We start from the raw sequence: 144,179 nt of genomic DNA on the forward strand, positions 1-144,179 counted from the left end.
ATCTGAGACTTTCTAAAAAGATTCTAATCTAAATTAAAGTGCCTATTCATATAGAGATTGCATATATAGACGTTTTTCTTTTTACTATGAAAAATATAAAGATCTAACAGGACAGTTTAGTATTGCCAGTGTGTTCTCATAATTCTCAATACTTGTGAATGATCCCTGGATCTTTTAAATGTGATATCTACAATAAGCAGAATATATAGTCAGAGGATTTAGAGTTGGAAGGAACTTTAAATATCAACCAATCCAAATTCCTCATTTGGCAGATGAAAATGTGAAGTGACCTGCTCAAGATCAAATGAAAGACCTGTACACTTTCAATGTGGGGAGGCAGGAGTCATACAAACTGAGGGGAGAAAAGGAATCTTAAGTGTTTTGAGCTGTATGCTTTGAGTTGAAGAGTGAGGCATAACTTCTTATGGATTGTTTTAGGTGAGGGGTGGGGTGGAGAGGAAGAAGACTTAACCAAAGAAGAGAATTGGGAATATGGCCCACGTTTATCAGACCATAATAATCCGGTAACGAAAGTATCATTATCCCCATACACTTGAGAAAACAGGCTCCAAATGGTTAAAGGATTTGCCTAAAGCAGAGTTATAAGTGGTAGAGCCAAGGCTGAAGGGGTAGCTTAGTAGACGCCTAATTCAGCACACTTTCCTCCACAACACCTTTCCTTTTCAGTGTCTGGGGAAAGTACCTCCCTCTGTGGTGGGGCAGAAAAGAAAAACATCCTACTGAAGGTGAATTTTGCTATAATTGAGTTCTCTTTTCATGAAAAAATGTCAGGGCACACTTTCAAAGAATATGAATCGAACTTAGTGCTGCTCTAAGTTGGTTTTTCAGTGGACCAGGAAGGCTGAAGGAAATCCTCTAAAATTTCAGTCTTGGCAAGCAATAGGACCTTTCCTCCTTAATTACAACTATTTACAAGTTGCTTCCAACCTACAATTCCTGCTTCACCTTGTACTGTTCTTTTTCTTACAAACTATTCAACAGACAAACCAAATAACAGCTGTGTTCCCCAGGAACTTCTGTGATCTTCTACCTCTGTGCATTTCTTTGCACTGATTTATTGTTTTCCTTACCCAACTCATTTCAGTCATTTCCATGAAGCTTTTAATTTTGTCTCCATACTCAATTGCTCACCATCTGTGGCATCTTTGGCAAGCCACTTAGCTTCTCTAGACTTGTTTACTGATCTAAAAACCAAGGAGCGTGGACCAGATAACATCTAAGGTCTGGTTCTAGAACTCTCATCCAATTTTTCTATGATTGCCCTACTTGAAAATTATCACCCCCCTCATATTAAAGAATTTTGTTTGCCTCATTCCATTGCATTTTGTATCACACTTATTTGTGTGTAGCTTCTTTATTAAATCATACATGTTTTCAGGTTGGCAAGGATGGTTGGGTTTTTAATCTTTATTTCAGGGCACAAAGCCTGGCACATGATTAATAAATGTTTATATAATTGTGCCCACCAAGTTTGAGCCAATAAAAGACAGGACAGGATAAGATATAATGTAATGGTGGAGAAAGAAAAGTTGGTGAGTTTTTTAAAAATGGGAAATAGAAAAAAAAAAGGGAGAAATATATGGACAAGTTTTAGCAAACTTTTTAGAAAGTGAAATATTTCAGGATGATCACAATGTTCATTTTAGTTTTGTTAATTTTGCTTATTTTCATATAAAAAATTTTGCCCTTAAAGAATATCTACTTATTGATCTGAAATAGAAAAAAAAAAAAAAAGGTTGGGGCGGGGAAGAAAGATTTCCCCAAGCACTCTAAAACTCAAGGAGAAGCTTAATGGCAGCATTTGTATCAATGATTCTTGAATTCTTATGGAAGCAGACTTAAGGCCTTTCAAGTAAAAGAGTACTTTTGTTTAAAGACAGGTTTAGAATTCTTGATAATCCCTTTTCATTTAAGTCAAATTTGCCTGTTTACTAATCCTTGTAACTGATACTTCATCTCCTACCTTCTTTAGCACAGGTGCTGTTCTTTGATCTCTGGAATGGATTTCCTTAACTTAATTTACTGAATCCCTAAAATTTCCTCCAATTTTCCTCCACAGTTTCAGTGCTTTTTCTTACATAAGGCCTTTCTTGATTACCCCAGTTTTCTCTTTGCTTGAAATTACTTTGTATATTCTCTACATTTCACATTTATGATTTATATTTATATTGTATTTCCCTGGTAGAATGTAAACTCCTTTAGGGAAAGAAGTTTTTGTCTTTGAATCCCGGGGACTGAGAACACTTTATTTAAGGATCTGTGTTAGCAGGTACTTAACTATTAAAAATTTTTTTTATTGACTCAATTTTGATACAGCAGATACCCTACAAAAACCGCTTCTAAATATGTGTTGATTTGTTATTTTTGAGTTAAGATCCAAAAAGATATGAACATATTGAAACCCTGGACTAAATTTAATAATGTGGAAGATAAGTATAAAAATGTCCTTTGGTTAAAAAATTCAACTGTATATAGAATGAAGTATAGAATGGAGGCAAATTTAATTTAACAAAAGCTCACATTAAAAAGATTTGGGAATTTTAGTTGAATTCAAAGAATATGGATTAATATTGTGTCATGGGAATAAAAAAAAGCACTACACTCCAAAGTACACTTTAAGACATAGTTTCATTCATTTCACACATTGTATACCTGTTATTGACTGCTATTATACTGTAGGTTGTGTTCCTTGATGAGCTCCATATTTTAAAAGGGATAATGACAAAATATGAACTTTTTAAAAATTTTTATTTAATAGCCTTTTATTTACAGGATATATGCATGGGTAACTTTACAGCATTAACAATTGCCAAACCTCTTGTTCCAATTTTTCACCTCTTACCCCCCCACCCCCTCCCCTAGATGGCAGGATGACCAGTAGATGTTAAATATATAAAAATATAAATTAGATACACAATAAGTATACATGACCAAAATGTTAACAAAATATGAACTTAATGAAAATAAGGTTAATGAACTTGAAAGCATGAAAAAAATTAAAGTAGAAGGACATAAAATCTGTTTTTTTAAAGGACTTTCATATCAAAAAGTAATTATTTATTCTACATGGCTCCAGAACTGGCCTAGAACCAATATGTGTAAGTTATAGGGAGAAAGTGTTTTGTTTTCTGGTAAGAAGATATAATTATACAAAAAATGAAATGAGTTATCTCATTTAGTAGTGAGCTCTATGGCCCTAGAAGTGTTGAAGTATAGGATCTCACAGAACACATCTTGAAAAGAGAATTCTTAAATGGTAAAGGTTAGAATAAATGATCTTCAGTCTTCCTTCCAATTCTAAGATTTTATTTACTTATGATTTGTATTTTAGGTTATTCTTGCTGGCTACTTCCTAATGTTCTTCTGGTTACTATGGAAAATACTTAGCAAACAGAGTTGGCCTGATAGCTTCTTAGCATTTTTAACTGAGTGTGTTGAGTACAAAAATCCCAAAGTTCAAATGTTCCTTTTGCAATGCATCCTTTTTTTTTTTTTAAACATTATTTAAAACTTCAAGGAAATTAAAATACTTCAAGAACTTGTAGTTATATTGATATGAGTACTTCACCAACAGATTGCAACCCTACAGCTGAGCAAATCCTCTTTAAAAGCTTCTGTGATCAAAAACCTCCTCTGATCAACCTGGTGATAAACTTCTAAATTTAGTGAGGCTGTCCTTAGATGACAAATATACAGTTCATGATTGGGCAGGCTTGATTTTTTTTTCTTGACGAGGGTAAAATTCTTTTATAATTTATAATTTCCAAAGGAACTAAGGATGTGGCATCAAAAATAAGATGAAATTATATTTAGTCTCACCTCAACTACATATTTGTTCATTAGGAGGCACAATATTTATAAAAGAGCACCATACTGTGTTATACAATAGGATAAGACAGCTAGCAAAGAATCATCAAATGCTCAGGAGTCCATGTTTACTTCAGATGTTGCACCTAGGACATAGTGAATTTCAAAGCATGCTAATTCAATATGGATACCAGAATTAATTCCTCCTTTGTTTTAGATATATCTAAAATATCATCTGTGATTAAACCTTCATCTTTACCTCTTCATTTCTTAGTTAAACCTTGTGGATTAATACCTCGAGAACTACACCTACAATTTTCCATCTGTTAAGTCCACCAATCCACAGATTTTACTGAAGGTCGTCTTTGTTTACTACAGGTGAAAAGTATAGTATGAATATATAGGGGGCTTCCTTAAGATATGAATAAAGTGAGAACATATGATTTTAATCAAGAATTTTAAATTGAAGCCTATAATTATATATAATATACTCATTTTAAAAGCAGTCAATAATTCTAGGTATAAGTGCCCTCTATTTGCTCAATTTAATCTAATTATTTCTGACATGTGATTTAATAGTTTATCACCCTCCCCCTTCCTTGGAGATTGTGATTATTGCTTAATTCAACCCTGGAGATTTAATAGCATGATGTATTTGCATTTAAGGAATAAGATATTTAAAAAGTAGTAGTATGAATGTTTTAAAATTTCTGATTCATAGCAATAAAAGCAGGAATCTGATATGTGACCCTGATACTCATATCACACAGAATTTCATTCCATTAATTCATGATTTATTGCCACCTTATTCTATTTCAAATTTGCTCCTTAAGAGTTCACTTTGAAATTGATTGGCCTTTTCTAGTTCCTATTTGTACAGATAGTTTAAATACTCGTCATAAAAAAATTATTTGGCCCATATATCAACTACCCTTAGGGATAAAATCTATTTACTCCAGGGAACTTTGATCAGAAATCATTTGCATATTTTGACCTTCATTTCCTATTTGAATTTAAAATGGCAAAAATGATTTTTAGCTTGTCTTCAAACTAATTTTTTTTTTAAACATAAGGTCAATAGTTATAGAAGTGTGAAGTATGGTTCTGTTAGACCACTTGGGACTAAAAAAGGTCCTCTTGGGTAAATTGTTCTGTTGTTTTTAGTGTGACTGATTTCCCAGAACTGTCAGATAGAGGGGATGGGGAGCTGGGGGAGGAAAAATGACAAAAATAGTGAGTCTCATCTAAAGGATAATCTCTTCAAATTGTTTTTCATCTTTTAAAGAGTATAATGAAACTAGAGTTCTTCAAAATATGGGGCTATACTTTGTATATTACAAATAAAGCAGATCTCCCAGTACCTGTGGATTTACTATTCTTAAAGCATTTTTATTGTCATTGTTCCTAATTTTTCAGTCATCTTCTGACTCTTTGTGACTCTACTTGGAATTTTCTTGGCAAAGCTACTTGTGTGGTTTGCTTTTTCCTCTCTAGCTCATTTTATAGATTAAGATTTGAGGCAAACAAGGTTAATTGACTCACCCAGGGTCACACAGCTAGTAAATGTCTTTAGGCCACATTTAATCTCACTAGATTTAAGACCTAGCACTTCTTCTACTGTAACACCTAGATACCAATTTTTAAAGCTTAAACCATCTTTTCACCAGAAGTAACAATGCCTTTAAAAAGACCAAGACATAAGAGAAATCTAAAGGGGCTTTCTGTTTTTGGCCAAGGACTGTGATTTTATTGCCTTAGGAACTCACTCTCAGTACCAAAGTTAAACAGGAATATTCTTCAATTTTTAAGAGTTGCTTTGGGCACTGAGATGAATTAAGTGACTTCTCAGGGGGTCACAGTCAGTTTCCTAGAGATGGAACTTGAACCCAAGTCTTTGTGACTTTCTGGCAAGGTTATCTATTCACAATTCTACTTCCTATATGTGCTCAATACATGTGTTACTCCTGTGCATACTCAGGTTGAATAACTACCTGGAATAGTAAAAAGTATTTCAAATTAATTTTCTTTGGGATATAGATTTCCCAGGAAGGATAATTGTGAATTGTCTGCATGGTGTGGTGAAAAAGTATTTTGTTGTTCAGCTGTTTCAGTCTGTACTTAAAAGTTGAAGTATCTGAGTAGAATTCCAGCTAAAGCCTATTAACTATGTGACCCTGGACATGTCAACCTGATTTCCTTTATCTGTAAGCAGGAAATAAGACTTTACTCTTCTGACAGAATAGCTGCAAGAAGTGTGCTGTAAAAGGGCGGATCAATTCCTGTTACATAATCTGTTTAAGATTCTTACCATCTCCTGTCACTTCTCTAATGAACTCATTAGACCTCTCACCAAAACTGTCCTTCCAAATCTTCTGATCTCTCTGGGTACCCTCTTCCACACATTCAGTTGAGAATCTTGCCTCATTTTCCTGAAAAAATTGTATTTGCCTGAGCTCACTCTTCTCCCCTCCAGTTTATCTGACATCATTCAGATACCTTCTATTTGCCCCCTCTTCTCCTTACCTCTTGGTGTGCACAAGTGATTTCCTTTAATCTTTTAATCATTTAATCTTCAACAGATAATTGCTTCTAGCATCTCTACTATTTTTTGGCTGCTTCTGTATTACCTACTTGCTAATCTTCTGCTAGTTTTTGTCCCTTATCTTTCTTTCCTTTTGTGGCTAAATTCTTTGAGAGGGCTGTTTACAATAGGTGCCTCCATTTTTCTCTAATAAACTCTCAAAAGAAACTGTACTGTCCAAAGTTACTAACATGTCCTCTCTGCAGTCTTTGACACTTCTGTATATTCTTGTTTACTTGAATATTCTCTTCTACCGAGATTTTTGAGATCCTGCTCTCTCCTGGTTCTTCTCTTACCTGTCTGATTACTCACTCCTAAGTGTTCTTTGCTGGATCTTTATCTAAGTCATGCCTATTAACCCCAAGTATGTAATAGGGTTCTGTCCTGAGTCTTTTCTTCTCTCTTTATATATACACTATTTCATCTGACAAAATGAGATCATTAATTCCCCTGGATTCAATTATCATCTCCACGGGTTTGGTTCTCAAATTTATTCAGCCCTATTTTCTATGCTGACAGCTCGTCTCAAATCTTCAAATGACCAGTGGACATCTTGAACTGCATGTCCTACCTTAAAAACTCAACGTGACCAAAACTGAGCTGTCTTCCTGCCCTCCTCTGAACCCTTTCCTATTCCAAATTTCCCTGTAATCCATGATGACTCCCCAAATTATTCCAGTCACCCAGGCTCAGACCTAGGTATTATTCTTGATGCTTATTTTCTTTTACATCCTTTCTCCTCCTCCCATTTAGTCTGTTTCCAAAGCCTATTGATTTCCCATTAGTAACATTCACGTGTTAATCCTTCTCTCCTGACAGGCCCCATTACTGGATCAGGGGAATGAGATTTACCGAACAGGCCAAATTTCTTTGTGAATGTATTAGCAAGGCTAACATGAAAAAAAATTATATTCACTGAAACAAAGTTAAAAGCCTGACTCATATATGGGCTAACTTTGCATAAAGTATATAAATAATTCTTCAGTTCTGTTGTCATTTGCTTTTATTTATATGGAATATAAATATAAATATATAATATATAATATAAATATATAATATAAATATAAATATATAATATAAATATAAATATAAACCTAGTAGTTTTATAAGTAATTATACATTAAAAAGCCATAAGTTTCAATCATTTCATTTTTAGGACCTAATTTGGTTAGGATTTATTAGTTTATTTTTGTATTTTCCTACATTCTTAGCCTAATTCTTAGCCAACTCCATGTACCCTACCATGCCAGGTCGTTCTATTCTCTACTAATCTACCCAAGTCCGTTTAAGCCCCTGTTCCTTGCTTCTATGACGCTATCCATCTCGTCCTCTGCCGTCCCCTTCTCCTTTTGCCTTCAATCTTTCCCAACATCAGACTTTTCCAACGAGTCCTGTTTTCTTGTTATGTGGCCAAACCTAATCAATAATAACAGAGCCAACAAATAATACCACTGGGCTTGCAATCAGAAGGCTTGGGTTCAAATGTTAAAAGCTGTGAAGCATTGTGAAAATCACTGAGCCTATATATAACCCAGGCAAGTCCTTAGGGCTTGTCTATTGAATAGCTAAGGCAGCGCGCATTTCTTTCTGAGTTTGCATCTGTCCTCAGACATTGACTATATGACATTGGGCAAGTCACTTAATATTGCCTGTTTCCTCATCTGTAAAATGAGCTGGAGGCTCCCCTTCCGACTCGTAGCGCCCCTGCTCACTTCCCTCTTCCCAGCACTCGCCTTCCACCTGAGATTACCTTCCATTTATTTTGCCTATAACGCCAGTACCATTTTTTTTTTTTTTCTGGTGGTTTCCTCCTCCTGGACGGCAAAATCTTTTTTTTTTTTTTTTTTTTTTAAAGTTTTTACTTTTTTGATTTTTTCTTTGCATTTCCAGCGCCCGGACCATATTAAGTGCTTAATAAAATGCTTGTCAACCGACAAGATGTTTTTCAGAGTAAATCTTTGTGGTCCTATCCCCAGACCCACAAAATCACAGGAGAAAAAAGGACTGGATTATTTGCAGCCAGAGGGCTTGGGTTCAAATGCAGCCACTTCCTCCGGCTCAAAGCGAGTAACGAGCTCTCCGGGCCTCGTAGGCCTGTAAGGTTCTTCCTTCGACGCTTGTGAGGACCTTGAGGCCGTGTCTCCGGAGGAGGCGGGATTACGTTCCCGCATGATCCCTTCCAATGCTCAGTCTCCGATACTAAAACGCGCCAAACGGCTCGATCCAAGCGCGTAATAGATCTCATTTCCTCTCAGTTAATAGCAAGGTGGCCTGCGCCGCCCCTCTCAGCGCGGGGGCGGGGTTAATACGCTCAAGCGGAAGTCCCCTCGGCCCACGGGCCTGAACCTGGCCCCGAATCACTTGTCTCAGGGTTCTAAAGAGAGACTGGGAGAGGTAGCGTCGGCTTGGAAGTGTCACAGCCAAACGTAGCCTGAACGTCAGGGCTACGTTCCCGCCGTTCACGTCATCTCCTAGCGCCAGACGGCACGCAGCGACCCTCGACAGTGACGTCGTTTTTCAGCGCCGGTGGCCGGACCAACAGTGGCGGATATTGGGATGTCGGGGCGGAGCCCAGGCCAGCCAGGAGACGAGGGCGGGCCGGACGGAGGAGAAGAGGCGGGGCCGGGGCGGAGCAGGCTGTCCCGGCGAGGGCGGGGCCGCGGACAGGCTTTGAATTGCTCTTCTCTGAGGTGGGAGCCGCAAGCGGTGGCTTCAGTCTGGGCGTCGGGAGACAGCGGCGTAGTCGCCATGAATGAGGCGGAGGGGCTGCGGCAGCGCCGGCCCCGGCGGCCTCAGGTCATCACCGAGGACAGCCAGGCGCAGGAGGCCAAGCAGGGCAGGTAGAGGTCGAGCCGCCCCTGACACCCGGAATCCTCCCCCTGGCTGCGCCGTGGGACGGGAGGGCTCCGGGGTCCCCAGCTCGGGCTCGGCGGGTTGTGTTTCCATGCGCGAGTGTGCATCTGCACGCCGGGATGGACACCTGTGCCTGCCTGCATGCGCGTGCCTCCGGGAGCACACGATGCGTCTGCCCTGCTAGTTGCTCCTTCTTTTCCCGAAGCTGCGGCCAACCAGGATTTTTAGCAGCCCTGAGTGTGGATTCCGCCGCCGCAGTTATTCCTCCCAGTCCTCCGGCTCTTTGGCCTCTGCTGTCACCCGCGGGACTCGCCCGCACTCTGGCTAGACACACCTGCTTTGCTCCGCGCCTCGTGCCTTTCAACAGCCGGTTTTCGTTTCAGTCCGATAACATTAAGTAACGAACATGAAGAATACCTAGGCTTTTCGTTCAGTGACTATGGTTTAATGAGGGTAGCGAGGGATGAGGAACATGCATAGCGACACGTATGAAAAAAGAGGAAATTACTACAAGAAACTTGAGGAAAAACGGGTCACTTCGGAGATGGCAGTGAGAATTCAATTTAAAAATTTATTAAGCATCTCCATAGGTTCTATTTTTTTTCTATTTTATTTTTTAATCACGTAGGTTTTTTTTTTTTTTATTATAGCTTTTTATTTACAAGATATGTGTGGGGGGTAACTTTACAGCATTGACAGTTGCAAAACCTTTTGTTCCAACTTTTCCCCTCCTTCCCCCTACTCCCTCCCCAGATGGCAGGTTGACCAATACATGTTAAATATGTTAAAGTATAAGTTAAATACAATATATGTATACATGTCCAAACATATCCAAAGATAGGTTCTTGATAAATTTTAGGTGAATCGAATTAGGTATACATGTCCAAACAGTTATTTAATCAGACAGGTTCTTGATAAATTTTAGGTGAATCGAATTAGGTGTAGGAGTACATATATAACAATAAATATAAAATGAGGGAGAAACCAAAGGAGAGTCTTTACAAAATATTATGAGAAATTTGAAGAGGAAGTGATTACCTAAAAAAAAAATTTTTTTTCTTTCTTTTCTTTTTTTAAAATGATGGCCTTAGACACGACATTTCCATATACAAAGAATGACAGAGAAAGAGGATTCTATATAAGAACTTCAATCTCTTATGTATAACTTGAGTTTTTTTAAAATACTGCTTTTATTTACTTTTTTAAATTTTATTTTATTTAATGATAACACTGCTCTGCTTCTCTGTTGCCTTTTTAATTTTGAGATCATGTTTTGAGGGCATCTGGGTGAAAGATGGTGTGAATCACAGAGTGGAGATGGCAAAACTTGAAATGCATCTTGATTTCAACAGGTAAAGATGATAAATGATGTGTGTAGAGGTCCATTTCAGGTTTGGAGTTGGACCATATGCAAGGGCATGAAAGTGGAAGAGGGCAGCACAAGAATGAAGGAATGAGAAATAGTGTATTTTACTCAAAACAAAGCAGGGAAAGAGAAGTATGAATAAGGATGAAAATGTTGTAGCTAGATTGTGGATATCCACAGATAACAAGAACAACAATTTAAACTGTTTTCCAAGGCTTTGGAAAGATACTTAGAGGTTTTTGAAGGGAAGAGTGAAGCGATCATAGCACTGTATGAATAAAGATAATTGCAGGAGTAATCTATCTGAAGGATAGCTTAAAGAAAAGATATGTTGGAATCAAGAAGACCAATTAGAAGAGTTATACAACAGCTTGATAGGAAGAAATGGAGACTTACAATTGAGATGTAGTAGTAATTTAAAAAATAGGGAATGGATTCAATAGATGTTGCAGAGGCTACTTCTTATGCTCAGTTCTGCCTTTTGGAATCCCTAGCCTCCTTCAAGGATCAGATCAAATGCCACCCCTTTCATGAGGTCTTTTTCTGATCTTTCTGAAGTTTCTTCTTGTATTTATATTGCATATTATTTTATATTTGTTTATGTCGTGTCATCCAATAGAAAATGATCTTTTTCAGGGCAGGAAGTATTTCATTTTTATCTTTGTATCTGTAGGATCTAGGATAGTGCCTTGCACTTGGTGTTGACTTTTGATAGTGCTTGGCTGAATGGAATTGGAGCTAGGGTTGATAATACTTGACAGCTGAAGTGAAGATTAGCAAATGTGAATCCTGTTAGAAACTTGGATGATGGGGACATGATGGTATTATCAACAGAAATAGAAACGTTAGGAGTAGGTTTGGGTTTTTTTTTGGGGGGGGGCAAGATAAATTCAGTTTTGGACAGATGTTTTAGGCACAGGCAGTGTAACTATCAGATAATTGGAATTGAAATATGGGGTTAATGCTCTAGGGAGGGCTTAGGGGTGGAGATACTGGTTTTAGTCATTTGCAAAGAATTGATAATTGATGCTATGGTAGAGGAGATTAAAATTGCCAAGAGAGATGATGTAGAGAGGTGAAAAAGCCAAGAAGACACTTCAGGAGGCACTCGGGAGTTAAGGGGCAGAAGAAAGATGAAGATCCAACAAAAGAAAAGGAAGGAATGGTTGGAGAGGTAAGAGAAAAACTATGAGAGTGAAATGTTATGGAATCCAAGAAAAGAGAATATATCTAGAGGAGGGAATAATCAAAAATGTCAAAATGCTGCAAAAAGGTCAAAGATGTTAAGAATGGCATCAGAATGTTACAGAGAGAGACCAAAAAGAATAAAGGCATATTGTACTATTGGTCAGGGCTCTTTTGACTCCATCTTTAAGGAAACTTAGGTAGACACTTGAGACTGTTCTTAAATGTTCTTAAATTTGAAGTTTTTATCTAAAACTCCATCACAATTAAATTAAGTGAAATCTCTACAACCCTCATAAGTATATACCTAGGTATATAGATATAAATATGATATAGCACACAGTGAACTAAATGCAAGAGAGGCTGTTTGAATAACCTTATGTATATGACTAAATGAGGAAGAATGATAATGTATTTTGAGGGATAGGTTTTTTTTTTTTTGTTTTTTTTTTTTTTAGCAGAAGGGAGAGATTAATGTGATATCTTCATTCACAATGATTCAAAAAAATCAAATTTGGGAAGAATATCTTTGTAATGACACTTGACTTGAGAGGAGAGTAGTGAATATGACACTGACTTCTTAAGAGTCAGAAGACTTGTGTTGAATCCCAGATCACACAGTTACTAGTAATAAATTATTTCATAAGTCATGTCATCTTGCTGGGCCTTAGCTCCCTCATTTGTAGAATGAGCCTAATGATACTTGGATAGCCTATCTTAGACATTTTTTGAGGAAAATGCTTTGTAAACCTTAAAGATTGAGATATTATAAGATTCCTTGACTTTGTGATGTTATAATTAGAATTAGAAAGAAAGATAATTTGGTCTAATTCACACATTTTACTGATAAGAAAAACTGAATTCCAGAGATGTGAAATACATTGCCTGGTGAAAACTAGGTCCTTTGACTATAGATCCAGTAATAAAAATGGAGGCTCTCAAACTATATATTCAGTGTATGCAAATTTTCTAAAGCATTAATCTATACTGCATACCATTTACTATAATCAGTAGCATTTATTGCTAGCTTCTCATTTTATAGAAAATAACAACAGTAATAAATTGTTATTATTCAAGTGTGTCTAACTTTTCATGACCCCATTAGAGGTTTTCTTGACAAAAATGCTGGCGTGTTTTACCAGTTCCTTTTCCAGCACATTTTACAAATGAGAGAACTGAGGCAAATAGGGTTAAATGGCAAATTAAGAATCACACAATTACTAAATTTTTAGGATCAGATTTGAACTCAGGTCATTTTGACTCCAGCCTGGCATCTATCCATTATCTGGCCCATTAGTTTGCTATAGCTCTTTATAATTTAAAAATGCTTTTATATCTATTATCTCATTTAATCCTCACTAACTGCTAGATAAATATAAGGCCCATTTTGTAATTGAGGAATGGAGGTTGTATGATTTGACTAAAATCACACAGCTAATAAGTATCAGAATTAAGACTAGGATGCAGTTCTTTTAATGCTTAATCCATTTTTCTTTCCCATAAACCAGTGACTTCTCCATAGAAAATCCCAATCAATGATTTCAGTAATCTACAGAAACAAATATAAAAAAGATTCACGCATGCATTTAAAATAGAAAGAGGAAAGAAATGCACATTTTGAGGTTTTTACCAGATATCTTTTATTGCAGAGGGAGAGGGAATTCCTCATTGCAATGGGGGAGCTAAATTTAATTCTGAGATCTCTCTTCATACACCTGTCACTGAAGCAGAAGGGGAAAGGTTACATTTTTATTGCAGAGTTAATTTAACTGTTCTTATGTTTCTCTTTTGGGATTCACCCTTTTAATTTGTTTACACTGAATGAATGGAATCTTAATGTACTTTGCAAGTGACTGGGTTGCTTTGATAGATTTCCTAACTTTTTTATCAGTCAGTGTTATCACTCTTCTTGAATTTACCTCCTTCTCTCCTTATTCTTTTCTCCTATTCATTTTTATCTATCAGTCTTGATCTTTTCTAATGTAACACCTGGATAAGGAAACATTATTGAGGGCAATAAGTTTTCAAGTAATAACAATTAAGTGCCTTATACTTATTATCTCTAGCTTTCTTTTTAGAGAGATTCTTATAACATTGTAACTATTTAGATTTCATCATTCACTTTACTGATGTTTTTATCTGAGATTTTTATCTTTGATAGTTAATTTTAGGGAGTTTTTCCATTTTTTCCCTAATTATTTCCTATAGCTACCTCAGAAATTAAGTGCTGCAAAATATCAAAAATGAATTTCAAAGAATGAAAGCAGTATTCAAAACCAAGGAAAACAGTAGCAATAGGAATATGTTCCTATTGATACTTAAGAAAAGAAGTTTAGGATAGGCTTAAGAATACTTCAGAATAGGAAGTAAGATCTACTAGACAAAATCTGTTAACGTGAATTTATAAAATTATATATTCAAAAGAATAAAGTAGGAGAATCATAGATCTTAGAACTAGACTGCAGGGTATAATTCCCTGTTTTCAGATAGATAAAATATCATTAATTCCATTTTATAGATGAGGTATATACCAAGTTTAAGAGGCTAAGTTATTTGTTCATAGTTTACAAGTTTGCATAAGTGGTGGGTGAAAAGAAAAATTGATCTTAACGAAAATTCAAGGAAGCTATTTAGCAAAAGTTTTTTTTTTTATTGGATAGATAAATCCATACATAAAGCCATAGTTCTGGACATTATATTTGCCATTATAGCTTTAAATTTCTGTGAACTGTGAATCCCAGATCACAGTTACTAGTAATAAATTATTTCATAAGTCATGTCATCTTGCTGAGCTTTAGCTCCCTCATTTGTAGAATGAGCCTAATGATACTTGCATAGTCTATGATAGACATTTTTTTTTTGAGGAAAATGCTTTGTAAACCTTAAAGATTGAGATATTATATTATTTCATCAATGAAAGCTTCTTACTACCTTGTAGCTTTCTCAAGTTCTTTATAAACTTATTTGACAATAAAAATTGTATACATTGTGAGCTATTCTCTTTTGAAGCACAATTTCTTCTAGGAAGAGAATGAAACTATGTAATAGTGTACAGCCATATTATATTACTATTTAGAAGAGAAAGTGAAGGATGAAGGTTGAATATTATGTTAAAAATTCAATAACTGTTTCATTCTTCTTTCAGGTAAATTTCCTTTCTCCTTCCTACCTCAACTCTATCCCAAATAGGCATTGTTGTTATTTTTATTAATTTTGTAAATGAACAGTGTGGAATAGTCTAGAAGACTGAGATGAGTTAAGAAACCTGGTTTTTCTTTCAAGAATAGCCCCTTCTAAGTGAAGTTGAATTGCTTAATTTTCCCCTCTAAAATTCCTCATCTATAAAATGAAAATAACATATTTTCCTAGTTTGCTTCCAAGTTTAATGTAATATGTTAACTATGGTAGAGAATTTAAGTTATAATCACTTCTAGATTTTCTTACTATTTGATAGTTATAAGTGTTTTAGTTCCAGTAATTACCTTGATCTTATATTTAATTGTCTTCATCCAGGAAAACTAAGATTTATTCAGTTTTTTTCCCCCTAGAGTTTCTGTGCTGCTACATAGGTCTCTTTTATTCAAATAAAGCCATATTTCTTAGTCCTTAGAATCATAATGCAAAGTATTTCTGTTCAATTCAGTCTTGCTGAGATAATAATGTTAATAGTTGACACTTTAATAGTATTTTAAGGTTTGTGTAGTGCTTTATATATACATTATTTGAGTCTTATAACAACTTTTTGGGATAGATATTGTATATATTATTTACAATTTATAGAAATGGATATTGAAACTCAATTATGTGTTACCCCTGATTGGAAGTAGAATTCCATTCAACCAAAGTCTTCTTGATTGAGTCCAGCACCATTTCTAGTAGAGTATGATGTCTGTCAGAGGACCTTGAAAAATGTTTCATTTGGCTTGTGGAACTTTCAGGATAAGTCCACAGAAGATCTTATATGTTGGGGTTGAGCCCTCAGTAATTAGAAAATCCAATTGCACAAGTATGATTGTTTACTTACTCTTAGAGAATATATGAACTATTCAGCTTATATATTTTTTAATAAGGGATGGAGGGACTGCTTGAGGCTGAAATTATCTCCAGAGATTGAAGACAATATGTTGTTTTTAATCTCATGAGGCACTGAAAAGTCAAGGTACAAGTTTTCTTGGCTTGGACATGTCTGCACAAGTTGGGAAGGAAAAAACATTATGAAATAATTCAACAATTTTGTCACTAAAATTTATATAGTCTTTAATTTTGTTTCAACAAATCAACTGCATGCTTCAAGATGAGAACAATTATCAACCCAATTTGAGCCAGTGCTATGACTCAGTTGTCAAAAAAGCTAATACAATTTTAGGCTTTTTAAATAGAAATGTATTACTTTTGGACCCAGGAAGATAATAATCCTGTTCTATGTATTTGTCAAGGAATAGCTCTGTAACTCAATTTTGCATGTTGCATTTTAAGAGGGGGCATTGACAAATTGGAATCTATTTACTTGAGATTAATCAGTATGTTGAAAAATCTGGGAAGTGTGTGATATTGGGAAAGTCTAAAGGAAGTAGAGTTATTTAGCTTGAAAAACAGAAAACTTCGGCAGGGAGGAAGAAGGAACTATGATAACTATCTTCACATATATGAAGGCAATATATAGAACTAGAGTTGGATTTGTTGTGTGTTCTTTCACAGGGCAGAAATGAGTAGAAGCTACAAGGGGAAAGATTGTGGTTTAGTATCAGGAAGAAATTTCCCAACAACTTAAGATGTACAAAATGAAATGAGGTTTTTTGGCATCTAGAGAGTTCTTTGTTACTAGAAGTATTCAAGAAGAGTATACATCAAGAAGAGTATACATGACTATTACAGTTACTACAGTAAAATTCCTACATGATGAAGGAGGTTGGACTAAATGATCTCTAAGACCTCTTCCATCTACAGAGTCCATGATTTTAAATATATGTTATGGTCAAAATTCTGTATTTGATAGGCTAATGTTTGAAAGAATGTTGTAAAACATGCTTTGACTGGTTAAAATAACCATTGTTGGTTTTGGCTAACATCATTAACAATAACTTTTTGTATTGATTGCAGCCAGTATGTTGTGTAAGATGGCAAGCACATAAGATTGTGAAATGCTTTAATGTATATTTTGAAGATTAGAACCAAATGTGTGTTTGTTGGTAAATGTTTAACAGTTGGCTCCACTCCCCCCACCAAAATACCCATGACCCATTTTAAGTGTAATCTTCCTTAATAACATTTTGCCACTTTCTTAAATCTAAACAATCAATGAATAAATCAAATCTTGATTTGTAGTGTTTGCCAGTTTTTGAGATATAAATGCTTTAAACATTTTAACATTTGACTCTTGTATCAGTTTTAGTTGATTCCAGAACATTTCTGATTAAAACCAATTTTTTCCTAGGATAGGTGCAACATGGTTAATAGAGTTAACTTTATTACTGATCCAGGAAGGCACCTGAGGAAAATAACCCTTCATATATATATTAAACCCATTTCCATGTATTCTACATATGTGTGATGACTTATGCTATAGAGAATGTAAGTTTTCCTTTACACGTAGAAATAGTGAATCTCCCTTTTCTTCTTAACAAAGCATAAACGACCAGTTTGTGAATTTGTTAAAAGTTAAACAGTTAAAGTGGTAAAAGATTTCGTTATGAGGACTTGGATTTTCACAATTATTGCCTGGGGACCTCTTTCAACACATGGTACTATTTAGTCTGTTGCATCAGCTTTAGTTTTAACATCTAAAAATTCCAGTGGGACCTTGTAATAATGGTGATTATATTCTTGAAAACATCCATGTGTTCAGTATTGAAAATAAGCAAATTAATATTTCCCTCCTTGAACTTAGAGTAACTTAAAGCATAAATATAAAGTCCCAATTGATATTTCCATTTAGTTAAAGGGATTCAAGTAGTTTTTATTTAAATACATTTCTTGAATTAACTCACTTTGCCTCTGTCTCCCCTATTTGAATAGAATCATTAAATTTTGACTGGAAATAGAGGCAAAAATGAAAGTTTCTTCTCTTAAAATATGTGTGTATATTCATTTAATACATATGTAGCATATATGTGTACACAAAAATATGTAAACTGTTTTCATGTAAGGTTTTTTTTTGGGGGGGGATTGAGTGAGAGAAGGATATTAGCAACTTGGAGGGAGTCAGGAAAGCCTTTTGAAGAATAAGAATTCCTTTTTTTTTTTCTTTAATTAATAGCTTTTAATTTACAAGTTATATGCATAGGTAATTTTACAGCATTGACAATTGCCAAACCTTTTGCTGTAATTTTTCCTGTCCTTCTCCCCACCCCCTCCCCTAGATGGCAGGATGGCCAATACATGTTAAATATGTTAAAGTATAAATTAAATACAAAGTAAGTATACATGTCCAAACCGTTATTTTGCTGTACAAAAAGTATCAGACTCTGAAATAGTGTACAATTAGCCTGTGAAGGAAATAAAAAATGCAGGTGGACAAAAATAGAGGGATTGGGAATTCTATGTAATGGTTCTTAGTCATCTCCCAGAGTTCTTTCGCTGGGTGTAACTGGTTCAGTTCGTTATTGCTCCATTAGAACTGATTTAGTTCATCTCATTGCTGAAGATGGCCCAGCCCATCAGAACTGATCATCATATAGTATTGTTGTTGAAGTATATAATGATCTCGTGGTCCTGCTCATTTCACTCAGCATCAGTTCATGTAAGTCTCTCCAGGCCTTTCTGACATCATCCTATTGGTCATTTCTTACCAAACAATAATATTCCATAATATTCATATACCACAATTTATTCAGCCATTCTCCAATTGATGGGCATCTACTCAGTTTCCAATTTCTGGCCACTACAAAGAGGGCTGCCACAAACATAGAATAGAATTCTTAACTGTTTTTGAGTTATGGACCCTTTTTGAGTCTAGTGAAGCCTATGGATACTCTTTCAGAATAATGTTTTTAAATGTATCAAATGAAATACAAAAAGAAATAATAATATTTTTAAATATATCAAATTAAATACAAAATGAAATCATAAAAGAAACCACTCATGTTGAAATAATTATCTAAATGTTTTTAAAAATTCATCCCAGGTTAAGTTTTTTAGTATAGAAAATGTTTCTTGAACAGTCTTCAAGGAAAGATTCTAAGAGAAAGATGTGAGGCAAAGTGGGAGTACTTTCTAAGTGTGGTGGACAGCTGGGACAAAGGTGTGGAGGTGGGAGATGTAGTTAATACATTTAAAGAACAGCAAAAAGGATAGTCTGAGTAGACCACAGATTGGGAAGGGAAATAATATATAATAGGTTTGGAGAAGTATGTTGGGACCAGGTGATGAAGATCTTTGAAACCTAAACAGAAGAGCTTATATTTAATCCCCAAAGCAACTAGGAGTCATTAGAATTTATTCAAATGACATACTTGAGGGCATATTAGACTTGTCTTTAGGAAAATTATATCGATAACTTTGGGGAAGGTTGCACTGGAAAGGAGAGAAACTTGAGAGACCAGTGAGGAAGTTACATGCAGTGTAACATGTATACATGTATGTGTTAAGCATAAACACAGCTAACATAAACCATTAATGCCTGTATCTTTAGACACAGACAGCCTTTCAGTGTATAATAGAAAGAATTTTGTGCTTGTAAGCCAGATTTGAGAAATTGGAGTATTACATTTTTTTTTATTTGTATTTCCCAACGTATTCTTCCTTTCCCCCCTTCCTTTAGAACTGCTCCCTATAAGATACAATTAAAAAATAGGATCCTGGTTTCCTTTTTTTATCTTCTTTTTTTTGCAAGGCAAAAAGTCTAAAAAAGTCCAATACACTGAAAAAATCTGACATGTGTAGTATCCTACACTCATAGTCTACTGTGACAACAAACTTCATCCTTAAAATGATTAGACTTTCCTTTTAGAGTTGTTGTGGTATGCAAATGGGACATATGGAATATGACTAATCAGTTTTTCCTATTTTCCCATATAGTATGGAGCAAAATTACCTAATTTCTTTTTATTGTCATTACTGTAAGGTGTGTTGGTAAGGCTATGAAAATAGTATGTTTGGAATAGTTGAAACTATGGGCAAGGAAATAACTTGAACGGATCCTTTCTCCTGCAATATTTAGAAGTTAAGTCTTCAAGGGTAGACAGAAAGCTAGGCCTGGAGTTAGGAAGAAATGAATTCACACATACCCATACCTTCTTGACAGTTGTCTGTCTGCTTCAGTTTTCTCAGTTGTAACAGAGGGGTTATAATAACACCCATCCCCCAAGGTTAAAGTACTTTGCATAATGCCTGGCATATGGTAGATCCTTAATAAAAGCTTATTCCTTCTTTACCCTTTTCTTTTTCTTATTTGCTACTTTCTCTGCAATCTTTCTTCAAAAACAGTAACGCTAATAACTCTCTCACATACACCAGGCAATTTAGTGCTTCCAGGACTTCCAAGAAATAAAAGCCAACATGTTTTCTGGTCAAAGGTAAAGTATATTCTGGAAGGGGAGGGGCAATAGTATTAAATTTTAACACAAGTAGTAAAAGCAAATAGCCAGTTATGAAGAAATTAGGTGAAAGGTTCTTCTATTCCTGATAGCTCAACCTATGAAATAACCGTGTTTAACGAGATCTGTAATGCTGTTTTTATAGTCTGCTGATTGTATTTATGTTTTATTTTTTGCAGCACTTATAGCAGTAGAGTTTTCCAGATGACCTTTGTGATGCTAGCAGTGTCTCTTACCATTCCCTTGCTTGGAGCAGTAACTCTGCTAAATTGCCCCATTGATCCTCAGCCTCTCAGGTGAGTTGTAGTCCCAATCCCCCATAATGATTTTCTAAAGATAATTTAATGAAACTATTATTTTTTTAGGGTGAAAGGGGATGATGAGGCAAATCTATAATTAAAGTTATTATGAGACAAAATTTTCTTTTGGAGTTTAAGTGATTTTTAAAAAAAATTTCTGAGTCCCAAAAGTGTTATTATTCCTGCCAGTCTTATAATTATATGAATATCTTTAAGCAGAATTTAAATGGCTCAAATTTGAAAAACTTTGATTGATTTTAAGTAGAAAAATTTATGCACAAAAAGTTAGCTTCTAACTTGTCTTATTTAGTCTACTGTGTATTCATGTAATATTTTTACATGTGACTAGTGTTCTCTTTTATCTTAGTCATTTGCTAAAAATATCAATACAATCTATATTTAGCCAATAGGCTTATTATACCAAAAACAAATAGTTTAATTGTGTTTCACTGAAGTCAAACTATTTCTTTTTTTGTTTTTGATTTTGTTTTTAGATAGTCAAAGTATTTCTTAAGTTGTATTTTCAATTCTGTATGCAACAAACTGAAATGTGCCCAAAGTAGAGTGAGGAGGTGAAGAAAAGGTTTAGTATTGAGGGTTGGAGGTAGAGCATGATAGCAGTCATCAAATATTTTAAGGGTTGTCATCTGGAAGGAGTAGATTGATTCTATATATCTTGGTATATCCCAGAGACTGGAAGTAAAACCAGTGAATAGAGTAATTATAGAAAGGCAGATTTCAGTGTATGATATAAGAAAAAAACTTTCTGACAATTTAGGCTATCCCAAGAATAGAATGGTTTTCTTTTTAAGTAATGAGTTCTATTTCACGTTCTGTGTTATAGGAGAAAATCCTATGTGAAACAGGAGGATGAATTAGATGAATCTTAAGATTCTTTTGTCTCTTAAAAAAATTTAATAGAAATTCTTAGGCTGAGGATTTTCCTGCACATAGATGACAAAAGTATTTCTCATAAAATAATGGTTGGTATTGCTTATGATATTTTATAGGGCTATTTCTAACCATAATTTTTCTGTAGGTAGTTGATTTCTGAAGGGATGTCTTCAAGCATATTCCTTCCCCAGCAGTAAAACTAAGTATGCATAAAAGCATTATGTAGCAATTTTCTATGAATCAGAAAATATTAATTACACATAACTCCTAATTGATATGCTAAATATATGTGTAATAAAAGTAGTAAAACAATGAGATGTTTATTGGACAGATTTTAAAACAATTTTTAATTTAACAATAGAAAAGTACTTGAAATTTTGTTACAATTGGTATTTATTTCCTCTATAATATAGAGAGGGTTAGAGAGTCAATAGAAAAATAAGAATGACAAGGACTTATTAATGTAAATTAGGGCAAGAACAAGAGAAGGATGAAATGATTAGTAAAACCAGTTAGTAGAAAATCAATAAAATTTTTTGCTTTCACTTATAACAATTATAGTTTATCTGATAATTCTTGTTATCTTCAACTTTGAATTAATATTGTTTATTTGCAACCATTTTGCTTTTAATCTTCATTTACATGGGGTGTAATTGGAACATTTTCTTTATAGGTGTTCAAAGAAGCAAAATTCTTTATATGTCATGGAATAGTTAAATTCATTTTAGTATACAATAAATGCCTGATATAAGCAAGACATTGTGGTGGTTAATGGGGGGGGGTGCTATTTCCTACTTTGGCCAAATCACTAAATCTCTCTGGATCTTAAGTTTCCTCATTAGTAAGATGAAGAAGTTAGACAAGATAATTTCTAAGGTCCTTTTATTTGAAATTCTTATGAAAATATTTGGTCTCCATTCTCAGAGACTTTATCATCTAGTGGGATTGATAAGACTTTTACACGAATAAGTATGACAGAATTAGTACCCGGAAGAGTATAAACAAAGGAATGTCAATTCTATCTGTGGAAGATTAGAGAAAGCTTCTTAAAAGGGGTAAGTTTTAGTTAGGACTTGAGGACGGGCAAAATTGTAGCAGTTAGGGTTTATAGTAGATGAAAGAGTGCAACAGATGGGAAAAATTTTTGAACCACCAATAGTTCATTTTAGCAGCATTATAAAGTATATGAAGGAAGGAGCAGTTTAAGAGATAAGTTTGGAATTGTAGGTTGGAGCTAGACTCCACAAATCTTTAATGCTAGACTAAGGAATATAGATTTTAATAATCAGTAGAAAGTATTGAATGCTTTTGGTTAGGACAGTGATATCAGAGGTCATGTTAAGAGCATTACTTGAATCATTAGGTTGTAGGGTAGATTAGAATGGGGGGAAAAGTAGAAGCGGGAACATCATGTAGAAGTCTACCAGAATATTCCAGGAAAAAAAAATAATGGAGGCCTGAACAGCAATTGGATTAGAAAGATGGAGATGGATATGAGAGAGTTTATAGAGATGGAATCTATAGGACCTGGCAACTGGTTGGATATTCTAAAGTTTCAAACCTCAATACTTGAGAGAATAACAGAGTCAATAACAGAAATAAGAAAGTTGGGGGCAAGGAGAAAGATAATAAATTTGATTTTAGAAATGTTGAGCTTAATATGTTGTCAGGACATTCTGGTGGATATGTTCTATATATAGTTAGACATAGTAGACTGGAATTTGGGAGAAAGATTAGATAGAGATTTGGGAATTATCTGCTTAGATTATTCTAGCTAAGAAAGAAATGGTTAAAACTGTTGAAGTAAGTAGATCACCAAGGTAGAGTTTGTGGAGATGGAAAAGAGTTTTGGATTGGGGAGGTCCTCTGTAGTTTTGAAGTATGAGAACTTAGAGAAAGACCAACAAGAGACTTTGGATAAGCCATGAGAGGACAGGTGCAAAGAAGATATTGTGGGATGATGATTATCAATGCCAGATATTGCAGAGAGGTCAAGGAAAATTAGTATTATTATTATTTTTTTAACTTCCATGTTAGTCATGTTGCAAAAAAAAAAAAAAGCAAGGAAAGTAAAGAAATTAAAAAAATATAAACACTCTGCACTTAGAAGTTCATCATTTCTCTCTTTGAAGATAGTGTTTTATATTATGAATCTTTTGGAAATTTTATGGATTATTGTATTGATCAGAGTAGTTAAGTCTTTCACAGTTGATTCTTGTTACAATATTATTGACACAGTATACAGTATTCTCCTGGTTCTCCTAATTTCACTTTGTATCAGTTCATATCTTTCACTTTGTATCAGTTCATGTCAATCTTCCCAGGTTTTTGAAAGTATTCCCCTTATTTCTTATAGCACATACTCATGTACTTTAAGTATATATGATTTTATAGCACAGTCATATACTCACAACTTGTTCAGCCATTCCTCAGATTGTCATCTTCTCAGTTTCCAGTTATTTGTCATCACAAAAAGAGCTGCTATAAATATTTTTATATGTATGGATCCTTTTCCATTTTCTTTGATTTCTTTGAGACACATGACTTAGTAGCAGTATTGCTTGGTCAGAATGTGCACAATTGGGCATGGTTTCAAATTATTCACAACTCTACCAACAATGTATTAGCGTTCCAATTTTTTTATATCCCTTTTAATTTTTGTCAGTTTCTTTTTCTATTATATTGGCCAATCTAATAGGCTTTGCCAGAGTTGTTTTTAATTTCCATTACTCTAATTATTATATATAACTAAATCAAACTTTTATCAAAGAAACTTGCTGTAAAATTATTTTCCTCCAACTTTGCTTTCCTTCTGATTTTGGTTACATTGCTTTTGTTTGTATGAAAGCTTTTTAATGTCAATTAATCAAAAAATTATTTTATTTCCTCTTTATTGTTTAATTATACATTCTTTCCTTATCCATAGATCTGAAAAATATATAGCATTTTTCTATGATTACCTCATTTATGATATCATCCTTTATGTCTAACTCTTTATTCATTTTAACCTCATCTTAATATATAATGTGAATGTTGTTGTATGCCTAGTTTCTGCCAAACTGCTTTCCAGTTTCCCCAGCAATTTTTTTTTTATAAAATCTTACCCCAAATGTTTGGATTTTTGGATGTATCAAACACTGGTTTATTTACTACTGTGTATTATGTACCTAAACTGTTCCACTAATCCACCACTCTATTTCTTAGTCAATATTGAATTGTTTTTAATAATTGTTATTTTGTAATATAATTTGAAATCAAACTGCTTGACCTTCTTCCTTAGCAGTGGGTTTTTTTTTTTTATTGAATATCTTGATAGTCTTGACCTTTTGTTCTTTCAGATGAATTTTATCTATTTTTCTAGCTTTATAAAATAATTTTTGGTACTTTGGTATGGCACTGAATAAGCAAATTAACTTAGGTAATATTGTAATTTTATGATAATGGCTTGACCTACTTATGATTAGTATTTCTCCAGTTGGTGATGATAGTGCTGTTAAGGAAATTTGGAATTTTGGTGAGAAGAAATGAATAAGTTCATTGATATGCCTTCATTTGAGGTTAGATAGCATGTATTAATAGTGGAGCCAGTTAGCATGGTTTTGTAATCAAAACCATCAATCTATTAATGGATAATAGATTTGTATATAAAATGGAAAAGACAGATATATAAACAACTTGATAGTGGTAATTAACAAAATAGGAGTGATAGAAGATTAAAGATTTAGGGATATAAGGGTAAAGATCTATGCAATTAAAAAAAAAAAACTAAAAAAATTTCTTTTAAAATAAAGATCTTTTTCCCTGAGAAAAATAATTGTTTTTCTCTCTCATATGAATTGCCTAGTTAATATTGGGATGGGGAATCTAGGTTTTATACTATTTTCTCATTTAGAAATAACCCCCTGTAAGTTATTTAGTCAGCACTTATAAAGGACATTACTGATTCTCATTAATTATTAACCCATCAGAATTCAGTAATACCCACTCTTCTAAGGGTATTTAAATGTCAAGAGGGATCCTTGGTTTACAGGGGAAAGCCAAATGACCATTATTTTATGAATTATTTACTAGCCATAATTAATAAAATGATTAAATACCCAGAAATGATATCTTTTGGACTTTTTATATATTACATCTCCTTTCCTTTCTTTCCGTTGCCCCAACTGAGAAAGCAAAAAAAAAAAAAAAAAAAAAAAACTAACAAAAAATATGCCAAACCTAATATAAATATGTGTAATGAAATAAAACAAATTCTCAAATTGTCCATGTTCTAACAAATATATCTCATTCCATACTCTTGAGTCCATTGTCTCTGTATCATGAGGTAGGTAGGCAGCATATTTCAACATGAATCCTTTGAATCTGTGCATGGTCATTGTGTTAATCAGTGTTCCTAAGCCTTTCAAAATCTTTGCTTATCTTTTCAACATAGTAATTATTCATTTAATTGTCCTCCTGGTTCTACTCATATCATTCTGCATCAATTTATATAAGTCTTCTTAGGTTTTTTTTGAAACTGTACTTCATCATCTCATACAATATTCTTATGTTAATGCAATAATGTTAATTTAATAAAACTTACTATAGGATCAAATGGATAGGAATATCAGTGAATTTAGAACATGTGATGGAAGAACTGGGTAAAAAATAGGAAGGATGAAATTCATGATAAGGACAAAGAGCAAATTCAATAGGAGGAGGTCATGGGAAAAGGATAGAAAGTTATAGTCAGAGAGGATAATTTCAGAATACAGATTCTTGAAGACAGAACAGTTTGAAAGGATGATGAAGTCTAAGATTTTGTGACTAAAATAAAATTCATTTGGAAGACAGAGAAACTGAAAATATTGAAGAATTACCTGATCAGTGTATTATGAGGGTCATCAAAAAAGACATTAAAGTCACTTAGGATGTTGGTAGAACATAAAGTGGAAAGGAAGATTGAACGAGATATTTAAGCCATTAAAGAAGGTAGAAGATTGCTGGCTCTGGAGTTGGCAGATGATATTAAATAGGTTAGGGACAGGATGGTATAAATAGTAAGGCTTCAAAGGAGACTATTAAATAGTGGTGACAGAACAGAGGACTAGGATTGACAATAGAGAGCAAAAAGTATGCCTTTCTCTCTTTCTTTATAAGTTGGAAGTAATGAGAATAGTGCTCACCATTGCAAAAATGAAGTGTCTTTAGGAGAAATCAATTTGAGGATGAAAGAAGTAGATAGAAGTGAGATAGAAATGATAAAAGGATAAAAAGGAGTATAGTAAAGCAAAAGTTCTAGAAGACATAGTGAAAAGAGTTAGTAAAAGTGTTCTCAGAACTAGACAGGTTCTAGGAAGAGAAAAGTTGAGGCGGGGAATAGAGTGGTTAGGGGAAAGAAAGCAGGATGCAATCGTTTGCTCTTTTATTCAGGAATTTAAGATTTGAAGAGACATGTTTAGTTAACACATGATTACGGAACCATTCATAAAATGGTTACTGCTTTATATTTTTATTTTAAATGACATTTTCATTCTGTAATTTTAGTTTTCTTACTTCCTGAAACAACTTCTAATGCTTCTGGTTACATTTGCTAAGCTTATGACAACTAAATATGTCTTTAGGAACACATCATCTTCCTTTAATAGAACTATGATTGGTAATACTTACGTGATAGTTTTTGTATCTCCTACATCAAATAATGTAGTCCTATGCTCATAGTACACTCTCAATAAATATTTTGTTATTGTATTTATTGTTGAATAAATTATATTTAATTTTTTTATAGTTTCAAAGAGCCTCCCTTCCTACTTGGAGTACTGCGATCAAATGTGAAATTGCAACAAGCAGAAAAATTATTTGAAAACCAGCTTATTGGTCCAGAGTCCATAGCAAATATTGGTGGTAAGCATGTAAAACCTTTAAATTCATCCATGACCTTTAAATTGTTCTGATTTTCTTATTTTTCTGAGAAATATTTTAATTCAAATTTTATTTCTTAGGGGGGAGTCTATTTTGTGTCAATCCCACATCTTATTGGCTTCCTAACTTCCCAAGGAGAAATCTGTATTGCTTATTAGCTTTAGAATATTTATATAATTAGTTAGACAACTTTTTAGTTTTTAGCCTAGTCTATTAAAGTATAAAAACATTTTTTAATAGTAACTGATTTGAAGGTGACCTTTGGGTATCTCTTCTCTCCTTCACTTCTTCCCTCCCTCTCTCTCTGTCTCTATTTCTGTGTTCCTGCCTCTGTCTCTGTCTGTCTATCTGTCTGTCTCTTTCATTTCACTGAAACACAAGAAGATAAAAAATAATATTGGCGGTCAAGTTAGGAAAGTTTAATTTATTTGAAAAACTGAAAGAATAATTGTTGTTTAACTCCAGTTTGCCTTCCTCTTAATTCATTTTGTTACAATGAAGAAACAGTTCCCAGTTAGTGTATTAATTGTCTTTGGTAGGACTTCTTTGCTTAATCTAGAAAGATTCCCTTAAAAACAGTCTAGTTTTAGATTTAGACAAATTGCACAAGAATTTAGCTGAGCTAGATTGGTTTTACCTCAGTGGTGATAAACTAGGGGTCAATGATCATGGTGTAGTTTAGATTCTATTTCAGGTATCTATAAGCAAGATATCTGTTGAGCATATAAAGGGAGAATTATGAAAAGGAATAAATAATGGATCAATAAAAAAGATGTATCGAACAGCAATGCAAAGAGTCGTGAGCAGTTCATTTTGGTAAATCACTTTGCATTGCTTAATATATAATGTTTATCACTCCCAAAACCTCAATTTTATTATGATTAAAGTAATTAGGCTATTTTTGTGTTTTTCCTTTCCTGATTGAAAACTTTAGATAGTTTCTGTTTCTAAATCTTTTGATCAGAGCTATGCAAAATTTTAGCTGGAGAAAAATAATTTTAAGATGTTGGACATTTTTTAATGGAAGCACAAAACTATTTGTGAGTGTGGTATTCTTGTAAATTATTTTATTAAAGAAAACTTTTAATTTATTTAAATTTTAGAAAATTTATTTTGTTTTTGTTCTTTGGATAAAAAGTAAATAAAAAACAAAAGCTCAGATGGAAATTGCCCAGCTTTAAAAGTTATTTTTATTATTGTTGTTACTATTAGTTACTGCTTAACAAATCTCAGTTCTCATCTTTTTTTTGAATTCCAATAATCTATTTCCCCTATCACCATTATGTTTATTTTCCTAATTATTTCCAAGCTACTGTTAAAAAGAGACAAATTGATTGTGTATTCTGATATTAGAAATGTAGATGTTTTGGTGAATCACTTGATGATTTTTCTAGTCCATGTGTGAGGCAGAGTAGGGAACAAATAAGACCATTTAATGACTGATCATAGAATGTCCCATGGATAGAGGTCACATAAAGTTTCATCAGCTTTTATTTTGGGATGGATGGAGATATTACTATTTGGAAAGATTATTATTAAAAAACTGTTTCAGACTTGTGATTTCATTGGTTGTTCTGTCTACAAGCATTTATTAAATGCTTATTGTGTTCCAGGATATTCACAAAGGATACAACAAAAGACAAAAAATATAGTCTCAACCAGCATTTTATTTTTAATCTTGGAGATAAGAGGGAACCACCAGACTTTATTAACTAGAGCATATGACATGGTCAGCCTTGTACTTTAGGAAGATCAATCTGACATTGCAATAGAGGATGATTTAGAGTGAGAAGAGACTCAAAGCAAGGAGTCCAGTTAGAGGTAATTGTAATAGTCCAGGTTAGAGGTGATGGGGTATATTCAAGTAGTGGTTTTGTGAATGGAGAGAAGGGGACATATGAGAGATGTCGTGAAGGTAAAAATGATAAGATTTGACAACAGATAGTGCATGTAAAGAGTTAAGGATGGTATGACGGTGGTGACCTAGTTAGTTGATTGGGAGGATAGTAGTACTTTTTAGGAAAATTGGAAAGTGGAGAACATTTTTTGGTGAAAGGTAATGAGTTATCTTTTAGATATGTTGAATTTGAGATGTCTATGGCGTATCCAATCCAGTTTGAGATGTTTAAAAAGTGGTTGGTGATAATGTGACTAAAAATCACATGAGAAATTAAGATTTAAGAATCGTGTGTGTGTGTGTGTGTGTGTGTGTGTGTGTGTGTATGCATGTATATATGTGTGTGTATACAGAGAGAGAAAAAGAGGGGGAGGGAGAGAGAGAATAATTGAATCCATGGGAGCTGATGAGGTGAGATAGGTTGTCAAATGAGATAATATAAAAGATAATAAATAGAAAAGAATCCTCTAATACCAGTACTCTCTTAGCATGGATTGGGATGAAAAGAAGCACCCCAAATTATTGAACAGTTAACAAAAGGAAAGGTCCAAACTTTGTGCAGCTTTGATTTTTTAAATTTTTTATTATAATTTTTTAATACCCTTATGTGACTGGAGTTTTGGCCAATCTGATCTCGAGGACAGTTTTGTCTCCATTTAGGGAAATTAATCCCTGTTGGTAAAAAGAGGAGGAAGAATCTATAGAGAAGAATCTGCATCAGAGGAATGCTGTTAAATATTAATCTTATCACAAGATCCTAGTTAGAGCTTTGAGGAGACACTTAAGGTTGGTAGCCATGACCAGGACAAAGATGTAGCACAGGAGATTGAGGAGTTGTCAGACAAGTAGGACAAGTAGGAGAGGGCAATTAGGAAAACCTAGAAAACAAAGAATATGCAGGAGGAGATGGTGCATAACCATGCCAAATACACAAAGAAGTCAAGAAGCATGAAGTTTGAGAAAAAGAAATTAGATTTATCATTTAAGTGGTGATTAGTAACTTAGGAGAGAACAGTTACAGTTAAATGATTAGGTCAGACCTAGGTTGCTTGCAATTTAGGATCTAGAGAGAAGCTAGGAAGTGGAATGTTAATGGCTTTCTCAAGGAATTTAGTCAAGAAAAAGAGGAGAGATATAAGATAATAGTGAGGATGTTAGAATCAATAAAAATACAAATTATTTTTCTTAAAAGATGGGAAATTCATAGACATATTTATAGAAAGCCCAAAAGAATCCAATAAATAGGGAATAACTGAAGATTTAAGAGAATGGGGATGATAATGATGGCAATCTGATAGAGGAGACAGTAAGGGAAGGGATCAAAGATGCATATTGAAGAATTTTTCTTAGCAAGGAGAAGGGTGTATTAATGACTAAATCAGTAATATGTAATTTTTATATTGATACTGATATTTTATATGGAAAGAAATTTCTAATAATTATTCTATGACATTTGGTCAACATTAATAAAAAAAAACATTGATGCAAGAAAGTTCTTTGGGTTCAGACGTTTAGACCATAGGGAGATGTTAAATGGGAACATTTTGCAGTGCAGCCTTTTGTTTCTTTAAGTATGCCATACTACTAGTTTCCTTCTGTTCTGGTTTGCCTAGAAATAATAATTAACAACAATAATAATGCTATTTATAAAGCACTTTTAAGAATTTCAAAGCACTTTAAATGTTATCTCATTTGATCTTCACAACAACCCTGTGAGGTAAGTGCTTTTATTATTCCTATTTTACAGATGAGGAAACTGAAGGTGACAAAGTTTAAATGATTTGCCTGAGGTCACAGCTAGTAAGTGTCTGAGGAAGGATTTGAACTAGGTTTTTCCTGATGCCATATAAAGTGCTCTATCTAATTGCTTTTCAGATTTTTTAGAAATAAATAGGAAATTATATTTTTATGTTAATTTAGAAATCAGTCTTCTAAAAAGGAACAGAGACTTTTACAGTGTTACATGATGGATTTTCACTCTGTGTATATGTGTATAAGTATATGTATATATGCTTATATATATATATATATATATATATATATACATATATACTGTATGTATGTATACTTTATATGTATATATGTGTGTATATATAGCTATAGATATAAAGATATATCTATAGCTATATATACACACACTTATACACATATACACCGAATGAATTATGTTAGGTATCCTTTGTTCTCTTTCAGTTCTAAATCTATGGTGATATTGTTGGGTTCAAAGGAGATCCCAAAAGGTTGGGGTTCCAATGCAGTGTCACACGTCCCAAAAGAATTTTTAGGCCTGGACTCATCTCCAAGTCAAGGGACAAAGTTTATTATAATTGTAATGCCAATTAAAGCAGGCCAAGTACAAAAAATATTTAGCAAAGAACCAGGAGCAAGAAGATAAATTTATAGGAAAAAGTTAGAGAGACCAGGGCTTTATCACTGATATGCTAATTTTATGGCTTACAGTAGATTTGAGGAGTGGTCTGGTATACACCTCATTATTATCTCAGAAATTTTGTTATCACTGACCAATAGATTATTATCTGATAGCCAGTAATATTTGTAGACCTATAGCTCTCCCAAGGTAAGGAGACTTTAGGGTTATCCTATGGATCTTCTAGGAGCTAAGGGAAGAATATATCATTTTAAACTACAACATTTCCAAGGCTAGATGACCTTAGGGTTATTGCTACATCTCCCCTAGAAGGTGCACCTTATCAATATGAATAAAGAATACCCCCCCTTATATTTGCTTGACTGACATTTAGTTCAGCAAATATTTCTTAAATACATTTTTGTCTAAGGTCCTTTACCTAAGTATGTAGACAGAAAGATGAACAATGTAATAGTCCTTATCATAAAGGAGCTTATAACCTAACAGGATATAATACATACACAGAAAGATATACACATGCATATATAGGTACAAATACACAAACAAGGGTAACCCAAGGTGTGTTTTGATAAGGGAATGTGAGAGAGCTAAATAAAATACTTTTCAGAAAATGAGTGAGATCAATGCCACTTGTGGGAATCAGAAAAGGCTTAATGGTTTTGGCCTTGAAAACAGTGAATGGTTTCACCAGGTGGATAAGGAGGAGGAATGTGTTCCAGGCATAGAAAAAATTACAGATGTAATTTTAAATAGGTAATGTCCAAACATATTGATTAGATTTCTAATGGAGGATTTATCAACCATGCAAACATTATATGTGAATATTATATGCCAAACATTATTTTAAGCTCTGGGAATGCAAATAAAGGCAAAAGATAGCCTTTATCCTCCAGTTATTGATAAGTGAATTGGGGAGACAAGAAGCAAACAAATGTTTAAAAAGCAAACTCTATATCAGATAAATAGGAGATAAATAACCTAAGGAAGGCACTCAAATTATGAGGGATTGGGGAAGGATTCCTGTAGAAGATGGGATTTTAGTTGTGAACTAAAGTAAGCCAGGGAGGTTAGTTTTGAAGCAGAGAAGAGAGAGCTCGACATAGCCAGAGAAAATGTCCAGAGCTGAGAGATGAAATGATTTGTTCATGCAACAGCCTGGATAGAAAGTGTAAGGTGTAAGAGACTCTGTGTGGGACAGTGACTCTTACCCAAATTGAAATCAGAGATTCTCAAGGTAAAGGGCAACTTCCCAACAGACAAGGTGTCAGTAGAGAAGTGCAAAAGTGCAAAATGCAAAACATAAGATTATATTGACCCTAACACAGAAGCCCCTCCCCTCCCTACCTTTTCTCCTATTGTCTGGGGGAATCCAGGCTTATATTTTAAAAACAGAAATCTATCCCAGAAACATAATAAGACTAGTAAATAAACTCTTTACCCATCAAGTACTTAAATGCTAATTAAGAGGTGGTGGTGGGGTAGTGGGGGAAACCCGAGAAAAATGTTTGCTTATCTAAGATAAACATCTGCAGCTTTTAGTTATAGCTCAACTTGTTATTGCAAAGTCTCAAGTCACAATTAGGGCATAGATCAAGATCACATTCCCCTGAGAGGTCTTCACTCACGTTATCCCATTTAGACCTTTTTCTTTATTAATCTTTGAAGACCTCTCACACCATTTTTTGATACATTTCCTCAAACATCTTATTCTCAGTTTCCTATCCTTCTGAGTCTGATTTGTCTTTTTTCTCTATTGGGGTCCATCCTTGTCTAACTAGACTTGCATCTTCAGGTTGTTCAGTCTTTATCATCTTGACCAGTGATGTTTGTACTACCTTTGTGATAAGCTATATCACACAGGGGAGGAAGACAGGGAATAGTTTGTCTCCATTTAAAGCTATTAGAAGGAACCAAAAAACATGTTTTCAGTTTGGTTCCTTGGTCCCACCTCTAAAGGAAAGCCAGTCAAAAATCCAAGTTATGTCAGACTCCTGAGATTCATCCTCTGTGGAAATTCCAGTCATGTTAAATTTCCCCTATAAAACCTACTTGTGGGCTATCCCGTGATTTTATCTTCCTTTGGGTCAGCCCACCCAAGCATTCTGCCTTGTGGTGTCTTTTCCCTCCCCACTCCCCCATGCCATGTGGTATCTCCTCTAATGCCACTATGCTTTCCAACCCCACCTCTCATCGTTATAGCTAACTAACTCTTTTAGGGTGCTAAGTCCTTTTCAGAATTTAGCCTGCCAGCTGAGGGTATGCCCCAATCTCATGGCATACTCCCTTTCTACTGGGAAATTATGAGTTCCTTTGAGGAACTTATCTTTCATATGCTTTTCCAACTCTATTTCATATTTACCATTCCTGATGTCTATTGTATCCCTTCATTTTGCCTGTAACTTATTCCCCCAAATCTACCTTTTGCCAAAGAGAATGACCATTGTGAATTCTTCACATGACCAAACCCCAACTTTTGGTGCCTGCCATCACCTGGTGACATACCATAGATCGTATCAGTGAGGACCAGATCTGGACTGGGACATGGGCCAATTAGCTGATGTCTTTGGCAATTTTCATCACTACCTGTCCATTATCATCAATTTTCACATATCAAAAATTTCATGTCCCACAAACTCTACCTTCTTCAGCCAACAAATATAATACCAATCTATGCTGGAGTACTGCTTCTCTAGTCTGAGTGGTCTGGTCTGCTAACAAATCCAGTGCCTTTTCACATTTTAAAGAACCCTTTCAGAATTAACATTAATAATTTCTTCATCCTAAAAAAATGTTAATTCAACTTCCAATCCAGGAGTCTCTTTAAACTTTTCTGGAAATATAAATGACAGGTACAACACCGATATTGTTAAAATTCCTCTAATCACAATTAATCTTCCTTCCCACCAAAACATTCCTAATTGCAAAGTCAATTTTAGAGATTATAAATTATCCTTAACAGTCCATTCTTGAGGTTCCTCCACAGGTCCTTTAAGCCTGGTATGTGCAATCTCCAGACTGCAGTCTCAGTCATCTGTAAGGTCTGGTAAGGTCCTTCCCACTCTGCTTCTTCCAGGACTTAATAAGCACCCAGTCTCCTGGAACGGCAAACTCCAATGTAGTTGTCTGGGCTAGCAACCCATTGCTTCCTAAGGGTTAAAAGGACTGAGAACACTGCCAGTATATAATTCCTTAAAAATTTATCCTTTATTTCTGAAGAGAATGTTCTTTCCCTTTTCCCTTCTAAATAAAATAAACCAATCTCATATGGGGAAAAGTCCCAGATCACTTCTGGGAACAGTTCTAATTCTATAACAAAGCAATAAGCAAACATTTGGTCCAAGGCAATTTAGTCTCTAACATCAATTTAGTTATCCATTTCCTAAAAATCTGATTCATTCTTTCTACTTTCCCTAATGAGGACAGTGCCCATTGTATGAAATTGCTATTCAATTTCCAATCCCTTTCATTATTTCTTATAGAAACTTAGAAGTAGAATATGTTCCTTTATCAGAATTAGTAGTCATACTTAGATACAATTTGTTCCAATATTATTACACTAACCCCTCTAAAACAGCAGAGCTCAGGGGAAAGCCTCTAGCCATCCTATAGAATGGTCTGGTCTATCTCAGTTTCCTCACTGGTATCATTTCATTAAAACCTACCTTGAATATTTTAGAGCCAGGATCTCTCCCCCTGGAGGGATACCTCCTCAATATCTTCTTATTTATCTTTAGACATATTACACACTTTTCAGATACAATTTGTTTTGCAATTACTCATATCCCTATATGCCAGATTTTTTTGCTTTTACTTCTTTGTTAAAGGGAGCAAGGTAAACCTTAAGATTCAGAATATAGGTAATATCTAAATAACTTTGGATCAAATTTAAACAAAATCTATACTACATATCCAGAATGTTAAAGCACAGCTCATACAATTTTTACAAATTACCCAATATACAATTTAGAAAGCAACATGGTCTAATTGGGAGATACAAATATGTGACCTCTTTAGATAGGTTTCCAGAGAACCAAAATTTTTAAATTTAAAATCAAATTAAATACAGATTAAAATTTTTAGTAGCAGTACTTCAATATCAATGCACACATATTTCTAAAATCTTATGCCAGAATAAATAAGTTCATAATTTTAGCATGTATGCTAATACATTTTAGTATGTATGTTAATTTATTTAGTATGTATGTTAATAGTAATTATCTCATACAATTTCAGAATCAGAATTGCAATTTAAACCCACATAGCCCCAAAATTTAAGGTGGCAGAAAACTGCCCTTTCAGGTCCATCTACAGAGCTTTAAGAAATTAGCAGTCTTTAGGGCCCTGGGGGAGAGGTTCAGAGAAATTTGGACCTAGATGTCCAGCTGCAGATCTGTGACCCAATGACTAACCTTCCCTCAGTGCCAGAAATTCTGGGGAGCCATGTCAAAGATGTTGGGGTACCAGCGCAAACCCTAGAAGAAGCCAGGCCAGTTAGGGATACCAGCCTAGCCAGAACAGATTCCACAAGGTTCTCCCAAGGGAGAGAAGCTTGGAAAATCCTAGAGAGAGTAGGTTTTTTTTTTCTTTTCCTCTTTGCAGTTTTTCTCTAAGCCTATGGTTCAAATTCTCAGAAGGTTTTTTAGTCATATAAATTAGGCCTGTTTAAAAATACAGTACACTAACTCAAGTTAGCTGACTGAGAGATGGTGCCAAGCAACTTAAAACAGCCTCAAAATCCCCAGAATCTGCTGAAATGTTTTAGCAGTTCTTCTGCAGGTCCAAATTGAACAGTTCTGGATTCAGAGAAATGTCAGATTTTTTTTTTTTTCCTTTTTCTTTTTTTTGATGTGGCAGTTCTTGCATAAGTCCAATTATGTACAAAACAAGCATTTTTCAAGGGAAGTTTTGGACCCAAAGTCATTGGAGAAGGCTGACTGTTTTTGAAAGCTCCTTTGAATTTATAGCCAGCCCTGGGGGATCAACTGTTCCTCTGAGTAGGGAGCCTGCCCAAACAAAACAATAATATTTAATTCCTATACATTGTGGTAGCTCCTCCCAATTTTTCCTAAAAGGCTATCTTCCCAGGACACTAGATAGGTTTTTAGAATCAGCTCCCTTAGATTGTTCCTTTCCTAAGGTTCATAGTATTTTATCCTTTTTGCTGGAGGACTCACCTGATCTTATCAAAGGAAAATGGGAGAATCTTATGGACCTGAACTTCTTAGGGTTTCCTTGTATCAAAGGGAAATGCAAACCTAAATTCTCTTAGTCTCGGTCACTCAGGTGGCTCACCAATTCTTGGCAGGGAGAAAGTCATCTTACAGACTTGAACCACTTAGAGTCTATCCTCTTCTCACCAGTTTCTTGTCCTTTCTGGGCTGTGCACTTATTTGACTGATTACAAACTTTTCTCAGCTAGTTTGTTTCCTGAGCTGAATTAATCCTCTATCTTTGCTAGTCCACTTCTGGTTTTGCTTTGGGAATTTACCTGATTGAAGCAGCTTTTAGGGGAAATATAGCAGTAAGAAGATCTCCTGACTTGAGAGTGCTTCTAAAATGATTCTAAAGTAAAATAAATAAAATTCTAAGTAAAATAAAAAATACTATAAAACCATAAGGCTTTATAATCAGAGATCTTGAGGTGATCCGACCTTAGAGTTCTGTTGTTCTAATAATCTGTCAATAATTCTAAAGTCTTTTGGCCTTAGAATAGTCCTATAAACATTACTTACTGTCAGATAATCTGTTGGTTAATGATAACTATGTTCCTGAGATAATAGTGAATAGATTACCCCTTAAACCTACCTGTAAGCTATAAAATTAGCAAATAAATAGCATGAACCTCTGGTCTAACTTGATGTCCTATGAATCAGTCTTCTTTCTTTTGGTTCTTTGCTAAATTCTTTGGGAATTTAACTCACTTCAATTGGCATTACAATTACAATAAACTTTGCCCCTTAACTTGGATATGAATTTAAGCCTGCAAATACTTTGGAGACACCTCAAGACATCAGTCTGTGACCCTCAACCTCTTGGGTCTTTCTGAACCTCAAAATTTGGTGCCCCATATAGGGGCCTCCCCTGCTTTGATTCCCTTATTGTCAAGGTAAGCCCCCAGTTTTTTTCTCCCTCAATCCTATAGGTGGAACAGGCCAAGCAACTGGGAGAAGGATTGTCTGGGTCATCTTGAGCTCTACACTCAGAAAATTTTCCTTGACTTGGGATTCCCAAACTTGGAAACTTTTGCAGTTTTCAGCAAAGTTCCTAGGGAACCTTCACTACCTTTACACTTTCTCTGGGATGCCAGAATAGATGCAGTACTGTAGGACGGCTTTTGGCAAAAAAAGGAGAGGTATCAAACAGCACAGCCCATGAAAACACTAAGAATAATTGGGGTGAGTAACAGCAAGCTCAGCTCTCTGTCAACTCCCCTTAATTTGTAAGCTTGCCAGTTTTCTTGAAACCATCAGGTTAAATAAGCAAGTTCATTAGCCCTGAGAAATGAGCTTGTTTAGAATGTATAGTTTCTAAACAAGGAATGTGTTTAATAGGAATCTACATGTTAAATAAAATCTCCTATATGTGAAAGTCCTGATAAACTTTTAAAAATAATGTTATCTAGCCCTAAGCTATTATTAATTTGCAATTAGAGATAAAATCTCTTGGGACTATAACTGATAGTTTTTTGAGTTTTGAATTTGATTACCTGATCATTAAGTCAGTAATCCACCACCATTCAAGAGAAATGACATAAGTTACTCAGAGGGATGCCTTTCTGAACAGTCATAGGTAGATGTCTTAGCTGTACAAGAATTGTGAGGACAACCTTAACCTCTGCTCAAGGTTGGATCCTTCTGACTCAGTTTCTCAGTTCTATTTCTTTATTTCCTACCTGATTATTCCTGAGTTTCTCTATGAAGTGGAATTATTACTGCATGATCGGCTGTCAAACAGAGCTAAGGATGCTTTATCCTGTCATGTATGTGCTCTCAGATTGAAGCTTGAAGAATCTGTTTTGATGCTTTTATAATCATGTCCCTGCTTTTTCCTCTGATAGCAAATTTCTATAATCAGATCAAATGGTCAGTAGAAGCCATGAGCCCAATGTATCTTAGGGGATACAATGGTTTTCTACCTTAGATCTTAAAGATGCTTTCTTTTGCATACCATTGCATAAAGACCCACAATTTATTTTTACCTTTGAAGTAGCAAATCCAGGGGAATGTAACCCCCAATAATTAGCATGGACAGTCATGTCCATAACACGGAGGTAGCTCAGGGTTTCTGTGACAGTCCCCATATATTTGGACAGGCACTGGCTATCCAGTATGTAAATGATATCTTGATCTGCAGCCCCACCTAAGAAGCTTCTCTGGGTGCAGCTGTAGAAACCCTTAACTTTCTGGCTTCCTGGGGTGATAGTTTCTTTGTCTCCAGGCCCACTTTGCCTATCTGTCTGTTCATGAATTAACTCCTACCTCCTTTTTGCTCACAGTGGAGAGGAAGCAATTTGGAAGCAATTTTATTACTCTCCAAACAGTACTTTCCTGGGCATGGCTGGATTTTATACCTAACTTAAGTTATTGCCAAGCCCCTCTATGATTCTATTCAAGACCCTGACACAATACCCTTTTAATGGGGCCCTGATCAGGTCAAGGCTTTTAAGATCCTGAAAGCTAAACCAATCTCTACCTCAGCCTTAACAATATCTAAAATCTTTTATGCTATATATTGATGGAAGGCACAGCCAGGTTCTAGGGGTTTTGACTCAGTCCCTGGGACCCTATACCAGACCCCTTGCTTACTTCTCCAAGAAACTTGGTGTCTTTGGGGTGACTCTCCTGCCTTAAAGTAGTAGCTGTCAGAACCCTACTAATTGAGGAGGTCTCTAAGCTCACCCTAGACTAAGCACTGGAGATTCTAACTCCCCACCAGGTTCAGAATCAGAGTTTTAGAATTGGGGAAAGGAATGAGAGTGAACATCTATACTGACTCCAAATATAACTTTCATGTTTTGCAAGATCATAGGCTATATGAAAAGAAAGGGGACTTTTGCCAACAAAAATAAATAAATAATATCCCCATTAAATATGCAGGAAAAAATTTACAATTATTTTAAGCTGTCCATGGATCTAAAGACATGTCTGTTATTGTTTTGTAAAGGATACCAGAAGGAGGATTCACTTCAGGCCAGTAGAAACAGGCTTGCAAATTCAGCTGCCCATGCTGCTGTCTGTTTGCTCCTGACCATGGCACCTTTAATTCCCCAACTCTCTGACTCCTACACACTTTCATAATTCCAAGGAACAAGTGCTTGCTAAAGAAAGGGGGTGTACCCTTTCTCCTTCCGGATGATTTCAAACACCTTTAGGCCAACTTCTAATCTCAGAAGCCAGCCAGTATAAACATTTTTTTGGTCTTTACCAAGATACTTACTTGGGGGAAAAAAAAGCTCTCCAATCCTTTGTGAAACTTATTTTCACTGGTCACAAGCTAGGAGAAATAATCAAACAGGGCTGTCGGGCTTGCCCAAATTGTGTCCAAGTAAATCCTGAAAGGTCTGTTAACTCTCTTTCCCTCCCCCTCCCCATCTTGAAGCTTATCTGGAGGAGGAGTACATATTTAGGGGAGGACTGGCAAATGGATTTTATACATATGCCTCCTTGCCGGGGCTTCAAACTGCTTTTGGTTTTTGTTGTCACCTTTATTAATTGATTAAAAGTCTTCCTTTGTAAGACTGAAAAGGCTCAAAGGTTTTTGTTAAAATAGATCAAATCCATTTAAGATTATTATCTCTACTCTGCATGTCATCTTCTCTACCCAATGCTTAATGCCTTTTAAACATTATGGTACTTGCACCCTAAGCCACCTGAACACTACTTTTACTGTGAATAATTGCCATACTATTCTATCCATTACCCCTATTCCTTTGAGGAGACAAAAACAGCAATTTTGGGGAAATGGATGTGACACATTCATGATGGCCTTGTCTACCCCATCCCCTCAAGTCTTCCTCTGAGTGGTGTTCCTAGTTATTGTCCCTCGTAATCCCACTTTTAATTATTTATTTTTTTGCTCATATTTGGCCCCTGCATTTTTAACCTACTTGTGAGATTTGTTAGACTCCAAGCTATGAACTTCCAACTACTTGTTCAACCTGAATAACATTGGCTGACAGATTTTTACATTCAGCACTGCCTGGAGGCTGCCACCACCTTCAAGTTTTGTGCCTCTTTTATTTAGTCTAGACCCCACTAGATAAAGACAGCTCTACACCCATTATCAGCATGAAGCAGCTCCAGAAGATGAAGTCTCTTTCCCTTTGAACCAAATGAATTTGGGTTTCAAATGCTTTAGAGGGGACAAATGATGGGGTACAGCTTCTAGGGGGGAAACAGCAGTGAGAAGGTCCCCTGATCTTAGAGTGCTATTGTTCTAACAATCTGTCAATAATTCTAAAGTCTTCTGGCCTTAGAATAGTCCTATAAACATTACTGACTGTCAGAGAGATAATCTGTTGGTCAATGATAACTATATTCTTGAGACAATAGTGAATAGATCACCCCTCAACCCTACTTGTAAGTCATAAAATTAGCAAATATGTAACATGAAGCTCTGATGTCCTATAAATCTTTCTTTCTTTTGGTTCTTTGCTAAATTCTTTTGGAATTTAGCCCACTTCAATTGGCATTACAATTATAGTAAACTTTGCTCCTTGTCTTGGATATGGGTTCAAGCCTACAGATTTTTTTGAGATGCCTCTAGACATTAGTCTGTGACCCTTTTTGGGGTCTCTTTTGGGAGATTTTTATGAATCTTAACAAGACTGTTAGCAGAGAGCTTGGGGCACGATAAGTAGTTTTGGGAATCATTAGTATAGAGATGGTAATTAAATCCATAGGAGGTATAAGATCACTAAGTAAATAGTATAGAGAGAGAAGAAAAGAAGACCCTTGACAGAACTCTGAGGGACCTTCCATGACGAGTGGACATATGCTGGAGGACGATTCAGTTAAGGAGACAGAGAAGTGGGATGAAATAGAAATGTTGAGGAAAAAGACACCCCAACAAGATTAGGGTTTCCCTGGTCAGTGTCGTGGATTTGGTGAAAGAATTCATGCACACAGTCTTCAAGTTAAGGAGCAAAGATTTATTACTTGACGGTGGGCTAAAGTTCCAAAGGAATTTTTAGAACAGTGTCAGAATCAAGAAGATAACTTTATGGGAAAGAGAAACAAAGACTAGATTGATATGCTAATATTATGGTTTAGAGGTACTATTGCAGAATGGTAGGTAGTTCCCATCATTGTTTTCTACAATTTACTGACCAACTGAATCAGCATTAAATTATTGCGACTGGCCAGCATTGTTTGTGCTACTCCCAAGGCTGAGTAGCCTTAGGATTTCTCAGGATTTGCTACTTTTCTCATACCTCATCTGGAAGAAAACTTGGAGAGAGTGGTTTCTTCAGATCTAGAAAACAGATTGTATCTGGGAGAGAGTGATCAACTGTAAGAGTCTAATTAGGGCTGCAGAGAGTTTAAGGAGAATATAGGGATAAAAGTTCATTGCATTTAGCAACTAAGAGAACATTGGTTACTTTGGAGAGAGTAGTTACAGTGGAATAATGTTGGAAACTGAATTGTAAGGCTTGAGAAGAAAGAAAGTAGAGGGACCTATTGAAAATAGCTTTTTCAAGGATTTTAGTTGCAAAAAGTAGAAGAGATATGGGATGATAGTTGATAGAAGGGTCAAGAAAGGGAGACATGAGCAGGTTTGTAGGTAGCAGGAAATGAACCAATTGAGTAAAAAGAGATTGAAAAGGGGAATATAGAGGGGCAATCTTTTGTAGAATATTGGATGGAATAGGATCATTTAAGTAGGTGGAGGGGTTAGCTCTGGTAAAGGAATAAGGATACTTTATTAGATGAGAGAGGGATGATTGGGATAGTTGTAGAAGTTATATGAATGATAGCAGATGAGGAAAAGAGGAGAAGAGGGAATTCAGGGTAATGGCTTCCGTTTTTTTCTGGAAAATATGAGGCAGCCTGGTTGAGAGAGTGGAAAGAGGGAGGAGTGAGTCAGGAGGGTTGAAGAGGTATAAAAAGATATGGAAGAATCTCAGTGGGGAATGGGATAGTGAGTTAATAAGGAAAATATAATAGCATTGTCTAGGTGCATTAAGGGCCAGGGTAAGGTTATGTAGCATAAATTTGTAGTGGGAGGTTGAATATAAGAATCACACAGTCTAAGAAGATATAATTGTGTTGTATTCTTTATTATTGGGGTAATGATTCAAGAGAGCACAATTCCTTAGCTTTCCATTGGCATTTAGATTTAATGACTATTATTTTCTCCAGGTTCTCCTCTAAATACCATATTTTTCATATGCCTAAGTTATATTCAAAGAGATAATTATTTATGCATAATATGCTTTTCTGTTTATTTAAAATATTGTGGAGTTTTGCTCTCAAAAGTTCTTTTTTCCCCTATGACTACTTTTATATTCTAGCAAAGTGAAGAATTAAAAGTCACTTGTAATTTTTTGAGCATCAAGGAAGGTCACATAAACATTTATGATGTTCACAACTCTGTAGATAAGGTACTCAAGTAACCTCTTCTGTCTTCTTCCAGATGTTTTGTTTACTGGCACTGCTGATGGTCGGATTGTAAAACTTGAAAATGGAGAAGTAATCACAATTGCCAGACTTGGTGAAGGCCCTTGTAGTACGTCTTTGAAGAGTTCTTATGCATTTCTTGAAATCTGGAGAGAGACACTTATTCCATATAACTACTAGAAATTAGAGATCAAATAAATTTTCAAGGAGGCATGATCTACCAATGGAAAAAGTAATGGTCAGAAATTTGAGAGATCCCTGGGTTCTACTAATACCTTGCCTGGGACTATGACTTGCCAACTACTGGAATAATTTTAACCATGCTGCCCAAATTCTCTTTACTTTGATTTTCCCAAAGAATAGTATTAACAAATGGAATATTTATTTCATACAGCATTGTTCATTTGCATGACCCAGTAGTCATTCTTTTGTGAATCCCAAGTCAATCTGTTGGTACACTTCAGTGTTACTCTCTAAATCCTTTGTAATTTTTTGGATGACACTATAGTTATTACATTAATCTGTATAGAACTGAAAGCCTATTTGAAATGGGAAATAGAAGGTGAAAACTTTAATATTGGTTGTTATAGATTTGGTAAAATAGCTTTATAAAAAGAGAAAAATAGATCCATAGATTAATATAGAATTAGGTTTGAAAGATTAGTTTTGTGTTTTCTGAGTAGTAGAAAAATAGATTAGGGTAATAGTATGACCCACTAAGATATAGGACAGCTTTTGGAGGCTATCACTAATAACCTTATTTTATTAACTGACAACAGTTTGACACTGCTAAGATAAAAATGAAGCTTCATAGTGGTGGGTATTGCTAAGTACATTCTCATTCTTTCAAAAAGATGCTGTGTTGTGTACAGAAACTGTGACTTGAACTGGTGAGGCAACATTAAACAGGTGAAACCTTAACAATATACCATAATTAGTCTTGTATAGTAGGAAAAGAGAAATCATGAAGATACCTTGGAAGATAATTAATCTGTTATGGACAAAATTCCAGATTTGGAATTAGCATTCCTTTTCATTTGTCTTCATAGAAACCAGAGAAGATGAACCTGCTTGTGGCAGACCTCTTGGCATACGAGTTGGGCCTAATGGTACACTCTTTGTGGCAGATGCTTACCAGGGGATATTTGAAGTGGATCCCAATACAGGTATGTTGTGATCCCTTATATTGCAATTATTTTGGTAACCTCAAGGCTTTGCCTTGAAATAATTTTATATTTCTTAACTTGCATTAGAATTAGAATCACGACAAATAGTTTTGTACTGTTTTTTCATTTACTTGAATGTGTATAAATCATTGATCTATGACAATTCATTTCAACATTTTATTTTAAAAAATTATACACTTAGTAATCAACAACAAATCGAACATGTAAAAAATGAAAAAAATACCCCCCATATTTTTAACTTTTTTTTTTCTTTTTTTGCTGAGGCAATTGGGGTTAAGTGACTTGCCCAGGGTCACACAGTTAGGAAGCGTTAAGTATCTGAGGCCAGATTTGAACTCAGGTCCTCATGACTTCAGGGCTGGGGTTCTATTCACTGCACCACCCAGCTGCCCTATATTTTTAGCTTTTAATAAGGTAGAACCCAATGAATTCACAGAAAAGTATTTTTTTTCCCCTACATTGAGCCACTTTGAAGTTGTATCCCTTTTGGTTCTGTTTTTGTTTTTTCCCTTTTTTTTCTTGTTAAAAATATATAGTTTAGTTTATATAAGTTCTGGTTTTGTTGACTTTTTTTCTCTGCTTCTCCTCTGCTATATAGTTATTTATACTATATGTGCTTCATATTGATTATTATAGCACCATATGTATTCATGATTTTTTCATTTGTTCTCTTATTTATTGGTTATATCAGTTGTTTCCAGTGTTTTTTATTTTTTTTAAATTATTCTAAATAAAGTAGTTGTGAATTTTTTTTTTATATCCAGGACCTTTCATTGTGTCTTAGCATGGAACCCTAGCAATGAGATCATGGGTTGAAAGCCATGATCTCTTTTGACATTCTAATGCGTATTGCCATGTTGCTCTTCAACTGTTTGCAGTGGCATGTGATTTTACAAATAGTATTTCTCTGTAGATCTACCAAAACTGGATTTTAAAAAAAATTGCCAAAATTACCATTCTAATAAGTATCAGTTTGTATATTAAGGTTTTTCTGAATTTTCCATTCTTCTGATTATTTTGGGAATTTTGAGCATCTTTTCCTATAGTTATGACCAATTTATATTTCTTGCTTCATAAGTTATCTACTCTTCCTTTTTGATTACTATCAATATATTACTAATAGTAATTAATAGGGTAATCTTATTTCTGTTATCAATATGTATTATTTTTTTACACATTCTAGATGTCAGACTTTATTTCCTATGAATAGTTTTTCTAATCTGTTTTTTTTTTCTCTAATTTTAGAGGGTTTTTTTTTTTAACTGTATAAAATCTTTTTTCCTTTGTATAATCAAGCTGATTACTTTTTGCTTCCAACAATATTTTCTATTGATTAAAATATCCCTGTTCCTTATATTGAGACAAATGTTTTTACTTTTTTTTTCAGTTTTTAAAAAAAGTTTTGAAAGTATTTAGATTACTGATATAGTTGGAGTTTACTGTGGTATATGGAGTGGATCCAAACCCATTTTTTGTCAGCTGATTTTTTAAAAGTAATTTATAATGAATAGTGATTTTATTCCCTAATATTTACATGAGGAATTCATTTAGCAGTAGTCAATTGGGTTCAATCAGTGGGTTTGCTATATTCTTTGTTTTTTTAGTGCCAGATAGTTTTGAAAAAAAAATTGTTTTATGTGTTATGTTTTAATATTCCATTTTATTATTTCTCTTTTGGCAGTATTCTTTTTCATAGTTCTCATTATTGTCTGTTTTTCCATATTAATTTTGCTTTGACTTTGTCTAATTCTATAGACTAACATATCACTTTTAAATATTGTATTAAATCTCTGTTAATTTAGGAAGTATTACCATTTTACTATATTTAGAAATCTAATTATAAGCAGTTCAGTTTTCCCATGAATTCTATCAAAATAATTTTATTCACTGTGCAGGTGAGAGGTAATTTGGTGTAATGGAAAGCATGCTGCATTTTGGAGTGGGAAGACCAGTGATTGCATTGTAGATCCATTCTATATTAACTGTCTCAAGATTGCTTAACCTTGATCATCTTGCTTAAAATTTCTGGATTTCATTTTGTTAATCTGTAAAGAGTTTGATCTAGATGATTGCCAAATTCCTTTTGTGTTCCAACTCTCGGATTATGGAGCTATAATATCTTTAAGATATTGATGAAATTAATTTCTTTTTTAGTTTCTTTTGTTTTCACTAATGGCATATAGAAATAGATGATTTTTGTGAACTTTTCTAACAAAGTACTCACCATGTGGAAGGTTCTATACTAAATGCTAAAAAAGTAAAGACTTAGGGATAAAGACTAAATATGTAATTTCATTAGTGTAGAGAATTCCCAGCTGAGGCAAATCCTCCTACTAGTGTAGGTTGTCATTTTCTCTGTAATTTGTAGACATGGGTTGTTTCCTAAAGCACCAAGAGGGTAGGTAACTTGTTCATGGTGATTAAACTAGTGTATTTTAGATTCAAGACATGAACCCATTTCTTCTGGCTTCAAGGCTGCCTTTTTTTCTCAGGGTGTGTATGTGTATCTGTAGTTGGATGAGAGTGGGAGGATAGACAAAGACTAAATCAAAATAGTTTTGCCTTTAGGGAGCTTAAATTACTTATATTTGTATGGAAAACATTTTACATGGCATTCTGTACTGCCAACATTGGGGTAAGTTCTTTAGTTCTTAGTAAAATTTTCCTTAACTGGAAGGGCAAATACTCAAAGAAGCTTACATTTGTGAAAACAGCTTGTTAAATAAAGGTTTTTAGCTTCAGTGATCTGAAAGTTTATGTGATAGTTCTATTATTTTATGAATGTCTCTGTATCTTGGTTTCACTTTATCATTGTCTCTCTGTGTGACTCTGTGTAGGTGTGTTTCATCTCTCTCCATATATCTTTGCGTATATAAGTGCCTATCTTTCCTCTCTTAATTCACAAAAATATAAACCTTAGGATAGCAAAAAAGTTATATTTTTAAAATTTGTATGTTTTCTCTGAATTTTAAAAGCAGATAAATGGAGAGTTTTTAATATTTTCTTTCTCAAATTTAAACTGGATTAATTTTTAAAATTACTTTAATGGTTACTGATTACATATTTTTTCATGCCAATGAACTAAATAAAAAAAAGTGCCCTACCCTTTTCTGTGTCTTGGGCTTCTTTGTCAATTTGATGAACTTTATCGACCCTTATAATAATGCTTTTAAATATATAAAATAAATAGGTTTACAAAGGAAATAAGTAATATTGAAATAAAGATATACAGATTCCCTGAAATGTTTTTTTTTTTTCCTCTTCATATCCCTTGGGTGTTTGTATATGCAAAGTTAAGAATCCTTGCCTTAACATGTATACTTATTTTGTATTTAATTTATACTTTACCATATTTAACATGTATTGGTCAACCTGTTATCTAGGAGAGGGGGGGAGGGGAAGGAAGGGAAAAATTGGAACAAAAGATTTGGCAATTGTCAATGCTGTAAAATTACCCATGCATATAACTTGTAAATAAAAAGCTATATATATAAAAGAATCCTTGCCTTAGAGAAGGGAGATTATGTGCTTTTAGTGAATTTATGGGCTAAAATATTATTATATTGTTGTATTTAAGGAAAAAACTTGAATTTTAATCTTCTGATTTGCTTGACATAAAATATTTCATCTAATTTTTCTTTTTGAAGATAATTATGTTTATGTTTTAAAAATCATCTTTTTCTAACATTTAGGTTCTTGGAAAAGCAAGTTTAAAATGAAACTAGATATTCTTTTTTTTTTTTTAATCTAGGTAGAGTGAAACACCTCTTGTCTTCCAAAATACCCATTGAAGGAAAGAAAATGTCATTTGTGAATGATCTGACAATTACCAAAGATGGGAGGAAAATTTATTTTACGGATTCTAGCAGTAAATGGCAAAGACGAGATTATCTGCTTTTGGTCATGGAAGGTACAGATGATGGACGGTAAGTGTTTATCTCTGTATTTCTACTCAATTATAGATGTCAAGAAGGATAGCTTAAGTAAGGTTTATAAAGTTTATTTTTCATTATAGGACAAAAAGATTCTACTTTTAAAAATCATGTGAATATTCTAAGCAAGCTTTTGATACAAGTGAGATAATGAACATCCTTTTGGAGGGTGAAACCAGGGCTTATTATGCAAGTGGAAATCTCATCAGATGATAGTGGCAATTAACAACTGAATAGAAGTTAAAAATTAGTGAGATCTTAGCTACTCCCTGACATTGTAGAATAAGAGTGACTTTTTCATTGACCTCATAACTGGGCATCCACAGAGTTTTGGGGTTAAAGGTTTCTCAGCATGGAATTGAGGTTAATTTGTATTCAGAACAGGTTCAGGTATCTTCTGGAATAGAATAGATCCAAAGAGCTTATCTTGATTGTCAGGTCCTCCTGGTGCTCAAGAGCTTCTGAGAGTCTAATATTAATTTGGATGATTTGAGCTTATTCCAGGGACACAACAAATTTCAAGAACAATCAATCTCTCTCTCTCTCTCTCTCTCTCTCTCTCTCTCTCTCTCTCTCTGTAGAAAGGGTAGTATAAAAAAACCTCTAATGAGAAGAATTCGGAAAATACTGATAACAACCTATTTTTATGAGGGAAGAAGATGATGTGTTTTTGATTTACTGCAGAAATTGAACTATTTTATGATGGAACTTTTGTAAATGATAGTAGACAAGTTCCACAGGCATTTATTAAATGTCTTCTTAAATTTATGTCTGATTTGATATGGTAATCTTGTATCTCTCTTAGCTTGGAAAAAAACAAGTCGCCTAAGATAACTAGAGAATCTATGGAAACTCTCCTGGATTTGATACTGTGGTATAGTAGTGGCTCCAAACTTGTATCTCTAATGCTAATTTGGAAATGAGTCAGGCATTTCAATCCAATTCATCTGTAGATGTGAATGAATTTCAATATCAGATCAACATCCTAAAGTACCCAGTGGATAGAGAAGGTTACTAAAAACATCATCAAATACCATTTATCCCTGCTCTTATATTACTGATGGGAATGTTAATTTATTAACAATTCATTTATTACTATTTTTCAGATTGCTAGAATATGATACGGTAACCAGAGAAGTAAAGGTTTTAATGGAGGGATTAAGATTCCCGAATGGAGTCCAGCTGTCTCCTGCTGAAGATTTTGTTTTGGTGGCAGAAACTACTATGGCAAGAATAAGAAGGTTTGTTATAGTTGTAGGATGGAATAATAAGGATTACTTATTATAGTTTTTCCCCTATCAAGTGTCTATTAAGTTCTTACTAATAATGTTTTATTAATAAATAAAAAAAAAAGTGACATTACATTTTTTACCATACTACCTAGGGCCACTTTTATTTTCTGTTTCCTTTGGGCCAGGAGTTCAGAACTTGCCTCAGACAATAGCTGTGTGACCCTGGACAAGTCACTTAATCTTTGCCTTAATCCACTGGAGAAGGAAGTGGCACATCCCTCCAATATCTTTGTCAAGAAAATTCCATGGACAGTATAGTCTGTGGAATCATGAAGATTCAGATATGATTGAATTTTGGGCCTGTAGGTGGAACAAAAGATAAGAGTGCTGGGCATGAAATCAGGAAGACTCATTTTTATGAGTTCAAATCTGATGTCAGACATTTTCTAGCTGTGAGACTCTTGAATATGTTTGCCTCATTTTCCTTCTGATGAGGTTAGTAGCAGTCATAGAGTTATGGAAATTCCCTTTGGTTGATGCAGAGGTTCAACATGAAAGAATTCACGAACCTGAAGAGTTTTAGGTGGCAAAAATGGAAGTTTATTGTTGGACAGGAAACCAGTTTTGCTAAAAGACTGACTTCTTTAGTGGCAAAATCCTATTAGGGAAATGGAGGCTGGCACTGAGAAGAGAATGACTTCTCAGTGGGTAGGGTCCTGCTTTGGACCTTCTGCAAAGAATGAGTTCAAAAATTGCCCATTAGAAAAGAATCTTGAGGTTCAGATTTCAGGTCGAAAAGAAAGCCAAACTCCCCAGGCCTAGATGCTTATCGGTATCCGACCCAGGTCTCCAATTGGAATTTAAAAGGATCTGGCATCCCCAAAAGATCTAAGGAGTGCTTTTTGACCAAAATTTCTTTCTTTCTTTCTTTTCTTTCTTTCTTTCTTTCTTTCTTTCTTTCTTTCTTTCTTTCTTTCTTTCTTTCTTTCTTTCTTTCTTTCTTTCTTTTAATTTAATAGCCTTTTATTTACAGGATATATGCATGGGTAACTTTACAGCATTTATTTCTCTCTCTCTCTCTTTTTTATTTAATAGCCTTTTATTTACAGGATATATGCATGGGTAACTTTACATCATTAACAATTGCCAAACCTCTTGTTCCAATTTTTCACCTCTTACTCTCTACCCCCTCCCCCAGATGGCAGGATGACCAGTAGATGTTAAGTACATTAAAATATTAATTAGATACACAATAAGTATACATGACCAAAATGTTATTTTGCTGTACAAAAAGAATCAGACTCTGAAATATTGTACAATTAGCTTGTGAAGGAAATAAAAAATGCAGGTGGGCATAAATATAGGGATTGGGAATTCAATGTAATGGTTTTTAGTCATCACCCAGAGTTCTTTCTCTGGGCATAGCTGGTTCAGTTCATTGCTGCTCCATTGGAAATGATTTGGTTGATCTCGTTGCTGAGGATGGCCAGGTCCATCAGAACTGGTCATCATATAGTATTGTTTTTGAAGTATATAATGATCTCCTGGTCCTGCTCATTTCACTCAGCATCAGTTCATGTAAGTCTCTCCAGGCCTTTCTGAAATCATCCTGTTGTTGACCAAGATTTCTAATTGAATAACAACACAACTTATCTGGGGGGTGGAGGCGATATGCTTTCCCAGGAGGGCCTGAGACACAGTTTCAGAGTGATAATTTTAAAGGGAACACGGTTTCATTCCTCCTTTACTCCTCTGTAAAAATGAGCTGGAGAAGGAAATAATAAACCACTCCCATATTTTTACCAAGAAAATTCCAAGTGAGACCAAGAACAGTTGGACGTGACTGAAACAACTAAATAAAAAGAACAAAAATTTCACATATATATATTGTAAATTTGTTCTTGTAAGATTCTACCTAATTTAAGACTAGTATATCATGATAGATCTTTCTAGACTACCAGTTCCTTCTTCTCCTGGTTCCTTCCTTTGTGGTCTTTTACTTTTGACTAAAGATAAACGGTTTATGATAACTTCATTTCCTCATATATGCTGTAGAGAGAGAAAGTAGAGGTGAATGGGATCTTAGTAGTCATTGAATCCAGGCACTTGATTTTACAGCTGTGAAATTGTGGTCCCAGAAGCTGTGGCGTATTCAGTGTCCTATAGGTAGAAAGAAAAGGAACCAGGATTTGAACTTTTGGTCTCTGACTCCAAATCCAGCTCTCTTTTCACTGTACCAATGTATCTTGTATCTACATCTAAAATGAAAATTTAATGTTCCTATAGTTTTCCATGAGTTTAGATTGCTATCCTGAGGGTCGGATTGGGATAAAGTCTCTTGATTTCTATCATGGTTATTTTTTTCCTTTCAGATTCTATGTATCTGGGCTTATGAAAGGTGGAGCAGACATGTTTGTGGAAAACATGCCTGGTTTTCCAGATAACATTCGACCAAGCAGTTCTGGAGGGTACTGGGTTGCCATGTCAACTGTTCGACACAATCCTGGGTTTTCTATGATGGATTTCTTATCAGAAAAACCATGGATTAAAAGATTAATTTTTAAGGTAACTAAGATCTCTAGTAATGTGAACAAATGGAAAAATACTTACTTGTTATCTTAAAGGCTCATTTGAGTGCTAAATGTTCTATTTTTTATAGTTCTTTGTCAGTTAATTTAATAATTTAAGTGAACACGTGAAAGATTATATGTGAGATTGGAGTAAATTAAAAATAATTAGTGGAAAAACAGCAATTTGGTTTCATAATAAGTAGTACAGTTTGAAATGTAAGAAATCCTTTCTCAGAAGTTTTCCTATTTAAGTTATTTTCAGACGGATGACAAAATTAAGATCCATAGGGGGAAAGCATTGAATAATTTTAGAGTGTATTCATGTGCTCATGGTCTAAACACAGATTTTATTTTATGATATATAATGCCAAATAATTTTGCCAAATTTATAATAGAAATCTCCAATCTCTTCTAATCTAAGGCAGCCATTATTGTAATGGTTCTAACAACTCCAAACTTCATTTTTTTTTCATTTGATTTAGTCACTCTTGTAGTCTGAGAGATGGATGTTGAGATTTCTAATCTCTCTTGAATTGGTAGCAGCATTATGATCTGTGGAACTATACTCATTCCCTGCTAATTTATTGGTATAGATTGGAGTTAGAGATGGAAAAGAACCCTGGATTTTCTGTGCTTAATATTCTGTTTACAAGGCACCCCTTTTCTCCCATCAATAGTTACCTTACAAGAGCTCTCATGTGATGTAAAATAATAGTAGTGCATACATACTTTGCACAGCATTAACATTTTATTTTTGTATGTCTTTATTTTTTCCTTTGCTTTGATTCTCACAACATATATGTGATATAGAAAGTGTAGATATAAACATTTCCATTTTAAAGATGAAAAAACTGAAGCATAAGTAGGTTAAGAGATTTGTCCAACACAGAACAAATTAGTGGTAGAGCTGGGAAGATCCATAGTTCCTTTAAGTCTTTGTTTAGTGCTATTTATATTATTTCATTATGTGGTAGAGTAGAAAGAAGAGCTTGAGTTTGGATCCCAAGCACTATTTATTACTCATATGACTACTCATAGATAATTTTGTTTCTTGTGGTCTGTTTTCTCTTCTAAAAGATTATGGGATTGAATTGGATAGAACTTTAAGACCCTTTGTTGCTCCAGTTAGGTCAAGCAGTACCTAGGCTCATGAGTTGATGAATTCCAAAAGTATATTGTTGTTCAGTTGTTTCAGTCTTGTCCAATTCTTCATTATTCAATTTGGGATTTTTGGATAGTGGACTTCAGTGGACTCCTGACATCAGGCCTGGCATTCTACCTATTGTGCCACCAAGCCACACTCCAAGAGTATAAAATAAGTACAAAATATCTGTATATGACTTTCTGTGAAACTCTTAATTTTTTCTTGAATTCAGTTGTCAGGCTAAAATTTTTGTAGGCCATCAGATTTTATTAGCTATGCTAATTTTTAATCACATTTATAATAAGGATTTTCTAAAAATATTTATTTATCGTTTAGTTTAATTCCAGGAAAACGGTTGCTTTGTTTATGGACCTAATATTGGCATTGAAGATTGATATTTCTTTTAGCTGAAGAAACTCAGGATGAAAAAACTATAGTAGAAAAAAACCACACACATAAGCTTGGAATACTGCAGATATGAGTTTTAGTTTCAACTTTGCCACTGCCTTGTTCTATGACTTTGAGAAAGTAATGTTAATTTTTGTGCTTCTGTTTTCTTTTCTAAAAAATAGAGATGATATCTATTTTTCCTAACTTCCAAGATTGTGATCACAGTTAAGATAATGTGTGAAAGTACTTTGGAAAACTCAAATATTCTGATTCAGATGTTAAGTACTATTTTAGAATTTAATGTTCTCCTTTCCTTGTATTCTTTGAACATAATATGGCTTTCGTTGTAATTTCATGGTATTATGAAATAATGTGAAATATTGCATACTATGTGTGCATCTATGATTTTGTAAAGGATAATAGCTTCTTTTCTTGTATTTCCTGTGCTGGCCTGAATAATATATTATTGCCCACTCTTAAACTACAATAAGGTGTTTGTTTCTTTGGTACAATAGAGCTTAATGGAAAATAACCAGTATCCTATTTTGCACATGTATGTATAGTAATGTCCACATTTAAAATGTAACATATATTTAGTTTTGTTTACTATTGTTTGTCCTTTCTCAGAGAAGACCATGACATCAAGGAAATGATGCTATGACATTCAAATGAATTGGATTTAAATGAGGGTGGGTTGTACAAAGGCATCAGTTTCACTTTCTCTTCTAGAGACATCTGGGTTCATTGACAAAATATAGATCAGGATGACTGGAGATTTGCTTATATTGGAATAATTTTTATGGGATTATAACTTAAGTTGTTATAAAATACTATTTGAAAAAAAAGGATACCCACTGGAAAATGTTTGCTTTTTTATTTTAACTTTATTTTTTTATTAAAGATTTTTATTTTTCAAAACATATGCATGGATAATTCTGCAACATTAGTCCTTGCAAAACCTTGTGTTCCAGTTTTTCCCCCCTTCCCTAACCCCTTTGCCTAGATGGCAAGTAATCCAATATATGTTAAACATGGTAGAAATATATTTAACTTTATTTTTTAAAAAAGAGATATTTCTGGTTACTTAAGCTCCTGAGAAGCAGTGTGCCAACAATTATTTATTGAGAATGCCTGTGCTAGGCACTGTATCTTGTATACTTCAGCAATAGCACCCAGTATAGATAATCAATAAACTTTGCTTGTATTCATTCTCTACTTTCCCAATATTTGCTTCAGGAACAGGTGTTGTGGGCCAAAAGGAACCTTTTCTTTTATTTTAAAGTTGCAGGACACCAGTATGCTAAAACTAGCAGTTGCCACTAAAATAATTTATAGTGAACTATGGCCAAAGGTCCATCACTTCATTACAAGTCTTTTGTGGAGTTTCTCCCAACTTAGCATGCCTTCTCTGACTTTAAAGCAGAAATGGGTAAAAATTTTACATTTTATACTTGTTTATACTTTTATGCTTATTAATACAATTTTAGCATGTATTAATAGTTATGCTGTTCTCATTCATATATGTTGCCATAGGACATTGTAAACTAATAATATCTGATTACTTTTAGACCCAAATTGGTAAGTTATTATTTTTTTTTTTTTTGCTACATTTTGACTCGTTGGGAGGTACCTTATGTGCCAACACAATTAGAGTTTAACTATTAAGAACCTATTATGTGAAATAAACCTTAGTCTCAGTCAGAAACTAAAGTCTTCTGCTGTTTCCTTTTCAGTTACTAAGTCCAGAAACGGTGTCGAAGTTTGTGCCTCGATACAGCCTTGTCTTGGAACTTGGAGACAATGGAGCCTACCAAAGAAGTTTACATGATCCAAATGGACTGGTTGCTGCTTATATTAGTGAAGTGCATGAACAGGATGGACACCTTTACTTGGGCTCATTCAGATCTCCTTTTCTTTGCAAACTTAACCTTGATCTCCTTTAACCAACCAAAAAGAAAGCCTAATGGTACTGCTCTAGGAACTGTCCTGCTCAAATATTTTAGTAGTTAAGTACCTGAGACATTCCTTTACCCATAGTCATGGAAATGCATCCCATATTCAATGTCATCCCTTTACAGTATAGCAGGGGAATATCCCAGAATATCTGCTCATCAGTTAGCTTTCCATGGTAGGATCTTTTCATCTCGGTTTACTTCTTTTAAAGGCAATAATGGCTTTGGGAATTCAGGTAACAATTCTTTCATCCAAGAATATCTGCATGTGTAGCAGTTTTCTAGGGAAATTTGAATTTTTTTAAAATATACTTAAATAGTTTAAAAAACTTATTTCTGCTATTAGTTTTGTTTTCCCATCCTTAGCTTTGCTACCTGTGAAATAGGATTAATAACTACATTGAGAGGGAATTTGATATAAGCAGAAAGAAGCTATAGAAATTAAGTAAGAGTTACATTCTGAAGATTTATGCCAGAACACAGATTGCAACAATCCTGCCCAACTGAAGTGGTTTGTCTGGCTAGGCTATTAGGTAGTCAAAGTTTTGCCTCTTGAGGGACATAACTAAAGGTTTTTAGGATACCTCAGTTCCTTTCAACTATTTAAAGGTCAGGTGCTGCAAGAAGATTCTCTGGTGAAAGTCAGCTTATTTCACTAACACTGAGAGTCGATACCAATATCTCTTTCTAAAAAACTACCTATTAGAGTTGAATAGTGTCACCTAATAGATTCAACATGACAATGATTTCTTTAGAAAAATATGATTTGTTTGCCTTTACATTGTTCCCATCTAGAATTGCAGACATGGTTAAAATTACTACCTTCCAATGTCATGTTTGCATTTCTTACCACTTCTACAAATAGTTGTTTATTACATTAGTGGCAAACTACAGCAATAAGAACTATGTAATAATGAATATATTAAATTTGCTTTTCTGCTATTTGATTTTTTGACTGTGTCACCCAGAAAATTATCTTATTATATAATGTAATTATTATAACAATGTCTGAAAATTAATTCTGCACATTATCATCATGAGGCCAATTTTCAGCTAATGTAATTTTATTTAGAAATGTTAGATTTAGTATGGAATTAATAGTATATTGCTTGAAGACAATAGTACTATCTTCCATAGGGAAATTATGGTATACCTTGAGAAGCAGCCCTTTTTAAAATGCTCTTGAATTCATTTGCCTTTCCTTATCCTGATTTTAATTCTTTGTGGCCCTAAAGCTAGTCATGTTGCTTCTCTGTCCTTTTTTTCCCCAAATCTCTTCAATCTCTAAATATAAATCTATAAGGAAATTGCTTTGGGGAAAATTATTATTTTACATAGAATATAGCATTCAAGCTTGGTAATTTAAATAAGCTAATGTTTTAAAGTGAGACTATATGTACTAATTGAGTGGATACTACTGAAAAATGACTACACAATATGTACCAATTGAGCAATTAGGTAACACAGTGGATAAAAGTTCCAAAACTGGAGTCAAGAAAACTCATCTGGCTTTAGATTCTTATTATCTTGTGTGACCCTGGGTTAGTCACTTAACCCTGCTGGAGAAGGAAATGGCAAACCACTCTAATATGTTTGCTAAGAAAATCCCAAATGAGATTATGAAGAGTCAAACATGACTGAAAATGTCTAAACAAGAACAAATAAATAGTAATTATATCACTGCCTATATTTTTTTAAAATTGGGCTAACCTCATATTTAATATCCTTAGATGATTAGGATGTAGGATCGTAATATTAATCCATTATATTGAATTACTCATATATTGTCTTTTTTTATAGAAGGAAAGCTGATGGGAAGTTAAGGCAGGTAAAATCCTACCATAAATCTGTATAGTGTAACATATAATTAATATTGACTATTGAACTTTTTTGAGTGTTCAATGCATAGAGAATTATTTATTTCAATTGTTTAGCATTTCTTATGCGATAGATATGATGTAAAAACAATAATACTTCTGCATCATGAAATCACAATTTTTTTTTTGGCAAGGCAATTGGGGTTAACTAATTTGTCCAGGGTCACAAGCTAGAAAGTATTGAGTGTCTGAGGTCAGATTTGAACTCAAGTCCTTCTGACTTTAGGGCTGGTGCTCTATCCTCTGTGCCACCTAGCTGCCTCATCACAAGCATTTAAAAAAAATGTAAAACAATCATTCAATAGTAGTGTGTTGAATCACCATCTTAAACTTTTAGTGGAGCAAATTACTTTTACCTTTGTCAATTTTTAGCATCCTACATAGATAATGAAGAGCTGCATAGATAATGAAGGCCTTAATTTTCAGAAATATTAATAAGTCTAGGGATGCTAGTATTTACCACTGTTTAAAAAGGTGACTTAGTGTTTTTTTTTATCAGATACTGATTTGCAATATCTCTTTAATGCTGATGATACTGTTTTCTGTGCTTTAGTAATTTGGAATTAATGGAAAAAACCAAAATCTCGTTTGTAGGTCTGAGCATATATATAAAACTGTTTGTATGGGTATATTGTTGCAAAAAAAAAAAAAAAAAAACTACTCTATAGTTATTTATACTTTAATATGATATAGTGCTTGATTATGAAAGCAAAATTGGGGGTAGTGGCCAGAGAACTTTCTATGGATCAGAGGCTTTCCTTTTAATATATTGCCTATTTTAGTATATATGTTGTATTCATCTTGTGAAACCGAACATAGTGAAGCACTTGAATGAATATTGCTAGTGACAAAGTTAGTAATTGACCCTGCTTTCTGAATTAAAGCGATAAAATTTAGTTATGCTTATTTTAAGTCCTTTACCCTCATTAATCACCAAACTGAATAATGTCAAAATTTTTACAAGCAATATTATAGTTTTATAAAGATCCTAAAAGGTCATCTAGTTTCATGATATTCAGTAGGATTTTCCCAAGAGCCACAAATGTTTTTAATATATGTACATAGATATGTATATATACATATACATACTTATATGTGCATATACACATACATATATGTATATATGAATTTTGTATATACCTACCTGGATTTCAGTCTATTATCAAGCAATTTCTAACTTACCTTGTTTATACCAGGGGAAATTGCTTCCCCTCTTTCTAGCAACTTTCCCTGCCCTCTCCACCCCCAATTTTTTTTATTTTATTTTTACAGAGCTAGGGTAATATTAGCTTTTTGCCTTTCTGAAGAACCTTCTGAGAAAAACAATTAATCCTTTAATCTAAACCCTGAAGGTCTTCCCTTCTCTTATTGAATTTTTTGGACTGGGCAAAAGAGGCCATTCTTATCTACATTCCTTATGGAGCCTTAATCACTGAATGGATGTTGCCTCAGACAGATGGAGGCCTATTGAAGACCTTAGCTTAAAAAGGTAAAGGTCTCTCACTGCATGAGGACCATCTCCAGTTGTCTGATCTATATCTTGTCACTGGACTCAAATGGCTTTGGAGGAGAAAGTGAAACAGGTGACCTTTTACCGTTCTCCCTTACTTAAATTATTTATGGGCAAGTCATGACATTAATTTCTTAATATCATGATCCTCTTTGAGAATGAATGCTGCCAGCCCTGAAATCAGGAGGACCTGAGTTCAAATCTGGCCTCAGACACTTAATACTTCCTAGCTGTGTGACCCTGGGCAAGTCACTTAACCCTTTGCCTCAGGGGGAAAAAGAAAAAGGAAAAAGAGAATGAATGCTGAATGAAACTCCAAAGGAAGAGACAGTGGGATATAGTGTATAAAGTGTTAGACTTGGAGTGAGGAAGCCTTGCATTCAAATCACAATTCTGACACTTAGAAAGTATAACAATGGATAAATCACTTAGTCATGCTGAGCCTCAATTTCCTTATCCTGTAAATCTGTAAAATAGTACCTATAGAAGTTATCTCAACAGGGTTGTGGTGAGGAATGAGAATATATATATATATATATATATATACATACATACATACACATATATACATACACACACACACACACACACACACATATATATATATATATATATTTATGATTTCCCAACTTTAAAATGTGCTATATAGTTGTCAATTATTATTACCTGAAAAATCTCCAAAGGGCTTAATATCTTGCTAACACATGCTAGCACTATACAACCATTATACTTATGAGTTTTCTAAATACAAAAGTTAAATGCCTTCTATTGCAGCTTTAGCATAATGCTTTTTGGCATCTCTATTTTGTAATAACAGCTACTTCCCATCATTCATATACTATCTCTTCATATATACTTGAACAATTGTGATTAATTCTCTTCCTTCCCTACCTCCAAATATTTTCTCATTTCTAGGAGAAGTAAACCTTTTTTTTCCCCCTTAAAGAAGTAAACCTTTTTTTGCTTTAGCATTTCCTTGTAGTGTTTCTTTCCTAAACTCTTAATTCCTTTTTGGTTGCTCTCCTTTAGACTTCTATTGGATTTCTTATATTATGTCTGTCTGTACTTTAATTTTTAGAAAGGATTATTTAGGAAATGGGATGTATTAGAGTTAATTGAAACCAAATCTTTAGTTTTATTATAATCATCATGTGTGGAATAACTAAAAACTTGAAGTATCTCTGTTTTTAATTAAATGCCAAAATATAATTTTTCTAGTGGAAAGTTGGCAATATCATCTTTCACTGGTATACTGAGGAATAGACATTTGGGTTTTATATTTTATATAAACATTCTTGTAATAGTCAAAAGAGCAATGAACTAGGGCTTAGGAGATCATACCACTGCCATTAACTAGCTGTATAACTTTTTTCAAGTCGCTTTTTTCCCCCCTGTGGACTTCAGTTCCCTCATATGTAAAAATGAGATTTCATTACATAAATCTCTAAAGCCTTTCCCATCTCTAACATTCTATGATTCAGTGACAGAGTTAGATAAATGTCTTTATTACATTAAAATTTTTAAGAACATACTGTCTTGACTACTTTATTAGGTATCAATAGTAAGAAGATATTTGGATACTTTTATGGATAATTTAATGAATAATTTTAAGCTAATTTGAATAATATTAAACTTTAGTTTGGCTTAGGACCAAACAGGGGAGTACATCCCAAATCTTGTATTGACTAAAGACAGTTTTAGGGATTTTGAAATTGAGAATGTTATAGTGTCCTCCTTATTCTAGTTCCCCTCTTCCTGGCTGGGTCAGAACCAGATTGGCTTCTGAGAGCAGGGAAAAAGAACAGTTATTTTCTGAGGGGAAGGAGGGTTCTCTGTACCTGCTATAAATTTTTATCTTTCAGCATAAGGCTAAGTTATGGAATAGCAAGCTTATGGCTGTATATTTTGTTCTCATTACTAATTTTTTTAAATAGCTGTTTTGGATGAAGCAAAGCAAGTGAATCTACTGGTCCTTGGCTTTCTACACAATTCTTTGCAGTTAAGATAAGCTACTCTTAGCTGTTCCCTCAGGGTAGAGGAAGCCAGTCCTTAAGTATCTCTGTCCAAAATGATCAATTTTGAGTGGAGTGTTTCAACTCCATGTTGTGATGGTTATACCTACCAATTGTTCTGCCCTCTAAAAGTTGTTTGAAATGTTATACACTTCTGTTGTTAGTAAGATAATTTAAAATATTAAAACTGGGTAGCTTCTGATAATTCTAGTATTTTATCATCTCCTAATATCATGTTATCCAATAAAGTTAAAGGGCATTGGGATAATCACTTAGATATGGTCTCTTGTCTTATTTTATTATAGCACTTTTATATTTTCCAAGTCTTAGCTGTATTTTCCCATGTAGATAGAGAATTAATATATTTTTTTTTTATTTAATAGCCTTTAATTTACAGGATATATACATGGGTAACTTTACAGCATTAACAATTGCCAAACCTCTTGTTCCAATTTTTCACCTCTTACCCCCCCCCACCCCCTCCCCTAAATGGCAGGATGACCAGTAGATGTTAAATATATTAAAATATAACTTAGATACACAATAAGTATACATGACCAAAACATTATTTTGCTGTACAAAAAGAATCAGACTCTGAATTATTGTACAATTAGCTTGTGAAGGAAATCAAAGATGCAGGTGTGCATAAATATAGGGACTGGGAATTCAATGTAATGGTTTTTAGTCATCTCCCAGAGTTCTTTTTCTGGGTATAGCTAGTTCAGTTCATTACTGCTCCATTAGAAATGATTTGGTTGATCTCGTTGCTGAGGATGGCCTGATCCAGAGAATTAATATTAACATTTATTTATCATCTGTGATCACCTCAATATTATAATACAGGCTTCTAGGAGTTTCATGGAACACAGGAAACAACAATTATGCCTTCTTGAGAGCAGCTCTTGATATACTAACACCAAAGACATAAAACCTTTATATGTGTTTTGTACGTGTGTGTGTGTATCCATGGATATTGGGGAAATATGTTGATCACTTAGATTTAATAAACTATTGGTTTAATGGGGGCACTGGCAATGGAGGAAAGAATTGTAGGATGTTTTGCTTTGATGTTAGTCATCTTGAGGAATTTAATGAAAGGCAATATTCTAGGTTAATTGTCCTGGTACTTCGATTGTAGGAACTTAAGTAGATTATATGGGGTTGAATAATAAGTGGATAGCAGTAGTTGGTAAACCAGTGAAAATAAAATGAGTATAAAGTTTAGTTTGGGAAGTATATAGTTTTCTAGTAATGGTAGTTCACTTTATTTGCTAATATTTACAATTTACAACATCTATTTACAGGTATTTTGTTTCCTATGTTATTATTTTGTAAATCTCTTATCTGTGGATAAGACAGCTTCAGACTTTTACTAGTTATATAATTCTGGGCAAGTTACTTAAAAAAATTTGTTTTCTTATTTTTTTCATTTGTAAAATTAGGTGATTAGACCCGATAGCTTCCAAACTCCCTTTTTGCTTTAAATCTGATCCTAAAAATGTACAGTTTAATAGAGAAAACTCATTCCTTGCTTAGTAATGAAAAAACAGTGGTCTAAGAAACTGTTTAAATAACGTACTACATACCAGAGTATACATAAAGATTTGATACCTCCAAGTTGCTTTACTTTTTCCCTTTTTTCTATTATAGGCATTTGGAAGGGGGTTGAGGGGAGGAGATAGAATTAAAGCATCCTGGTTAGTAATATAATAGAAATGTCTTGCTGGCTTAAAAAATATCCTATAATTTGCCTATATATTTTTATAAATATTGGCACATCTCAAAATATTACTGCCAAGTAGTTTTCTTTGTTCTGTCTTTTAAAAGGTGCTTGGGAAGGAGTAAATTAAGAGGGAAAAAATCTTCCTCTATCAACATCTATACGGAATTAAATTGAGATTACATAAAATGCATTAAAGATAAAAACTATGTGATTAATTGGAGTGAAAGTGACATTTTGTTTTTTACACTTGTGTTCTCAGGAAGAAATTGATTTTATAGAAATTTCTAAAAGTTTTGTATTAGGATTCAGGAGAGTTTCAGGAAGCATGGTACAATGGAAAAAGCACACGATATTGAATTTATCATCCTGAGGACTTATATTTGAATCCTAGCTCTGCTACATGGGACCTTTGCAGCTCTCTGGGCTGGCTGAACTAAATATCTTCTGTGGCCCTTCCTAACCCTAAATATATCATTCTCTTTTTGGTTCACTCATTTGGTCATTATTATAACTATTAGATTTTTTTTTTCTGCTTCACATCTTCATTTAGAGAATTGGGGGTAATCGGTGCCCTTGGAGAATATTACCTAGATCTTTAAAATCCTGGGATAAAAGCATGGGGTGAGATTGGCAATAATTACATATTCAAATGAGAAAATTGTGGAGGTAGATTACTGACAGTAGATTATAATTTGAGTCTTCTTCCTTATCATTGGCTGTGGTATCAAGAAAATGATGCTGGTTGTACTGTATAATATAATTAGAAAAATATAAAATGGAATGATACTTTAGGCTCTTGTTTTTATAGCCATTGAATACACTATCTTCAACATTACTAAATTAGGAAGAAGACTACTAAAAAAACCTTTGTAGCTCATATACATAGCATTCTAAATATACATGTATATATAAATAATGTATATATGTATAATTGTGTAAGTAGACATGTTTTCAAATGTTACATGCATACATATGTATGTGAATGTCATAAATACTATGCACATATGAATGCATGTTTTTGAGCAAGTGAGCTTCTTGACCTAATTTCACACATCTCTGAAATGAAGACATTGAGTTAGATGATCTCCAAGGTCTCTTCCAGTTTTTAAGTGTACATAATGATTTCATCAACATATGAAAGACGCTTGTTGCTGTGAGCAGATGATTTTTACTCTATAAATAAATTATTTTCAAAAGCATTTGGTTAAAGGCATGTGATCATATCTTATCCAATTTAAAATATAACTTTCCATATAGGAGAAAAGAATGGAAATTTGACAATTGCATTATGTCAAAATCAGTGTTGATACCAACGCCATAGCTAAATCATATTATAGATTAGAGCTGAGGGGCAGCTAGGTGGTGCAATGGAATAGAGCACCAATTCTGAAGTCAGGAGGACCTGAGTTCAAATTTGGTCTCAGACACTGTGTGACCCTGGGCAAGTGACTTAACCCCAATTGCCTTGCGACAAAGAAAAGAAATAGATTTTTATACTGTTTATAAAATAAAGTTTTATCTTAACTTTGTTCCTATAACTTGTCTGTGGGTGATCTGAAAAACAGCCTTAGAGATGTAAAGAAGAGCCCAAATTAAGTATACCTTCATATCCAACTTCAGTTTTTATGTCAGAGCAAAGATAGTAAGGAATGAAGTTATTTTTGCGTGTTTCATCTGGAACTTCCTGTGTTCTTACTGTCAGCTCCAGGTGTGCTCCTTTGAAGCTCCACCTTTTGGCTCACATATTTTTTTTCATTTTCCTTTGAGAACCCTCAGTGTATATGTTGCCTTGGCTTTCAGTTGTTAGTATATATTTTATCTTCTCCTTTGAATCAGAATTCCTTGAGGAATGTTATGAATGCTATTCTGCATGTTGTACTAGTCCATGTAAGATACTTTATTTTTAAAGTTGGTGCTTATTTTAATATTATTATAAAATTATCAGGATGCAGATAATATTAGTATTATTATCTCTAATCATTTCAATCTTTTGGTAAGTACTTTGGCTTTTACCTACAAGTCTCTTAAAACTTTTGAACAGTTCAGAATTGTAGCATGCTTGTTAAAGCACATATATATAGTTATTGGTATGAGTTCATACTTGAAGAATTCCCTACAGTTTTAGTTTTCTATCACATACTGAGACAGTGCCCTGATGTATATTGTTTTAGCCCAATTATTTTTTATTTTTATTTAACTATTGCTGAGAAATAAGCTTTGGTTTACCCATCTTTTTTCTTTTTTATAAATAGTATTTTATTTTTTCCAATTACATGTAAAATAGTTATCAATAATCATTTTTATAAGATTTTTAGTTCCAAATTTTTGTCTTCTTCATTCTCTTTCTTCCTCCCCAAGATAGCAAGCAAGCTGGAATAGTTTACACATGTGCAATCATGTTAAAATACATTTTTACATTAATCATGTTGTGAAAAAAAGAATAAGAACAAAATGGAAAAACCACAAGAAAGAAAAAACAAAAAGTTAAAATAGTATGTATGAACATGCATTCAGATTCCAAAATTCTTTCTCTGGGTGTGGATAGCATTTTTCATCATTAGCTTTCTGTAATTGTCTTAGATCACTGCATTGTTGAGAAGAGCTAGATTTATCATAGTTGTTCATCACTGTTTACAATGTTCTTCTGCCTCTGCTCACTTCATTCAGCATCAGTTCATTTAAGTTCTAGTGGACTCTAAGGCACAAATACATTCAAAGAATACAGACTATTTGTGATACAGAAAGTGAAAACTGAACTGAAAACCAAAACACTATACATTCAGCCTTTAAAGGTTGAGGAGAAGCAAGAAATTACTGACAATGGAGAACAAGCAGCTCAGTCTTTTGGAGCCAGGAAATGACCCAAACTTCAGTATAGCAGCTGAATGTCTGTAAGCAGATAGAAAATATGTGAGCTATATGATATTTCTAAACTCAACATCATATATATATTTCTCAATAGAATTTTTCTACATGCAAAGGCAGTTTTTCAACATTCATTTTTGTAAGATATTTGTATTCTAAATTTTCTCTCTCCTTCCCTCTCTTATTTCCTCTATCCCCAAGAGAGCTTGACATAGGTTATACATGTACAGTACTTTTAAACATATTTCCATACTTGTCATGTTGTGCAAGAAAAATCAGATCACAAGGGAAACAACCACAAGAAAGAAAAAGCAAATAAACAAAATACTAAGCAGCATATATTTCAATACAAATTCCCTGGACATATATGACACAAACCCATACCAAATCACTTGAAGTGATTTCTGGTACTTTACCCTGCTCAACTTTTTATATGGAAGAGAGACCTTTATTAGATTGAAAGGAAACAAGCAGTAGTGCTTGCAATTCCCACAAAACAATGGAACATCTTTTTAACTTATTTCCCACATTATGGGTGGCTCATGATAGTATAGAAACCCAACATCAACACAGGATAAAATTGAAAACATAACAAGTCAAAGACAAAATGACATGGTAATTTTATGAAGCACCCTGAAAATGATCAAGGTGTATGCCTCATGCAAGGGATTCTATGAAGAAGAAAAATTTATGAAGTTAGGAAGCTCAAGTGACCTACCTGCTGTAAAGTTGTATCTTTTTGAAAGTCACAGTTGTCCAAGTTGTAACGTTTATTCTTCTTGCACATTGTTCGGCTTATATGCATATCAATCATATATTTTAGTCCTTTCACGAGCTAAATTGAATAAGAATAGACTTTTGGATTATTTGTAATAAAACAGATTTAGGATTATATTTTAGGTGTTATTTGGTATCACTGATGAGAGATCAGATACCCTGACTATTGTTTGTAATGGGTAGGGAGTTTTTGAGATCAGGTACTTGAGTGGCTAAATGACAGAGAGAACACCTTGAGGAAAGCAACTCTTTATGTTCTGAGCTTTGACCTTTGTGTTACACCATAATATTTTAGCCACACATCAGTGGCTGTGAAATGACATGCAGTTACTCAGACTATCTGATAAATTCAATTGAGAAGCAATGTGGTACAGTGAGAAACTGGAGATTTTGGAATCGAAAGACTGGAATTCAAAGCCTGTCTCTGACAAAATCTGGACAAATCACATAATTCAGTGTCCCAGGCAATTTTCTGAAACAGTCACTTTCAGAGCAGGTCCTGCTTTGATACAATTTTCTCTATTAGAGTTCCTTCTACCAATGAAATCATAGATTCAATCCTATCCCATGCTAGATGAAAATCTATCATTATAGTTCACTAATTCTTCAGCTTCTGGCCATTTTTGCAGAGGTTTTGTGAATACTTTCTCCTTTAGGTAACCTAGTCCTAAGTCTAACAAGTGAGCATTTATTAAGTGCCTCTATCAGGCCCCTGCCAGAGAACAAAACAAAACACATCCTTGAGGATTTTACACTTGAAGAGAGACAATGACAACATATGTGGATTGGCATATTCAAAACAGCTACATGGTGCAGTGGACACAGCTCTGGCCCTAGAGTAAGGAAGACCTGAATCCAAATATTAGCTGTGAGAACTCACTTAACCCTGTTTGCCCAGTTTCTTCATTTGTAAAATGAGCTGTAGAAAGAAATGGCAAACCTCTCTAGTATCTCTGCCAAGAAAACTCGAAATGAGGCAATGAAGAGTTGGACATGATTGAAATAACTAAAGAACAATATACACAAAACAGACACAAAGTGTCTGGGTGAGGAAGGTATTAGTAGAGGGGGAAACCAGGAATGACCTCGTGCAGAAGGAGGCCTTGATCTGAATCTTGAAGAAAAAAAGTTATTTTAAAAAGAGGTAAGTAGAGAGTAAATTGCATGGATGTGGAGGCAAAATTTAATGAATATAGGGGTGACATAGTCACCTTTGCCTTAGAAAAGATGCTTTGACAACCATGTAGAGAATGGATTAAAATGGGGAGATGAAGCAGGGCCACTATTAGTCAACTATTTTTCCTGAAATAGTGTGTCTGGGTAAAAAGAGAGAAGGGGACACAAATGCAAGGAATTTAGAGATAAAAGTGATGAGATTGAGCAAGTGTTTACATATATAGGTGTTGAATTTGATGCTACAATTGCAAACCTTGGGTGTGGTACCCTTGACAAAATTAGGGAAGTTTGGAAAAAAAAGTGGATTTGGAAGGAAGAAATATAAGGAAGTCTGTTTTGGACATTTTGAGTTTATACTTGCAATAGCTCTTCATTTCTCTGTAATCCTCATTCCAATTAAACAATTGATTAGTTGCTGTTTTTCAGTTTTAGGTTTTTTTTGGGGGGGGAAGGGGAGAGAGGCAATTGGAGTTAAATGAATTGCTCAGGATCACACAAGTAATAAGTGTCTGAATCCAGATTTGAATTCAGGTCCTCCTGACTTCAGGGCCAGACCTCTACCTACTCCCTCTACTTTTCTACTATCATCTACCATTCAATTTTGTGATGCAGTATACCTCACTAAAATTAATCATTTAATCCTCAGGGTGTAGACAATATACAATTATTCAAGAATCCAGCTGTGTTGTTAGATACCCCAAACAACTATTGCCTTGAATACTTCATTTGTCTTTTTTCATTTTTAACCTTATACCAATTATCATCAATCTTTTAGTTCTCATAAATATTAAGATGGTAGCCCAAGGCCAATATACCTGTGAGAATAGTGATAATCCTCATCTCTACTTTTTAATTTGTCTAAAACATGAGACATAATACTTAAAGAAATTTTGAGGGACTGAATAATTTTAGGGAGTCATCCATCTCTTTAAATCTTCCCTAGAATTTCACTTGTAGCCAAATGCCTTTAGGAAGAGGTAAAAGAAAATAATTTGCCCTGGATTATGTTGCCTTTAATTTTTCTAAGCATTTCACTCCTACTCTAAGTGGTGGTAAATTCTAAAATTCTTACATTTGCCATAATTTGAAAAGAAAGATTTTGAAAGTTGATAGATCTAAGTGATTTGTGATTCTATAAACCTTGATCAAGGGTAGGAAGAGAAAAATAATATTAGACATTTACCAAAAAAGGGATGGCATTTATATTGACTTAACCTGAGAATTAAGGACTTAGAATACTATTTTAAAATAATTTCTCCTAACACAAAAAAAACCCCATAAGACTTTTAAAAAAGTCTACCCTAATTAGAGAGCAAAATTCCATAAATTTAATGCCTGAAGAAGTAAAACACTGAATTTATTTGGTATCATTTGGAAAGAAGGTATTCTGTAAAGAAAAATTTTTTGGTTAACTGGTTTGAAGCATTTTGGATGAGAATCTAAGCTCTGTTCCCTTTCTTCTTGTATTATGCTGAACATAATGCAAATTTTCCCTGATTTAGTCATTATGAATATCTACACTTATATAAAACTATAAAAAAGTGACGTACTTAGAGATACTGAGATAAGTAAGCCTGTTTTCTACCATATGAAATAACTCCTGATTACGGTTTCTTAAACCCTTTTGTCTTTTAAAAAAATAGCTTTTCTGTCTTAATGTTTGCAATTTAATAGCATTTAGCTAAATCATTGCTCCTCCTTTGATCTCCCATTTTGTTGCTTCTAATTTGCCATGGTCTGAAAAATCCTGTATATGATAATGATACTCACATAGTAAGTTTTAGGGTATGTTAAAAGTCTTATTTAAGCTTCATACTCCTGGGAGGTAGCTCCTATAGGTTTTTATCCAATTTTATAGATGTTGAAACTTGCACATAACACACACATGACTAATAAGTCTCAAAAGGCCAAATGACTGGGCCTTCTTGACTACATGAGCACATTCTTTCTCAGGACACTCCCTCCAATCAACTATGTTGGAAGTGTATCTAAAACAGGATCATAGATTTAGCGCTGGGAAAGATTTCAAAAGTTAATTAGTTTGACTCCCTCATTTTGTAGGGGAAGAAATTGAGAATTGGGAAGGCTAATTGATTTGCCAACAGTCACACAGATAGTAATTGGTAGATTAAAGACTTGAATCCAGTTCCATCTGACCTTAATTTTAATATTCTCTTTACTATGAATAAACAGGTTGTTAATGAAGGTCAATGTTCCTGTTTGGTTGTTTCAGTGGTGTTGGACTCTTTGTGACTCATTTGGAGTTTTCTTGGCAAAGATGCTAGAGTGGCTTGCCATTTCCTGTTCAGCTCATTTTATAGATAAGGAAACTGAGGCAAACAGGGTCACAAACTAGGAAGTGTCTGAGGCCTAGATTGGAATTCAGATTCTTGGGACTCATGTCCAGTGCTTTATCCAGTATATCCCCTAGCTGGCTCAAGAATCATAGGGATTCTCTTAATAAAAACTAAAATTTTAGAAAATGACAACCTATATACATTTTGGCTTTTTAGAGACTTTTTTGGAGGGAGCAGATAAGGTTGTCCAAATTCTGGTTATTTTCAGTTTCTGGGTAAACAAAACAAACAATCCTGAATTTTCTTTTTCCTTAGATTTTCCCTAAAGGATTGGGAAACAGCATCTGGTAGAGATTTATAGTCAAAGCACTCACCTGCACCATTGCTTTATCAATGTGAAGTTCTTTAAATAAGAAGATATCATTTGTGCAGTTGTTAAACCTTTCAACTGCAAACCTGGCTGCTTTTTGAACCCCAGGATCACTGGGTTTTATGTATTTGGGAAATCCAGGTTTTTCTCCAGCATCAAGGCCTAAAAGAAAAAAAATATATAGCTAGCCAATTGCATTATTCCATTATAATGGAAGGGACCCCCTGTATATAACTGACATGCCAAGATACTTTTCTCTTTCATCTCCCCCAAATCCTCCACCTTTCTCCTCTCTCCCTAATTATATAACAGTAGGTAAGTCAATCCTAAGGGAAATCTCTAACAACTGCCAGTTGAGATGAATTGAATTTTTATCACAACTGTCAACATGGGGCTTTGAAGAAAAATAAAAGACAAATAAACTTGTTAATAATTTCCTGAGCACCTGAAGAACCTCAGAAGTTATTGTCTCCTCAAATAATCTTAAATTTGTGTGTATGTACATACATACACACATACTACCTCTTCCTTTCCCCAATTATTCACTGTAGTTTTAAAATTGGTTTTCTTTGCTAAGCACCTGCTAGTTATAATAATAACCTCTGATCTATTCAGAAATTAGTCCAAAATCTCTAAATAGAGAAGAAAGGATCTTAGCTATTTGAGTGTAATGCCAGGGAGAGTCAGTAGTTTTTTTTTCCCATTCTCACAAACACTTTCCTAGTTCAAATTGTTAATAATTTTTACCTGTAGTATTGCAATAACCACATAATTGACCTCTAGGCTTCCAGCATTTCTCTTTTCTAATGCATCCTTTATTCTTTGGAACAGTCAGATATAGGGGCAAGCAAGGCAGGCATTCATCACCTAGGAGACAAGAAGAAACACTTCAATATTGATTCATATATAAGAGGGGTAAAAAGAAGGTTTTTCCTTTTGCTCCACCTCCTTTGAGCACACTCCCATGGAGTGCTAACCCTGTATCCTGGACCACATATTCGGCTCTGAAGATGCTGGCACTTTGACATGATGAAGGAAACTCTATGTGGAACTTTGGTTCCCCTTATCCTCACCTCTGTAGTAGGAGTGGGTGAATAGGGTATTAGATCAATTTTAAGAGAGTTAGCTTTCTTTCTCTCCTTCCTTCTGTCAACATATCTTGAAGATACTGTTTCCCAGACTAAGGCAGCAAGCCGACTGTCCTGAACTTGGCAGAACAGTAAACCTGTGCCTTCAGGATGATATCATCCTCTGGCAAAGTATATTGCTTGGACCAGCATTGGGCGTTCACTGAAGGATTTAGCTCACCCTATTTCTCAGGCCATCAATCACATTCACAATCCCAGTTTTTTGCCACTGACAGATGCTGCACTTCTGATCCTGTCACAGAACTCTGGTTCTGTGCCACACTGGGCGGGCATGACCCCCAAGGCTTGAGATAATACTGTCCCCACTGGGTCCATGGGAACAGTAACTCAAGACCTAAACATGATTAACTCATAATCCAGTCATTCGTGCTATATAAGACCTGTCTTTGGTCCAGCATATTAAGCCTTCCTTCTTGGGGGAGGGAGGCTTCCATTTGCAAATGTCATTTTCCTTACCCTGAAATTAAACTTCTGTTTGTGTCCTGACTCTTCTAGTCTGCTCTCTTTTGGCTCCCTCCACTCACAGGTTAGAGGCTGGTTCTGGTCTGGTTGACACTTCCCTTCTCTCAATTTTTACCCTCCAGCCCCATCATAAATGGTCTCTACCAAAATGTGGCTGCTAGAGCAGAGGTACTTGATTAGGTGAGCTTGAGCTTCTGTCTGCCATTTCTGCTCTGTTTCTCTCCCTGTAGGCACCCTGAGAGAGCCTTTCTTGGAATGTTAGTTTGGAAGTTAAGTAGTTTCCTTTGTGGAGGAGATCCTTGTGCCTCTCCCAGATAGTGAAGTTGGGAGGGTATTTTTCTCTTCCTCGACCTTCTCCACAGCTGGTCATTGTGCTTTGAAATGGAAATATTTAACTAATGGGGTTCACCACGTTCAGCACAGAACTGAAACACACTCTTTAGGCAGTATTCAAGCCAAAAAAAAAAAAAAAAGGAACTGATAATTAACTCAGAACTCTTTTTGGTAACTGAGAGTCGAATTGTGAAAAGGACCAGACCTTGGAGATCTAACTAAATAACTCAGAGATTCTCTTCTTGGAAAGAGGGTAATCCTCATCTTCATGAGGACTTTATGAGGAGAGAAAGGACTGTTGTTTTCCACTTAGAGTGTAGTTACTGTGTATATTTTCCCGGTTTTTATTTCATTCTTCATTAGTTTATGGATGTCTTATGTAAGCTATTCATATAATTTCTCATAGCATAATATTTTAATATATTAATGTGACACAATTTGTTTGGGAAAATGGCTAATCAATGGGTATCAGTTTTTCTATCACAAAAAATTGCTGCTGGGAAAAATAATGATTTATGTAGGACCTTGCTTTTTACATCTATTTCCCTAATAGGACCCTATTCATCTCTCTGTCAGGATTTCTCTGCTAGAAACTTTCTCTGCTAGAGGATTTCTCTGCTATCCTGCCACTAAGAAAGTCAGCCTGCAAAAGCTGTTCTAATAATAAACTTCTTTTGCCAGTTTAACTTTTTAGGTTCATAAATACATTTACAAAGGACCTGCGCCGACCAGAAAGGGATTCCCACAACTCCCTGCCTTGCTCTGAACCTCATCATTTTTGGCTTCCTGACTGGGAATTGAGGGGAGCCAAACCTCATCAAGATCAGAAAATGTGGGTTTCACTATTTTAAGTGGGTTAGGATAAGCAGGAAAGAGACAAAGAAACCAACTTCAGAAAGAGAGGTTTTGCAGTAGGGGAGCTGTGTGGTCAGAAAATGGTTGTAGGAGTTAAAGCTGGAAAGAGACAGAATTAAACTAATGCTCTCATTTCATAAATGAGGAAACAATGATAATACTTTTAGCCTCAAGTTATCTGACTCAATTGTTGGTTATATTATCAGGGGATTCATTTGATGTATGGATTGTACTAAAGAGTTGCTAATATCCTTTCCTACTCTCAAATTATGTAATTCAATCACTCCAAAATCAATGTTCATATCATTACAGGAGATATTCAATCCAAAACCCTGTTTTGCATTTTAGAAATAGAGGACTTTTTAATACATGAAGTACTGGACGAAAAGCCCTGAATGCTATTCATTTATTTGTTTTTAAATCTGGAGATCAATTCAGGAGAGTTCAGAGTTAAATTTTAAAACAAAACCAAAAACAAACATGCTATGACCAAAACTCTTTTGTTGCATGGGAAGACTTCAGGGAATTCAGTATATTTCCCAGTGGAAATAGTACCATTAGTAGTCAAAGGACTAGACTTCAAATCCCAACTATCCTGTTTTTTTTTTTTTTTTTTTTTTCCTAGATCACCTTGGGCAAGAGACTAAAAAGAACCTTTTTTTCTTCTTTGTAAAATGAGGAAGTTGGATTTGATGACCTTCAAAATTCCTCCTGTTTTAAAATATGATTCTATGATCCCTATGAACTAATAGCCATCTGGGGGGAGAAGACTCTGGTTTATGGGAATGTTACAGATAACTAGATTTTCTTTTGTTCAGCTAAACTAATGGTAGTGAGCCTCAGTCTCTGTGAGAAGAGACATATGAATTTAGAATTAGACGTGAAGAATCAAGACTTTTTTTCTACCTTCTTTTTCCCTTTCCTTTATACCTTTTACAATGTCTTTCCTATTTCTCCTTAATGTTTGTAACTTCCCTCAGAGATGGTTTCCAATTTATCCTGTATATATTGTTAATGTGTATTATTTACTTGAGGTTTCTTCCATTAGAGTGTGAGGTTCTTGAGATCAGGAATTGGTTTTTATTTGTTTATGGTTTATTTTTTGGTTTGTTTATTTTATTTCATTTTTGGTCTTTATATCCTCAGCATTTAGCACAGGGTCTAGCAATTAGTAGATGCATAATAAATGCTTATTGATTTGACACCTTCAATTAATTTCACTGTTCAGAGATTACATGTGAAGACTCTTTAAGTATCTGAAGAGAGCCATGATGTGTTGCTTCTCTCCTAACCACTCTCAGTCTTCTCTTCTCAGACTAAACAAGTGGTGGATAAGAAATGGACTCAACCAACTAAGTATTAAACCCACCATCCAGAAAAAGGAGAGTTTGGACAATCTGAAGGTCCTGAACAGGCTCTCTCTCCTCTGATTAGATTTTAGAATTTTTAGCATTAAGTATATAAAGATTTTTCAGCATTGGTATCAGAAGAAGAGACATTTTTGTTTTTGTGTTTTTCACAGCCTTGTCAACATCTATTGAAAGGGAAAAAAATTGTTGCAATTCTTCACCCTCAAACAGGCTTTCAATAAGAATGTGTGGTTTTAGTCAGCCAAGATATACTAGTTAAATTCACAAAAGAAGGTGCTTAGCTTTGAGGGTAGGGGAAGTAGAGGGTCTTCTTTAGAAAAGACTTTTCAATATTGTATGTGGGGTAGGTGGAAAGCCCCCACTTAGAAGTCAGATCATTTGCTTGTGAAACCATTCAAATGAAAGGAAATGGTGATGCAACAAGAGTCCAACTAGCAGAATTCCCCCTTCACTCATGCCATTTTCCTAACCACTTCTCTCACCCCCAGAGATATTTGAGAATTAGTAACTTCCTTAACCTCAGACATCTTTATCCTTTCTCATATTTTATGCTTCTCACACATATATGTAGATAAAAGAAGAAAGTATATAATTGTGTATTGTGGCAGGGGAGGTCTTTGTCAATTAAGTATCTCAGGATTGAAAGGGACCTCATAAGAAATGACCAACAGGATGATTTCAGAAAGGCCTGTAGAGACTTACACAAACTGATGCTGAGTGAAACGAGCAGGGCAGGAGATCATTATATACTTCAACAACAATATTATATGATGACCAATTCTGATGGACCTGGCCATCCTCAGCAATGAGATGAACCAAATCATTTCCAATGGAGCAGTAATGAACTGAACCAGCTCCGCCCAGTGAAAGAACTCTGGGAGATGATGAAGAACCATTACATTGAATTTCCAATCCTTATATTTTTGCCTGCCAGCATTTTGGATTTCCTTCGCAGGCTAATTGTACAATATTTCAGAGTCTGATTCTTTTTGTACAGCAAAATAATGGTTTGGTCATGTATACTTATTGTGTATCTAATTTATACTTTAATATATTTAACATCTACTGGTTATCCTGCCATCTAGGGGAGGGGGCGGGGGAAGGAGGGGAAAAATTGGAACAAAAGGTTTGGCAATTGTCAATGCTGTAAAGTTACCCATGCATATAACTTATAAATAAAAAGCTATTAAAAAAAAAAACAGAAAAGAAAAAAAAAAAAGAAAGGGATCTCAAAGGTTAATATCTATAATACAGTCCCACCTATACCTGGTTAGGATGCTCCCATATATTCAATAAGCCTGCCAGGAGCAGGGGAAGAGTGGGAACTCTAGGAATATGTGCCATTAATGAAATTTGGAAAATTGGAAAGATGTAAGTTTGGTTTAAAGTATTTATATTTGAGGGGTTGTCGGCAGAATACACCAAGATGAAGAAATACAATGCTTTGGTGGAAAAAAGACTGAATTTATAGTTTAAGGAGTCAAACACAATATTTCTACTGTGTGATCTTAATGTCTCTGTACCCTTTTCCTTATTTGTAAAAAGAGATGGACTAGATGTTTTCTTTGTTCCTTTCATTTCTCATTTTACTATATAGTAAGACTATCTTTTTTTTTCATGGTGACTTTGTGCCTCTATTAATTTGAATTTAAAATATTTATTAATTATTTACTTTTTGCAAGGTGCTTCTGATACCATATTAGAAGAAATAAAAATGAAGCTATATGGAGAACAATTGAAGCAATGTATTTGTTGAATTGAAACAAATTATGTCATGCTAATTGTGTTGATGATAGTGGACAATAAGAAATGAGCAACATTTACAATCTATATCATTTCCCAAACAAGTTTAGAAGATGTAAGAGACCAAAAGAGCCTAGAGCCAGTCAACAAACACTTGATCTTTGTTAAGGAGAGAGATATAGCAGTCAAGAACAACACTGGTTTAAAATATTAAATTGTTTGTAAAATCACAGGAGGTTGGATTATTATGAGTAACCTCTCATCATTATGAGCAAAGGAAAAATAAATTTACAAAAACCTTGGCAAGAGACCAACCTAAGCTACATTATCATGAGAGCCATTAAGGAATCAAAAGGGAAGAAAAATGATTAAATTTAAAAATAATTGTCAATTTTTTTTCCATATCTGACAGTATTGTCACATTTATACTGCCATAAGCCCTGATGTGTTTAATAAGGACGTAGAAATAATAATAAAGAAAACAAAAGATGAGAAAAGTAATTGAATAAGGACCTAGTGTGAAGTTCTAAGCTATAAGAAACACTTTTGAGAGTGTTAAGGAATCTAGCCCTAGATATCTGAGTAAAAGGAATATGTCCAATGCTTGAGAAAAATCTTAGAACCTATTACAAAAAAAAAAAAAAAAAGTGAATGAAAAAAATATTAACTGATAACTCACATGCCTACTTTTTCATCTCTAAAAATTCTTTATAAGAATAATTGATAGATTCATTGAGAACATTCTTGCTGAAGAGTTATATTTAAGTAGGCTCTTTCTAATGATAGCAGTCACATTTTTGCAGTTACACAATTTACTGAAGGGTGTGAATATTATGAGATCCTGTTGTGCCACAGTTCTCTTTTATTGTCCTGACTTGTTCCCCTAATTGTCCTGACTCAATTTCCCTGAATTGTTCTGCTCAATCCAGCAACACTAGCCTTCCCTCCTTATCATGATGATCCAGATAAGGAGAAAAACCTTTTATCTTAGACGTCTTGGGAATGTTGGGTGCCTCTCCCCATTCTGTAATCCCAATTTATCAGATGTCCCCCATGCCTCCCTCACCCTGTCAGAACTGGATTGTTAGTCCTGTTCCCACTTTCAGCAGCACTCTGACTCCGCCCCTGCCTCTGTCTACCCCCTGTATCTGAGCCACATGTATATATGTCATTGAGAACTCACATTGTTTGCTGGATTCTTGGAGACGATAGTCTCATTCAGCCCTGGGACCAAACCATGGAGCCATTTGATCCCAGTAAATCTCTCCCTTTCCAATAAATTATTAAATACTTTCTAATCTCTATCTTGCCTCAGTTTCTCCAGCATTACAAACCCAATGTTTATTGTGTGTTGAATAGTAAAAAAAAATTAAATCAGTAAAGCAAAATACCACCTTAAATTTTCCCTTCAACAATGCATATTTCTTTGATGATCCTCTGATTCTTAATATCAAATGAGGCATAAAACAAGGAGATGCATGCTTGCCAGAGTTGTTTGCTACTGTCCTAGCACAGAGGTCAAATCAAAGAAGGATGGTGTGGTCCTTTGGTATCTATTTACAGATGACATTTGTGGATTTCATTGAATCTGAACAACACTGCAGACCCTCCTAAATAATATTTGTACTCATTCAAAAAAATTCGTTCTTAGGGAAAAATCCAGATGGATGAAGGGTGCCTACTACATTCCAAATTCTTACATGCTGTTGGAGTGATAGCCCATAGAAATCATCCATTAGGACATATCTCAGACACTGCTAATGGATAATGGGATGGGCCCAGAATTTGATTATAAGGAGAAAAATAGAATGGATTTTCTTTGGAAAAATGTGCAGTGCAAAAGCATATATATCAGTGGTATCAAATTCAACCAGGGCACTAAACTATCCATAAGGATCCCTGTTGGCCAAATATTGATTTAGAAAACCATGTATCAACATTATATATGTTCTATCATGTGTTTATTTATTTTGTTAAATATTTTCCTATTGATTTTTAATCAGCTTGAGGCTTTGGGGAGTGTTGTGTGCATGCATGTTTGACATCCCTCTCATCAACTCTAGATGGGAAGCACCTATACTCCCATACTAATGAAATGGCAGATCCAAAGTTTGTGAAAGGAACTGCTTAGGCACCAATATACAAGACAAAACCAGGTAGAGTCTTTTAAGAACTGATATTCTGCTAGAGGGCAGGGTAGTGACTTCTCACCTTTTTTTTTTTTTTTTTTTTTTTTTTTAAACAGATAAGTAAATACAGTTCCAGATAGGTTAGGAGAGAGAGAAAAAATGCTAACAACTTGGGAGATAAATGTTTTTGAATAGGAGGGGATAACCATGTTGAAATTTGAAGGAAGTGAGGGTAGAAGGGAAGAAAAAGTATAAGTATTGAACATGGCAATGAAAATAGGAGATAGGAGATGAAATATCAATTTGGGGAGGCCACTTTGGTTGGAACAAAGTATAGGAAGGGAATAACAAAAATGAAGGCAAGCAAGAGGGAATAGAGCCAGATTATGAAGTTTTTTATTTCTGGAGCCAGAAGTCCTGTCCCTTAAGTATGGGAGTACCCCGAAGGTTCTGCCCATTCCAGTGGGTTAACTTATCCTCTCTCTACAAATGATTTACAGAGGGACTGCTATGTACTTGGACAGAGAGTCTATGTATTTGGCACTAGTCACTGCCCTCAGTTCTACATCTATTGGGCATTTGAAACAATATATCTAAAACAGAATTTATTATCTTTCCTCCAAACATAATTCTCTTTCAATGCTGCCTCATTATTACTAAGAGTTATAATTTTTTTTTTCTACTTACCCAAGTTTACAACCTTGATGTAATTTCTACTTCTCACTTCATATATCAAAATAGCAATCAAACTTGCTGTCTTTATCTCTACAGAATCTTTTAATCTGAATCCTTCTCTTAATTCACTCAGGTGCCTCCTTAGTTCAGGCCTTCCTACCATCTTACTGAGGCCATTGAAGTGGCTTCCAAATTGGTCCAATCCATTTTTCATACAGCTACCAAGGGGATTTCCATTAAACACAGATGTGACCTTGTTATTCACTTCCTCAATAAATTTTCTTGCCTCTAGATGAAAATGTAAACCCCTTTGCTTGTTCTCATATTATATTTCTTTCATCTTTCTGTGATGCAGTCAAACTGTTCTTTCTGTTCTTCACACACTGTGCTGTCTCTCATTTACCTCTTTTGTCTTGTTGTCCTTAATATCTAGAATGTGCTACTGCAAAGAGAATTCCTCTTTTTCGACAAGATACATCTCAAGCACTACCTTCAACATTAAACCTTTCCTTATCCCTTAAACAGTATCTTCCTTCTGCCCCTATTTTGTATTTGTTCTACATAGATACATGTCCTTATGGAAAGTAAGTTCTCTGAGAGTGAGGATTGTCTTGTCACCTAGTCAGTACCAAGTACATAGCAGTCCCTTAATAAACACCCGTTTGTTGATTATAAAGATAAAATCATATCTATTGAATGAGACAGCAAAGTCATGGGGAAACAAGTACTGTGTATATATATATATATATTATTATTATTATTTTTTTTTTTACAGTAGATTCTCACTCAAACTCACAGTGAGGACCCATTATAATTTATACTATTGATGGCCTTTTTTTTGGTCTCATTTTTATTTATAAAATGGAAGCATTGCAGAAGATGATTTTCAAAATGCCTTCTATGCATTGCCTCCCCGCCCAAAGCCTGACCTAAACAGAATGGCAGTTTGTCTCACATTCAGCCACAGATCAATTAATGATACTGTTGTTATCTGGAAATTATCACTATGCTTCAGTAGGCAGCACAAGGGACTAATCTCATCATCCATTATCTTATCATGCATGAAGGTGCCCCCAGATTGCTGAAAGCTTTTCAAGTCATATATAAATTGTAATGAATCCTACCAAGTTGGAAAGGCTTTCAGTATGGGCTCAGAGATGGGCCCACAGCTCTTATTCAAGAACCAGTCTATTTAAGTTGAGAAAAGCTGACTACCAAGTTAGTTGTAGACAGGTTTGCTCCTCTATCCACCCAGCACCTGTTAATTACTATGAATCAATCCATGATCTATTTTAGTTTCATGTTAGTGGATAGACTGGTCACTTTGATGAAGTCTCAACTTCTTATTAGTATTAGTATTGTCAATAAGAAAGCTGTAGAGATAAAGCTGAGTTTGCTTTGGCCAAGCACCCTTCTTACTGTATTCTTTACGAAGCTAATTAAAATATGCGTTTTCCATTAGTCTTAATTTATTAGGTCCTCTTGATTTAGCTAAATAACAAAATCTTCATTTCTTGAGTCAATCTGTCCAAGTTTTTTAAGATCTTAACACATTCCCAGCCTTTAGTATACCAAGTATTTCCTTTCTTATTCTTTAGCATTATAAGCATCTTGAATCCAGCTCTAATACTGCTTAATTTTCTGAGGGGAGATGGGAATAAGGAGAAAGGGAAAGAGGGAGAGAGAGAAAATCTTATCTGTTTTATGATACTGACTCTAATGGTGTTATTGTGTGTGTGTGTGTGTGTCTGTGTGTGTGTATGTGAATGCATGCATGTGAATATGTGCAAGCGTGATATATATGTAGTCAAAAAAGGTGGGGGGGGGGTGAGGGAGAAAGAAAGGCTATTGAAAAGGGAGAACATGGAGTAATAGTTTAAAGGACTTCTGAAATTATACCTGAAAATACAGAATAAGTATTTGATGATGGTACATGAAAGATAAATTTATATTTGTGTGCATATACATATACACACATAAACATACACACAGAATGTGTATATAATGTATATATATGCATATACACATGCATGTATGAGTATACATGTATGTATATGCTTGTTGTTTTTGGAGGGGGGAAGTCAGAGGGTTGGAAAGTGTGGAAGGATCTTGTAAAGATAAGATAAGAAAACAGTATCATAGAGTAGGGTAAAAGAGAAATTGCCAGAAGAAAATATTTGCAATTCACAATCTTCTAAGGGAATTCCAGATAGTTTAAAGAATCCTGTGATAAGTTTTGATATTTGACAGTGAAAAGTTTGATGCTAGAGAAGTTCTATAAAGCATAAGCTATAGTTAAAAGTCTAAAAAAAGGGATAACATTAATTAAATCAAACCAGAATTTGACTTTAAGCCTTGAGACTTCGTGACCAAATAACTTCTTAGTAAGAGGGTCAGGAATAAAGAAACCAAACAATATATACTCCTTTGATATTTCCTACCAAAGTTTTGAGCTCAGTGGCAGAGTTACTGTCCAAGATACTTCTAAATAATTTAGGTCATCTCTCTTTTGTCTTTCTGTCTCTATCTTTGTCACTGTCTCTGTCTTTTTCTCTCACACACAAATCTACAAAATTGTGGGTATTTTTCAAGGTTTCCTTAGGGTCATCGTGGCAGTAAAAGGGCCATTGTTTAAACTTATTAATATCTCTCCCAAAATTTCAGACTTTTGTAATAGTTGAGAAAGAACAAATGTTTGTCTTAAAAACAGGAACAATGGTAATAGGAGATGAAGAATGTTTAATTTGTGCAATTTCTTATTCAAATATTCAGAGAAAGAAAAAGAATAATCTATGTATTCAAAATTTAAGCCACAGAGGTATGGCTCTAGTATCCTGAAGGATACTTAAGTGATCTTGACTAATGTAATTCTCATCTCCTGTAGCAATGTAGAATGCTACATTGAAGGATTCCCATTTTTCTAATTAACTTAGAGTATAAGACTAGAATTAGGGATATCAGTTTTATCTTGATTAATAGCTACTACAATTATAGTTTATTTCAGTTATCTTTCAATCATGTCTGACTTTTTGTGACTCCATTTGGGATTTTCTTGGCAAAGATACTGAGTGATTTGTCATTTTCTTTTCTCAATCCTTTTGTAGATAAGGAAATTGAGATTTAAGTGACTTATCTAGAGACACACAGCTAGTAAGTGTCTGAGGACAAATTTGAACTCAGGAAGATGAATCTTCCTAACTCCAGTCCTGAGGCCTCATCTACTGCATCAGCTATCTACCCCTATTATTATAGTATCTTTTAGTTTGCTAAAGATTATATCCATTATGTTAAATTATCTTAATTTAATACAACAGCACTAACAAGTACAGATTATCACCCCCATTTTATAGATGGAAAATATGAACAAACAAAAAATGCAGCTTGGAGAGGTTAAGCAATTTATTCAAAGTCATATAGTTATCAAGTAACTTGATAACTATAAGATTATTAACAATATAGCTCCTAAAATTTCAGACTTTCTAATAGTTGAGAAAGAACAAATGTTTGCCTTAAAAAAACAGTAACAAGATTTGAACCCCAGTTTCTTGGCTCTAAACACAGGGTCCTTACCCATAAACCATAGATTGTATGGCATAGAGTGAATCATTTGAATGCTCTGGGTATCAGTGACATGATTGGATTATATGATTTTTATCAAGAAGATGCTATCTACCTTGAAAATTCTTTCATACAAAATATGATATCACAAATTATTGGAAGCTAGTGAATAAACATAAATACTAGGGAAAAAAGTTCATCAGAGACAAAGTAAATATATTTAAGCTGGACCTCCCTGTGTGCATAATATAACATCCCTGTGACTAAATTATCTGATTCTAGATAAACTGTCATGAACCAACTGTTCTAACAGGAGGTAGTGGTGGTAGTGGGGAAGTTGATGGGCACTCAATTTCCCCTGTTATCTCAAGGGTCTATGATTCATTTATGGAAGGGACTGAAGATTCTTTTCCTTTTTCCTACAACAAACACCAACCCCCAAATGTGGTTTTAATGATAATTTACACTGAGTCATAAGCAAGGTTGTTATAATAATTCTAATAGAGAAAGCCTTTTAAAGTGTGCCCCTGCTTTCAGTTCAGATAATGAATAGGAGCTAATGTACTTCTTGGTGGGGTGGGGGTGTAGAAGTGAAATGGCAGGTATAGGGAGTGGAGATGACGAAGAACTAGGAACAAAGAGGGTGGGCTCTAGTAGACTCTAATTTTCCAACATTGAGATATGGGCCTTAAGGCAAGAGGGTTTCATTCTTTGTATCTTGTTTGTAAAACTTGTAAAAAGCAAATCATTTTTAAATTTTTCTTATATAGTCCTTCACTTCCTACATTCAGATTGGCTTCTTTAGTCTATCTCCCCACACACGCTTTCCAGTTCTCCCATGCCCAGAATGTACTCTTCCTCCCCTTTTGCCTCTGAGACTCTCTTGTACCCTCAGAACTGCCTTAGAGATACCTTCTACCTTGTTTTTCCTGATTCTCTGAATTTCTGATGTCCAACTCTCTTCTCTCCCCATTTACCCTGTATATACTTATGTATTTTTGTCCAAAAGTTCTTAGTTATGAAGGGCAACATGACATAACTGCTAGAGAGCTAATTTCAGAGCCAGGAGGCTTCCCTCATACAAACTGGCTCTGCCACTTTGGGCAAATAACTTAACCTTTCAGAAGTTTTAAGATACTTCTGGCCTTTGCTCTTTCTGCTTCCTTTCCCCCTTCAAATCCTTTCTTCTAGCCCAGGCTGTTCAGAACCTATCTGGGCTGTTTGAATTGGATGATGTGTGAGTCATCATCTCTTTTCTTTCTGGTGAGATGGAGGCTCACCAGCCTTTACATCTCTATTGATACTGTCTTCTAAGGTATCAAGAATTAGAGAACTAATTCTTCCCAATTGCTCTGCTTCTATGGCACGCAGATCCTTGGCACTGTCAACTGACTTATTGATGTAAGCCAATGACCCCTCTGTCTTGTTGTATAAGCACTCTGATTTTTCCATCTGCCCTTTATATAAATTTATGTATTGTCCTCTTTAATTTGAGAGTGAGCTCTTGAGAACAAGAAATTACTTGATTTTATTTTAATTTTTTAATTTGTATCTCTAGTATTCAAAACAGATCTTAGCACATAATAAGTCCTTAATAAATGCTTTTTCATTCATTTACTCATTGATAAGTTAAAGAAATGGTTCTAATCTGAATTGTAGGAGTTTCTAAGATCAGTAAAATCAGAGGTCTACTCTATCCCTCTCCGCTAAATTGATGTAAATGTTATTTCACTATTTCTCTTTTGTATTGGGGGCATCACCAGACAGGAAGGTTCTGGGCACATAGTGCATGATTAACAAATGCATGCTGATTGCTGTCTAAACTTTGTATCTGCCTAACACACATTTTAGTCATTTCTGTCGAATTATCTTGTCAATTATCTGTGCTATATTCTTCTTTTTCAATGAATATCAATACATCAAATGATAGCATTTTCACAATCATACTCTCATTTTTTTTCACAATATCTCTCGTAAGGAGGTACAACAGAGCATAATAAACACGTGTTAACTAGCTACCGGATATATTGTACATCACTAGTCACTAACAAGACACAAAAATGGCCAGAGGGAAATCCATAGGAACCAGAGGGAGAAGCCTGAAGGTTAGTATAATAACCCCTTGAATTATTAAGAATAGTTTTACCTTCCTTATTCACCCTGTTTCATCCAGCTAAAGTGGCCTATATTGTATCTATTTTGAAAGATGGATATTTAGGTCTATGTTAAGGGGGAAATTGAAACAAGGTCTAATAAGGCTTACTACTAAACTCTATTTTATAATGAACCAGAAACTAAATGTTATGAGCTCCTTAGGGTTGGTTTCACTGCTTTTCAACATATCAGAAGTAAGCATAGGGTCAAATCATTTTGCGCAGAATCAGCAGGCCATGATTGGGAGGTGCTTTTATGAAACTGGCTGGAGAAGAAAATGGCAAACCACCCCAAATAAGGTCATGAAGGGTGGGGCACAACTGAAAAATGACTGAACAACATCAACCAAAAATCCTGGGACTAGAGAATAGGATAAGTATCTCCTCCTACCACTCTTCCTCAGTCTCCCTTGATATCCCTTAAGAAACGATCTGATCTAGAGCAAAATGATTCAAGCACTGGCAAAAGGCCAGTTTATTATATCTATCATGCATATAGCATTCAGAGTAGAATATATACAAATGCATCTACTTATAGCTCTTTCTCCACCCAGAGATATTGTCACAGAGAGTTGGTGGGCTGGGGAGGAATGAATCTCTGTGTAAGCATGCATTTTACTAATATAAAGTGTTAAGTCTGGAAAAGGAAATAGGAGAAAAATATTGGGAAGAAGTCACATGGAGAGATGGAAAAGAGGAAAAATTGTGGACTTTCCTTGTGATATAAAATTAGGAAAGCAGCAGAGTGGGACCTTATGGTATAGTAGAGTGTTATCTCCAAATATGTAGGAGAATGAGGGGGAAAAAAATATAAGAAGAGATATAGTTGAACAGACTAGCAGGCTAGGGATTGATGAAACTATTGGAATCAAGTCTATAGTGTCTGTCTTCCCCCTTTTTCCATATGCTACTGCCCCACCATGGCTGAGAAAAAGTTAACAGGTAAGATCCTCAGGACATCTTTATTCATTTCACTTCTTATTACCCCATGACTGGAGGGAGGAAGAGAAAAAAAAATTTATCCCTACCTCCTCACTCATTGAGACTTGTAATGTAAACTTATTCCTTTAAATGCTTTTTTGGGTTGCATTCTTATGTTGTTGTTATTGTTAATAGGAGGCTAGGTCTCCCTATCAGATGAATGGTAGAGTGGCAAGTCACTGGCTGATTTACCAGAAGCTTTAAGATACTCCATTTTTCTGACCTGGATTTATTTGTATATTTTTAAATAATCTGGGGGATTCCAGATTCCAGAGGACTGGTATTGGACTTAGTTCAATTGTGGGATAAGCATTATTAGCTTTCCTACAGCTCAAAAGTTCCTAATTCAAGTGATCTATTAGTTTTAGCTTTCCCAGCAGAAACAAAGATTATAAGAAAAGATTCAGAGATCATGATTTTTATGTGCTTATGTATCCAACTTTCTGGATATCTATATCCATTATAATTTCTAGATGGATATAGTCTCTCTTAATTACCTTTTTTAATACCCTTTCTCTTGAATAAAGTATGATAGTCATGGTGGTGGTTAGTGGTAAAACCATAAGATATAAAAATAGTCAGCTCAAAGTGTTTGAATAATAATTTCTGTTTTAATAGGAAGTATGAGGGTAAGAAGAACAATCAACATTTCAGAAAGATCTACACATCTCTAAGGAAGAACAAAGTATAATCTCAATAATCTCAAGATCTCTAAGGTGCTTTTATCAGGTAAGTTCCTTGTTGTCCCAGTCTGTATGGTGAAGAAGAAAAACCTGTATGAACACAGGCTTTCAAGCTTTCTCTTTACAAAGTTTCCAGAAACACTGTCTAATTTCAAGCGTGTTAAGAGGAACAGCATTTTTGAAGCTTCTTCACCTTAAAAGGAAACCACAAATATCACACTGGCCATAATCCAAACCTGTATTTGTTTCGCTTCCACATGTAGTTTAGAAAGCTTGTTTTCAGTGCTTTCTTTGGCAAAGCAAAATGAGGCTGGGGAGTGTGGGGTGGGGGAAGGAGGGAAGTGTTGGATTCCTTCGTGGGATTGACTAGTGGTTACTTGCTTAAATGAGGAGATCTAGAAAGAAGAGAAACTATCCAGACCTCTTTTAGGAGATTCTTAACCTTTTTTTGTTTGTTTGTTTGTTTCTTGGATCTGACAATGGGCCTTTTTTCAGAATAGTTGTTTAAAATGCATTAAAGTATGCATAGGATTACAAAGCAAACCAAAGTATGCTGAAGTAAAGTTATCAGCTTTGCTTACTGGCTTCCTTTAACTAAAATCTCATCATCCACAGGAAAGCTTTCCCAGTCCCTCTTTATTTTAGTGTCTTTCTTTTCTTAATCATTTCCTCTGTATCCTGCATATAACTTGTTTGTTTGCTTCTTGCCTCCCCCATTAGGTTGTGAACTCTTTGAGGTCTCTATCTTTTGACTTTTCGGTATCTCCAGAATTTAATAGAATTCCTGGCTCATAGCAAATACTTAAAAAAAATGTTTATTGACTGACAGAAAAAAAATATTTTAAAAATAGAGCCCATATTAAGAATTCTTTGATTCTTAGTATTCTGACTTTTCTGACGGTATCATCCAAATCAAACTTGATTTAACAAAGAAAGGCCATGTAAACATGGCTTACTTTACAGTTCTAGAGATGCTCACAATTTCTAAATTTCTTTTTTCACAATGGTCTTTTGAAGTACATAGTACCAGAATCCTAGAACTTTAGAAGTCAACACCAAATATGAAGTCAGAGATCTCTGTTTAAATCCTGTATCAGATATTTATTGCCTCTATGATTTTGTAAACACCTTTAAAGTTTCTTCCAGCTTTAAATATATGATCCTAGGATCCTAGTCCAAGATGTACGAATCTCTATCACATCCTGACAAGTGGACATTAGTCTCTCCCTGAAGATCTCTATTACTTTTCAAGAGCCATATTTGAGCTTTAACTATACGCTTATTATTCCCATTTCACAGATAAAGAAGTGAAATGATTTACCCTAAAGATTACACAGTAAGTTAATGGAAGATCTGGGATCCCAGCCCAGGTCTTCTAATTCCATATCTGATGCTCTTTTCTCCACATCACACCGTCTCTATAAATATATGGTAACAACATTCTCAACTTGCTAGATTAGAGATTTGAACACTTTTTTATTTGTGCTGAAGAATCCTTTTCTGAACTGGTGAAGCTTAGAAATTCCTTCTCAGAATGTCTTAGTTTTGTAATCGATAGGATCAATTATGCTGATAGTTTTCCTGATATTGAGCCAGCTCTGCATTCCTGGTATAAAACCCACTTCATCATAATGTATTATCCTTGTGATAAATTGCTATGATCTCTTTCTCAGAATATCTGTATATGTATAAAATAAAATATATAAAATCACAAAAGAAATATCATACTGAAATATCTTTCCTTCTCGTTCTCTCTTTCTTCCTTTATTTCTAAAAAGTTCAAGAGTCCCAGGTAAAAGATCCTTAGTAATAGAGAAGAAGGGATAGAGGAGGCAATTAAGACCAATTTGAAAATCTATCATTCAGTAAAAGCTATCACACGATATAATTATTAAATTAAAACACAGAGGGAAAAAAAGACACCATGATCTATCTCTCTGATGATAAGACAAGGTGATAACCACTGCACAAAGAAAGCTCCGGGGGGAACTGGGGGTCAGAGGAGAAATGAGAAACATGAAAGACGAGATCCTCATCTCTTTCATCTTACCACTGGAAATGTTCTCTGAATCAGCCAGAGTTAAATGACAAAAGATGAGCCAACTCCAAGTTGTCCTCATGGTTCCACTTCAGAAGTCTGACAATTAGTACATGTTGGTCACTCCTGTCAACCTTAGAGCATGTGTGAGCTGAGTGGGAAGGAGGGTGGGTAGGTGGAGAAAATATTTCGTGTTGCTTAAGCGCTCTCATTGGCTACTGAGAAAACACTAGCTCTGAAGTTTTTCACAGTTGTAGCAATTAGTCTTCAACCTCATCAGTTGTCTTTGGTTGATTCCTTTAGGGAACCAGGGTAGATTTACTTGCTGAATCATTTTCATCAGTTACTCTTTCTAAACAGAATTACATGTTCCCCTTCTGCATGTGGGCTAACACCCAAAGTCAAACTGCCTGTTTTTATTTAAGGAAAAATTAGTTAGTGAACCTTAAAGCCCCTTTCTATAAGGCTTTAAAGCTGCCAGAGCTCTTTACCCTGTGAACCTCATGACAACCTTGTGAAGTAAGCTGAGCAGATATTATCCTCATTTTGAAGGGAGAAAAATAGATTTGTTCCAGGTTGACTTGATAACTAGGAAGGAGTATTTCAATTCATACCTTTAAATTTTAAGACTAGTGCTCTTTCTTCTGGAGGTAGAAGAGAAACAACGTCCATTGTGAAGTCATCATAGAGAAGTATGTGCATTAATAATTTTCACTTTAAAACAAAAATGTGTTTTAGTTAATAAATTTTATTTTTAATTAAAATTATTTTATTCTGAATTTAAGAAATAAAACAAGAATTTCTAAAACATGGTAGAATAGAAAAATGATTATTCTTGAAACTGCAAATATATTATGTACAATTTGCTATTTAAAAAAAAATATTTTTTCCTGTTTTCCTTCCTTCCTTCCCTTCCTCTGCCCTAAAGATAGCTGCTACTATTTCACACACACACACACACACACACACACACACACACACATACATATTATACATATATAAAATCATTCTATACATATTTTTATTGTTCAATTCTTTCTCTGGATGCAGTTAGTGTCTTCCTCCTTAATTTGGGTATTTATAATAGCCAAAATGATTTAGTCACTCAAAATTTTTCTTAAAATAATATTGTTGTTATCTAGTTCTGGTCATTTTACTCTTCATTATTTTTTGCAAATCTATCCGTTTTCCTAAGATCATCAAGCTCATCAAGCACAATAGTATTCCATCATAACTATATACCACATCTTGTTCAGCCATTTCCCAATTGATGGAATATTCCTGTAATTTATAGTTCTTTACCTCTACAAAAGAGAGCTGCTACAAATATTATAGAACATATACATTCTTTTCCTTTTTCCATAATAATCTTTGGAAACAGTAGGCCAAAAAAAGTAGTTTAGTAAAATTTTGGGCATAATTCCAGATTGTTTTCCAAAATAGTTGGCTCAGTTTACAATTCCATCAACAATGAATAAATGTCACAATTTTTCCACATCTGCTTGAACGTGTGTCACTTTCCCTTTCTATCATTTTAGCCAATCTGATAGGTACAAAATGATATATGAATGTTGTTTTAATTTGTATTTCTCTAAGCAATAATGATTTAGAGCATTGTTTTCTATATAACTATAAATTTCTTGGGTTTCTTCATCAGAAAACTTCCAATTCATATCCTTTGACCATTTATGAATTGAAGATTAATTTGTATTTTCATAAATGTAACAAAATCCTCAATATACTTGAGAAATGAGACATTTACCTGAGAATTTGTCTAAAAAAATTCCCCCAATTTTCTATTTTACTTCTGATCTTGGCAACATTTGGTTTACTTGTACAAAATCTTTTTAAGGTAATATAATCAATATTATCTAGTTTACTCTCATACTGCTTTTTATCTTTTGTTTATTCAAAAATTATTTACTATCCTTAAGTTTATGAGTAATATATACCAAGTTCTTTAAGTTTTCTTTTAATATCTCTCTTTATATTAGGTCATGTACCTTTTTTGATCTTATCTTGCTAAGTGACAAAAAATATTGACTTATGTTCAGTTTCTGACAGACTGCTTTCCAGTTTTCTCAACAACTTTTACCATATAATGTTAAATTTATTAGCATATGATTGGACAAAATAACTCCTTAGAGCACTTGACTTCTGGGAACTAAGATGGCAGAGTAAGAAGTAAATCACAATAACTCTCATATTCACTTCCAAACAATCATAAAATAGTACCCCCATAGAAATCTTAGAATAGCAGAACAGCAAAAAACAGTGAAAGAATCTGTTAGCCAAAGAAACTTGGAAGGTCAGCAAGAAAGGTCTGTCTCACTCTGGTAAAAGGGGAATGAAGTTCAGGAGAGAAACTGTCTCAGCAAGCCAGAAGCAAGCCTCACCTCAGCAAACTAGCAAAAAACTTGCACCTTAGTATAGTAGAGTGTAATGTTCTTGGTGATTTTCTGGAGGTCCTGGATCAACCTTCCTTTCAGTTGAGTAATCACCATGAGAATGGCCAGGTATTAAAGTCCAAATCCTTTATTATCTCCTTTATAATGTAGTTTCCTTGCCTGGGGCCCTGGCTAGCTTTCTTAAAGGCCAACTAGAATCTTGGTTTCAGTGGAGAAGTGCAGGAGGCCAAGCCAGCCACCACAATGTTGTGAAATGAAGTGAATGAATCTGGTCCTTCTGAGTCCCTCTCTAAGCCCTTCTAAGTCTGTCTCTGGCTCTGACAGGCCTTGGTCTCAGTGGGGAAAATGCAGGAGGCCAGCACCCACGGTGGTGTGAGATGAAGTGAATGAATCTGTCTCTCAGTCCCTCAGGAGAGCCACCAGGAGCCTGACCGAAGATGGAATGAGTCTCTCTCATTGGCTCTGAGAGCTTGAGCTTTTACCTCCTGTCCTTTGTCTTCTCTGGGTCTGACTTTGGCTGAGTTTGTCCAAGCTTACATGCTCTCTTATAATTACATTAAATTACATTATCATAGGTGTTATTTAATCTTGTAGAACTATATTAAGTATTAAGTACATGTACTGAACTAGAGAACTATTAAGCATCATGCTAAACTAGATAACCATTGTATTTATCAATTCCACTGACTTAACAGCTTGTAAGAATCCTTGTTTCAAGTTCAGAATTCTGGCCCATAACGTCTCTTGCTTTCTTTTGTTTAAAACATAGGTGATCATGCCCTCCCTGACTTCTCAGGGAGGTGAGAACCCCAAAAAGGAGGTGATCATGTCTTTCTTGACTCCTCAAAAAAAGGGTTGAAAACACCAAAAAAGGAGGTGATCACACCCTCTCTGATGTCTCAGGAAGGGAGATGAAAACACCAAAGGAAATGGGGAATCAAATCAGATTAGTGGGTTTCTGAAGAGTCTCACTTGAAACAGGTATACATAAATCCATCAACATGGGAGGTATTACAAACAAACAACATGAATTAACATGAGGAATTATACATGTCCATAAATCTTAGAAATAGTCCAAATCCAATCTATTGTCCATCACTTCATGTGTAAGGGAATCCAATAATTCCTGCAAGTTTTGAAGTCCTTTATCAGTCTTATTATGTCTGACTGAGGGAATCCAATGATTCCTGCTTGTTTTGAAGTTCTGCAAAAGTCTTATCAACAATTTTTCGTCTCAGGGAATCCAATGATTCCCGCGGGTTTTGAAGTTCTGTAACAGTCTTATGATCAGCCATGCTCTTTCAGTGTCAGATGTTTCTTAGGTCTTCTCCTTTGTTTTGAGATTTTTTTCTCTTTTTCGGTCTCTCTCCAGGTGCTCATTGGTACCCAACTGATTCCTTCTCCATATGAAGAGAGACCAGCAAACTCTTTCTCCTAAGCAGTTAACTTATCTGGTTAGTTCCATTTACCACTTTCTGGATCTCTCCACATCACCTGGAAATTATATTGGAGCTGCTCACACTGGACACTGTTCTTCGAAGTATTGGGTTAAAAAGCCTGTATTCTCACCAGTTGTAATCCTTTTCTGCCATCTGATTGCTTTTCAGCTGATTGATCATGTAATCCCTTTCTCCCATCTGATTGCTTTTCAGCTGATTGATCATGTAATTCCTTTCTCCCATCTGACTACTTCTCTGCTGATTGATCATATCAGAGTCCTGAACTTCTAAAGACTCTTTGGGTGTAACCTCGGCTGCCATCATGCCCCACCTGTTTTTTTTTTTTTTTTTGTTTGTTTGTTTGTTTTGTTTTGTTTGAGGTCTTGGAGCTGGGCTCCACCTCTCATTTCCCTGGGTCAATCTACATTCTGAGGTCCAGTGGAAACTCTTATGCATTTTGGACACAGGGTTTGGGGTCTTATTTTCTCACCCTGTCCTCTCACTCTATCTCTGTGTCAACATTGAGTTTTCAGATGCCTTACTTTTACCACACTGAAAGCATTGACAAGTCTCTCTGGAAGTCCCTTGCCAAGAGGGACCCCATCTTCCTATGTTTTGTATCATGTCCTGGGTATAAAAGGCATTTGTGCCCACTGTGGCACAGCGTCGTATGATCTCCTCTAAAGAAGCATCCTTGTGTAGTCCCAGAATAACTCTTCTACAAATCTCATTAGCATTTTCCTTAGCCAGTTGTCTTATCATGATTCTTGTAGCTGCATTTTCTCCAATAGTTCGAATGATAGCTGTTTGCAGACATCTCACAAAATCAGCAAAGGGTTCATTTGGATCTTGCTTTATTTTCCTGAAGGTTTCCCCTTGATCTTACTTTCCTAGGAGGGTGCCCCATGCTTTGATAGCAGCAGCAGCAGCAATTTATTCATTTGCTACCAAAGGGTAATTAATCTGTGCTAAAGCATCTTCATACCAACCTTTACCTGCTAGTTGGTCAAAGGTGATTTGTATATTAACTCCAGTTTGCCTATTTCATTGGGCTTGTATTCTACATAGTTCACTATACTCCAAAAGCCACAACAAGTTTTGTCCATGTTCTAAACATGTCCTTGCTTTGGATTTCCAATCACTATGGGTTAAAATTTCATAAGCCAAATTCTCTAATATTATCTTAACATAAGAAGATGTAGCCCCATAAAGAGTGCAACCCTTTTTCAAATCCTTAATTTTTTTCCAGATCAAAAGGAGTATATCTTCTCCTTTGTTGACCTGAAGAGTCAAACTCTTCAATAACAGGGTATGCATTTATTACCCCTGGTACAAGAAGCCTGAGACAGTGCTTCTTCTCCCCAGGGAGCAGAGCTCAAATTTAAATGAAAGGGGAAAAGTCTAAAAAAGATGAGCAAAAAACATAAAAAAAAAGAATCTGATCATAGGAAGTTATTTTAGTGACAGGGAAGATCGATACATAAACTCAGGTGACAACAATGTCAAAATACCTATGAACAACTCCCTCCTCCCCCCCAAAAAGAATGGATAGTGGTCTCAAACTCAAAAAGAACTAATGGAAGAGCTCAAAAAGGAACTTAAGAATCATATAAAAGAAAGGTAGAAGAAAAATTGGGAAAAGAAATGAGAACCATGCAAGAGAATTGTGAAAAAAGAATCAACAGCTTGGAAAAAGAAAACAAAACCCACTGAAGAAAACAACTCCTTAAAAGTACAATTAGCTAAAACTAACTGAGGAAAACAACTCCTTAAAAGTTAGAATTGGGCAACTAGAAAATAATGACTCTATGAGATATAAAGAATGAATATAAATGAATAAAGAATGAATCAAAGAAATTCAAAAAAATGAAAAAATAGAAGAAAATGTAAAATATCTAATAAGGAAAAACAAATGACCTGCAAAATAGTATCCAAGAGAGACAATGTCAGAATCATTAGACTACCTGAAAGCCACAATCAAAAGAAGGAGCTGGACATCATCTTTCAAGAAATTATCAAGGAAAACTGCTCTAATGTCCTGGGACTAGAATGCAAAATAGGTAAAGAAAGCATCATTTCAGGAAAGAAATCCCCAAATAGAAACTCCAAGGAACATTATAGCCAAATTACAGAACTACCAAGTCAAGAAAAAAATCTTGTAAGTGGCCAGGAAGAAATAATTCAAATATTGAGAAGTCACAAAAATAAGAATTACACAGAATTTAGTAGCTACAAAAGGATCAGAGATCATAGAGAATGATATTCCAGAAGGCAAAGGAGTTAGGAATACAATCAAGATTCACCTATCCAAAAAATTAGGCAAAATTATTCAAGGGGAAAAAGGGTAATTTAACGAATTAGAAGGGTTTCAAATTTTCACAAGAAGAAGACAAAAGAAGCCTAAATAGGTAAAAAGGAGAAAGAAAACATAAGGGTTTTAATGGACTGAACTGTTTACATCCCTACATAGGAATGTGATACTTGTAATTCCTAAAAACTATATCACTAATAATATAACTAAAAGGCATATAGATAAAGATCTTGAATAGAATTGGTTATATTTCAGCTAAAGTAAAAAAAAAAAACAGGGGTACTGATCCTGATCTCAGACAAAGCTAACACAAAAATAGACCTAATTAAAAGAGATAAGGAAGGCAGCTACATTTTGCTAAAAGGTACCATTGATAATTAAGTAATATCAGCATGAAACATATATTAAGTGATATAACATCCAAATTCTTAAAGGAGAAGGTAAGGGAGTTACAGGTTCATGACCAAACAAGAGATAGAGAGTATTACAAAATGTAAAATAGAACATTTTAATTATATTAAGCTAAAAAGCTTTGAAAACAAACCCACTACAACTATGATTAGAAGGAAAGAAGAAGGCTGGGAAGCAATCTTTACAAGTGTCCCTGATAAAGGACTCAGTTCACAAATATTTAGAGAACTAATCATGTTTATAATAATAATTCCCCAGCTGATTAATGGTCAAAGATATGAAAGACAGTTTTCAGACAAAGAAATTAAAGCTATGTATTGACATTTGAAGAAGTGCTTTAAATCATTTTTGTTTGGAGAAATGAAAATTAAAATTACATCTTTAAGATTGGCTAATACAGCAAAAAAGAAAACTGATAAATATTGAAGAGGATATGGGAAAATTGGGACCCTAATGTACTCTTGATGTAGTTGTGAGCTGAACAAATCATTTGGGAGAGCAATTTGAAACTGTTCCCCAAGAGCAACTAAACTATGTATATACTCTTTGATTCAGCAGTACTGCTATTATGTCTATATCCCAGAGAGATCATAAAAAAGGAAAAGGGACCTAAATTTGCAAAAAAATTATAGTGACTCCTTTTGTGGTGGCAGAATATGGGAAACTGAGAGGATGCCCATCAACTGGGGAATGGCTGAACAAGTTGTCTATATGAATATAATAGAATACCATTGTGCAGATTTTAGAAAAACTTGTAAAGACATGTATGAACTAATGCAAAGTGAAATGAGCAAGAAAACATTATACACAGTTTAAGCAACATTGTGGGAAGATTAATTATGAATGATTCAGCTCTTCTCAACAACACAATGATCCAGGACAAGTACAAAGGACTCATGATGGAAAATGCTATCTACATTCAGTAAAGAACTGATAGATTGAATGCAGAATATCTTTTTTCACTTATTTCATTCTTTTTTTTCCTTTTGATCTGTTTCTTCTTTCACAACTATAACTAATACTAATATGTGTTTTAAATGATAGCACTTCTATAATCTATATCAAATTGTCTACCCTTTTAGGAAGACAGGAAGAAAGGGGAAAAGGGATAAAACTTTGGAATTCAAAATCTTGTTAAAAATAAATGCTAAAAATTGTCTTGATATATAGTTGGGAAAAATAAAATACTATTAAAAAAAACCTTCTTATAATTGTTTTAATTTTACATTCATTAGTGTTATATTCAGCTTTATTCATTTTAAAATAAAATTAACCAATAGTTTGTTTTATTGTATTTGGAAAAATAAAACCAACTCTGGTTTTATTTTATTTAGCTATTTGTTTATTTATATTTATTGTACTTCTAAAATTTATTTATTTAATTAATCAAATTTTTAATTAATTTATTTGAAAATAAATTTTATTTATTAATTCAAAGGTTGTTTTACACTCAATTTTGTTAATCTTACCTTCGATCTTTTTTTTTTTTTTTCAGGATTTCCAATTTAGTGTTAAATTAGGTATTTAACTTTGTTCTTTTTCGAGTTTTTAAAATTGCATACCTAATTTATTGGTGTGTTCTTTATTTATTGATGTAAACATTTAGAGCTATAAATTTTCCTCTGATTATTGCTTTTGCTGTATTCCATTTTGATATGTTATTTCATAATTGTCTTTATCTTTAATGAAATTATTGATTGTTTCTATGATTTGTTATTTAATCCACCCACTTTTTAAGATTAAGTTATTTGTCAATTCACAATGTTAGCAAAGTTGCAGGATACAAAATAAATCCACATAAATTATCAACATTTTTATATATTACCAACAAAGTCCAGCAGCAAGAAGTACAAAGAGAAATTCCATTTAAAATAACTTTTGATAGTACAAAATATTTGGGAATCTATCTGCCAAGGGAAAGTCAGGAACTATATGAACACAACTACAAGGCACTTTTCACACCAAAAAAGTGAGATCTAATCATTTGGAAAAACATCAAATGCTCATGGGTAGGCTGAATAAATATAATAAAAATGGTAATATTATCTAAATGAATCTACTTAATGCCATACCAACCAAACTCCCAAGAAATTATTTTACAGATCTAAAAAAAAAAAAAAAAACAAAGTTCATCTGGAAGAACAAAAGATCAAGAATTTCAAGGTAAATTAATGGAAAAAAATGTCAATGAAGATACCCTACTTATGCCAGACCTAAAACTATATTATTAAGCAGCAGTCACCAAAATTATTTGCTTTTGGCTAAGAAATAGAATAGTCAATCAGTGGAATAGGTTAAGTTCAGAGGACAAAATAGTCAATGACTATATCAATCTAATGGCTGACAAACCCAAAGACCCCAGCTTTGGGGATAAGAGCTCGCTATTTGACCAAAAATGCTGGGAAAATTGGAGAAGTCTGTGGGGATTGAGTGTGGATCACAATATAGTACTTTTACTTCTTTTGTTGTTTGCTTGAATTTTATTTTCTTTCTCATTTTTCCCCTTTTTGATCTGATTTTTCTTGTGCAGCAAAATAATTGTATAAATATGTATGCTTATATTGGATTTACATATATTATCACCATGTTTAATATAGATTGGATTACTTGCCATTTGGGGGAGGAGGGGGTAAGGAGAGGGACTTAGAACACAATGTTTTGCAAGGGTCAGTGGTGGAAAATTATCCTTGCATATGTTTTGAAAATAAAAAGCTTCAATAATAAAAAACATTAATTGTTTTATTCTCCAATTAGTTTTTAATCTATTTTCTGTGGTGCCTTATTAGTAATTTTTGTTTCATTGTGATCTGAAAATATAATTTTTGTTGCATTGTGATATTTCTGCTTTTAACTATTAAACTTTTATGTTCTAATATATGATCAGTCTTTGTAAAGGTACTATAACCATTGAGGAAAAGATATATTCCTTTTATTGCCATTCATTTCTCTCCAGATACCTGCCATATATAGTTTATCTAAAATTCTATTCATTACTTTAACTTCTCTATTATTTATTTGGTTAAATTTATTTAGTTCTGAGAGGGGAAGATTAAAGTTCTCCACTATTATGTTATTAGCTATTTCTTATAATTAATTTAACTTTACTTTTAAAAATTTAAATGTTATACTATTTGGTGAATATAGGTTCAGCACTGATTGTTTATTTATGGTACCTGTTATCAAAATGTTGTTACCTTATTTATCTCTTTTAATTAAATTTATTTTAGCCTTAAAATTTTCTAAGATCATGATTGCTATTCCTGTCCCCCCCTTTTTTTGCATTAGCTGAAGCATAATAAATTTTACTTCAACCCTCTATTTAACTCTCTGTCTCTCTTATTCTTAAATGTTTCTTGTAAACAACATATTGTTGGATTCTGATTTTTAATCCATTTTGCTATCCATTTCTCTTTTTGGGTGAGGTTATCCCATTAAATTCAAAATTATAATTACTATTTTTGAATTTTTCTGCATCTTATTTTATTCATCACTATCTTTCTCAGCCTCTCTTTTTATCCCATCCCTATTACCTTATCCTCTTCCCTAACCCTCTTATTCCTTATTCTACCTATTCCTCTAAGGGTTCTTCTCTTATCCTCTCCCCACAACTCTTCTAAATTTTAATCTATACACTCTCCTAAAAGTCCCTTCCTTTTTCTGTCCCCTAATTTTCTTATTTCTTCATAAGCTTTTTTTTCCCCTGAGGCAATTGGGGTTAAGTGACTTGCCCAGACTCATACAGCTAGGAAATGGTAAATGTCTGAGGTCAAATTTGAACTCAGATCCTCCTGACTTTGGGCTGGTGCTCTATCCATTGTGCTACCTAGTTGCCCCTCTTCATAAGTTTTTTTTTTTTAACCCATTTATACCCTTGTTAGATGTATATGTTGTTCCCTCTTTAACCCTTTAATCCGCTGAGAGTTAGGTTCCAATATTACCATCCCTCCACCTCCCAGTTGCTTTTTTTCTATCAATTCTTCCTCTCAAATTGCATTTTATGCGATTATTGCTCCTTTTTACCTTTTTCCTATCCAATTATTTTTTTTTTTAGAATCACCCTATCATACACAACTCAGTCCCAATCTTTCTTTCAAATTACTATAGTAATGATGACAATTTTTTTTCATCTGTTTTTTTTATTTTAAAAAATATTTGAAAATTTGAATTCCAAATTCTATCATTGCCCCCTTCCATCCCTTCCCTCTTCCCTGAGATGGTAAACAATAAGAGATATGTTATAAATGTACAATTATGTAAAACATTTCTGTATTAGTCATTTTGTACAAGACTCTAATAAAAAAAAGAAAGTGAAAAATAGCAGGCTTCAGTCTGCATTCAAACAATAACAATTCTTTGTCTGGAGGTAGATAGTATGCTTCATTATTAATCCTTTGGGATTATCTTGGGACCATTTTTTTTGGCTGAGAATAGCCAAATCATATGCAGTTTTTATCAAACAATGTTGATGTCACTGTGTGCAACCTTCTTCTGGTTCTGTTCTCTTCATTATGCATTGGTTCACATGAGTCTTTACAGGTTTTTCTGAAATCATCCTGTCATTTCTTAAAAGCACAATAATATTCCATTACAATCATATACCACAACTTGTTTAGCCATTACCTAATTGATGGGCATCCCTTCAATGTTCAATTCTTAGCTACCACAAAAAGACCTGCTGTAAATATTTTTGTACAAATTCCCCTCCACATCTGGATGTCTTTGGAATATAGACCCCAGCAGTGGTATTGGTGGATCAAAAGGTAGGCACAGTTTGGTTGTTCTCTGGATATAATTCAAAATTGCTCTCCAGAGTGGCTGGATCAGTTCATAACTCCACCAACAATGCATGTGTTTCAGTTTTCTCATACTCCTCCAACATTCAACATTTTCCTTTTTTTTTTTTTTGTCATATTAGCCCATTTGATATGCATGAGGTTTATGTATGAGTTGTTTAATTTGAACTTCTAGAATTAATGATGATTTAGATAATTTTTTCATTTGACTATACAGATAACTCTGATTTCCTTGTCTGAAAACTGCCTGTTCACATCCTTTGACCATTTACCAATTGGGGAATGAATTATATTTTTACAAATTTGACTCAGTTTTATATATATTTCAGAAATGAGGCCTTTATCAGAGATGGTTGTTGCAAACATTTTTCCTTCAGTTTTCTGCTTTCCTTATAATTTTGGTAGCATTGGTTTTGTTTGTGCAAAGCTTTTTTAATTTTATATAATCCAAATTATTTATTTTACATTTTACAATGTTGTTTATATCTTCTTTGATTCTAAATTCTTCCCTCATTCATAAATATGATAAGTAAACTATTCCATGGGCTTAATTTGCTTATGGTATCACCCTTTATGTTTAAATAATGTACCCATTTTGACCTTCTCTTAATATATGGTGTGAGATGTTGGCCTATATTTAGTTTCTGCCATACTAGATTCCAGTTTTCCCAGCATTTTTGTCAAATAATGAATTTTTGTTCCAAATGCTTAGACTTTGCTTTATCATATGCTAGATTACCCTGGTCATTTACTATAATGAAATTTTGTATTACCTAATCTATTCCACTGATCCATTATTCTATTTCTTATCCAGTACCAGATTTTTTTTTGGATAGCTACCACTTTATAATACATTTTGAGATCTGGTATGGCTAGGCCACTTTTGTTCATATTATTTTTTCATTAATTCTTTTCTATTAGATGAATTTTTATTAATGATATTTCAGTAATTATCATTAATTAATTTCAGAAGGTGTGATGAGTGGCAAAAATGATAAGTACTAAATGAAATTTTCTCATAAGGAGTACATCTTTAGTCCATAGCCTAACCATCCCTCCCACCTAATTGCCCAAAGGAACAAGTAAGGCTTCTGATAACAGAGAAATAAGCCTAGCCTAGCCCAGCCCATTTGAGCCAGGCTTCTCCTTTTTTGGCCCAAATCACTTTCTGAGAGGAACTGTGATCTTTATAGTCTTCTTCCACCCCATGCTGTCCAAGCTTCCTTTGGAGGGGAGGAGGGCCCTGGATATAGTGGAAGCTATGGCTCTGTGCCCTCTGCTGCTCAGGGTTCTGGCCATCTCCCAGCCAGCTCCTGGGACTCAAGGCTGCCAGGAATCCTGAGTCCTCTGCTATTATCTTCACCTAAGGCTCTTGTTGCTGCTGCTTAAATCAAAACTGCTGCTTGAGTTGTTGCTGCTATTTCTGTTGCTTTTCCTCCTGCTGAGCATTCTGGCTGCTCTATGTCCCTTCTGGAACTACTGTTTTGGGAGGTGGGAAATTATATGCTGCAGCCACAGCAGTCTGTGGAAACTGCCCCACAAGTTGCCCTCCAACAGCCTCAGCATTGTAGTTCCAACCTGACAGTTCTGTTTACTACCACCTTCCCTGGGGAGTAGCTACCCAATGTTAGTGTTATCACATTCAACAAGTTTCAAAGCAGATGAGTGCTGAGGTACCACTGTATTTTTTTCTAGTTCTATAAAATATTTTTTAGTAGTCTTATTGGTACTGAATAAATAGATCAATTTAGACAGAATTATCATTTGTATTACATTGGATTGGCCTACCCATGAACAATTAATATTTTTGCACTAATGATGAAAGTCTTAAGAATATTGATAACACTTTCATATATAAGAAGTAATTAGTTTGATCTTAATGAATCCCTTATAATTAGTCTTTAACATTTTCATTCTTCTGGATTTTTATATGAAATTTTTCATTGAGTTCTGGTCTTTTTTCCTCACAAATACCTGTAAGTCTTTCCATTCATCAAGTATCCATGTGTGAGGGATGTAGAAGACCCTTACCCAAAATGATTACTCAGAGATCATTCAGTAAAAAACAGAAAAGTTGTTTATTGAAAACCTCCGGAGGATGAGCCATCCCATCACGAGATAGGAAAGAGAAAGCTCGTGATAGGAGGGATAAAGAAGTAGTAAAGATACACAGCTTTTATACAAGAGATTACATCACAAGTAAGAGATCATCGAGAAGGGGAGGGGGAGGCATCTAATTGGTTGTTGCTATGGAAGGTTTCTGTTTCTGTGAAATCTCGTGATTTCTAGGAAACAGAAAATCAGGCCTTCAGGCTAAATCAAGCAGATAGTGGTCCAGCTAATAGACTAAATATCCAGAAATGTCAAATACTGATAAATGTCATGAGCTCAGGTTAAGTAAATATGTTTATAGCTGGCCAAGGCTCAAGTAAATATGAGCCTGCACATATTATACGGGTCATAGGGGAAACACAGAAATAATGAAAATAAAATACAGAAAAATAATTCATACATTTCCTGTAAGTTCCTCACCTTATCTTTATTCCACACATGTGAAATATTTCCTGGGGTCTTCTCATTTGCCTTAAAAGGACAACTGCTTTATCCTAACTCTTTTTTATTTCTACTGTTCTATTTTTACTCTGAGGTAACATCCTTTTATTTTATTTATTTATTTATTTATTTTTTTGAGAAAATTTGGAGAGCCAAAAGTTTTCTGACTGACTCCTCTCCTTTTCCAGAATCCTTTCTCTTATTCATTCTCTGGTAAGACTGGTTTCTAGGTCACTCTAACATTACACACAGATCTCCTATACATTCATGTTTTCAGATTTGAATCTTGATTTTGATATTTAACAAATTAGCTATCCTTCATTGTTTTGGATCCCCTTTGAGATGAAACTTTAAGGGTGAGAGAGATAACTTGGCAAATGAGAAGCTCTTAACTTTGAGTATAAAGACACACAAAGGACAAGCATGATGATTGGTAGGGAATGGAAGACAGCATGAGACAAGCAAAAATGAGGTCATAAGTCTAAAATGTATGACATGAAATGGACTATAATTGGGTATAAAAATATAGATATGGTAGGGTCCACTGATTGTGAATCTTAAAGTCCAAAATGAAATTACTGAATTTAAAAATTAAATTAAAAGCTAAAAATAAAAAAATGAAAAACTTAAAAATTAAATTTTTTTGAATTTCTTGGGTGGGGTTTCAAGAAAGATGTTATGTGGTTAAACTGACTGTTGGGGATGGAGTTCAAAGATAATCCATAGAAGAGAAATGATTAATCTACCTCAATGATCTTCAAGTGAAAATTTGAACTAAATGGAATATTAGAATCTGAGAATATTCTGTTGTTCCAGAGCTTATATATTTGATAAAAAAAATATAGAATCAGTCCTGTCAATTCAGTTAGAATTAAGTAAATATATTTTTTTTGAGGGGAGAATTGGTATGTTTGTGGTTCTGTAAATAAATTTATATTTTTGGGGGAGATTCATCCTTTTAATGTGGCTTAACTCAGCTATTACTTTACACACTGGAGATATGTTTATTGTCTTCTTCTTTCAGTATTTCTTTAGGTAGAAAGAAAACCCCTATATCTTTTAAGGGAGAATAATGAAAATTGACCACATTGGGATCAGACCTTGAGCTTTACATTGAAGCGCAGATGAAATTAACTGGAAAAAAGGAATTAGTGGAAAAGAAGATGGGAAAAACTTTAAAGATTTGTCGAATTAGAAATTTTGAGAGAAAACATTTTGAGCACTAGCAGCTAGATGTCTCAATGGATACAAACACTGGGTCTGGAGTTAGTACCTGAATTCAAATCTCACCTCAGGATTTGTTCACTATATGGCTTTGGGCAACTCACTTAACCTATGTTTGCCTTAATCCACTGGAGAAAGAAATGAAGAACCACTCCAGTATGGTCCATAAATATGCTATGTATGGTCTATAGATTCATAATTGCTCAGACAGACTGGATGACTGAGCAACAATAAATAAATTGGGTCAGTAGCATCTTTCAGTGACTCAAGACCTTGAGTGAGGGCTGACAGAGTCTTTTATAACAACTAGCAATATGAAAGGGCAAAATCTCAAGCAATTTAGGTGTTTCTTCTTCCAATTGGCTATCAATAGCATAGGATTGAGATGACATCATTTGGACCTTTCCTTCTGAAACTCTCTTTTTCCACAGTCATGACATGTGATTTTACTCACAAAACAAAGGTAATGGGATTAGTCTTCACTTGATAGGAAGTGGTACTATAATTTAAATTGATGAGATTCCGTCTTTAGGTTAATCGAGTTTCTCTGGAAATTGGGTGATGGGAGGGATTACAAAAGTGAAAGTAATTATAAAACAATAGCTTAACCTTGTAGTCAAGTTTCTCTGGGATATGGGTGATGGGTGAATTTTTCTGAGAGTAGGAACCATGAAAGGAAATATTACATCTAGTTTTATTAAGTCTTACTAAAATAGAAGTAAAATCAATTTTTAATTTATAGCTTGTGAAACATCTTACAGCTGGTTAGGCAGCTGAATAATTCTGTGGCTGCTAAAATGTTCTAAGAGATAATAACTATTTTTGAATTCCCAAAAATATGAATATCACAGGGGAAGGAACAAGGTAGCAGGGCATTTATACCTGTGGGCTTATGCTGGGGGTTCATAAATTGGTGACTGTGTATTTTTCTTCTTGGAGCTTACTATCACACAAAGTTGTTGTTTGTCCTTTGTTCTTGAGGACAACCATGACAACAGGGAAGTGATTCCATGACATGCAAGTGAGTAGGATTTGAATGAGGGAACACTGTGCAAGGTCACTAGCATGGATCCAGTGACCAGATATAGATCAGGATGATTGGGGATGGCTCTGGATGCAATGGGAGACTGTTTTAAGTTAATGTCTTTAACGGATATCAGTTTGAGGCCCTTTCACTGATTAAGGGTAGGTAAGAAAGAAATAAGGCAAAGAATGGTCTTTCTTTTACTTGGTGGGCCCCCCACCCAAGTACCAATGTAGACATCATAGGAGATTTGAATCTTGACTTTGTCACTTACTTGAACATCACCCTTTGTTCTCCAGAATCAAATATAAATCAATTGTCACTCCCCAAGTGCAAATCAAGCAGACCTTAAAGGGTCTTTAGATACCATACTTTGATTCTCATTGGGGGCAAGGTTTGTCACTTACTTCTTGAATATCACCCTTTTTTCTCCAGAATCAAATATAAATCAATTGTCACTCCCCAAGTGCAAATCAAGCAGACCTTAAAGGGTCTTTAGATAACATACTTTGATTCTCATGGGCAAGGCAGAAGGTAAACATTTAATTTCTAATCATTGCTACCACCAAAATGTGTAGGATAGCAACAGTAGTGAGACACACAGCAATAACAATGAGGCAGGGTTTCTAGGGACAAAAAGTCCATTCATAGTAGGGCTTCATGTTTTAGCCTGTTGGCACCAACAGGAACCATCAGTTTTGTGATTTAGGTGCACCAGTGTTCATCTAGAAGGTAAATGCAAAGGATTTTTGTTATATCAAGCTCAGGATACAGCTTTCTTGCTAGGTCTTAGTTTTGGAAAACAGAGTGTCTTCTAGTAGTTAAAAAAAGGAGCAAAAAGAGAGGGGTGGTTTTAGATTCTGATATTTCTCTCTTTTAGCCAAAGGGAGCATGTTTGAAAAAGCCCTTCCCCTTCTCGTCAATGGAGGAGAAGCAGTTATAAGCCAAGATGCCATAAGAGGCCAGTTGGGCTTGGACAAGATATTGAGTTAGGAGGCAGCTATGGGACATTAAGGGATAAGATGACAGATCTAACCCCTCCCTTTTAGCAATAAAGGTATGGTATTTTTATCCCAGGAGATCACTTCCTTGAGAGGACCTACTGAGGAAGTGTGCCCAAGGATCATTTAGAAACTCCTTAATAGAGAACCTTGGTGGTTGTCACATAACAAGAAGAGAAGAGGAAAAATGATTAGGACAGTATACTCTGTCTTAGTTTGGAATTTCAGAACAGTTGTGTCATCTGAGTGTCAGCTGCTTTTGGGTCCATATCTTTAGGTCCCTGGAGAGTTCTTCCATTTACTCAGGCATAGGGACTTTGTTCCAATGATTCATGTCTGGCAGTTGCCAGGTAGTAGTAGCTGGTAGTAGGACCTGGTAGTAGTAGCTCTTTGAAACAACTACTGATTAATCAGCATGAGCCCAGTTTTTAGATAAGACATTTGGATTGTTTGAAATATTCAATTGTGAGAAAACTTGCATCAATCTTTGGACCTGAGTTTCTGGTCAGCATAGATCCTTGGTCAAAATTCTAGTATAATCCCCTTTTCACCTCTAATTTCTTTTTTATATTATAACAGTAAAATCAAATTATACACGCACTCTCTATGTATACTCATAACAGAAATATAGTTATCAAGAGCTCTTTTTACCTTTTTATGCTTCTTTTGAGTTCTATATTTGGAGGTCAATTTTTTTTTTTTTTTTTTTTTTTGTTTAGCTCTGGTCTTTTCATCAGAAATAAAGGGAATTCACCAGTTTCATTGAATGTCCATCTTCTTCCTTGAAAGAAAATGCTCAGTTTAGTGGGGTACTTTATTCCTGGCTGCATTCCCAGTTCCTTTGCCTTTCAGAATATCAGATTCCAGGCACTTCCGTCTTTTAAAGTGGAAGCTGCTAGGTCCTGGGTAATTCTTATTGTGGTTCCTTGGTATCTGAATTGTTTTTTTTTTTTTTTTTCTGGTTTGTAATATTTTTTCATTGGTCAAATAGTTCTGAAATTTAGCCATGATATTCCTTGGAGTTTTGATTTTGGGATCTCTTTTAGGAGGTGTTCAGTAAATTTTTTCAATGGCTATTTTACCTTCTGATTCTATGACATCCAGGCAGTTCTCTTTGATGATTTTCTAGGCTCTTTTTTTCAGGAAGTCCAATAAACTTTAGATTGTCTTTCCTAGATCCCCTGACTTGATTTCCCCATTATTTCCTCTTAATAGTATTATTAATATTTACTTTTGCATGGAAAATATCCCACCTGGCTGGTAATTTTCCAGAGCAGTTATTTTCCTAAGCAGGTATTTTACATTATTTTCTATTTTTTTCATGTTTTTGGTTTTGCCTGACTAATTCTTGTTGTCTCTTTGAGTCATTCATTTATTTCCATTTGTTCAGTTCTGATTTTTAGTGAATTATTTTCTTCACTGACTTTTTTTTTTTACTTCTTTTTGTATTTGTCCAATTGAATTTTTAAATGAGTTGTTGTGTTCTGTGGGATTTTTTTTTTCCATTTCACAAATTCTGTTTTTCAGGGAATTGTTTTCTTTTTTCATTTTGTCAAGTCTATTTTTTAAGGAGTTATGTGCTTCCATTTCACTTGAGTCTATTTTATAGTGAACTTTCTTCAGATAATTTCTATGTTGCTTTTTCTAAACCCTCTTATAAAAAGTTCTCATTTCCTTTCCCCATTTTTCTTCCAGCTCTCTTTTAAGATCCTTTTTAATTTCTTCTAGGAGAGCCTTGTGTGATGGGGACTAAGTTATATTACCCTTTAGGGCTTCATCTGGAGACAATCTGCTTTTAGTCTCCTTAGTGTTTGAAATCTGTCCTCTTTCACCATAAAAACTATCTATGATCAGAGCTCTTTTTGCTTTTTTACTCATTTTTTTTTTTTAAAAAGTTGAGGTCTGCTTTTAGGACAAGGGAGGTTGTCTAGGCTTTCTCTACAAGTAGCAGCAGTTACTCACTCCCAGTGCTGGGTGGGTGTGGCCAGGACCTGTGAAATTCTGGTAGTTGGTTGTTCACTGTTTAACTTTTGTATTTGCTTTGGATGTCTTGTAACTAGTCTGCTGATCTACTGGCTTACAACCAGGGCAGAGTGGCCAACACTGCTATAGATTACTCCCCATAGATTCTCGGCCCATGGAGCCCCCGCCTCCCCGGGGCTATTTGCACTGGTGTCTGTGTTGGGCCTGCTTGTGCTTGGTCTGCTTGCACTTGGCCCGCTCCCTCCATGCCCAATTGAAACAGAAGTTTTCTGTTGATCTTTGAAATTATCTTCTGCTGGTAATTTGTTATATTCCCAATATTCATGGATTCTGCCAGTCCAAAACTAATTCAGAGGCTGGATTTGCTAATTAGCCTGAGGGTTGTGGGAAACTTTAAACATAAACCAGGATATCAAGACTGAGATCAGAAACCAATCTCAGAAGCTAAAGACAAAAGACCAAATAACACAGTAATTATTACCAATATTAACTAACATCAAGTCTCCATAGTAAACATAGATTACTGCTTGTGAGATTATAACCAATATTTGTTATCTAGTACAGGTAATAGTTGAGAATAGAATCCAGCTTTGATTATTGAAACTTGCTCTTTAAGTTTTGGGACTATAACTAATATTTCTGAGTCTCATTCCAAGCATGATCCTCAAGGAATGCTGTTAAACCAATGATCCATGATACTTGCAACCATATGGGGTTTATATCATGAAAGAGCAAGTGGAGTTCTCATGGGAAAGGTTGGAAGAATAGACTTTTGGCCATGGGCTGAGGTAGGTGTCCCCTGACTTGATTTCCCCATTATTTCCTCTTAATATTATTATTAATATTTACTTTTGCATGGAAAATATCCCACCTGGCTGACTTTAAGCTTGGCTCAATGCAGTTGGCTTTCTATATAATTTTTGCCTGAAATTGACATGAAATTAGGGAATCATCATTTCCTTATTGTGGAAATATGTCCCCAATCTTCCTTTATAGCAATTGCTATAATCATGTCATGTGATCACTAGGAAGATAGTATTAGATCTTTATCGTTTAGGCACTTACCCTTTCTTTCTTTCCTTTTAAACACTTCTTTGTGATTTCCTCCTTCAAGCTGAAGATTTGTTTTGCTAATGACTAATACCGTTATACATTTACCATTGATTTTTACTCAACTTACAATACCTTACTACTTTCAGAATACATCTAGTCAATTTTTCTTTTGTTGTGATTGTAAAATTGGTATTTTGAAGCCAATACTGAGCTTTACATGAGTTCTTATTGGATTTTATTTCATTCTATTTGGCCCATTGTTCTGGTCTTTCAACACTCATTTAAATCTGGATTCTGACAACTTGAGTCATTGACAGTATTTCATTTTTTGTTTCTGTCTTCGTACTGATGATTCACTACACGATGTAGCATGTTACCCATCTTCTGACAGAGAGGTGATGGACTTGAAGATCAAAATCTCTCTCTCCCTTCCCTCCCCCCACACTTGGGACCTGTTCCTATCTCAATGCTCCAGCATAGGTTGTTAATACACTATTTTGGGTCTGAGACTTCCTCTTGCCTTGGTGAACTGCTTTTCCCTTCTCTAAAAAAAAAAAAAATATATATATATATATATATATATATATATATATATATGTTATATGTCAGCAAAAATCTGGTTTCTTTTTTCTGTCACTCCACACTCCTAGGTGAAACAATACCACCAACCACACCCTATTACAAACATATATAGTCAAACAAAAACAAAACAAAAAAAAGTTTCTGAATTGGTTATATCCCCAAGAATGTATATCTCATTTTGCACTCTGAGTTCTTTATCTCCCTATTTGAAGGTAGATAATACATTTCATTCTTAGTCCTCTGAAATTGTGATTGTAATTACATTGATCAAAGTTACCAATTCTTTCAAAATTATTTGTTTTTACTGTGTTTTTGGGATTGCTTAAATTGTTCTCCTTGGTCTCTTTACTTCATTCTTCATTAATTCTTACAAATCTTCCTGGATTTCTCTGAAATCATTCTCTTCATGCTTTTAAAAAACCCAACAATAACATTACATCATATTTCTATATGATAACGTGCCATTTCTTAATTTATGGGCACCACTCTCAGATTACCATTTTTGCCACCTCAGAAAAAGCTATAAATATTTTTGTACATCCTTAGTTTGTTTTGCTTGAGGATTAATCTCTTCCCTAATTGACCTTTTCTCATTCTTTTCTCTCCTTTTCTCCTCTGATTTCTTTGTTGAATGAAACTAATGAAATGTTTCTATATCCAACTCTGTGTATATCCATGTGTATATGTTCTTCCCTCCTTTGATGAACTCAGATGAGAGTGCAGTTGAAGTGTTAATTGCTCCTTCCTCCCCACAGTCCTTGCTTCCATAGATATTTACTTGTGCATTGTACCCTGATTATGTGAGGTAACTTTTCCCAGACTTCCTTTCTCTTTATCCATTCATAGTATATTCCTCTTCTCTCTATTCTTCTCATAAGGTCATCAAGAAATTGCAGAATCACTCTCAGTTTTTAATCTAATTATACTCTTTCTATGATTCCTGATAATAAGGTTCAGAGAGAACAAATCATCTTCCTGTACACAGTATATCTTTGTCTTTTTAATTTGTTCTTTATAGTTGTTCATTCATGTTTACCTTTTTATGCTTCATTTAAGTTCATATGCTTGAACTTCAAAGTCCACTCCCCTCCCCCCTTTCTCTGGTCTTTTTCATCAGGATTTCTTGGAAGCTCTTTGTTTCATTAAAAATCAATTTGTTTCCTTGAAGATTATGCTCAGTTTTGCTGGAAAAATTTTCTTGGGCTATATGTTTATATTCTTTGCTTTCTGGAATATCATGTTTTAACTTCTCTGTTTCTTCATAGTTGACTGCTAAATCACATATTATTCTGACTGTGGTAGCTTAATAATTTAATTCTTTCTGGCTTCTTGCAGTATTTTTCTTTGACCTGGAAGCTATGAATTTTTGCTTATAATGTTTCTGAGAGTTTTCATTTTGAAGTTTCTTTCAGGAAGTGAATGATTGATTTTTTTTTTTTCATATTCATTGCTTCAAAAGTCTAAGGAATCCAGGGAATTTTCTTTTCAGATTTCTTGAAATATGTTTGGATGTTCTCTTTCTGTCTCTGTCTCTGATCATTCAAGAAGCCCAGTAAAATTCTTCTCAATTTTTTTTTCCTCCATCTCTTTTTTAGGTTACTTGTTTTTGCTATCAGATACCTTTCATTTTCTTCTTTCTTTCCAGAATTTTGATTTTGTTTATTTCTTTATGTCTCATGGAATCCTTTTTGACTTCTATTTGATCTTTTTGAATCTGCAGAGAATTTTTTGGGTTTGTGTCTTGAGTGCTCAACATCATAATTTTTTATGGCAGTATATATATTTTTTTGTTGTTGTTCCTTTTTTTACCCTATTTCCTGATTTCAGACTAGATATTAAGGCTAGTCTTCAGACACTTCTGGAGGGGAGTTCTGTGCTAGTCTAGTCTTTTTCCTGCTTTTTTGGGATATTCAGAGTTGTCCTACTCCAGGACCTCAGGGATAGGCTGAGGATGCCCAAGCTTTCCATGCTGTCAAAGTGGTCTAATCCATGACAAAGTCTGATTGTTGTTTCCCTTTTCTTCTCTCCCTTGGTCTGAACTTTGTAAATTCCTCACCTATGTTTGGATCCGAGCAATGGCAGATTACTGTTGTTTGGATTCATCTTCTATTTTCTAATTGGAAAGTTCTTCTGGTTCAAAGTGTCAGAATTGTAAGCTTTTCTTTTGCCTGGCATTCCTGTCCTGCTTATTTCTCTGCAGTCTGCATGGGCTAAAAGCTGAAACCAAATCCCTGATTTGTTTCTGGGATCTGAGCCACACTGTTGATTGCTTCTGAACTTGCTCCTCTTTTGGTACACTGCCCATGTCCTGAGCTTGCTTCTTACTCTGGAATGTCTCCCAAGTGCAGGTCTCTTTTTAAACCTTCCTGGATTTATGCCTGGGTAGTGATAAAAGTACCACTTGGGACATGTTCCTATCTCAATGCCCCAGCATGAGTTAATATACTGTTTTGGGTCTGAGACTTCCTCTTGCCTTGGTGAATTGCTTTTCCCTGCTCTGAAATGTTTCCCATTTAGCTCACTCCAGAGCAGACCCTTTCCCCAGAGTCCTCAGAGTGTTCTCCCTATGCCTAGGCATAGGTCTGGGCTAGAGAAATAATTCACTGTGACTTTTTCTTGGATTTCTTCGTTAATATTTTCTAGATCTGGTTGGAGAAAGTATATGTACACATATGAATATATTTATATATACTTTTTCAGAAGATGGGGGAGCTCACTGTACTTCTTGTCTTTCGGTCATAATGACTTTGCCTCTTGAGTTACATATTTTTGTACAAGGCAAGATGAAGATGAATTTTGTTGATTCTATTATTTACAAAAGGTCTTATTTCTCTCTTTTCTCTCTCTTCTCTTTCTCAGAGAAGGGGATTTGGAGGTGAGAGGGAAACTAGTATATAATTAGTATTGTTGCAAAAAAAAGAAAAGATAAAAGAGGGTCATTGAAGTATTTTTAAAAACTCAAGAGAAGAAAATGCAAGGAAGTTCAGAAGGAAATAGATACAAACTCGACATTTTTGAAAGAAATGAATTAAATTTATTAAATACCATAAAAAGCAAGCTATATGTAAAAGAGATTCATAGTTTCACATATAATCCTCTTTGTGATTGGAAATGCTCTTTTTTGGTGTTAAATTTCAAAATTAAAAAATTGAATTAAAAATAGAAAAAAATAGTCATTGTTTGATCTAAGTTAAATCAGTCTAACATGGTCTATGTTTTTCCAGAATGCTTTTAACCATCAATTTCAAAGGACCATCTCTATTCTTTGTATTTGGCCCCAATTTTTTTCACAACTTCTTTATTCTGTAGTTAGGAACTTGACATCAATGCCCTTTGTACTCTCTATACCCCTGTAATGATTATCCAGTGCTTTCAAGTAACCAGTAATTTGAACTGATGAACTTAAAAAACACATAAGAATTAATGTTTCTTTAAGGTTTACAAAATGTTTAACTTTACAAATGTTATCTCATTTAATCCTCACTATAGCCTTGGGAGGTAATTGCTATTTTTATCATTGCTTTTTTACATATGATGACATTGAGACAGACAGAGGTTAAATGATTTGCTCAGCTAGTAATTATCTGAGAACAGATTTAAACTTGGGTCTCCAAGTCCAGCATTTTATATACATGTGAAATACAGACTCTCTGGATCTCCCTAGCAGATATCTTTATTTTTCTGTGTCTGGTGCTTATCCCTTTTGAAAAACTTCAGTGTCACTCTTTACCTAAGTGAAGATCCTGGTGAGATCACTTTGTCCCTTAAGAAAACTGTAGTTTTCTGAAATAACTTACCTCAGGTTGTATTAAGTATCTTTGAGTCTGAGCCAACATGATGACAGTGGTTTGCTAGTAGAAGAAGGAATGGCTTCATCTGAAAGTTAAATATTCAATTTAATTCATTTGGTTTTGGTCAGCTGTTTTAGTTGTGTCCAACTCTTTGTGACCCTATTTGGGTTTTTCTTGGAAAAAATATTGAAGTAGTTTGTCATTTCCTTTTCCAGCTCATTTTACAGATAAGGAAACTGAGGAAAACAGAGTTAAGTGGCTTTCCCAGGGGTCCCATAGCTAGTAAGTGTCTGAGGATGAATTTGAACTCAGATCTTCCTGACTCCAGGCCTGGCCCTCTATCCACTGTGCCATCTAGCTGTCCTGATTCATATTTAATTTAATTCAAAATTAATTAATTAGTGAAATTCAAAAGAAACTATTCAGTCCATTTGTTAAGCATTTATTAAGTACCTACCAAGGGCCAGTGCTGGGAATAAGAAAACAAAACTCCATATAGAAAACTGGGGGAAATCACCACCTGGCACTAGCTAGTGTGTTGATGCCAAATCCATGCAGTTCATGAGATTAAATATAGGAAGTTTGATTAAAACAGTGAAGAAAACAACCAAGCACCCTTGGAACACAAGCAGAAAGATTTTAATGAGCAAGCCTTTCCCAAGGATTTATGTAAACTTCTAGTCACTGACCATACTCTTATCTGTGCAGTTCCCTGCGGCTCCCAGCAGGTGTAGTCAGATGTTGCTTTTTATCACAGTCCCTGCTGCATTTCCTCACAGCAGGCCATCTCCCCAGGAGGCTTTCTTTCCTTTGATTACCTCCTTATTTTTTGGCCAGGAAAAGCAATATTTCCTAATAGGCACAGTAGGGACTGTACTTAAGGCCTATCCAAACATTTTTGGTCATGATTTAAAAAATCTGTCTATTAAAAAAATATAAAATGAATAACTTCTTGTTCTCTATTTCTAGGCCTATAGATATATAGGGAGAATAAAGATAGGTACAGTATACACATTAATTTTTCCTCCCCCAAAGTGAAAAAATTTAACACTAGAGATTAACCTTATTATTATTATTTTTTTTTTTTTTTTTGGCAAGGCAATGAAGGTTACACAGCTAATATATCAAGTATCTCCAGTTGGACTTGAACTCAGGTCCTCCTACCTCTAGGTCTTGTATCCAGTTTTCAATGCCATCTAGCTGCCCCTAAGATTAATTTTTCAAGAATTTTTTTATTGCAATATTTTGTCTTTCCTTTCTCTATCTCTATCTCTGTCTCTCTCTCTCTGTCTCTATCTCCATCTCTCTATCTCTTTCTCTCTCTGTCTACCTCTCTCTTTGTCTCTCTGTGTTTCTCTCTATCTGTCTGTCTCTCTGTCTTTGTCTCTGTCTCTGTCTCTCTCTGTGTATCTCTCTTCTCTGTCAGTCTGTCTCTGTTTCAGTCTCTGTCTGTCTCTCCTCTCTGTCTCTCTCTCTCTCTCTCTGTCTCTGTCTCTCCCTGTCTCTCTTTCTCTATCTGTCTCTGTGTATCTGTCTCTCCTCTGCCTGTCTGTCTCTGTTTCAGTCTCACTCTGTCTCTGTCTTCTTACCTCCTAACAACTCCATTTTCCCCCACACTCCCTTCAAACTAATGATTTCTTTGGTATAGAGGAAACATCAAGTGCTTCCTACATACCAGGCAGGGCTTGAACCCAGTTATTCCTGACTCTGAGACCAGCTATCTGTTGTGTCAGATATAAATATATGCATCAGGAGACATTATGAATCTATCCATCCAAGGGACAAAGAGATAAAAGTTCTCAGAGTTGACAAGTACTTTAATTTGGCCTCATTTTCAAGAAAAACTCTCAGCCAAAGCAGACTTTTCTCACTTTTTGGGCACAATCTTTACCACCACAGAGGGAAAAATGAGAAGCTTGCTGGTCAGAAGACTGTTCTCCCTGTAGGCATCTCTGGTGATTCATTCTCTTTCTCACTCTCCATCTTACTCTCTCTACATTCACCTTCAAGTGTTGGAAATTCTTGAGATCAGGAATTGTTTTTACCTTTTGTTTTCTTCCCAAAATTTAGATTAAGAGATGGAAGGAGTGACTTTTTGTTTGCTGCTCTGCAATTATCTTTTTTTAAAATTGCACTGTTATAGAAATGCTTATTTTGTTCTGTTAATTCAAAATAAAATAAATTTTTAAAAAAGAGATGGAATGAACCATAGAAGTCAACCTAATATTTGTTGATTGACAAACTACCTTGATGATCTTTCTGACTGGAAATCTTCTCTTCTTAGGAACAACAACAATAATATTAGCTAATATTTCTATAGAGTGCAGATTGGCAGTGAATTGGATAAGAAATTCATTTTCAAATCTGGCCTCAGACACTTACTAGTGTGACCCTCAGAAAGTCACTTAATCTTTTTGCTTTAGTTTCCTCAACTGTCAAGGATCTGGAGAAGGGAATGGCAAACTTTTACTCTAGCATCTTTGTGAAGAAAATCCCCAAAGGATTGTTAAGAACTGAGCAACAAGAGCAATTATATAGCATTTTTTAAACGTTTGCAAAGTATTTAAAATACATTACTCATTTAATCCTCAACAATCCTGTATGAGGTAGGGACTCTGATTTTTTTTATCTCTTTATCTGATTTTCCCATTTCACAGATGAGGAAATGGAGGATGGAAGATTTAAGTGACTTGTCCAGCATCATATAGCTAGTAAGTATCTGAGGCAGGATTTAAATGCATATCTTTCTGACTCTAACTTTAGAACCCTGATTCATTATACTCTGTGCTTTCACCCATTTTGAGTTGATAGTCCACATCCTCCAAATCTTTTTCTGATGAAATTCTCTCTAGCCATGCCTCCCCTGTCTTATATTTGAAGTTGATTTTTGAAATAAAAAAGTAAAGAATTACATTCCTCCCTATTAAATTTCAACTTCTCTGATTCAGCTCAATGTTGGAGTCTGCCAATATCTCTTAGTGCTTTGTGCTATTTTCACATTCAATGCATAAAATTCATGCATTTTCCAAGTCTCTGAAAAACTATTAAATGGCACACTACTCTCATTTCTACCACCAGATATCTCATTCCAAGTAATCAATAGAAAGACAGATGAAACATGGAAATAAAGGAAAAATCTAGTTTAGACTTCTAGCTCTATTACTTAGTACTTGAATGACCTTACTCAGCTGCTTTGCCTTTTTGACTTTTGGTTTCCTCATTTGTGAAATGGGGGTTTTAGACTACATAAATTCTAGTTCTTTCTAAATGTAAGACAAAGATCCTGTGATCCTATTATTTTTGGGTTCCGGTGTTCATCTACTTCTGAATTCTGCTAGCCATATTTTTTAGCCCATATATTCCAAGTTTTCAAAATAAATTATCCTTCTATCCTCTAATCCAAAATTGATAAACCAGTTACTCTCATTCATTTTTTTTTGGAAGAACAAAATTCTTTGCTCTTTCAGTTCCAGCTGTCACAGTGGCAGCACGTAGTTTGGGACCCCCTTTGTGGTTTCTAGTTAAACTTGCAGTTTGTACAACTAGATGCAAAGAGACCACTTCCTTTCCTGTCACTCATTGTTCAATTTCTTGTAATCTGGTAATGCAACTCATTACAAGTGAACTTGTACCCTAAAAAGTTTCCAATGATTTCTTATTGGCTGATTCTATTGGACTTTTCTCTTTTCTCATTTTTTTTTGAACTCTGAAGTATTTGACACTATTGACTACTCTCTTTTACAATTTTTTTTCTCTGTGTATTTTTGCTTTCTATTTTTCTTCTTTCTACTTATCTGGCTGCACCTTTTTGGTCTCCTTTGCCACTTCACTTAGCTCTCAACTTTTGAGACTGTTTTCCATCAGCTCCCAGATCTCAAATTTATTTTCTAAAGTGCAAGTTTGACTGAATCATCTCCTATACAGTGATTCCTTTGCCTCCACAGTCAAATATAAAACCCTCTGGTCTTTCAAGCTCTTTTTAATCCAACCCTTTCTGACCTTTCCAGTTTTTTTCTTTACCTCTTTAACTCTTTACCTCTACATATTCTATGACATTGATCTTGATGATGTTCCTTGCACTCCACACTCATGTCCTCTCAGTTTTTCACTGGATGTTTCCCAGGCCTGGAAGTTTCCTTATCTCCACCTCCTAATTTTCCTAGCTTTCTTCAAGACTCATCTAAAATTCCTGACCCAATTAGGTATTCAGAAGGAGAGAGATTTTAGTCAAGGAAACCAATTAGCTATTTGAGTAGTCCAGGAGAGAAGTGATCTATAAGTAGAGAGTAAAGATGTGTGACCATAACATTTCTGATCTCTCTCCCTCTTTTGATTATCTGTATTTTATCTTGTTTATATCATGTTTGTTCATAGTTGACACATGTTATTTCCCAAAACTGGGAAGCTATTGAGATCTGTGAATACCTTTTACCTTTGCATCTCCATCTTTAGAGCAGTGCTAGCACATCGTAGGTACTTCTGCCTGACTGAATTATTCTCCAAGATCTTTTTCAAAACTGAGTGTCCACCCCATGGCTCTGTCCTTGGCTCAGTTATCTCCATGTTCTCTTTCTCTAGTTGACCTAATTTGCTCGTCGAGATTCAGTGATCATTTCTGTGTAAATGAGTTCATATTATTATTTGTCTATGGGAGTTTCCAACTGAGTATTCCATAAAATAGGGTCTCTATGGACTAGACTTGGGATTTCATTGGTATTAGGGATCTTTCTGCCTAGACTTGGAGAGGTGCCCAGAATACTTAGAGATTAAGCAGTTTGCCCAGGGTCACATAACCATTATGTGTCATAGGCAGGACTTGAGTCGAGGTCTATTTTAATTTCAATTTTATTTCACTCAGTTTCAGATTTCAAGTTCAATGTGTCCTAAATAGAATTCGTCCTCATTTTCTCTTACCTTTCCCCAACTCAAAGCCCATCTATTCTGAACTTCCCATTTCTGCGGAGGGTATCATCACCCTTCTGATCACCTAGGTTCATAATTTTAGAAACATCCTTAACTTTTCACTCTCTCAGTCTCTATATACAACTAGTTGCTAAGTCTTACTGATTTATCTTCAAGAACATCTCTTACATCTGTCCTCTTTATTCACAGTCACTATTTTAGTTTATACCTTTATCACTTCTCTCCCGAACTACTGAAATAGCTTTCTAATTGGTTTCCTTGACTTAAATATTGCTTCTTCTGAATCCATTTACCACTGAGCTGCCAAAATGAAATTTCTAAAGCTTAGACCTGGTCATATTACTTTGTAATTCAATAAGAACTAATGATTTTCTATTCCTTCTAGGATAAAACACAAACTCCTATTTGACATAGGAAACATTTCAGACTCTTATTTATACACTGAAGCCCTTTATACACTCTTTGGTCCAGTCAAAAGGACTGATTTGCTTTTCCTCTTACCTTTCCTTACATTTTCCAACTTCTACATTTACACAGACTGTTTCCCCTGAGCTAGAATGTTTTCCTTTCTCACAGCCTCTTTCTTAGAATCCTTACCTTCTTTAATGCTAACCTCAAGCCAATGAGTTAATAAACATTTATTAATGTCTATCAAGTACTGGACATTGTACTAAGTGTTGCAGACACAAATAAGAAAAAAAAAGTCTCTTCCCTCAATGAACTTACGATGTAACTCTGGAAGATAACATGGAAGATATGGAAGATAACCTGAAAAGTAGAGTGGGTAGTGAAAAGGAGGTCTTTTGGCACGATGATAGGATGATAAGAATCCAGTCCAAGGAGCACAGCTGGTGGTAAATGAAGAGTTGACTGTCCTGGGAATCCTCATTGAATGGAACCTTTGGGAAGAATTCTTTGCTCTGGGGCACCTAGGTGGCCCAGCAGATGGAGACCACTGGCCCTGAAGTCAGGAGGACCTGAAATACTGCCTCAGACACTTAACATTTCCTAAGGGTGTGACCCTGGGCAAGTCACTTAATCCCACTTGCCCAGGGTGGGGAAAGAATTTTTGCTCCACTTCCAGCCCTCTAATAAGAGGGGCAGAAGTACTGAGGATACTGATAAAATATGAGTAATAAAGCTGGTGATTCTCAAGGGACAATGAGTTTCCTGATGATGAATTTTCCTGGGTCCATGATCCCAATAGAATTCTATCCAAAGACAGAAGTGATGGGAAATAGAGTGCCACATTATACATTAGGTTGTTCTTGATTCCCTCAGCTGCATTTAATATACTTCTCTCCCAACCATTTATTTGAATTGTGTATCTTTGCATTGTACATATTTTATATATACTTTTGTAGTGTGATGATTTGATTAGGTCACCTCAATCAATTGATTTTACTTAATACAAGATAATGAAATTGCAGAAAGTAAGCGGCAGACAACAGAGACAATGGAGTATTAATGTCCTAAAGAAATGTCTGCTCCTCTTTATGAGACTTAAAGTGATTCTTCAGATGAGTTTGGTGGAATTACAGGCAGCTGGTTATTCTAGCTGAAGGCTTGGCCATGCTCCTGGTGGCCCTTTAAAAACAAGTTTCACTTTTTAGGGATGAGTGGAAGCAGGACTGAGCTGTGAGAAATGCTGTCTTGGGCATTTGAGAAAGCATGGAATAAGAGTCCAACTCTTTAATAATAAATCATTCCTCACCTGTTGGGGTTGAAGGGATTTCACTTTTCTCTCCTCCTCTTCCATGGATCATGGAGTTTTGCTACTCACACAATAGAAGACATTATATCCAGAAGTAAAATTGCTATGAAACACCTCTCTTAAATTTGAGGTATACTGTCCTTTCCTATAAATGTATTTAGCATCAATGGGAAGAGTAGGCACAGATATATGTAGTTTGTTAATAGAAACGTACATCTTTAGGGAGCATGTAAAACCAGTACTTCAAGACCCCAATGTCCTTCCTCTCCTCAGTGTCCGGAAGACACTGCTCCCATGAACAACCTGTTTCTTTAAACTCAAGAGATTTTATGATTCTGTAAAATACAAGCCATTAGTATATTGCTGAGATCTCTTAAGAATAGAAATCATTGTAGGAGGTTCTTGTGGGTAAGAGGGCATGATTCATCATCTATAAAAGTTTGTTGGCTATCTTCTTTTTTAACCTTTAAAAATTTGTCTTTATGCCACCTGTTTTCCCAATCTTTCTCTCCCTTCTCTTCCATATGCCATATAAAAATTATAAAACTGACATAGTAAAATCTAATTTTATATGTAGTCCCCTTCATTTTTGCGAATAATGGAGACATGTGAATTTGTTTTTCCTTTTTCTGAGGCCAAGCTTGGCCATTATATTTTCACAGCATTCAGTTTTGATTGTTTTGTTTGCCTTTTTCTTTATACTTCTGTAATTATTGTGTGTACTGTTTTCTTGATTGTGTTAACTTCATTATGTATTAATTTGTAAATCTTCTCAAGCTTCTCTAATTCATTTTATTCATTATTTCTTATAAATATAGTAATATTTTTAATAGTAACCTAAATGTGCATGTACTATACTTCATTATTTCCCAACTGCATATAAGACTTTTAAAAACATTTATTTTTTTTTAAAATTTGAGTTCCAAATTCTCTCCCCCTGAAATGTTTCCATATTAGTCATATTGTAAAAGAAAATACAGCTCCAAAAGAAAATCCATGAAAAATTAAGGTAAAAAATAGTATGCTTCAATTCACATTCAGGTTCCAGTGATTCTTTCTCTGGAGGTGAATAGCATTTTTTATTTTGCATACATTGAAATTGTCTTAGACCATTGTATTGCTGTGAATATGATATTAATTTTACTGTGTTATATAGCGTTCTTCTGATTCTGCTCACTTCACTAGGCATTAGTTCATGTAAGTCTTTCCAGGTTTTTCTGAAATCATCCTGGTTGTTGTTTCTTATTGATCAGAACCTTTTGAATGCAACCTCTTCCCAATTCAGTAGCCAATCAAACAGCTAGTTCCTTCCCCATATTAGATAATAAAACCTATTCCAGAATCTCTGTACATGTTCCATATGGGGGAATAGGTCCTGCTCATTTCAGATCATCATAAATTTCCAGAAGTACCCTGGCCTTTTCTTATGAGTTGGCAGAGGATGTGCCATGTACATGCTTTGAGAATGAAGTTCCATTGACTCCTATTACACAGGGGTAGAAATATCCTATGTAGAAATATCATCCCATCAGTTCTTGCAATATGGGAGTAGTGGGGAGTGGATAGGCAGATAAAAGAAGGAAAGCAGTCCCCTTCCCATCTGATGTTTGTTTTAGTTGAAAGTGAGATAAATGAGTTTCTTCATTTTTTTTTTTTTGTGGCAGGGTCTAGAATTTAAAATCAAACTACTTAATCAAAGAAAAGAGTTTAAAATGAACTGCTAATCCTACCATCATTTTATATCTTCAGTTGGTCTGGGCTCTCCCAGAAGCTAGGTAAGGGACTATCTGCTGAATCTCTGGCATGGTGACAAGCACATCATGAGTTCTTATTGAATATTTAACAAGTTTCTAAGTGGGTGAAACCTACTGAATCATATTTCCTCTCTTCTCTTCAAATCTTAAACTGCTTGCAATGCACAATGTAAGTCTCCCTTTCCTCTATGAAGTTTTCTCACATGATAAAGCCATAAGGATCTCTGAATTCCTCTAGACTTTTAGTATAATTCAGTACTCAGATAAATTGCTCCTGTTTTAGATAATTGGCTCTTGAATTGAAGATGGTGAAATATTTACTGTAACAGGAATTTCTTCATCAAATCATATATATGATTCATGTTTACAGATATTTCTAAGTATCTTATTTCCCTACAAGACTTCAAACATTTTGAGGGCAGAGATTGTTTTTTTTTTAATCCATCTTCATTTCTCTCACATTATCTAGCTCAACATCTTGGCTGACTCCTTGAATTATGAAGGCTGACTCACATATTTATGTACTGTTTTATTGTGTTTAGTAAAGTACTATATACATATAAAGTATTGGTATTGATTTTTGTTTTTTTCAATTTTTATTTTACTTCTTTGTTGCTGGGCAGCGTAGTCTCTTGTCTTTGAATGAAAAGCAGGTATGAGTTAGTGACCACATGATTGTGCAAAGGTAGTTCATAATCTCAGGTACACACAGACCAAATGTGAATCTGCAAAGGGTTCCTCAAAGGGTACACAGACAAGACAAAAATTAGAACAAAAAAATAGTGATTTCTCCATCCAGAAGGTGGCGGTGTGATCTCAGAAATGGAAGTGGTCATGCTACTGTTCAAGGACTTTAGTATGATTTTTTTGATATAAATACAGCCAGTGTATCTAAGTTTTTCATTTCTTCATATCTTAATCATCGTGCTTATTTCTCTTGTTCATCACAAACCCCAGCTCTCCTTCATCGGATGCTAATGCATGTGGTCCTCTCAAAATCTTATTTACACAACATTCTTTATTCTTCTTGTTTAGTCATTTTCAGTCATATCCAACTCCTTGTAACCCTGTTTGGGGCTTTCTTGGCAAAAATATTGATGTGATTTACCGTTTCCTTCTCCAGCTCATTTTATAAATGAGGAAATGAAGCAAAGAGATTCAGTTAAACGACTTGTCCAGATTCATACAGCTATTAAATATCTAAGGCTAGAGCAGAACTCGGGTATTCCTATTAATAGGCATGGCACTCTATTCACTAAGTCACTTAGCTACCCCACCCTGCTGGTTATCCTCTACCTTTTTAGAATCAATTGAAAATCCCAAATAAATTATAGGAAATCATTAGCGGGCATAAGTCTTTGTTTTGGGAAATATGAATGAACTATTTTTATTAAGACCTATGTATCACAAATCTATTAAGAAATATTTCAGTTTTTAATAAGAGAAATATAGATTGAAGGTCCCCTACTGGGTCTATATGAGTTAGAATATTATGGCCATTCACTTTTCCATTAAGGGTCAGATTGCCTGTACTGAGTTCATTCCTAGGTAGCATGGCCTCTAAGGTTATATTTCCTTTTCTCCAGTCTTTGGATTAATTATTAGTCCTTTCTTTATTCTGCGCTCTTCAAGTGTCTTACCTTTTGGATTCACCCTCCATTCAGCTGCCAAGGTGTTTTTTTCAGAGTGTAGTTTTGGCTACATTCCTACATCCTATACACCAAGAGCTCCAGCAGCTCTTTGTTACTAGGATCAAATATAAACTACTTTGTTTGATATTTAAAGCTCTTCCTAACCTGGCCCTTTTCTACCTTTAAATCATTTTTATATTTTATTCTTCTCTTTGCATTAGATAATACAACAGTGATGGCCTACTTATAGTTCATGGAATTTGACATTTCATCTCTTCTCCATGCCTTTTTATTGGCTATCCACCATGCCCAGAACACTCTGCCTCCAACTGTCACCTCTGATTTCTTTGACTTTCCTGGAGACTCTGGTCAAATCCCATCTTTTGCATGAGGACTTTACCTATATCCTCAGTAGCTCATACCTTCCTCCTCAAAGTACCTTGCACTTATTCTTTTAAAAAATTTTTATTATATCTTTTTATTTACAAAACATATGCATGGGTAATTTTTTCAACATTGACCCTTACAAAACCTTGTGTTGCAAATTTTCCCCTCCTCTTCACCCCTTCCCCTAGATGGCAGGTAATCCAATACATGTTAAATATGTTCACTTATTCTTTAATATAGTTTGATATGTCTAATTATTTGCTTCCTGTCTCCTATCAGAAGGGCACATTTTTTTTCCCCAATCCCTGGAATTTAGCTCAATATCTGGCATATAATAGGCACTTAAAAATGCTTTTGGACAAACTGACTAATCAGTTGTCTATGTTTACAGAGCTGTTCTCTGCTGTCCAATTTTTTTCTATTTGTTCTGAACTCTGAAATTCCTAAAAAGCAGGAGAACAACATCTTTTATTCTCATCGGTGATGTATTTCATGTATCAAAGTCTTCTGTAACTCTTTAGGGTGCTTATTCTGTGATAACTATGTTTTTATGACATTAGTACTAGTGTTTTAGTCCCTTGCTGCAAGAGGGTCTTTTATTTAAACTTTGCTTTCCTTTCCTTGTTACTTTCTAGCCTTAGTACTTGAGCCTAGTTGGCACTTAACAAAAGTTTATTTGCTGAAATATCCTTGGCAGGATAACACTTTAATTGAAATTCAGAGTAGGGTATAGAATCATTTATTATCAAATAACAACCTGAATATAAGTTTATGGAAAGGATAGGAAGATACCATACCAGAACAAGGAAAGATTTAGAAGTTGGGAATTATAAAGCTGACTTACTGCAAATTTTTATTTACAGTTGCCTTTTGAGATAATGGCTTTTATTCTCTTCTTGAATCAAAAGAGAAGGAAAGAATAAACTCACTCTATTCTTCCCCATGTGATTAAAAATGTTATTGGAAACACTAATAGGAGTGGGTAGTAGAATTCTTTCACTTGTACTGAAAATGGGTAAAAATAATCCAATTATAAGTATAATTATTCTAGGAAGGGAAGGTGGCTATGTCCTGGGGAGATCCTCAACCAGACCATGAGGTAATTATTTCACTGGGAGAAGAGTATTATGGTCTGGGATGTATCTGGGCAAAGGACAGAGTCCTAGCACAAACAGAGGACTGTGAATTATGGGCATAGTGGACTTTATATCACGGAGGGAAGGAAGCATCTCCTGATCTAGGTGCAAAGCTCTTTTGACCCTAATTATGGTTCTGCTGGGGAATAATTTTTTTTCTTGTTACATTCAACAGTAGTCACACCTTTTTTGGAATGCTGGCTGTAATTAGAGACCTTGAGTTTAAACCAGAAATACAGACAATTTGAAGAGAGGTCCTAACATTCAAGATGTAGGAAATAGGTTTTTAGAAAAAAGCTAAAGATCTTGAACTAACCTAGAATCTCTCTTTTTGGTCTTTAAATGCATTTCATTTAATTCTTTTATCTTGGCAAATGAAAGACAAGGTAGGTACAGGAGAGAAAACCATGGATTTAGGAGGCAAGATCTAGGTTTATTCCTGTGCAATTGTGAATTAGTCTCTTTTGGAGGTGTTAAAATCACAATTTGCTTCATCAACTCCTAAGTGGGTCCAGAGCCAGATTAAAATATAATTGGAAAACTTAACAAAATAAAAATACAGTAGAATATAGGTAATGTTAATTTACAGTTGTCTAAATCAATATCTTGCCAGCCGGGAACTTTAAGTAAGGCTTAATGATTGCTGTTTCTATTTGAGTTTGATGTCAATGATCTAGACATTCTGGAAAACAATTTAAAATTACACCTCAAAAGTTACTAAACTTCATGTATGTACAATTTGACCCAGCCATATCATTGTGTCCAGATCTTTCCTTTTTCCTTATTGAAATTAATTATTCTGTATCCTTTAAATCAGGACTCAAAGCTCTCTATTAGGAATATTTCAATGATCTAATTTTAACCTATGGTTGGCCTTTGCTTTCAGACATTAGTTGTACCATCTGTGATTTTTCAGAAAAGGAATTTTGAATCAATAGGCCAACTTTAGTGATTTTACAAAAATGATATATTATCAAAAACTTCATCATCCTTAAAAAAATCTTAGAAAATATACAGTCAATCTGTTTAACTTCTTGTTAATAGAAGGTTTTCACAGTGATTTCCAGGGAAGAATTCCTTATCTGGCAAAATCTATCTTTGAAGGCTTGATATATCCTTTATTGTATATTTTCTCCTCTCATTCTTATATGAAGATGGCCAATTAAAATTTATGATGATAATTTTCCTATTCAATCTCATCTTGGCTTCATTTATTGACCTGTTTATTACTGTGTTAATCAAGTGCCCCAAATGTTTCTTCCCTACTGACTAAGCCAGGCATCTGTAGAATTTTTTAATCTAATTTTCCCACAGATCATTGTCAACAACAGGGAGTTATTTTCAATAGCTAGAGTAGCTTATATTTAATGTACAATGTGGTATAGAATGTTAGTGTCAGTATTATTCTTACCTATAATTTATCAGTATATATGACTAAGAGACCTCATAGAAGGAAATGACACATTCTTCTTGATTGAAGATACCCCTTTGATGAATTTTACTTCTTTTAAAAATTGTGTGTTTAGGCACCCTGTGTGTGTGTATGTATGAGCAAACCAAACTTAAAAAAAAACAACTTTTGTTATATCTCTTCCTGGAATTCTAGTTAAATTTGTGCCCAAACTGTGTTTTGCTTTGAGATTTGGCAAAAATTTTGACAAAATTTGACAAAAATAAACAAATACAGTTTTGAGTTTTGTTTTAGAGTAAATCTCTTTCGAGTTTTTGTCGAGAACATGCTTGTCACCATAAGGGCTTTCTATGATAGAATTCTTTGTTCATTTGTTCTTTTTTTTTCCAGCCTATTTCCTGACTTGATCTCAGGGTCTTATGTAGAGAAGGGTATGGAGAATAATTACAGGATCACAGGAACAGCTCAGTCAAGAGCCAAGGTATGATAGCTGTGTCCTTGCCTGAACCACACAAGTTTCTGACATGGTTTGGTCCAAGCAACAGCAATAGATTACTGAATTTAGTCACTCATCCAGCTGGGAAGTATTGCTTCTTCAGAATGACAGAACAGCATGATCCCCTTTGGTCTGGGATTCCTGCCCTGGTTTATTTCTCTGCAGACTTCTGACTGGGCTGAAAGCTAGTACTAAGACTTTGGTTTATTCCTGGGTTTTGAGATATATTGAAGTTGCTTGTTTCTGAACTTGGTCCTCTTCTAGTAAACAGCCTAGGGTCTGTGACCTCTCCATATTTACAAATGCCACCTCTGGGTGCAGATCCCCTTCTCAGTTCTTCCTAGATCCGATATAGGACTGGGTAGTGGGTGATAAAACTACAGATGGCACTTATTCTCTTCACAGTACCTTGGCACAGTACCTTTGGAGGTCAGACCTCTTTTCACCCCAGTGCACTGGCTCTCTCTGGGTGCTAGAGTGGTGTTGCTGCTAGCCAGAACCTTTCTTTGGTGTCCCCAGATATCTGTCTCCCTAGGTCAACCTTGGCTGGAAAAATAACTCACAGTGGCTTTTTCTTGGATTTTTCCATTGAGATTTGGTCAGGTACATTTTTAAAAATCTATTTGGAGGAGTTTTTGGGGGTGGAGTAAGATGAGCAGAATTCATTTCATTGCTCCTTGCTGGTCCTTTATATTGACTTCACCTTATCATATATTTTAATAGATGAAAGGGACCAGAGGTTATCTGTTCCAAGCCATCTATTCTGCAAAAGATAAAGTAATATTCTTAAGATCAAAATGTCTTATTGGTGGTAGAGGATGGCAGACATCCAGGCTCTTAGTTGAGATCTTTAGATAGGAACCCTCTCAAGAATCCTTCAATTGTATGGATAATAAGTTACACATACTTTCTTAGCTCTCTGAGTGACTCTTTTAATATGTTCTGGATAAACTCAGTAATCCAAAGGGAATCTGCCTACTGTATTGTGAATCTTTCTTTTACCCTTTTGACATTTTATGCAAAATGATAGATAAGTGTGTTTTAGGGGCAGCTAGAGGGGGATAGAGTGTCAGACCTGGAGTCAGAAAGACTCATCTTCAACAATTCAAATGTGACCTCAGATACTAGCTGTGTGACCCTGGGAAATCATTTAGCCCTGTTTCCTCATGTGTAAAATGAGTCAGAGAAAGAAACAGCAAATCATTCCAGTGTCATTGCTAAGAAAATCTCAAATGGGGTCATAAAGAGTTAGACACAATTAAAAAATGGCTGAACAACAACAATATGTGTCTTTGGAGTATTGCTGGACACTACCAGATGTTAACACAGAAAAAATGCCTGCTATTGGTTAATAACAGAGACTTTTTAATAGAGAAATGAATGGCTGCTATAGGCTATTCTGTAATGGGCACAACGATTCAGAATTCTAAAAAGTTAGTGGTACAAAATACATTTGTGATTCAATAGTCCATGTTTTAAATTTTATAGATGAGAAACTGAATCCCAGAGAAAGTTATAGAACTTATTCCAAAGTTAGCCAGCTAGTTAGCATTAGGCAGATCTAGGACATCAGTTTGACTTTAATACTAACTCACTTTTCTATAATGATTTAATGTTTACAAATAGCTTTCCTCACAACCACCCTGTGAGGTAGGTAGTATGAATGTTACCTCTGTTTAACAGAAAACGCTTTGAAACATAAGTTTTAAGACAGTGACCTAAGATTATAGAGGGACAAGGAAGGACCAGGATTCAAATACTCTGATTCCAAATCCAATACTTTTCTTTTTTCTATGAAAACTTTTTTTAAAATTTTATTTTAATAGCCTTTTATTTACAGGTTATATGTATGGGTAACTTTACAGCATTGACAATTGCCAAACCTCTTGTTCCAATTTTTCCCCTCCTTCCCCCCACCCCCTCACCCAGATGACAGGATGATCAGTAGATGTTAAATATATTAAAATATAAATTAGATACACAATAAATATACATGACAAAACCGTTATTTTGCTGTACAAAAAGAATCGGACTCTGAAATATTGTACAATTAGCCTGTGAAGGAAATAAAAAATGCAGGTGGGCAAAAATATAGGGATTGAGGATTCAATGTAATGGTTCTTAGTCATCTCCCAGAGTTCTTTCACTGAGCATAGCTGGTTCAGTTCATTACTGCTCCATTGGAACTGATTTGTTTCATCTCATTGCTGAGGATGGCCAGGTCCATCAGAACTGGTCATCATATAGTATTGTTGTTGAAGTATATATTGATTTCCTGGCCCTGCTCATTTTACTCAGCATCAGTTCATGTAAGTCTCTCCAAGCCTTTCTGAAATCATCCTGCAAATCCAACACATTTCATTAGGATGTATAAGAATTTTAGATTTTTATTTCCATACAGATTGTCTCAATGTATGGACATGCAGCTTATAGGGAGCTTGGATAGCTATTTATGAGGCAGCTTGTTGGGGTAGTTGTTAGAATATTGAACTTGAAGTCAGGAAAATCTGAGTTTGAATCTTGTCTCAGACATTTTGTTAGCTGTGTAATCCTGGTCAAGTCATATAATCTTAGTTTCAGTTTTCTCATTTGTAAAATGGAGGTAAAACAGTATTTTTCTCACAGGGTTGTGGTAAAGATCAGATGAGTTTGCATGTGTGAAGCACTTGCCAACCTTAAAGCATATAAATACAGGCTATTATTGTCTTTGGAATTTGGTACACCCCTCTTGCTAGAGGAGATGGAAGTTTCTTCTTTGAAGGACATTGGAGAAAGACTGTAGCTAGTTACTTTTTTTTACCAGGGATATCGAACTAGAATTATATATATATATATATATGTATATATATATGTTTTCCTTAAATATTGCTGGTTCTAGGGTATGAGTATGGTCCTGAGCAAAAGCTACTCCCTGATTACTATTTGTTGGCTTACATTCACCAGTTTAGCTCCTTCCCGCCAAATGCTGTTTATCCAAAAGATCATTACAAATAACTCCGTAACCCCCTTTAAAACAATCAAAAGTTGGAGATATCTTATAGATTATAAAATAACTAAAAATATACATGGAGTGAATGAAGAGCTCATTGCTGGGAATGAGATAAGATGTTAGGTTAAACCAATTGTGAGTGCTGTATTTCCCCAAGAGAAACCTCTCTCAAGTCTCTGGGAAGGTAAATGGAAATCAGCAACATGTTGAGGTGCTGACTTTCTCAATGTACTTGCAGTTTACAAAATTTCTTTACATATTTCCATCCTGAAGATTAAATTGAATCATACACATCTCTCTTCTAAGAAGATCTGGCACTAGCTTTGTTTTCAATATTGTGTAAGTATTCTATATATCGAGTCACATCTCTTTCTTCATATGTAGCATGAAGCACAGAGCTGCCTCTTCTTCACCTTATTGAGGGGACATGTCTAGGGTTATTTTTGGAGCTCAAGGAAATTTTGGAGTACTTGGGGGAACAAAGTTTGAAGAGAAAATTGGGTGTTATGTATATGGAATATTAGCTAAAAAACAAGATGCCCAGACTTCCAGTTAGGAGTGCTTTGTTAGGCTTAATAGAGGCAACTCAGTGGAACAACTGATAGAGTTCTGGAGTCAGAAAGACCTGATTTCAAATTCAGTATCAGACACTTATTAGCTATGTGACACTGGGCAAGTCATTTAACTTTTCTTTGCATCAGTTTCCTCAACTGTAAAATTGGGATAGTAATAGCAGGGTTATTGTGAGGATCAAATGGTATAATGTTTGTAAAAAAGCAACTATTGCAGAGCCTGGAACAAAGTTAGTGCTTAGTAATGGTTCTTCCCATTCTTTCCCTTTCTTTATTCCTCATATCCCTGTAAACATCTTCCTTGCCTTCAGTCCAGAAATGCCCCAAGCATCTGGAAAATATGTGATTTGACTCTAGGACCAGATTCTACAAAGGTAATAGCAACCTTGAGACATTTTCTTATCATCAGCTTTGTAGAAGAAGACATTTTTGGGGGAGGAGAGGGATGGACTAAACTTGTATTATAGGGAATTCCTTAGTATAAATTTCCTTTACCAATGTGGATCAACATCTTCTTCATCATTTTTCATCTTAAGGAATTGTGTGGGAGCACTGAAAGATTGAATGATTTATCTTGGATTATACAAACAGTGTGTGATCATAGGCAGAGTTTAAGTCTAGATCTAACTGAGGTCAGTTCTGTATCCAACACGACACCTTCCCTTTCAGGAATATGATACATCTGCTTACTTATCATTTCTTGAAATACCCACCAGCCAAATCAATTATATAAAGCTCATTCCAGAGATCAGAGTGATTATTCATGACAGGTGGCTACAGGTTGGGGTGAAAATTTAGACATGGACCTTAGATCAATCTCCCCTGGCTTTGGAAGTACATAGACTACCAAAGAGAGGAGAGTATTCACTAGGCTTCATAGAGACAAATTACTTCACTGGACCAGCTTTAAATCTAAAAAGGGAATGGCTGCTGCAGTAGGCAAGATTTAATGAGAAGCAAATTATTTGCATTATGTGCTTGTTTATTTTCCTTTCCAGACTGAGTGTTCATCACCAGCACTAAGAAATTCCTGTCTTCCTTCTAGGTGTCTAGGTTTCATGATGATTGTATGATATCATTCTGCTAATTTTTTTTTTTTGTCATCAGCCAGGGAATTTTGGAGGGGGGTAGAAATCGAGCTGAAGTGGTTAATTACAGACTCTTAGAGATGGAAAGGACCTCAGAGGTCACTCTTCATTTTACAAATGATGAAATTAAAATTCATAGTAGTAAAGTGATTTTCTGTAGATCATATTTCCCATTTATTGATTAGACTAAGTGTTAAAAGTAGGTGTCTTCATGTTTAGTCCATTTCTCTTTCCATTGTTCCAATCTCATTCCATTGTCACTGAAGCAAATCTAGTGGGAAGAAAAGATGTACTGTTTACAATCAAAATGAGCAAGAAACCTAAATAACATTTTTTCCTAGGTAATATCTATGCTGTGTCTTCACCCTTACCTCATTTTCATTGAAATCTTGGACTATACCCCTGGAACTCTTCTGGGCTCTCATTTTGTCTCATCTTGACTGATTCTGGGTCCCCACCATTGTACTTCTGGGCCTTTTCTATGATATGCTTTCTTTTTATTTTTATCTTCCCAACTTCTCTATTTCTTTTCACCTCTACCTCAATAATATTTTATTTTTCCAAATACACATAAAGATGGTTTCTAGCATTTATTTTTATAAGATTTTGTGTTTCAAATTTTTCTTTCTCCCTTACCTTCCCTTTATCCAAGACAGCAAATAATCTGATACAAGTTAAACATACACAATCCTTTTAAACATATTTCCATATTTGTCACAGTGTATAAGAAAAATCAGACTAAAAGGGAAAAAACCATGAGAAAGAAAAAGCAAGCAAGTTAATAAATAAACAAAAAATCCCATGAAAATACTATGCTTTGAGCCACATTTAGTCTCCATAGTTCTTGCTCAGGATGTGGATGGCATTTTCTGTCCCAAGATAACATGCTTTATGACATTTATTTGAACCATCAGCTCCAACTACTTCATCCTCACTAGGATCATAGTATTTGGCATTTTTGCTTAATAAATGCTGACTTTACTTCTTTTCATTCCTCCTTCTCCCCCACCCCTTTTTTCTTTCTCATTTGTCAGTCTATGATACCTCCTCTTTCTTTTAAGTAAATATATATCACAAAAAATATAACCATTCATATAAGCCTATCCATTTTGCCATTGTCTTAGCTCAGTTATAGTATTATTATTCTTGGGGAAATAGGAAATTTTCTCATTGTACATTGGTTATTGCTGCAAATGTAGGAGAGTTTAGCCTATAAGTTGTCACCAGGCAAAAGTCTAAATTTAATTAGTTTTTTTGTATGTGTTTGGTTTTTGACTTGAATTAGAGGGCATACCTTGAATGAACTCTTGTAAAAGCTTTAATTAACTCTTTTGCTAGTGTCAATATGTTTTATTACATTCCACAGCCTAGGAGACATCCCTCTGGTGGCTAATTTACTTGCAAGTTCCAAGATTCATGTTAATAAAGGACCTGTGTGCTGCCACTTTGGCTTAGTGCATTATATTGCTTTACTGGCATCACTTTGAAAGACTTTGGGTTTGCTTTGAGGGGCAATTTTTCACTACTACTACTAATAAGAAATAAATAAAGTTTCAGGTAGAAGGCTATTATATCAAGAGAGTAGGGCTGAACTTAGAAACTATTATAGGTCATTCCAGTGAACAAAACCAGGGAATATGACTAATATTGATGGTGGACTTGTTGGTTATGGAGGAGCAAGAGTAGCCAACCTTGATGTCATTAGCTCATGATATCAGCACTTCCTTAAGGAACTCTTATGGTTCAGAAGCATCTCAGTGCTCCAAATAAAAAGCATAGACTTAGATGATATTAAGCAATTCCAAAAGCTTGGAGGAGATGTTGAGCAATGAAATGAGAAGCATGAGAATATCTAGAGAAGAAGACATAGTAAGAATGCAATTTCCCCTCTCCTTTCCTCTTTGCCTCCCTCCCTCCTCCCTCCCTTCCTTTCTTCCTTCTTTCCTCTCTCCTTCCCTCCTTCCTTCCTTCTGCACAAGGTATTACACATAGTTAATGTCCAATGAATATTTATTGTTAATAACATAATATTGAATTTAGTAATTTAAAGTATTATTTTCATTAGGGAGAATGTGGAAGTTATACCTACTATTTCTTCTAGGAAGAAGAATACAACTGAAGGTCTCCCTTTTCACATCTTTTTTCTACCTCTAGTAATTTTCTGCTTAGAAATTTTGGACTCTTTTTTCCCTATTTTAATATTTCAGAAGCTCCCAGAATTTCCTGAAGTATTTTGTTTTCTGTGGAGAGACAGCATGATACTAGGGAAAGAGCTGGAGTATGATGGTTTCAGTTTCAGTTATAGTTAGCTCTTCTACTTCTTAGCTATAGTGAATTATCTGAACAAGCCATTCAGCATTCTGAACCTTAGTTTTCACATCTTTAAAACAGGAATAGTTTTTCCCATGCTTCATATGCATTCACATGTTTCATAGTATTGTCATGAAGATTAAATGAGATTATGCATGTAAATTCTTTTGTGATAGGCTGTACAATGCTATAAAAACTTAAGCTATTATTATGAAATCACTTTTGAATGTTCCTCTTCCCACCTTAAAAAATAGCCTCTATTGTCTGATTTTCTTTTATTTACTCTTTTCTCTTTCCCCTCCTTCTATTTATCCTTGTCATTTCCCTTTAGATAAAGTGTACAACTGGTAATTTTGCTAATTATGCTCAATTAATTCCAAATTTTAGCATATTTTGTTTCTTTTGTACTCTTCCTCCTTGCCAAAAGCTAATGGGTCTGTCTCTGTGAATTTGTTTCTAAGCTGACTTTTCATAATTGAATTTGACCTGGTATCAAATTTGCAGCTTCTAGAATTCCCATGAAATTCCAATTTTCTTGGGAAATCCCAAACCCCAAGATGTCCAGATAATTTTTAATTAAAGTATTTCCTTGCATAATAAATTAAATTCCCTTCAGGTTTCTTAAACAGCTTTTTATTTTATAGTTTCTAATTGGATGAAGTAGAGTCTGATCAAATCTATTCTGTTTGGATTAGATTCACCTCCATGTTCACTGTACATTGGATATGACTTCTTTGCTTTTCCATGAATCCACAGGCATTTTCCCTAAAAAAGCAGAAATCTGATTCACACTTAAAAGAGCACCATCCAATTCAGTGAGTTTATATTCCATCCAATTAAGCAATAGAGCACAACATGTCCAACATACCCAGTGTGATAGAAGGGATTCCATTTCAAATTTAATTAGGCAAAATGTGAATTGGTGGAAGATGATGCAAATTCCTCCTCAGGATGAGAAATGAATACATTATAACAGAAATCAATGAAAACCCAGTCAGGAAAAGTATGGATGGCACAGTATCTTTTGGGGGGGGAAAATTCTTGGCCTCATTCCCAATTTCTTTTTCTAGATGGCACTGATGCTGGTTTATTTTTTGAGGAGATTGACTATGGGAGGGAGTGGGGGAACAGATCAAATCACAGAGTTATTTAAAAAGAAATAGATTCTATTTAAACTTATTCTGACTCATCTATAGTTTTAGCTATCTTTGGATTATATGTTAAAAAGGGAAAATGAAATAAGAGAAGCTATGCCTCCTCTGTTCCTTTACTTACATTGTTCTTACCTAGGATGCCCTCTCCTTTTTCCTTCCAAAACTGAACTTACCATCTTTTCCTCAGAAATCTTCCCTTTTTCTACTGTCAAGAATACCACCATCCTTCCTGGCATCCAGCCTTACAAACCAGATGTAATTTTCAATTTCTCACTATCTCTCACATTATTAATCTCAGTCTACCCCCAAACTCTATGCCCACCATATAAAAGTTGTTGCTAAAGCCTGTTGATCTTATGTGAATAATGTCACTCATATACATGTCTCTCTTCTGACACTGACACCAACCTGATACGGTTGCTTATCACCCCAAACCTGGACTTTTATAATTGCCTATTGGTTATTCTTCATGTCACAAGTGTCTTTTTGCACTCCAGTGCATCCTGCACTCAGTTGACAAAGTGATCTTACTAGGGACAGGTCTGATTCTATCAGCTAATGGTTCCTCATCACCTCCAGGATCACACATAAAATCTTGTTTGGCATTCAAAGTACATTATAACCATTCTTCTTCCTTTTACCTTTCCAGGCTTTCTTACATCTTATGAATTGACCTCTTGATTGCTTCTTGAACAATACAATTCATCTCCTAAATCCAGGCATTTTTCCTAATAGTCCCTCATATCTGGAATTTTTTCTTTCTTCATTTTTTCCCTTCTGCATTCTCTGACTTTCTTCAAGTCCAAGTTAATCTCTCTGTCTCTGTCTGTCTGTGTCTCTCTCTCCCACATATGTGTGTGCACATATGCACTCATGCACTCACACATACACACACACCTTCTACTATAAAAAGCTTTTTCTGATTCATCTTAAAGCTAGTGCCTTCTCTCTAAGAGTAGTTTTAATTTATCCTTTATATAGTTTGTATATCTTTATTAGCATATTATCATCCTTTTCTTTATTAGACTGTGAGCTCCATGAAACTAGTGATTGATTTTTGCTTTTCTTCATAGCCTCACTTCTTGGCATGGTGCATGGTAAATATTAGGTACTTAATAAATATTTTTTGACTGATTGACTAGCCATAACTTTAATTAGGCTATCAAAGCTTGGTGATCAGAGCTTTGCCCAAGGAATCAAAATTTAGAGGGCTCTGACAGCACTTGAACCCTTTAGCGTATAGAAACAATAAAATTTAGCACCCAGTTATTAAGAACATCTAACCAAAATATGAAGTCAGTTGCCACATGATTTGTAGCTATATTCTAGTTGTGTTCTTCCCCCATATGACTCTGCATTGTTCCTTCATAGTAGCTTTCATAATAATGATCTTATGAGTCCAAGGGATTTTGACTCTCACATCCAAGGTAGTGTCCCAGGATCTCTTTCTACTCTGGATTTTGTGTCCTGGAGGTTTTGATATCTCCCTAAAGTTTCCTTTTCCTACTTTTTCACATCTGAATTTGCCTTCAGCTTAAGGGTACATTTTGTACTCATTGTTCCAGGATGCCCATTAAAGAGCTTGCCCTGGGCTTTTGAATTATTAATTATGCTCTGTACTTGGCCAAATCTTACCTATTTTTCTAGGATTCAAATCCAGCATCTTCATATGAAGCCTTACCTGACTAGAGTCCTAGCAGTTAAGAAAGAGCTGCTTTCCCTCTCCTTCTTTCCTTCCTTCTCTCCCTTCCTCCCTCACTCCCTCTCTCTTCTTCTCCTCCTTCGTCCCTCTTTCCCTCCCCCCACACTTCCCCCTCTCTCTTGCATTGATAAAGAACTGGAAACTAAGGAGATGCCCATCAGTTAGAGAATGGCTGAAAAGTCCTATTGGTGGGGTCATGCATCTTTCTGCTGGGAAGCTAGATTTACTAACTCTGGAATTATTTAGAGTATTTAGAGGCTATTAATGACTTCCTTTTCCTTCTGAGTTAGCTTTGGTGTTACACAAGTAAACTCTCTTTATTATGATGTCCTTTGAAATGTAGCCATTTAAGTTACTTAAAACAATATTAATTGTGCCTACCACATATTACTGTGTCTCTAGGAAGACTGGAGATAGAAGGACTAAGAAACAGTATCTACCCTTAAGTAGCTTAGAAAAAGTTAACCTTCTATCCTTCTATTTCACCCTTCAGCTATCTAAAGAAAGTTTTCTTAACACTGAAATTTTATTTTTGTCATTATTATTGCTTTTTTCCCTCAAAAAATGTTGAGGGTAGGAACTTTAAAAAATTTTATCCTTGTTTCCCCAGTGCCTAGCATATAGTAGGTATTTAATACATATTTTCTGAATTGAATTGATGAATAGTCATCTTGAAAGCCAGTGTAGCTTAATAGATAACCATTGGGGTTAGAGACTTCATTCTGTCTGGTAAGTACCACTGATACTCTATGGGGCCTTAAAAGAATCCATTATTTTCTCAGTTCTCAGTGCTACCAGTCTTAATCCTGTAAGTTTGGGCTAGCAGCAATACATCACCAAAGACTTGGATAAAGCTTATTTAAAAGTCCAAAGGAAACATCAAGTTAAGCCTCAGACACTTCAAAGGAGAAATGACATAATTTGAAATAGCAAAAAGTACTCAGACCATTTTTACTTTGCTAATGCATTTTTGGACAACAGATACATTTTTCTCATTATCTGTTATGAATCAGAGAGCACTGTGATCTGGAAAGAAACAAAATTGCTGGTACGTTAAAGGGCAAAGAAAAGATGGTTCAGCACATTACCACTGATGACTTGGGCTTGAACAATGGTATAAAAGAAATTGTTGACAAAGACATGTATTGTATTACCAGAACAAGAGCTGGGATCATCATGTAGTTAGAGTAAGGGAAAGGAAGAAGTTGATACTTTGAAGTGACAATAAAACAATGCAAAAAGAATTTAAGAAAGTTAGTTGGATGGAAGATTTTTAGAAAGAACAAAATGATAAAAAGGTGTGGGAGGAGTTTTGTTGATCCCCACTAAAAGGGGTACCTATGCTGATTAAATGATAATCAATTTGTTAAAATATTTATCTTTTTCTCAAATCCCACACAAAAAATAATCTGTGATTCAGAAGTGAAACTGATTTTACACAGAATGAGTTTAGCCTTGAAGATGCTTCAATAACTATTCTTCATCAAGTCTTCATCCTGGATTTCCTTTGAGAATATTGGATTCTGACCCATGTCTAGGTATCCATAATAAAGGAAAAGGACTCTCAGGTCCTGTGACAGAATTCAGACCAAGACATCTAATACAGATGAGGTTTTATTTAACCAGTCTCTCTCACCCTCAAATGTAAGAATGGTGCTGATTTCATAAATTGTTAAGACAATTCTTCTTTCCTTTGTAGAGAGCTACTACCTTTTTCAGGGACCTATATAGTCCTCCAAATTGGTGTATTATATTACAATTAGGGCTTTCACTATATATAAAAGAATAATATATAAGTTTTCTGGAGACCACACTGCTTCTTTATGTAAGTATTATCTAAGGTTAAAAAAGTAAATTAAATTAAAAATAATAAAATAAACATAAAATTTACATTTATGTAAATAAAATAAATAAACAAGCAAAATTTTAAAAATAGGAATGAAGTTTACTCATTCCATCTTCCCTCAGCTCCTACTTTACCTTTTCATTGTACTCTACAATCAAGTGACACATACTTTCTTGCTATTCCTCCCACTTGACATTGCATATTCTGACTCAACACCATTTTAGTCCTCCACACCTAGACTGTTCTCCCTTCCCACATTTGCCTCTTGGCTTCTCTGGTTCTCTCAGGACTTTGCTCAAAGCTCATCTTCTGAAAGGGGTCTTTTCTGGTCCTCTAGAATCTTATTCTTTCTGTCTGAAATTATCTTCCATGTACCACATAAATCTTGTATGAGCATAATTGTTTGTGTGTTGCTCCTCCTTCTTCATGAGTATGTGAGCTCCTTGAGGGTAAAGGCCCAGTTTTTTACTTTGTATTCTCAGCCTTTAGCACAATGTATGGTACATAGTAATCACATAATTGTTTATTGGCTGACTGCCTACAAATATACTCAAGTCTCTTCCATCCTGAAAAAAACAAACCAAAACAAAAACTCATTAGACTTTAGAATTCCATCAACCTATGTTATCTTATAGTTTCCTTACTTTCATACCCCAAATCCTAGAGAAAAAAACTGTCTTCACTACTTCTTTAATTTTTCTTTTCTTTCATCCATCTCTTAAAATCATACAATCTGGCTTCTAACCTTGTCAGTTTACTGAAACTTGTTTCTCTATACATTCCAAAGATATCTTACTTGCTGAATCTTGTGCTCCCCTATTCTTGTCTTTCTCAGTTTTTAAGTAATTAAAAAATTACTTTTATATTTTTATTAATTTTATTTTATTAATATTATTATTATTTTTGCTGAAGCAATTGTGGTTAAGTGACTTGCCCAGGGTCATATAGCTAGAAAGCGTTTAGTGTCTGAGGTAAAATTTGAACTCAGGTCCTCCTGAATTCAGGGTTGGTACTCTATCCACTGTACCACCTAGCTGCCCCATTACTTTTAAATAGCATTTTATTTTCCCAAATCCATGCAAAGATAGTTTTCAACATTTACCTTTGTAAAACCTTGTATTCCAACATTTTTTCCCTCTCTCCCCAAGACAGGGAGTAATTTGATTTAGGTTAAAAAACGTGCAATTCTTCTAAACATATTTCCATATTCATTATGCTGCACAAGAAAAATCAGATCAAAAGGGGAAAAAACCACAAGAAAGAAAAAAAAAACCCAAAGAAACACCAAACACCACCACCGCCACCACCACCACCAAAAAGTAAAAATACTATGCTTTGATCCATATTCAGTCTCCATAGTTCTTTCTCTAGATGCAGATGGAACTTTTTATCACAAATGTATTGGAATTGCCTTGAATCACTACATAATTGAAAAGAGTCAAATATAATTCATCATGTGATCTTGTTCTAACTATGTATAATGTTATCTTGGCTCCCCTCACTTCACTTAGTATCAGTTCACGTAAGTATTTCCAGACTTTTCTGAGATCAGCCTGCTCAATATTTTTTATTAATAATATTCATGTACCATAATTTATTTAGCCATTCCTCAACTGATGGGCATCCACTCAGTTTCCACTTCCTTACCACTATAAAAAGGGCTGTTACAAACATTTTTGCACATGGGGTCCTTTCCCTTTCCCCTCCATTATGATCTCTTTGGGATACAGATCTGGTAGAGACACTGCTAAATCAAAGGCTGTGTACAATTTTATAGCCTTTTGGGTCTATTTCCAAATTGTTCTCCAGAATGGTTGAATCATTCCATCAACAATGTATTAATATTTCAGGTTTCCTACATCCTTTCCAACATTTATCATTGTCTTTTCTTGTTATCTAAGCCTGTCTGAAAGGTATGAAGTGGTTATCTTAGTTTGCATTTCTCTAATCAATATTGATTTAGAGCATTTTCCTCATATTTAGAAATGGCTTAAGTTCCTTCATCTGAAAATTGTCTGTTCATATCATTTGACTATTTATCAATTGGGGAAAGGAAGCCCCACATAAAGCCTTTTCTCACCCCCAACTTTGAGTGCATTTCTTCCCTAAGTAAATTGTATTTATTTGTAGTTAATCTCTTTATAGTTATTCTGCAGACACATATATTTATTCTGCATTTAGAAGCAGCTTGTTTGTGCAGTGGATAAAATACTGTATCTGGCATTAGTGAGATCTTTATTCATAAACTTCCTTAGCTACTTCTCACCCATGTGAGAAGTATTTTACTTAATATTTATTTTTATTATTTATTATATATATATTATTATTATTTATCTCTGCCTTAGTTTCCTTATCTGTAAAATGGATGGAAAATAACACGTGCCTCCTAGGACTGCTATAAGGATCAAATGACATAATATTTGTAAAGTCCTTTCCAAACTCTAAAGTGTAATATAAATGCTAGACAACACTATTGTTGTTGTTTTTGTGGATATCATACTTATCATCTCCTCCAAGAAAATGTAAGTCTTTAAGAGTAGGTTTGCTTATGGGGAAAAACTGGAACCTTTCCCAGTAAGATCAGGAGTGAAACAAGGTTGCCCACTATCACCATTATTATTCAATATTATATTAGAAACGCTAACCTTGACAGTAAGAGCTGAGAAAGAGATTAAAAGAATTAGAGTAGGCAATGAGGAAACCAAACTATCACTCTTTGCAGATGATATGATGGTATACTTAGAGAACTCCAGAGATTCTACTAAAAAGCTATTAGAAATAATTCATAACTTTAGCAAAGTTCCAGGATACAAAATAAATCCCCATAAATCCTCAGCATTTTTATACATCACCAACAAAATCCAATAGCAAGAGATACAAAGAGAAATTCCATTCAAAATAATTGTTGATAGCATAATATATTTGGGAATCTATCTACCAAAGGAAAGTCAGGAACTATATGAACAAAATTACAAAAAACTTTCCACACAAATAAAGTCAGATTTAAATAACTGGAAAAATATTAAGTACTCTTGGATAGGCCAAGTGAATATAATAAAGATGACAATACTCCCTAAACTAATCTATCTATTTAGTGCTATACCAATCAGACTCTCAAGAAAATATTTTAATGATCTATAAAAAATAATAACAAAATTCATATGGAAGAACAAAAGGTCAAGAATCTCAAGGGAATTAATGAAAAAAAAAATAAAATGAAAGTGGCCTAGCTGTACCTGATCTAAAACTATATTATAAAGCAACAGCCACCAAAACCATTTGGTATTGGCTAAGAAACAGATTAGTTGACCAGTGAAATAGGTTAGGTTCACAAGACAAAATAGTCAACTACAGCTGGGAAAACTGGAAATTAGTATGGCAGAAATTAGGTATGGACCCACACTTAACACCATATACCAAGATAAGATCAAAATGGGTCCATTATTTAGGCATAAAGAATGAGATTATAAATAAATTAGAGGAACATAGGATAGTTTACCTCTCAGACTTGTGGAGGAGGAAGAAATTTGTGACCAAAGATGAACTAGAGATCATTATTGATCACAAAAATAGAAAATTTTGATTATATCAAATTAAAAAGCCTTTGTACAAACAAAACTAATGCAAACAAGATTAGAAGGAAGCAACAAAGTGGGAAAACATTTTCACAGTTAAAGGTTCTGATAAAGGCCTCATTTCCAAAATATATAGAGAATTGACTTTAATTTATAAGAAATCAAGCCATAGTCCAATTAATAAATGGTCAAAGGATATGAACAGATAATTTTCAGATGATGAAATTGAAACTATTTCCACTCATATGAAAGAGTGTTCCGAATCACTATTGACCAGAAAAATCCAATTAAGACAACTCTGAGATACCACTACCCACCTGTCAGATTGGCTAAGATGACAGGAAAAAATAATGACGAATGTTGGAGGGTCTGTGGAAAAACTAGGACATTGATGCATTGTTGGTGGAGTTGTGAATGAATCCAACCATTCTGGATAGCAATCTGGAATTATGCCCAAAAAGTTATCAAACTATGCATACCCTTTGATCCAGCAGTGCTACTACTGGGCTTATACATAACCCAAAGAGATACTCAAGAAGGGAAAGGGATCTGTATGTGCCAAAATGTTTGTGGCAGCCCTGTTTGTAGTGGCTAGAAACTGGAAAATGAATGGATGCCCATCAATTGGAGAATGGTGGGGTAAATTGTGGTATCTGAATGTAATGGAATATTATTGTTCTGTAAGAAATGACCAGCAGGATGAATACAGAGAAACTTGGAGAGACTTACATGAACTGATGCTAAGTGAAATGAGCAGAACCAGGAAATCATTATATACTTCAGCAATGATACTGTATGAGAATGTATTCTGATGGAAGTGGATTTCTTCAACAAAGAGAAGATCTAGCTCAGTTTCGATTGATCAAGGATGGACAGAATCAGCTACACCCAGAGAAAGAACACTGGGAAATGAATGTAAACTGTTTGCAATTTTATTTTTCTTCCTGGGTTATTTTTACCTTCTGAATCCAATTCTTCCTGTGCAACAAGAGAATTGTTCGGTTCTGCACACATATATAGTATCTAGGATATACTGACCTATTTAACATGTATAGGACTGCTTGCCATCTGGGGAAGGGGGTGGAGGGAGGGAGGGGAAAAGTCGGAACGAAATGAGTGCAAGGGATAATGGTGTAAAAAATTACCCATGTATGGGTTCTGTCAATAAAATGTTATAATTAAAAAAAAAGAATAGGTTTGCTTTTTGCTTCTTTATTCCCAGAATATAGTACAACTTGCTTAATAAATACATATCGATTACTTGACCTTTTTCTTGAATACTCTCTCCCATCTGAGTTTTGATAACATCACTAACACTGCTCTCTCTAGTTCCCCTCCTGCATAGATGTGTACTTTTCAGTGTCCTTTGCTGGTTCATCTTCCATATAATTACACCATATAATTGTAAGTATACCTCCAGATGCTAAGACCCTCCTTCTTAATTTTCCTTGCATTTATATGTTTTAAATATCTACATATTTATTTATATGTATACATACATATATCCACATATATAATTTATATTCATGTTATTTTACCTGGTTGAATTCACTGAAGAACTATTAAGTGTCAGGCTGAATTTGAACTCAGGTAATCCTGACTTCAGAGCCAGTTCTCTATCCACTGAGCCATCTAGCTCCCCCCAATCTTCTCCTTCTTCTTCTTCTTCTTCTTCTTCTTCTTCTTCTTTTTGATTATAGCTTTTTATTTACAAGATATATGCATGGGTAATTTTTCAGCATTGACAGTTGCAAAACCTTTTGTTCCAACTTTTCCCCTCCTTCCCCCCACCCCTTCCCTCAGATGGCAGGTTGACCAATACATGTTAAATATGTTAAAAGTATTAGTTAAATACAACATATGTATACATGTCCAAATGGTTATTTTGCTATACAAAAAGAATTGGAGTTTGAAATGGTGTACAATTAGCCTGTGAAGGAAATAAAAAATGCAGGTGGACAAAAATAGAGGGATTTTTAATTCTATGTAGTGGTTCATAGTTATCTCCCAGAGTTCTTTCCCTGGGTGTATCTGGTTCAGTTCATTACTGCTCTATTGGAACTGATTTGGTTCATCTCATTGTTGAAGAGGGTCACGTCCCTCAGAATTGATCATCACATAGTATTGTTGTTGAAGTATATAATGATCTTCTGGTCCTGCTCATTTCACTCAGCATCAGTTCAAGTAAATCTATCCAGGTCTTTCTGAAATCATCCTGCTGGTCATTTCTTACAGAACAATAATATTCCATAATATTCATATACCACAATTTATTCAGCCATTCTCCAATTGATGGGCATCTATTCAGTTTCCAGTTTCTGGCCACTACAAAGAGGGCTGCCACAAACATTCTTGCACATATAGGTCCCTTTCCCTTCTTTAAGATCTCTTTGGGATATAAGCCCAGTAGTAACACTGATGGGTCAAAGGG

The 144,179-nt window shown here is 34.7% G+C and overlaps 2 protein-coding genes across 3 annotated transcripts; one reads left to right on the forward strand and one right to left on the reverse strand.

The window, feature by feature from the left end:
* Nucleotides 1-9,055: 9,055 nt before the first annotated feature.
* On the forward strand, nt 9,056-56,699 carry APMAP (adipocyte plasma membrane associated protein). Of its 2 annotated transcripts, none has more exons than XM_012540831.3 (9): nt 9,056-9,249; nt 20,527-20,643; nt 27,308-27,423; nt 43,362-43,454; nt 44,395-44,511; nt 48,284-48,458; nt 49,571-49,705; nt 52,069-52,261; nt 55,534-56,699. In XM_012540831.3, exons 1-9 carry the CDS (start codon nt 9,158-9,160, stop codon nt 55,741-55,743), a joined length of 1,248 nt encoding a protein of 415 aa, XP_012396285.1. In that variant the 5' UTR covers nt 9,056-9,157; the 3' UTR covers nt 55,744-56,699. The 2 variants fall into 2 exon arrangements, with proteins under 2 accessions (XP_012396285.1, XP_031806875.1); XM_031951015.1 differs by lacking the exon at nt 9,056-9,249 and adding an exon at nt 11,669-11,802 and having other exon boundaries at nt 55,534-55,781.
* Nucleotides 56,700-65,456: 8,757 nt separating this feature from the next.
* Nucleotides 65,457-88,660, reverse strand: CST7 (cystatin F). Its single transcript, XM_012540832.3, has 5 exons — nt 88,500-88,660; nt 71,107-71,226; nt 70,364-70,521; nt 66,458-66,574; nt 65,457-65,763 (listed from the first exon to the last, which is right to left on the reverse strand). Exons 1-5 carry the CDS (start codon nt 88,567-88,569, stop codon nt 65,686-65,688), a joined length of 543 nt encoding a protein of 180 aa, XP_012396286.1. The 5' UTR covers nt 88,570-88,660; the 3' UTR covers nt 65,457-65,685.
* Nucleotides 88,661-144,179: the final 55,519 nt, after the last annotated feature.

Source organism: Sarcophilus harrisii, chromosome 2 (assembly GCF_902635505.1).
Source record: "Sarcophilus harrisii chromosome 2, mSarHar1.11, whole genome shotgun sequence".
Lineage (NCBI taxonomy): Eukaryota > Metazoa > Chordata > Mammalia > Dasyuromorphia > Dasyuridae > Sarcophilus > Sarcophilus harrisii.

What these genes read in the sequence shown, in the direction of transcription:
- APMAP (XM_012540831.3), top strand. Translation starts at nt 9,158, where the DNA reads ATGAATGAGGCGGAGGGGCTGCGGCAGCGCCGGCCCCGGCGGCCTCAG. An exon ending in GTCCATAGCAAATATTGGTG is followed by an intron (nt 27,424 to 43,361) that starts GTAAGCATGTAA and finishes GTCTTCTTCCAG; the next exon opens with ATGTTTTGTTTACTGGCACT. An exon ending in GAAGGTACAGATGATGGACG is followed by an intron (nt 48,459 to 49,570) that starts GTAAGTGTTTAT and finishes ACTATTTTTCAG; the next exon opens with ATTGCTAGAATATGATACGG.
- CST7 (XM_012540832.3), bottom strand. Translation starts at nt 88,569, where the DNA reads ATGAGGACAACTTGGAGTTGGCTCATCTTTTGTCATTTAACTCTGGCT. An exon ending in TTCAGAGAACATTTCCAGTG is followed by an intron (nt 71,227 to 88,499) that starts GTAAGATGAAAG and finishes CTTGTCTCCTAG; the next exon opens with GTGATGAATGCCTGCCTTGC. An exon ending in TTGATAAAGCAATGGTGCAG is followed by an intron (nt 66,575 to 70,363) that starts GTGAGTGCTTTG and finishes TATTCAATTTAG; the next exon opens with CTCGTGAAAGGACTAAAATA.